Below are 144,179 nucleotides of genomic sequence, written 5' to 3'. Positions count from 1 at the left end.
GGTGGGTTCTAAGGTGATTTTACCATGTGAAAAAAACCTTCTGCTGTGATATCATGAATATTGTTTGAAAGAAAACTAATATCTCATGATTTTCCCACAGTGGTTTGGAAGGGGATCTATAAGCTAAACTGAAAGCATATTTTCTGTAAATTCACATTATCTTTCTCAGTCATGTGAAAATGAAGTCTGACATTCTCAGTAAAACATGTACATCCAACAAGGACAGAGACTGTCAGTTGATTCCTTTGTGTTCTACTGCAGCCTCCTAGAGTGTTCTAAAGAACAACTAGAGCGCTAACAGTCCTACTTATTACAAAGGTATGGCACACCTGAAGCCATCTTGATTGGAATAAAGTGGTAACTCTTAAAACATTTAATTTAAAAAGAAACAACATGAGGGGATGTACCATGTTACTCCGCATACTTTTACTCCGCATACCGTTACAACGCGACTTTTACAACGCATACCATTACAACGCATAGCGCTTTGGGGTGCTGGATAGTGGTAAGTATAATTTACTATTCTAACTCCAGTCCCCGTGGACCCTAGGGAAGGTGTTGGATAGTAAATTATACTTATTCCCTGTCCTAGAGCGCCCCCCAGCGCAATGCGTTGTAATGGTATGTGGAGTAAAAGTCGCATTTTAATGGTAGTGTGGAGTAAAAGATGCGTTGTAACGGGTGTATACCACATGAGGGGGTATATTTTGCCATAGAAAGTATGATTAGTGCTGCAGAATGAAAAATTAGGGCACATTTTGAGTGACTTCTCAAATCCTTTTCTATTTCATTAAAACATTCTGACATGCAGTCTCCCAAAATGGCCACCAGAGACAAAAGAGCCCAAATGTAGCCCAAATATCACCCAGATGTAGCCCAAGTATAGCCCAATGACAGAATGTCCCAGAGTGTTCTAAAGAACAACTAGAGCGCTAACAGTCCTACTTATTACAAAGGTATGGCACACCTGAAGCCATCTTGATTGGAATAAAGTGGTAACTCTTAAAACATTTAATTTAAAAAGAAACAACGTGAAGGGGTATATTTTGCCATAGAAAGTATGATTAGTGCTGCAGAATGAAAAATTAGGGCACATTTTGAGTGACTTCTCAAATCCTTTTCTATTTCATTAAAACATTCTGACATGCAGTCTCCCAAAATGGCCACCAGAGACAAAAGAGCCCAAATGTAGCCCAAATATCACCCAGATGTAGCCCAAGTATAGCCCAATGACAGAATGTCCCAGAGTGTTCTAAAGAACAACTAGAGCGCTAACAGTCCTACTTATTACAAAGGTATAGCACACCTGGAGCCATCGTGATGGGAATAAAGTGGTAACTCTTAAAACATTTAATTTAAAAAGGAACAAAATGAGGGGGTATATTATGCAATAGAAGGTATTATTAGTGCTGCAGAAAGAAAAATTAGGGCACATTTTGAGTGACTTTTCAAATCCTCTTCTATTTCATTAAAAAATTCTGACATGCAGTCTCCCAAAATGGCCACCAGAGACAAAAGAGCCCAAATGTAGCCCAAATATCACCCAGATGTAGCCCAAGTATAGCCCAATGACAGAATGTCCCAGAGTGTTCTAAAGAACAACTAGAGCGCTAACAGTCCTACTTATTACAAAGGTATGGCACACCTGAAGCCATCTTGATTGGAATAAAGTGGTAACTCTTAAAACATTTAATTTAAAAAGGAACAAAATGAGGGGGTATATTTTGCTATATGAATTATGATTAGTGCTGCAGAAAGAAAAATTAGGGCACATTTTGAGTGACTTCTCAAACCCTCTTCAATTTCATTAAAATATTCTGACATACAGTCTCCCAAGATGGCCACCAGAGACAAAAGAGCCTAAATGTAGCCCAAATATCACCCAGATGTACCCCAAGTATAGCCCAATGACAGAATGTCCCAGAGTGTTCTAAAGAACAACTAGAGCGCTAACAGTCTTACTTATGACAAAAGTATGGCACACCAGAAGCCATCTTGATTGGAATGAAGTGGTAAGTCTGAAAACACTCAATTTAAAAAGGAACAACATGAGGGGGTTAATTTTGCCATAGAAAGTATGATTAGTGCTTCAGAAAGAAAAATTAGGGATCATTTTGAGTGACTTCTCAAATCCTCTTCTATTTCATTAAAAAAATTCCGACATGCAGACTGAAACATGCACTTTGAATACCAGCAGCAGACGTCCCTGGTGAGCAGTAGCTTTACTACAGTGATCTAATGTGCAACTAGAGTGCTAACATTCAGAATTTATGGCAAATGTGTGACACATCTGAATGCCTTCTTGATGGAACCAAAGTAAACAAGCATTGAAAATGCAATAGATCTCGCCCTCGTTTAAGTTAAAGCCATTCTGTTTGTAATGAGGTGGCTTTTTAGCTTTGCTTTTATTAGTGTTTTTTCAACTTTCATGTAAATAACATGCATCTGTATGCATATAAGTATATGTATGCATGCATTTATGTTTGTATTTATATAGATATGCAGATGATATATGTTTATATATGTATGTATATATATATATTCACTGAAAAAACCATAGGCTATAGACCATATAGAGTTAGGAATTAGCATTTACAAAACCTTGAAAATTCACTGAAAAAAACATAGGTTATAGACCATATATCGTTAGGAATTAGCATTTACAAAACCTTGAAAATTCACTGAAAAAACCATAGGTTATAGACCATATATAGTTAGGAATTCGCATTTACAAAACCTTATTTTACTCACACAAAACCATTAAAATTCCATATATAGTTAGTTGCACTAACTATATATCGCGCACCCGCAATCCACTGCTGATGATGTCACATATTACATCATTCATGACATGGTCAGTGACATCACTGATGACATCACTGATGACATCTCAAATGACATCACTGATGACATCACTGATGACAACATCCAGTGACTGTATGTTTCTGTAAAGTTAAAATATGTCTTACATATTGAAGAATGAGTGGATGTATAAGTGTCTGGATGAAGGATTTAGTAGGTGCATGACTGACTGTATGAGTGAGTGATTAAATGTGTCTCACTGAGTGCATGGGTTAGTGACTAAACTGTCTTAATTTGTGCATCATTATGTCTGTTGTTCTGTAAACTGTTGCATGTGTTGATAAGTATCTATATGAGTAACTATATGGGTTATTGATTGGTTGCCCAAGTATTTGTATTAGAGACTGAGTGTGTGTGTGGGTGGCTGGGAGGTGTATGACTCTGTGCATAGATGTGTGAGCAGTTGATTCACTAGATGTATGGTTTCAAAAGTGCATGTGGAAACAGCTGTATGGGTGGTTGACTGTGTGCATGAGTGTATTGGTGAGTGAATGGATATCTCAGTGCTACATGTCAAAGTAAGTACATATGTAAAACACAGTACATGTGAGAGTTGACATATATAAATAACTGTGCATAAGAGCCAGTGAATGTGTGAGTGGCTGTATGGATCATTGTGAACTTGTATCAGGGATTGTATAAGAGAGTAAATATGTGTTAGTATATGTTTGAATAAGTAAAGTTTGTATAACTGTATAGTTGAGGAAATGGAGGTGTGATTGATTCTTTGCATGACTGACTAGGTGTGTGAGTAACTCCATGGATGAGTGACAGTCTGTGAGTGTCTGTTTACACTGATTGTATCTAAGGTTATATTAGAGTCTGAAGAGGTTCATCGTATTATCACATGAATGATATCATCAGTGATGTGATCAGTAATGTCAAATGAGATGTCATCAGTGATGTCATCAGTGATGTCATTTGAGATGTCATCAGTGATGTCATTTGAGATGTCATCAGTGATGTCATCAGTGATGTCACTGACCATGTCATGAATGATGTAATATGTGACATCATCAGCAGTGGATTGCGGGTGCGCGATATATAGTTAGTGCAACTAACTATATATGGAATTTCAATGGTTTTGTGTGAGTAAAATAAGGTTTTGTAAATGCGAATTCCTAACTATATATGGTCTATAACCTATGGTTTTTTCAGTGAATATATATATATATATATATATATATATATATATATATATATATATATATATATGAGAATTCTCGCCACAGAAAACAACCTTTGTCCAGGTAAAATGACGATGAGCAGACCCTCTTAAATGCTGCCGTTTTACAGGTGTTTTAGGGTGCCATTTGTTTGCCCAGCAAATCCGCCATGACGCGTTTCGCTTCTCACACGAAGCTTGATCACATGACATGTTGCTGACATGGAGGAGGGTTTTTAAAGTAGTAGTGCAGGGAAAAAAAAGTTAAAATACAAAAAAAGGTGGCAGGTTTGAAACACCCTGACCCCATTGGCCTGCTCAGGGGATACCAGGGACCCCCAGGCCCAAAAAATGAATGAAAAAAAAAAATTGGCAGCGTTCGTGCTGGGTGCAAAAATCCTGCTGAATTTTTTTTTTAAATGAAGCGCGGGCTCCTTTAATTAAGCCCTTCGGTAATTTATGCAGTATGGTAAGCGTTAGCAGGTATTATGCCTTTCATCAATAGATCTTTACATATTAACAAGCGTTGTTGGACATGCTATGGGGAGTTCTGTTCGGGCATTGGTATACTTTGACCTACGGTGACCTGCGAGATAGATTTTATGTGAAGGCAGTCCGCAGAGTACTCGGCGTAGTGAAACATGAGGGAAATATCTCACAGTTGTACAAATGAGAGAAACAGACTGGAGAGGTATGTAGGGCTCTCTCCTCATGTGATGGGGTTTGTCGCGCTTTCGTCTGTATGTAATTAGCAACACACCTTTTTACAGACACTGTTATTGATCATAAAAACCTGTTGTGTGTAATGCTTAATTATTTAACTGTACCGTTTTAAGGCCCTCCAAATAGATATTATCATTACCCAATTTAATGGCACTGAATTTACCGACCCAGTAAGGATGGACTGCGCGGCCTGCTGGGATTAGAATTCAGGACAACATATTTGCATTCTGGCTCCAGGAATCACTTAGCTTCTGAGTGCTTGAATGGAAGGGTGGATTTGGAAGTTCGCTGGAAGTGGGCTGCTTTCCTGAAGCAATGGAGCCCTGTATAGTTAGAATAGCAAATGTACTCTCCGCTGAGTTACCTCTGCACCTCTCTCCTCAGACCTCAGCAAGCCCCAGGACCTGTATCATCAGCATGTCTACAGATCTTTCGAGCTCACTCAGCCACATTGAAATATGTCTGCAATTGTCTCTGCAGAATTTACGGAGGGTGTCAAACCTCTCTTTTTGTTCGCATTTATCCGAGACCACTGCCAAATTTACTGATTACATAACCTCTCTCTGCAGAATTAAGCCAAATTATATGGACACTCTGTCTGCTGAAATGACCAATGTCTGAACGACGCTTCCTTGTAGAAACTTCTCTAGTCAGAACTAGTGGACAGCTCGACTCTCACCACAACCTCAGCGAGATCTCACACACCCTTCTTCAGAATGCATGTTCCTTTGCGAACCACCTCCGAACATTAACCCGCGTGAACTACCACATCAGAGCCTCGGTCTGCAGGAACCTGTAGCCACCTCCGAACCACTCACTGTAGAACCCACAGGCCTCTGCACCTCTATGTGCACAAACAGCCTCAGTCTGCATGAAACTATAGCCACTTCCTACAACTCTCCACAGAATCCACAGACCTGTGAACCTCTATATGCACAAACAGTCTTAGTATGCATGAACGTATTATAGTCACCTCCGACTACTCTCTGTAGAACTCACAGACCTCTGCACCTCTTTGTGCATGAATAGCCTGAACCAATCTCTGTGTGAACCTAAAACCACCGTAAAACCCCCCTCTGTAGAACCTACAAATCTCTTCCATGGGAAATCACCTCCGAACATCTTCTTTTATATTAGAACCTTTAATGGTGATCTCTTAGCCTCTGTCAGCAGAATCTCCAAATATTGTCATGTCTGGACCTGTTGAGTATAAAATATGAGCACACTTATTATATCTAGATCTGACGGTCTCCCCGGGAATTCACAGGTATGTCCCCTAGCTCTCATTTGGGTAGGTATCTCTTGACCTCTGTGTAGACAGGGGGATGTGCTAACATCTCTCCTCTGCAGGAAGTACACAGATGCGGTGACATCGCTGCAGGACCTATAGAGAGACAGGCCCTGTCAGTCTCTGCCGCATAGCCCATGGAGATGTTCACGAACCAGCCTATTTCTCGCCATGCATTTTGGTAGCAGTGGTTCCAGCCAAGTGCTGCCAGGGTCTTATCTGCCTCATTCATCACTGGCCTCTGTGCGTTGCTCTTGTGAGAGTGTACAGGATAGAGGGGGCACTCCGTCTGGCAGCTTCGGCACCCGACCCTCGCTGTTCATCCGTAAGAAGACACCCCCACAGAAAGCACACCGGGAGCACCTCGCTGCTGATCCAGGGGTCACCTGCCTTATCTCACTTCACTGCTGATCCATGAGAAGCCTCACCAGGGACGGACATGGAGGTGACTGTCCTGACCGGGGTCTCCAACCTTATTTCCTAGAGGGATCAGACTGAAACCCAACGCTCAATTAGGAGCCTCTTCTGCCCACAGTGGCAGATGTAAGTCACTGCTGAGCTCCGGACACCAGTGTGCCCCTGGCTGGTAGTCAACAAAATGCAGTAACTGCTTTTAAAGTGAACCTCCTGCTTGCTGTCAAATGTAATCTGCAGGGCAGACTCAAGGTGAGTTTGTGGTATATGGTTATGTTGCTGTTTCACTTTATAAAATATAACAGTGCATATCATTTTCATATTATAACATAAAGAAGTACATAGACTTATCATCCAATCTGTGATAGATGTATCACACTATAGGTACTATTTACCATAATGTAGATACACAAGATTGATTAATATATATATAATAGAACAAAAAGTGTCTGTGTACGCTTATGAGTCAGAACAATGATGTGTATCATAGCCTGTAGAATATCTCGATTGACTAAAAAGACAATGTGTGGAGATCTGTGTAACCTAAGTGGCAAAACCTTTCATCCTTATGATGTCGATAAACAGCGCACCAATAAGATGGGTTATAGCAATATGATACTTTGATATGCTGTGCGCTTAAATGCTCTTTAAAGCCTGAACATGTATTATTGTTCCAAGTGTTAACATTCTGTAGCTATCCCAGTCCTCCTAGCAGCATCCCATGGAGTGCAAGCTCTCACTACACACTTACCTGTCAGGAAAGAGAAAGCCAGAGTTATAGTTAGGAATTAGCATTTAAAAAAGCTTTGAAATTCACTGAAAAAAAATGGTTTCAAGGACATCATAGTTAGAGATTAGCATTTAAAAAACCTTTGAAATTCACTGAGAAAAAACACTGGTTTCAGGGACGTTATAGTTAGTTGGACATTTCACTCACACAAAAACAGAGAAATTCAGCCGTTATAGTTAGTTGAGCTAACTATAGCTTGCGCCCTCGCAATGCACTGCAGATGATGTTACATATTACATCATTCATGACATGGTCAGGGACATCACTGATTACATCACTGATGACACCTCAAATTACATCACTGATGACATCACTGATGAGATCATCCTCGTGATGCAACTCAGCGCAGGATGCCTCCACGCTTTGGAGCGATCTCATTACCATTACTGAGTGGATGTCTGCCAAGTGTCTGCAGCTTAACACAAGTAAGACTGAAGGTCGGGCAGGATGATGAGCTGTGGAGTGAGTATTGGTGGCCCACAACCTTGGGCTGTGATCCCACCTCCAAACAGATGGTAAAGAATTTGGGTGTTTGGGTGGACTCTGCTCTCAGCTTTCAGGCCCAAAATAAGAAAGTGGCGGGGACCTGTATTGGTATTCTGCTGCGAGGGCTTAATCCTTTGTTAGGTTACTTTGATCTGTCCACTCAACAGGTTATCATTCAGGCTGCCATTTGTCAAGACTGGATTATGCCAGCACACTCTATTTGGGGACTAACAAGTCAGAGATCTTAAGATCACAGAGGGTTCAGAATGCCGATGCCAGAACTCCCATTGGCCTCCTGAGAACTCGCTCTACCTCTCCTGCCATTCACCGACTACATTGGGTGCCGGTGGCCAGATGTGTGGAATTTAAGTCTCTTTGCAACCATTCAGGGTCTGAACTCTTCTTCCCCTGGCATTTCTGGCCACCCTCCTCTCGCCCTACATTTCCTCCTGCCAACTTCACTATATGGGCCAACACTTGGTGGTTGTTCCTAGGTAAGGAGAGCACAGGCTGGGGAGCGCGCCTTTTTCACACTGGCAGCCAAACTTTGGAAGTCTCTCCCACTGTCCATGCGAAGCCTAAATAATTACTTGGCATTCGGAATGTCAACTAAGACTCATCTTTTCCCTTCACTGTAGGTCCCTCTGCCTTTTCTGGTGGTCTTCTCCATTTGACTGTTATTAGCGCTGGGACACCACTTTGCTGGGGCAGCTGTGCACTCTATAACCTATATAACATAACATATTCTGATGCACCTCCTCACACCCTAATATGACCATTGATACACCCACTCTAAAATACAGACTACTATTTTTTTGAAACCATAAACACACCAATACCAGTTTCTACATACCTACTTACTGATTCCTAGGTCTACACACACATCCACTCATTCACCTATACAGTCATTCATACAGGCAGTCACTCATGAATACAGCACTATCATATGTACAGACACTCACACACCACCACTCATCCATAGAGTTGCTCACACACCTAGTCAATCATGCAAAGAATCAATCACAATTTGATTTACTCACCTATACAGCTATACACACACCACCTCACCTATTCATAACACATACTTACCCTCTTATACAATCATTGATACAAGCACACACTCATCCATACAGCCACTCTCACAATCATTTACTCTCACTTATAGTTATTTAAATACTCCAACACTCACATATACTGCCTTTTACATATGTAGTTACTCACACATGTACCACTGAGACATCGATTCACTCACCAACATACCCATACATACACTCACCCACCGATACAGCCCTTCACAGATGCACTCTTGAACCCATACACCTAGTGAATCACCCACTCACATATCTATGCACACCCCCACCCACCCACGCAGACACTCAGGCATCCATACAGATACTCAGACAACAAATCAATAACCCATATAGACACTTATGTAGCTATTCACTAACCCATGCAGTCGCTTACACACCAACTGACTGACTGATACAGACATTCAAACAGTTTAGTCACTAACCCATGCATTCAGTAAGACTCTTTTAATCACTCACTTATAAAGTCAGTCACGTACCTACTAAATCAAGAAACTCACACACCCACTCATTTTGCAATACACCTTGTCATATATATATATATCCACGAAAAAAGGTTGCCCCCTTGGAAGAAGCCACAAGGTGAGTAAAAGTATTCCACAATTTATTGAAAGGCAGCTGCATACGGGTGAACGAGGGGAAACAATCATCCAAGTTCACTCCGCCAGACCAGTTTCGGGAATCCTTTCCCTTACTCAATGGCGTTCTGTGGGTCATTGGGGGTTTTTCCTCGTGGACTGTTCATATCAAAGAGCCTGCCTCAGTGGGCGTGGCTTGTTGTTTTTTTATGTAACTTTGTAAAGTTTTATATTTTTCTACTTTTTATTATAACATATTAAAAAGGAAAAAAAATAACATGCATACACTTATAAGACCACTACAGTCCATGCACTATGTGACCATTTTTGAAAAGATAGAACAAGCAGGTTTTTGAAAAAAATCATTCGACATTGGATAATATCACCATGTTGAAATTAATAGAGGAGAAATATACGCTATCTTGCAGATCAAATGTTTACATGGCCTTCATAGATTTTTCTACAGCCTTTGATAAGGTAGATCGGCCGCTCCTTGGGAGGAAACTACAAAATATGGGATGCCTGCTCCCCTGTTGTCCTTAATCATTGCATTACATTCTCAAATCTGGTGGCGGGTTTTAATGGGAGTAAACCAAGGATTAACATCTGTAATTTCAGTAGAAAATGGCTTGAAACAAGGTTGTTTATTAGCCCGCCTATTATTTTCATTATATTTAGCAGATCTACCCAACTGTCTCACTCAGCGAAAGGGCGATGCTCCAAAGATAGGTAGCCTGCCTTTCGCATGTCTCCTTTATGCAGACATGGATCTTACTCCTATAGGGCTAAACAAAAAGTTGTCATCATTGCAGAATTATACGGTGGCTCATTTTTTAAATATCAATGTTTCCAAAAGTAAAATTCTAATCTTTGTAAAGTGACAGAAGCAGAAAATTATGTAAATTTAATTGGCACATTGGTCTTGAAAAGTTGGAGGAGGTTGATTCATATGTATATTTAGGGAAAATAATTGCGAGCAATACGAAGAATAAATCCCATATTGAACACAGCACCAGTAAATCTATGTCTCACGCTAATGCTCTGCGCATGTTTTATAGCACAATGGGAAGAAGGAATATTTTTATATCTACTGACGGTGCTGAAAGCAAAAATTCCATCAACCTTATTATATGGTATTGAATCAATCCCTGTAAAGGAGTGGAGTTTTTTAGAGAAGATAGAAGGCCAGATTTTATGTAAATTGTGTAATTTTATTACACTAGGTCCTTCAGCTGCTATTAGATTGGAATTTGGACTAATAAGCACCTATATTCAATGTATTTCCAGAGTTTTACGTTGGGGATACCAGTTAAAAAATAGTGAATTCTATTCCCTAAGATGTTTCATGTGTAAGGAAATGTTCGATGGTATGGGGGGGAAATACTCTTTAGGTCGAGATTTCTCTTTGGCTTTAAACATTTTCTGTGTTCAGGAAGAATCTGTGATTTCCCTCCCGCTATCAGAATAAAAAAAAAAATCAAGTGGGAGGATCAGCTTTAATAGAGATATTGAGCTGTGTAATACTAAGGAGAGATTAAAGATAATAGCAAGGACTACTTCCCCGAAACTGCCTCAGAAATATTTAACTTGGAACCTAGATCATGGAACAAGACACTGGTTTTCCCTATTTAGATTTAATGTCCTACCTCTAAATGATTTAACAGCATATTGGTCCCAGAATTCAAAAAATTTAAAAAATTGCAATTTTTGTGAGCTAAGTATCCAGAACTTGGATCATGTTTTGTTTGTTTGTCCGGCACTGGCCTTTCATCACCGTCATTGGCTTAGGCCGATATTTTTACAAAATGGTGTTAAGGACGTAGCCTCAGCTCGCCACTTTCTTTTTAACCCCAAAAATGAAGCTGTGTGTGCAAAATTGTTTGATTTCTTTAAGGAATTTATGTATATATTTTAACTGTATATTTTCCAGGTGGGATTTAATATCTGAACAGCTGATGTTCTTTTTAGTCATTTTATCCTCTCTTGATTACAAATGTATTTTGCACTGTTTGGTCCTTATTTTATAGGCTGCTGCTTATTTAATTTTTTATCCCAAATTGTAAACTTGCACATGATTAGGCTGCTTTTATTTGTTATTTGCACAGTTTAGGAAATGCTCTGTTCTCTCATTGTTTGCTTCTAATTCCATACTTTGCTTCTTGAAAGTGCTTTACGTTGTCTCGGTTGCTTTCTGATTGCTATTTGCACAACTCTGGACATGCCCTGTTTCCTCATTGCTGGCTGCTAAATCCCAAACTTTTATCCCTTGAAACTGTTATATGTTGACATTTTTTACAGTCTTGTTTCCGCTGATTTACCACATGGTTTTATTGCACTTTATGTATTAATTGGTGTGTAATTTTTAACTGGACCTAATTGGAGTTCCAAAACTTTAATAAATTGAACTGAATACCCTAGCACTCATCTAATTTCACAGGCACTACGCATGGACTCATCCAATCACTCATGAACTCATAGATTCACTCAGGATGCGCTGTTGCACTCATTGTATCATCCATGTACCAGTTTTGCACTCATTCTGTCATCCATACACCAGTCATGCACTCATTCCAACATATATGCATGTGTTATCTTTTATTAACTGTAAAGGTCAATTCCAACAGGAACCTTTTTTGTCGTTTTTTTATGTAACTTTGTAAAGTTTTATATTTTTCTACTTTTTAATATAACATATAAAAAAGGAAAAAAAATAACAAGCATGCACTTATAAGAACACTACTGTCCATGCACTATGTGACCCTTTTTGAAAACTCTGGAGCCATGTCTGTTGCAGTAGTCTGCACCTCTCAAGAGGCTTTCTGTCTGGGAATTGTTGCTGCTGCCACTGAAGTAGATGGTCCTCCAGCTTCCCTCTGTTTGATCGCCAGTTGGAGATGTTTTTTATGATCTGGTTTTAGATGATATAACATGGACTTTGTCCTACATAAATATTTCTTGTTCATCCCTCTAGAAAGGGTCTTGTCGCAGATTGTGCATTGCACAAGTTTGGAAACAGTTTTTAATTCACCTAATGAGATTTTGAAAAAATCCCATGCCACATTGGCTCTCTTTTGTGGAGGTTCCTCTTCTTCCAAATCTTCAGTCTCCACCTCCTCCACATCCTGGTCCACCCGTTGTTTCTGCTTACCCCATCTCCTTCCAGAGTTGCCATTTTTGATACGAAAAAGGCCAAAAACTTTGCACACCAAGATGAATCGACCTTCTCAGAATGAAGTTCTATGAAATAAGATTCAAGAAGGAAGATTGGGTGTGTACTTCCTTAGTCCTTGCTTTCCTGGTTATGTGTTATTTACGGTGACTGATATGTTCACGGTTATCATGGTGAAGCAGAAATTCAAAATACAAGTTTAAAGTAGTTTTCTTTAACAATGGAAAGAAAAGCAGAACTTTCAATACTATAAAAGTGAACAGCTATACTGAAACTTTTTCACAATTCCTCTACAAATATGTTTCTGAGTTGTTGAAAACATGTGGTATCCGCGAGAACCAACATCATCACAGCTTCCGCTGTCTTGACAGAAACAAAAATAGTATTTGGAGATGATTTGTTGGGAAACTCACTAGAAAAATCTGACTTTGAATAGTACACTAATAGCGCTCTACTGTTAAATATACCGTAGAATATGTCTATATATATGTTTTACATTTTGTGCTAAACATGAGCTGTTAGCGACTACCGATGTCACCATGATGACAATCGTAGTCGCAAATATAATTTTTTTTATAAAGGTGGTTTTCTCCCAATTATTCACACAAAGAAAAGTCAAAACAATATGTTACTAAATATTTAGACTTAAACTTTATTTAAAAAATGTCTTTAAGGGTATTTTTCAGTATATGATACGCATTTACTGATCACAGATTCTCTACAGTAAATGCGACAATGTTGTGCTCACTTACAAAATTGTTAGAAATAAAATCAGTCATAAATCTGCTTGCTGATAAACACATACAGAAAAAAATGGTATATAATATAAACACAAAATTAAATTATAGAAAACAAATATGAAAATCCTAGAGGTTCACTTAAATAAAAATAGGCATTACAATTAGGGCTCCCAGTTTTATGGTATTTATTTTTTTAGCATTTCTGTCTGTATTTATCCATATTTAATTTTGGACTTTTTTTATCTGTGTTTATCCATATTTACTTTGTGTTTTGCCTATATAAAGAAGTTGAAAACTGTACATTTCCATATTTATTTAACTTGATGTCTGTAGTGTTTTAGCTATTAAAGCTGTCAAATATTACATAACAATACTTCCACTGGTAAATACTAGCATTACACCATAAATATATGTTGACATATGTCGCTATTTAATAACATTTCAGTAGATTGGCCCCGATCTACTGATAATGCCGGTACGAGAAGCACTGAAAATATCGTCATATTGACACTGAACTGACAAATGGAACGGATCGCTGGAAGAAGATATAATATCCACTTTCGCTTTTCAGAATAATATTCGAAGGATTGGATACTCAACAGTTTTAACCTCATATGGATATGGTATTTATGATGAATTGCCCTGAGGAAGTCCGTGGTTGATTTCACCCAGGACGAAACACGTGTTGGCGGCTAGATTTGTTTTTCTGAAGAGAAAAAAATCATTAAAATAAAGAAGAAAGTTGTGAAGATCATCTTGTCTCTATGAACTTTTTTATTGTTATACACACCGAGTACAGGGGTTTGAGGCTATACGATATTGCACCTATCCACTAGTGTCACACTGATATCTGCACATTTTAGCTGCTAAGGACAGGAGATCCAGAACCCCTAGGTCTCCCTAAGACTGAAGAAGTCTCAAACAAACATAATTTTTCACAATGTCCAGCACTCTTTTAACAATGTAAAAACGATCTATTTCTGTGTAGTATAATAACAAGGAAAAAAAAAATCTTTTTGATGTACAATATAGAGTCACAATATTTCATTCAGTCAATCCTGATAAGTTATGAGTCTTCAGTGGATGAGTAGTAAATTCTTTATTTGATTCAAAAAGCATGGATTCTGTCTTCATAAAAACAATGTTGTAGCCGGTGCCGGCTACAACATTGTTTTTATGAAGACAGAATCCATGCTTTTTGAATCAAATAAAGAATTTACTACTCATCCACTGAAGACTCATAACCTATCAGGATTGACTGAATGAAATATTGTGACTCTATATTGTACATCAAAAAGAAAACATTTTTTTCCTTGTTATTATACTACTCTATGAACTTTTTTACTTGAAATTTGAGCTCAGGATATACCCTATGTCCTAGCTTCTACTAGAGTAGGATTTGGACAGAGCGTTAAAACATGAGTTAGATCTTGCAATCCTCCTGTACATAAATCAAAGAGCCCTGTTGCCTTGTCTGAATTATTCCACTTTGCGTATGTAAATTCAGGGGGAGGATTTACAACCTCAGTAAGAGAATACAGCGGCTTATCCTATGGTCTAATAAAAAGTATGTATATTTCTCTGGGGTATCTGACTTCAATATGCGAAGTGCACCCCAGTGGGTTTGTGTGCCCAATTGTCAGCAATCCGGTTTAAGCCATTTGTTTCTGGGCCGCACAAAAGCCGGGCATGTAAACAACACAGTGGATACAGACTCCACTGGGGCATTACAACTAGGACAAGTGCTTGGACTAGGAGAATTAGGTGCCACTTAACTGTAGCCTCACTCACAGGAAGGGTACCAAGCCTGAATTGAATGTATAACATCCTATCCTGAGGGATCTAGATTTGCCTAGGTAGGGCTCCGATAATCTAACCTGTTTGTGGAGCAGAAATTCCTCAGTGAGTTTCCCCTGATTAGGCTTAATAAACTCATGATGCTCCTCTAATTTCCAGTAGCACTGCTACATATCCTCTTTTTGAAGCAGGGTGGGGTCTGGACTATCCCAAAGACCCAGTAGCACGACATCTGACATCAATTTTCTGAAAGTAAAAGGTACTGACTCTTTCCAGGTGGGCCCAATCTAACACTACACTGCCTTTAAAGGACTTATGTGGATTAAAGGCAATACATTTAGTTTTGGTAGTGTTAATAACCAAACTCCTAGTATCACAGAAAGATTGAAATCTTTGGAGCAGAATCTGAAGTCCTGCCGGGGTCTTAGACACCAGCAGGGTATCATCTGTGAACAATAGAGTTGGTACCTTGTCTCCTCCCAAGGTTGGTACGTCAGCAGGTTCTTGCTGTAGAAAGCTGACCCCCCCATTCATATATACTATGTGTTATATCCTTCATTATCATAATTGTTTTGTGTATGTCAAGAGGCACAGCATTATGGTGCTCCTCCCCTGGAGTCATTCATTCAATTCTAATTGAGAGCCCCCAATAACACCACCACTGTCAACAGGGAAGCCAGCAACTCTTTGTATTTGGAAGTTACAGTGCTTAAATTGGATTTGCGAGGCGTCAGGGGAGCAAATACGATATTCCAGCGCAAGAAGACCCTCTGCCAAATTAACACCATTTAAAGTCAGTTTAATACAGTCGTAGGGCTGGTAGTCTTGTTCAGGAGTCAGGAGTACATACACACCCACTCACTGATTCATAGGTCTACACACACATCCTGTCAGTCACCCATACAGCCACTCCTACACCAACTCACTCAAAAATACAGCCCCTGATATATCAACTTATACAGCCACTCACACACTGTCATTCACACATAGAACTACTCACACATGTAGAGTACTTTCTTTATCCCTAATAAGCTCTGCGCCTTGGAATAACACACACTATAGATTTGACATAGGACTGAGGTAAGTATGTCTCTATCGAGTATATTAAACTTAATTGTGTGTGTGCCAACTAACGAATAAACAAGAAGGGATTAGTCTCTGACAACCGCATAAACATGACAACTTTGTTTCCCTTAGAACCGGAACAATATCTTTAGAGTCGTGGAGATAACTCTATCACTCAGTCAATTGTGCAGGCTTCGTTTCTACAGAGTTGCAGAGAAATAGAGAGACAGGCGTTTCACTAAAAAGGGTTTATTGAACAGTCCTATTTCTCATATAAGAGATATGAACTGCTACAATCGTTAGACAAAGTGCGAAGTATAATGCGTACAGCGTAAACAGTAATGTATAATAAACTGTAATACCACTGTCTGTTGCTATGACATATATAAAAATACATACATAAATAACACAGGCTAAATTACTCAACTGGTGCTTCTAATATACACCTACCCCAGTGTACCTAACCTAGGTCTAGTACGAGGGGACAAGTAAGTGATGCTTTACCATAGGTTTAGTTCTGCCAAGAATCTCCAAAGGTTTCTCTAGTTTCTAATCAGCTCGATACCTTAGAATGAGATAGGTTGGTATCTATTTCCCAGGACTCGATTTCCCAACACCCCGCAAGGGGAGTCAGAAACACTGGAGCTGTATTCTCGGCAGGAGGATGACAGCGTCTAGTCAGTGCGTAAGCTGGGGAGTTGGCTTCCTTCGGTACTTGCTGTGGCGAGCTGCAAGTAGGTAGTCGAACTGCACCGAACCACACCGGGAATGCCAGTATTGACGTAGAGGTCGGGCATATAAACCTCATGAATGAACCTCTAAGAAATTGGAGAAATCAATATCCAAGCAAGGGGAAGTCCCTAACAGCTTAAGAGTCTGGATTTGCAAGAACTTGCTGTGACATAGATGAACGGATGGAAGTAGCCATGCCTGTATTTGGGTCGCATGGACTATGCCTAAATAAGGACTGGATTTCTATGCCTATATAAGGGCAATGTGAAATATACCTATATAAGGGCAAGAATAGGGAAATTCATACAGAATCGAAATCGATACACAACACCCACTCCACTTTCGTATGTACGATATTACTAAATCCTAAACATGATAAAATATCTAAAATATATCTACACACAAAGTGCTAAAAGCATGTTTCAAAACACATTGTAAATAATATATGTAAACTATTGCATTGATGCTGTACCCGTTAATACAGAAGAAAAAGTGCTGAAACCATTTCATGTCAGATTACATAAAACTGTTTGTATGTGGACAAGGTCACATAATGTCTCTGGAAGTATTCAAAGAATTCTTGTTCTCTATGAATAGTTCTACTATAAGCAGAGTACTTGTGCCAAAAAATGACAAAATACAAATTTATAGTTACGATCCCTTTGTAAGGGACCACAGTGGTCCAGGTAAACACAAGCTAATGATTTATCTGAAATTAACAGGGGTGTTTCACCATTGAGACTTTAATCTTTTGACATATTTCACAGTCCAGAACATAGTTCCTGGTCTGTTTCCTAATGCCTGGCCACCAGTACCTCTGTTTTAATAATGATACTGAAGCAGAAACACCTGCGTGAGCAGAAGTGATCCCTTCATGTGCTGCTAGGATCAGTCTTAATCTATGTTCCATGTTTGGAATGACCCTTTCCCCAACTCCAGGGATTCGAGCAAACTGAACATTATTTGTATCAGTTATATATGAGTATTTGAGTGGAAACGCTTTAGGTAACACTGTACTGCTGCCTTTGCTTTTAGCATTGACATCCAGCATTATTTCACTGCCTATTTTTGTTTTTGAATGAGTGACTGCAGCTACGGAAGCTGATTGCACAGCCCCTTTCGCAGATACATCAGCCAATGAATTCCCTTCAACATGAACGCCATCAATGTTTTGTAGTCCTTCTCGCAACTGAACTACTTGTTCCCAAAGCGTTTTATGCTTGATTGTGCCACCTTTTGCATCTTTGAACCCGTTTTGAAGCCAATTCTGTAAATATTCATTGTAAGATTGGACACAATAGACAGAACCGCACACTATGAGTGTGGGGAATTCGAGATCCGTATTTTCAAGTGCCATTTTGAATGCTTGTAGTTCAGCTCGTTAAGCTGTACAATCTCCTAGAGATTGCGTTTTTGTGACCATTGGTCTGAATTTGCCATCGTGCATATGACCTTTAACGATCGCGCATGCTGCACTATAAGCTTGTTTGCCCTCCGTAGCGGGTTGTGCAGATCCGTCAGTGTAAATTATACATTTGTACTGGTCTAGAGGCAGAATTTCTGTAGGCAGAGGACATTTTTGTTCGTATTGCAGGAATGCTTGTGTTTTCGAATAAGGATCAAAAACGTACTCAACATCAGTTGCAGCAAGAGAATTAACCCATTGTATCCATCTCAGAGGTAAAACTTTAGAATTCGGAATGCTCGCTTTTGTCACTGCTTCTAAGGTAGGTATAGGAGTTACGACCATAATGCGTTTTCCTTGTGGAATGGGTTCTTTCTTTTGCTACAGCGGTTTGAACAGCTGTCAGAATTTTGGAGGTTGGAGCAGCGCACACTTTTCTAAAAAGTTGGCTGCCAGGCTTTTGCCTTCAATTGATAATTCATATCCTAGAAAAAGGCAGTTGAGATGAGTAATTCTCGATTTCTTAAAATTGAATTTGTACCCTACAGAGGTGAAGCCCAGTATAATGGTGTTCACCCTGTTCAAGTGCCTATCCAAGTCATTGTCTGTCAGATAGATATCATCGACCTATGACAATGCCTCGTCATCATAAGTTTGTAGTGACTCTGTTACCCTTGCTGAGAATAACCCAGGACTATTCTTGAATCGTTGAGGGAGACGACAGAAGTGACGCTGTGTCCCCATTATTGAGAAATCAGTCAAATACCTACTTTCAGGTGCAATGTTATGACAAAAGAAACCATTTGAAATAGCTAATGTGGTTTTATATTTTTTACGCACAATGTTATTCATTAATGCTGTACTGTGTGAATTTTGCAGTGCAAATGTTTTGCAACAAGAGTGTCTGTAATCCAAAACTAGACGATATGTATTGTCTGGTTTGGAGACAGGAAACAAAGGATTGTTCATTGATGAGGTGCATGTTTCAATCACCCCTTGGTATTCAAGTTGGTCTAAGATCCCCGCGACCTCATTTTTAGCTTCTTGCTTAACTGGGTACTGCCTTTGTGCAGTTTTTTGATTTTTTAACTGTATTGTGTGGTGAGGTGAGTTCTCATCCCATCCTACATGATTTTTGTATGATGCTGGGGCTTGGGCACCTGCCCATTTCCTAGCATAGGTATATTTTAAATGTACTGGAATATGGATAGAGAAGGCTGCAAAATTATGTCTTCGCCATGTGGGCACTCCCTGACAAATTCTGATGGCCAGTCTTGTTCAGCTAGAAGTATGTCATAACCCTTTGAAAGTCGCTCCCAAAAGAATGCTTTCACTTTCCTTGGTATGTCCCCCTCCATCCGGAGTGTTATTTCATATAACCTATGTGGAGAACTAACCCTTGAATCTGCACTTTCAACTTGAATGTCCTCATTCAAGGCCACTGTCTCCAGAAGATCCTTCAGGTTCTGGCAAGCTATTGTTACTTATGCTGCACTGTCCAACATTGTCTGAGCCCATTCTCGGTTCTTGAGATTTGTCCTCAAGATCCTCGACATGTCTGATTTTTAGACCTGCTACCTTTTTCTTGGTGAATTGAGTTTATTTGTTCTTATGATCGTGTTGATCGTCTTTGGACTTCGCGCTTTCTTTTTGACCTTCCTCTTCTTCCGTATTTCTGTGACGAAGTCTGAAAGGTACGAGAGGAACGTATATCAGTATCTTGATATCTGTCAGGTGTTTTCAAATTCTCCCTATTCTTGAGGTTATACCGCCTTTCAGAGGGCTCCTTCTGAGGAGACCTGCCTCAGGAATAAGAAAGCTTCTCTTTGGAAGTTTGTTTGCTATTTTCCCACTTCTTTTTAGAAGAGGTAAGAGTGTTTTTAGAAAAGACCTTTTCAGGACTTTCAGACAGTTGGGGTTTCACTGGTTCCCCCCCAGACTGTCTCTAATTATTCTTCAAAGGATTTCTCAATTATTCTAGCTAGTTCTTGTGGTTGCTCTGTTACATCAAATTCCCTTTATTGTTAGTAGATCGCCACTGATGCAGTCCTCCAGATGTGGTGTGATCCCCATTGATAACAGATTGGTAAAATTCTGTGTTTTTCATGAGGGCTAGTATTAGGAAATACTGCTTCGATCTGAGCAATTTTTTGAGCTATCCAGAATGGAATTTGTTCACGTTTTGTGGGTAATTTACCATTGACTGTGTGCAAAGTCTGTGGTGTAATTTTTAGTGTATTCCCTTGGTGAGAGGTTTGTTGTAGAATAACTATTGTAGGTTGGACTGTAAGAATCCATATGCCATATTGGACCAATTGTCTGCAGATGTTGATTAACTCTTTGAGTTGAGCTAGCAATTCTACGACTGACATGTCGTTAATGTCAGGATGTGGTGTATAGCTGGCTAAAACCAACCATATTGCTCCTGGTCTACTTAGCGGGCTGTTCCTAGTAATGTGATTTAAATGTTTTAGGGCGCCGTTAAACCAGAGCTCATGCTCCTTTGTTGTGAGTGGAATTTCAATATTCTTGAAAGGAATATATTCATTCGGTGGATCATCTTCTTTGTGGAAGTGAAACATATGTGTTACTGGATTTGCTTCTGGGAAGACTTCCATGAATAGAATACCACTGTCTGGTGATATTAATGTGCCTCTATCACAAAAACTGCTCTACCACCTCTTGATGATAGGCCATGTTTTATAGTGATGGCTTTCCTTAAATTTTGAGGAATTATTACAGCATTCGCAACGCTTTCAGTAAAACCTGTTAAGTTAAAAGCTTGTCCGGCATCATCGCCTGTAGCTCTAGTCAAGGTGTTATCCTCGTCAGCCATTTTTATGAAAGTTTGCAGAGCAAGTTTCAAGGGAACAAAGATAAGGTGCACAATATTTTGGAACACTGTATCCTTCAACGTTGAACAAACTAAAAAGCAAAAACATAGGATTTTTTGTCCCTCTCAGCTATGGTGGATACGATCCCTTATCCACTCCAGAAGTCTATTGGAGTTTTACGAGTAAAGGAGTCTCTGAGAAAAGCACGACTGAGTTACTTCAGTATCTAGCGTTAAATTAGTGCCTTACCAAACTGTTGGGAGCCATGTAGTGTAGTTCCTATATCCCTAATAGGCTCTGCGCATTGGAATAACATACACTATAGATTTGACATAGGACTGAGGTCAGTATGTCTCTATCAAGTATATTAAACTTAATTGTGTGTGTGCCAGCTAACTCAGAGGTCACTAGAAACTTTCTTGAATAAGCAAGAAGGGATTAATCTTTGACAACAGTGTAAACATGACAACTTTGTTTCCCCTAGAACCGGAACATTATCTTCAGAGTCGTGGAAGCAATAGATAACTATTTCACTCAGTCAATCGTGCATGCTTCGTTTCTACAGAGTTGCATAGAAATAGAGAGACGGGCTTTTCAATAAAAAGGGTTAATTGAACAGTCTTATTTCTCATGCAAGATTTATGAAGTACTACAATAGTTAGACAAAGTTTTCTCTAGGTGCTAATCAGCTCCATACCTTAGAATGAGAGAGGTTGGTATCTCATTCCCGGGACTTGATTTCCCAACACCCCGCAAGGAGAGACAGAAACACTGGAGCTGGATTCTCGGTAGGAGGACGACAGCGTCTAGTCAGTGTGTCAGCTGGGGAGTTGCCCTCCTTCAGTACTTGCTGTGGCGAGCTGCGTCGTGCAAGTTGGTAGTCGAACTGCACCGAACCACATCGTGCTTTGCCATAGCAAGCAAAGGTATATTTATACATTGAAGGTGCTTAGGAATGCCAGTATTGACGTAGAAGTCGGGCATATGAACGTCATGAATGAACCCCTAAGGAATAGATGTTCATGCATAATAAATGAGTTATTGGAGAAATCAATATCCAAGCAAGAGGAAGTCCCTAACGGCTTAAGAGTCTGGTTTTCCAAGAACTTGTTGTGACGTAGATGAACGAATGGAAGTATCCATGCCTCTATTTGGGTAGCATGGACTATGCCTAAATAAGGACTGGATTTCTCTGCCTATATAAGGGCAAAGTGAAATATACCTATATAAGGGCATGAATCGGGAAATTCACACAGAATCTAAATCAATACACAACACACCTAATCACTCAACCAAAGAGTCAATCACAAAGCCACTTACTCACCTATACAGTTATATGCACACACCAACTCACTTATTCATACAGATACAAACACATACTGACTCACCTATACAGTCACTGACGCAAACATACTCACCCATACAGCCACTCTTACAATCACTTACTCACACATATATTCACTTATATACGTCACCACTCACCAATGCTGCCTTTCACATATGCTGTTACTCACCCATATAGCACTGACACATCCAGTCACTTACTAACACAGTCATACAAAACACCTGCTCATAGACCCCCTCAAAGACACACCAATTAACCCAGACAGCCACTGACTCACCTACTTGCTCATCCATTCAGGCAGTCACACACACACCCTTACCCACCCACATAGACATTCATATACCCATACAGGTACTCAGGCAACCAATCATTAATACAGCCACTCACATACCCACTCACCAACCCATACAGCCACATCGGACACCAACTGATAAACTGATGCAGACAACCACATAACATAGTCACTCACCCATACATTCAAGGAGTCACCTAATCACTCACATATACAGTCAGTCAAGCACCCACTGAATCATCCATAAAGGCACTCATACATCCACTGATTCATCAATACACCTTGGTGTATATATATTTAACCCTCATGAAAGTTGTTATACCACTCACAGTCACTGGATGATGTCATCAGTGATGTTATTTGAGATGTCATCAGTGTTATCATCAGTGATGTCACTGACCATGTTGTGAGTGATGTAATATGTGAGGTCTAATCAACTACCAAATTTTTCTAGTTTTATACGAGTGAAATGTCATCCTAACCATAACGTCTCTGTAACCTTTGTTTTTTTCAGTTAATTTCTAAGGTTTTTTAAAAATTATATTTCTCAACTATAACATCCCTGTAACGTTTGTTTTTTTTTAGTTAATATCCAAATCTTCATGCATTTACCATAAAAAAATTTAGGCAGCGCTACTGCAAATAGTTCAGAATGGAATCGCAAAATATGACAGACATAAGGAACTTCATCTGGAAAGCATGCTATTTGTGATTTAGTGTAAATTGTTAAGCATTTTTTGAAATATTATGCGAGTAAAATATTTTATTACCTGGATGGTTGGGTTTGAAGGCCCCCTCTCTTCAGTGGCATCATCCTGGGGACCCTAACCACTAGGGTATGATACTGCACTGTGTCCAGAGGGGTCCACCCAAAGGACACTGTGGTCCATGCTTGGAAGATTGTGGGCATAACCTGCCGGCACATTCCCGGGCAGGGAACTTTACTTTACTCCTGCCTGGCCAGAGCAGCAGAAAAATGCTAATTCCCACCTGGCAGTAGCAAAGCAACAATCCCCCTGTAACTTCCATGGTGGATTTCCTGAGTGGGCACTGATGCACCCACCAGAGGCCCAGGGGATGGGGTTCCTGGGACAGTAAGGGCTCAGGGAGGAGGGTTGCATGCTCCTCCTCTCTTTTAAACAATACAAAAAAAGTTCCCATGGGGTCTTAATGGCCCAGGGTGAGGAGCTGCTCCGCCTTATAATAAATATGATATGTGTGTCCTTGGTAGGCACTAGGAGACCCAAACTAGTTTTTTTTTTAAAGTCAATATTAAATGATTAGTAGGATCCACTCATTTAATATTCACTATTGCTTTGGAAGAGCACCTCAAAATGCCCTGTGAGGGCTTTATTTCATTTAAATACTTTGTTTTAGCTTGGTGGTGCCCCCAGAATAAGGAGGGGTGCAATCAAGCCTTTTTTAATGTGGGTCTGGGGTGCATGGAGTCTAGCAACCCCTCAGCAACATAAAAAAAAACCATAAGGGCCATTTCCCAAATACACTTAAGTGTAGTAAAGTTACAAGTGCAGGGTTTCTGCACTTGTGGTGGAATCTCTGCGTTTGGGGTGAAATTTCCGCACAGGTCTTATATAAAAAAAGACTCTGACTATTTATTTTAGCATTTTTTACCCACAAAATGTAACAATAAAAACTATGTAAAAAGAAAGAGACACAGGTATGTGAAAACGTTTTTAAACATTTTTATAATAATCAATCATAATAAACAATGCATTTTGTGAATTTTTGAAACATACATTTGATTACAAATATTGGTGATTTGTCATGATAGATTTACTTTATATGTATTGATATGCTCACTGCTTGATGAAGTCAATAGGATCATTGTTTATATTTTGGAGTTGTGACAGTAAGTCTTCCTGAGTGTTGCAAGGTCTTGTGAGACCAACACCCTGCATCACTTGAAAGAAGGCTATGTGTGGCGTAGAGTTTGCACCACACATGGGGAGTTGGGTTCATGGGTTGGGTTGTCCGCAGGCCATTTAATAACAATAACTCAAGCCCTAAGGTAACTATAACTCACTCTCTCTTTACACACAGGTAATTGCACCACATATTACATCATTCATGACATGGTCTATAACATCATTGAAAACATCACTGCAGCATTTAAAATAACCTACTTGATGAGAAAACTGTGCATGGCGGGGCGCAAGTCAAAATTACATTAGGTCAGGAGTTATATTTACTAGAGCATTTATAACTGCTGAACGTAATATTGCCACTAACTATAATGTCATCTTTGATTTTTTTCAGTGAATACAAGTCAATATTACAACAACGCTTGTTAAAGTCTTCCATTATGATGTTTCATCAACTATATTGCTAAATTATCATTTTCGCTTAGATGTACTTTTTTTATATATTCACAGTGGTTTTCACAATTAGTCCTTGAATTCTAACACATTCACACCTTTCAAGAACAATTTTAAAAAACCTTTGTTAAATGGTACCTACTTTTATGCAAGTGCATTACTGCATGTGTAATTATGCATAATACTTACGTGGAAGTGTGCCATATGAATTGTTCAATGTCAAATTCAGTTTTCTGTCTTTTCATTGTGATGTATGTAGTGCTAATGTTATAATGACGAGAACATTTCAAGAGTTGAAATGAAGACAAACATGCACTGGATATGCTACTCATGTGGGGGCATATTATCAAGAATGGCGGTAAAAATTATCGTTGGTTTTACGGCAGGAAACTGCCGCTAAAGCGGCGATAATGGACTTGATAATATACCCTTGAGAATTCCAATGGGAGTCCATGTTCTGTTGTGAATATGTGCTTCTATTGGAATTCTCCAGGGCATATTTACAAGCTCAGTTCGCCGCTTCAGCAGCAGTTTTCTGCAGCTAAACCAGCGATAATGTTAACGCTGTTCTTGATAATATGCCCCACAGACATGAAAATCATAACAGCTCTGCAAGTGTGCACTTGGATTTTCTAATTAAATACGACAGCCATGCCAATTTCGGGATGTTTTCTTAAGATTTCCACTCTGGAAACAAATCTACTCCTTCTCTAGACGGAAATAAATCTCTGACCGTTCTAGGGTAGGAAAGGGCGAAGAAAAAGTTACCCACAAACAGGTATGTTAAGTGGTGTTAATGTATATTGCTCACTCTATCAAAGCAATGTTATAGTTTCACTTATTTGATAATAGTTTACATCACTTCCAAATCAATGATACATAACTGTATGATCTCTTTAAGGCAATTCAGAATGGACGCACTGCAATGCAATCATAATGCGTTTGTTTATGAACTTCGAGGAGAGGAAAGCTGGCGTGCTGCCATCCTAGCGTGACCCTAATCTCTTTAGCCCTTTTCACTAAAGAATAATACGTTCACTTGTAATATTAAATGAGAGGCACCGCTGCAAAGGACTGGGGGCAGCATTTTGAAGTTCTAAATTTTAATTCTGCTGCTATAAATTATATGGTATCTCATTATCTATCACCTCTCAGCAAGGCTGTTCCATTTTTCATATAAATTCCTTTTCTGCACATCAACCGTGCCCAATCTGAAAAAATGAGAATTCCTTAGAATTTCGTTTGATGTTTAATGAGAAATTATTTTGCCCCAGGCTTGGTGACATGAAATGGATCTACAAATCCATCGCGCTTTTTCTCTAGACTTCAAAAACTCTAGCTCTGTTGCTTATATCTTTCTTCATAGTATATCTGATTATGGATAGCACAGGAAACTCAACTTCCTAAAGCTTTTGGAAGAAAACCACAGGGTAAACGAGCTATAAAGCATAACAGCCAGGATCCCCCATTTCATCTCTTTGTAGTAAATCTCATTGCAGCTAAAATGCACTTTTCAAGAGCTGGGTGATGGAACTCGAGGGCAAGTATAATATGGTGGAAAGGTTGTCCAATTAAATAATGATATTCAAAAGGAGAGCCTTGCCAGATAGTTGTCGACCAGGATGGAGTGTTGAAGCGAACCAGATGGCCCTTCTCTGCCTCTGTCCATTGCTTCCTGTGACTGTCCTCACCTTGCATAATATGCCTTAGATAAGTAGGGCCCCCATCTACATTGTACTTAATTGAGTTACATTCATCTATATGCATGCGAGTGAAAATGATTGATTCAACACGTGAATACATCTTTCTTTTATCCCTTTCTTGGTCCTTCATTTTCCCATCTCCCCTATGTTATGTTCTCCTTATTTAAGATTTGTTGCATTATAACATAGTCGCTAGAAAAAAAATCTGATATACAAGGTTATGATTTTAACTATAAATATACATTTTGTAAATTACATTCTATAATGTAATTACTTTATGAGATATGCCTAATTCTGTGCAATATTTCAATAAAGTGTAAACTAAAAAGACAAAAGAGACCTATTGAAATTGTAGTATAACTCCAGAAGTGATGCGTAGGATGATGTGTTTTTATGATACCGTGTGGGTGGAATGCAAAATGAAGCATATCGTTTCCACTGAGTTTGTTGATTGGGCTCTATTATTTGCTGCTTCTGGAGCATCACTTTTTAATTGAGTTAGGTATTTATTTTACATTCCTTTATAGCACTCTGGCACCTACTGTTATTAAAGTATTTATCTAATTCTCAGCATTTTAATTGAAAAATGATACCATCGAAAACACTTGAAACTCAACAAATTGCTGCTTAGAATGAGTAGGAAACAATACAAGGGAGGATGCTCGGAACCATTGAATAATATCCACAACAATAGGAGGGTAGCAAAAGGGGAAACAAGCAAGGATAGAATCGATTTGCCTGGAACTATTTCTAGCGTTTTGCTTTTGAAGGAATGCAATTAGCTTTGAAAGTGACAGAATTTACAGGAGTCTAAATGCTCTCTGAAGAACGAGGAAGGTAAGTTAACTTTGGAGGCTTACATACACTTTCAGTCGTGTTTTCGATTGAAACGCACCACAGTGTTCGATTCAGGGCAGGGCTGAACCTGTAATTTATTTTATCAATCATTTCACTAGGGGGCTGGAATAATGGGAGGCCGGTTTTTGAAAAGCCACACCCACCTCTGTCACTCTATCCAGCTCCCTAAGATTTATTCCAGCAGACACAGCAGAGGAGTAAGGATGGCTATGGGGTAATTTCAACATTTTTGCCACGGCACTGGGTCCCTGCTAACCAGATTCCCAGTGCCGGAGCTCTTTCCCAACACTGTACCATTATTGGCACAACTTCAGCCACCCTTGTAAGTCCCTATTAAATGATCCACCTAACACCGGGGGCATGGGTACTGAAGAGGGTCGACTAGGGCTGCAACACAAATTGTGCCACCCCAGAGACCCCTCACCAAAACCATGCAAACTGCTATTGCAGGCTATGTGTCCTGGTGCAGAGAAATTCAGAGAGTCGACATGGAACATAGGCCTGTGTGCCATGTCTGAAAACACTGCATGAGATATAGGTATGTCACCCCTCCTGCAGGCCTTATTGACCTAAGGCAAGGAGTGCTATATCCCACATGGGTACATATCTGCATGAGCAAATATGACCATGCTATATCTGAGCCAATCTTGGATATTGTATGTGCGCAGGGAACCATAAGGTACATTGGCTGTATACCTGTCATTGCGAATTTTCAAGTTCCATTTTTATTTATTTATTTCTAAAGTTTTATATAGCGCAAACATGACCCACTAGGGTATCGGAGCGCTTTACAGTACAATACACTGTTCATAGACAATAGATGATTGGGGAAATACATATATACATTTGTCACTTGACAATCCATACAAAAGAGCTATACAGTGTGGTATATGGGTAGCATAGGTGGCTAATAGACAATAATGAATTAAAGTCTTAGGATGTGAACTAGTTCATTAGAAGAATTTTAACTTTTTTCTCGAGGTAACAGAAGAGATTCTGCGTACATCTGGAGTTAAGGAGTTCCAGCTCTTCGGAGCAATACCTGAAGATGCTCTGTAACCAGTTCTCTCTTTGTGGAAGGATTGCGGTTTTAGTAGTAGTGAACTCACACTTCGTGATTGTCTGCATCCTCCCGACTGCTCTAGCTTTTGTGCTAAGTAACTGGGGGTATTGCTATGCAGGGCTTTATGGGCCATGCAGGTGAACTTTATTTGTATTCTAGCCTCTTATGGTAGCTGAGTTTCAACACCCTTCACAACATTGGGGCCCCTTATATCAGGAATAACATTCAGCCATATACACCATCCTCAACCTTGCGGTCCTTCACTCAGTACCTGACGATCATGCCAAAGTTCTTTCGATCACATAATGGAGGACGCTCCTTTCAGGTGGCAACCGCAAAGCTATGGAACAGTCTGCCACTTTCCCTTAGACAGGAACAAGATCTCCTTGGTTTTAGGGGAGTCTTAAAAACCTGACTCATGCTGGTTTATTTCTCACTGCTCTGCCTAGGGTCAAGATAGCGCTGGGACACTCCCTGGAGTAGCCGTGTGCTCTACAAATACCCGTAACATAACATAACACTAATGTATCACAGTAAAATATATATCAATCCTGCCACTGCAGCCTATAGTACAGTACCAAACTAACATTATCACCTGACAAAACAAACCTTTTGCCAGACCTAAACCTTCCTTTTTAATACTTATAAGTGACCCTAAGGTAGGTCCTAAATGCTCATATGTCAGGATGCATGGTATTAAAAAAAAAGGAAATGTGTGCTTACGTTTTACATTCTCCTGCCAGTGGAAAAACCCCTAAAGTTTTTTTTTGCTGTAGCAAGGCCAACTCTCCCATGGACAGGTATTGGGTTACCTTATTACAATCAAATAACTGATAACGTCAGTTTAGGAGCACATAGAGAAGTACATCTTCATCACATTAGAATTTTAATTGAAAACTCGCTTTAATGGTAAAGTCAGATTTTAAGTTACTAGTCTGAAAATTTCACTTTTGGACATTTTGCTATTTTTCACATACACTAAATGTGCCTTTCTAACAATGTCCAGGGTCCCATGAAGTTTCTGACTCTCCTGTGGTGTGATGTGGTGTGTATTCTTTCCAGACAGGGGACTTAGGTCCTTGGGTGTGGGGAAGTGTGTTACTCTCCTGAGCAGAATGACCAGGGTGGTTGTATTCAGCCCTTCATGAGACTCAAGGATAGCCTGAGGGCTGTGTCCAAGATTTCCTGACTTCTAAAACCGACTACCCTGTCACTGACAAATGCAGCCCACATTTGGGCATGTCTGTCTTTTGTTACCCTAGACAGATTTGAGCCAACCCAGGGGATGGTAAAAGTACTGGCCAATACCAGTTTAGATTTAGACAAATAGAGTGATCTCCACGTACAGTCTGGCACTGGGTATAAAGGTGGCACTCTCAGAGCCTCTCACGGAACACTCCAGGACCTGCAGAACATTTAGAAGAAGGACTGCATTGCTGTCTAAAGAATGAAGACTTCTTCGCTCTGCCGGCGCCTGGATGTAGGCAGCTAAGCAGTGTATTGTGCTTTTACCACCACACAATAAAAATGATTGATTCTAAAGAATGAAGACTGGACGTGCTTGCCTTGCACCCAAGATCCCAGAAATGACTCCAAGGGTTAGTTGAATGACCTCCTGTTTGAACTACCAGAATACAACGAGGTTCCAGGGGCCTGCTCTGCGGATTTATAGCTGACCAGAACCAACTGGAACTACATGAGCCCTTCTGCTGTTCTCTGCTGAAGTGTGTCCTGACACCCATTAGGTACCTCCCCTGGTTCCGGACCCTTGACTGGTGTCAGAGTGTACTCATCCGACATGCACACTGCAAGAACTGGACTCCAGATGAAAATACAGAGGTTCTGAGCTCCTTTGTTCTTCAACTCACCAATTATCACTGGTTTCTCTCACTAGAGCGAAGCTTTAACAGTGTCCTGCTCTTTATGTCAACAATGATCACCTTAATGCACCTGCCGGCTGAGGCACCTCACGTGGAACTGAACTGAGTGAAAATTCTAACTTCCCAGTGGGATGAACCTGGTCCCTATATCCAAATGGCACTGCATTACGGTTGGGCTGAACTTTTACTTTCCCCTGGTCTAATATGATCAGATAACTGTAATTTGTGCTTTGTACTTTTTGGTTCTATTTTTGCCAGAAACATTAAATATTCCTAACTTTGGTTTTACTTATCGGATTTTTGTCCTTTTGGTGAAATTCATTTTATTGAAATGTACTCTATTCCTATAAATTAGTTTAAGCTTTTCCTTGTGTTGTATTTTCACTTTATTCCCGATTCAGTACTGCATAAATACTTACCTCCAAGTTAAGTCTGGATGCTTTTGTGGGCTACTTCTGCATTAGCTTTCGGCAAAAGTTCTACCATTGCCCTTTCAAGGATTTAAGAAGTCTAAGGTGACAAAACACTGGTGTCAGATTCCTTTGTGTATGCTGGAGGCACATTCTTTGAAGTGTATGGGGGCAAGGAACAGCTCCGCCCCAGGTATCTAGGCAGGATGACCCAACCTCCCTACAACCAGTCCCTTTTATCTCACTTTCTGGCAGGAATACACATACTCCAATACCAGAGCTATTCACAGTCATGTGACCCAGGACCCTGGCAAAGGCAAGAAAATGGTTGAGGCAAGAAAATGCCAATTTACTGTAAGTAACATTTTTAGACTTGTGTTATGATACAACTTTACTATTACTGTTGTGAAAAACAAGTTTAGGAGTTTTTTTAGTACCAGGACAAGTAAAACGGAAACCCATATGTTCTTTTTGTTTAATACAATGCCTTCTGTACTATGGGCCTTTAGGGCGTACATTAGAGTTATTTATCTGTATTAAAAAAGGAAGGTTTTGACCTAGAAAAAGGTTTATTTTGCCTGGTCAAATTGGCAGATTAATACTGCACTGCAGGCAGCTATGGCAGACTTGAGACATAGTAGCATTTACCTTACAGGCCCTGTGCCCTGTGTACATGTAGTATCACTTTTCTAGGTACTTACAAGTAAAGTAAATGTGCCAACCAGGTTTACAACAATCTTACCATGTTTAAGGAAGCACGTTAACACTGGTTCGCAGTAGTAGAGTGCACAGAGTCCAAAAGTTGAAGGCAAAACATTTGGATGTCAGGTCTAACACTTATGAAATTAAAATGTGAGTCGTTTCACCAATGGCTAACTGAAGCACTTGACATGGTGATTCCTTCCAAAACAACAGGGCTGAGACAATATAGAAGGAAGACTATTTGGTTCAGCAATGACATTAAACTTAGAAAATCAGTGAAATACTGAACTTAGATGCCTCAAAGAAATATGAAACAAAATTGTTAGACTTGGCACCATTGGTGTGGGTCTCCGCTGCATTCTTTGCATTTGCCTCCTGTGTTTTTGCTGTGTGTTGGGCACTTTGCCACTGCTGTTCAGTGCCATAGTGCAAGTGCTCCCTTTGTAAATGAACTGTTATCTATTGGTGTTTCCATGATTGGCTATTTTATTTACTAGTCACTCCCTAGTACAGTGCACTGTGTGTGCCGGGGCCTGTAAATCAAATGCTGCCATTGGGTTTGCAGCACTGATTGTGCCACCCACAGAAGCAACCTGTAAACGTAAGTCTGGCCTGCCATTGCAGAGCCTGTGTGCAGTCTCGTACTGCCAGAACGACTTGCGAGTCTGTTTACTATTTCACTTATGTCATGTGACCGTATATAATGCACTCAGTCACTTTCACTCACGCTCGTGACCAAGAGGAAAACCTCCTCGAAACGCGTCGAGTGGAGCTCACAAATAAAGCTCGTTAAACTGTACAAGCTGGCCCGGACATTCCTTCTTCATTGAGTTGTGAATAATCTTTGATATATATTTATATATATATATTCACAGAAAAAACCATAGGTTATAGACCATATATAGTTAGGAATTTGCATTTACAAAACCTTGAAAATTCACTGAAAAAACCATAGGTTATAGACCATATATAGTTAGGGATTAGCATTTAAAAAACCTTATTTTATTTGCACAAAACCATTGAAATTCCATATATAGTTAGTTGCACTAACTATATATCGCGGACCCGCAATCCACTGCTAATGATGTCACATATTACATCATTCATGACATGGTCAGTGACATCACTGATGACATCACTGATGACATCTCAAATGAGCAATAGGAGGTGTGCCAGGTGATGAAGTCAACGCAGTCGTAGTATTTAAAAACAAAAGTTATTCATATTCTCTTTTCGAGTACAGCTCCTATATACCACAAAACAGCTCAGCAAACGCGTTTCATTCCCAACTGTGGGAACTTCGTCAGGGCTTCAAAAAAGTAGTATTTACAATTGCAGTCTTCAAGGATACTAATTGTATTTCAAATCCAGTAAATCAAGGAAGGTATATTGCCTCATGGAATCATCATGCCCATAGTTGAGTACCTTGATAAGTAAAACTCAAGTCTGTCACAGTCTATGTACCAATATCTGGCAGATATCGGTACATAGACTGTGACAGGCTTGAGTTTGAATAAAGGTTTTTGAAAAATACTCAGACTGTCTTGACTTCACCACCTGGCTCACCTCCTATTATTCTATGGCCCATCGGTTTTCATCTACATTCCATTGCATTTTTGGCAGTGGTTCTGACTGAGCCCAATTGTAAATGGTTACTACATAAGATTAGTCACTTTAGAGTTTAAGCATCGGCAGCCTTCCAAAGTGCTCCAACTGCCTAAGAAATGAGTTCAAGTTTTATGTTAGGCTTGTAATGTATTGTAATTGTATTTCTCTGGTACTTACTACCCCTGACAAGGTGTCAAAGCACTTTTTTCAGTGAGTATCTGTGGTGTGGGAGAAGTAAAGGACCGGAGACCAGGTTTGGAGAGATAAGGTTTTATTTTTGAACAGGTTCTTTTACTCTGTGTGGATAGTTTGTCCCTTGAAAACTGGGCTGGATACGTCATATAAACTCTCTTTCCTTCGTTGGGGCTCCTGGCTTTTGTTCTCCATCTGGGTCAGCTTCAAGGGACCAGGGAGTGCAGGGACCACCGCTGTCGTTGTGCCACACACTTAACCAGATTCAGTCTGGACGTGAGGGAGGTGCACAAGTGAGGAGCGAGCGTAGGATAAGGGGATTTGGGTGACAGAAGAATAAGGAGGTGAGGAGGTGGTACAGTCACACACTTGGTAATCAGTTGTGTTCCCCCGCCTCCCTACCCAGCCCTACACTCATTGCCGTACCTGAAGAAGCCAGAGCGCAGTGTCGTTGGCATTCTGGCTCAGCCGTGGTTTTCTCTGCTGGGGCTGCCTCGACTGCGCGGTAAACCGGTCAATCTCTTTGTTTTCTCCTCGCGAAACGCCGGTCTCCCTCCTCTCACTACCGGGTCCTCACCGGTGACGAAGCACGACGTCATCTCCGCTTCCTTATTTTTATCCAATCTAGCCAGAAGGACGTCAGAAGGTGGCGGGTCCTCTTGATGTTTGAACGCCCAGTTAAAGGTGCCTTCCTCGACTTCTATATCTTGGGAGTTTCACAGCCGGTCCGCTTCACTGCTCCATTTGTCCTGCATGGAAGGGACAGAGGAGGGAAGTGGTGTTTTCACAAGCCACCATTCTTTATTAGTGAAACCATGTACTGCTCCAGAACCTAAAAAGGATTAGTTGTAAATTAGTATAGGGAAAGATGAACTAATTTGAGCGGTGAACATGTGTGTCTGTTAGTTGGATTGAAAAGGATAATGGAGGGATAGAAGAAGAAAGAGTGTATACACTGTTTATTTAGAAATCATAGTAGTAGTAAAAGGTTTGGGTTGACTAGAGAAGAGATGGAGGAGAGAAGAGTCTCTAGAAATGGATTATGGAGATCATAGTAGTAAAAATGGTCTCTGATGAGTCTAAGGAGAGATACATGAGGGAAGAATTTATTTGGGTGATCTTAGTAGTAAAATCAGGTTTGGGATGATGCAAGGAGGGATAAAGGAGAGAAGAGTCTAGAAAGGATTATGTTGGAGATCATAGTAATAGAATGAGGTTTGGGATGAGTCAGAGAGTGAAGGTAGAGGATATATTGAAAGAGGTATAGGGGGAAAAATTGAGTATTGCATTGGAGTGATGCAAATGTGTTTTGTTTTCCTATTTTTTACAGTGGCAGTAAAGTAATAAATATATAGATACATAAGTACATGGAAGGTATACATGTATAAGAAAGGTGATATATTGAGATTTAAGTTGTATTTGATAAACTAAGACTTTCAAGTGTTCCTGTACTTTAAGCTAATTTATTTGTGCATTTCTTTCTTTTCAATAATTCAAATGTAAAGCAATTATAGATTGTTATGAAAACACTTACATATTAGATAAATAAACAGAGAACCATAAGCATCTAATTAGATAACTTATATTACGACTATGCAGTGGCCTATAACCATTTTAAACACAGAATAATGTAACCATAAGTAATATGTAGATTTGTACATAATTAAACAACATCATCATATAACAAATGAATACGCCTATATCCATACAGAGAGCTTACCCTGTGTAAACCCTCACAGTTGAAACTAGAGCAGAGCAGCTTTAGTGATGAGATCATTTCAATCCCAAAACCTGTTTTTTCTAGCACCTAAACAAATAGTTCAAACATAGGACATTAAAAGCCATTTCCATATCTTTGGAGATTGCAACTGCTCGGGCCCTCTGAAGCGCTGGTCATTTGAAGAATGATTTAATTCTCTGAACTTAGTTGTTGTATTTCTGATCAGGATGAGCCAAATTTGGGAGAACAATAGATATTCTCCTAGCAAGCATACTGACCAGATTTTTGCAATCAATGTTTAGCATAAATACCAGTCTATAGGAATCCACTTTCAATAGGTCTATGTTTAGCTTTGGAAGCATAACTATCAGAGCCTGTTTAGAGGACTATGGTATTGTTTGTGTAATCTTTGCTATTAGGCCTGGGTGATATATAAATGACACTGCACAATTTACTTAACTTCTGGAATTTTGAGTTATGCTTCTGATGCCACATTTCCTAAATTATGCCACTTGGAGTAATCCTGTACACACTCACTGTAAAAATTTCACATGAATGGCTCTATTTATGTTAAAAACTTAACGCAAATGTGCAGAAACAACAGAAGACACTTGGCTGTTGTTCACAGTGCTTTTATTTAATGCATCCTTGTGCCAAAAATGAGAGGATGAACTTTCTGCTAAAACACGCCTAATGAGACAAAAGCAAATTTCCCAAATTTTGGAAACCCCTACTTGGTGCCTGATAAAAGCCCTGGGCAAAAATATTTTCAAATGTGGAGTAAAACTCCACTGGCAGCCCATCGTTACTCGGGGTTCTACATAAAGCCTGTTCTTATATAGTTACTTTATCCTCCTGCCTACAATCCCAGTGACATATTCAACTGGGCTCTCTGATGGGCCTTGTGTACAATTCTATTCAATGCTGTGCTGTTATCCCTTCATTGTGCTTCCTCACTGTATAGGACCTCTAATCATGCCTCCACACCCTTTCCATCTGTTCTTGCCTGTGATAATGGTGCACAGATCTCCTCTGAAGAAATTGCTGACAGCTTAAGTTGTTTATCTTTCTCCTCAAGTGTAGTGATTGTTGATTCTAAGGTTGCCCTACCCTCATGTGACATACCTATATATGTTATGTTGTTATGTTTTGTTATGTCATGACATGCCATGTTGTGTCATGTCATGTCAGGTTATATTATATTATGTTACTTTATATTACATTATTTTATGCTATGTTAACCTGTTTTAGGTTTAAACCTATAATATCTGGTAAAACCCCACTGCAAGGTAAACAGCCCTCATCATTATAAACATGTAAACACTAATAAACAACTGCCCAACCACAAACTCAAATGTCAATCAAAGAAAGGGAAGTGAAAGAGAATGAGCAATTTCTATTTCTTTCTGAAGGGGCTAACACAGTGAAAATGTGCTATACGACATTGCAACAAGAAAGGCGGATCTAAGATTATTCTGCTTTAGGTTTTTTGGTTAGGGAGTCACTAAAATATTGTTTCTTCCTCATTTTGTTTCCTTCCGTTTTTATGTGCTTGGATTAAAATTGCAGGGTTTGGAAACATGTTTTTAGATCTGATCTAAATATTTTATACAATGTAAAGAATCTAGGAGTATTACCATTATATTTGATTTATTGCTAGTACTGAATTATTTCAGTGATCAGTTAGATTGCTATCTTAGATGAATGTTTGTCAAAATGTACAATCAAAGTTACCCACAGAGTCCCCGATTCACAGGGGGTGCTGGCTGAGTGTGGACACTCCTCCTCATCTAACAAATGTTCCCACCTGTCCTCCCACCATATGTGGAACAGGACAGGGTGTTGGTATCCCCCACTATCTGGGGAAGCTTGTGCTGAACTTCAAAGGTGGCAATGCTGGCAGACTATTCCAGCCTTGAAGAGGTGAGAACCACCTCAAAATCAAAGCAGACTTTTTTGTGGCCTCTGAGAGCGTGGGCTCTCACCCCATGAGGTCAGAAACATGTGTAGTGGTGGAAGGTTAGCTATGACTAGCTGGAGACCACATTAGTGCTTAGTAGATTTTCAAGGGACCCTCTAAAGGCTCGCCTCTGTGCATTTAAATCCAAAACTGGCATCAGTAAAGTTTTATGAAGTTAAGATATTTAATACCAAACATCATAGGGTACAGTGAAGCCATCACAGAACTTGGAAACTTGTAACGACGAGTATCCATCCCCTTTAAACGCGATGGCTTCCCTGTGCACTTATATTCAGGACTGGACTTGATATTGTAGGGTCATAAGTGTTCACGCAGATTTGGCCACCCATGGGATACTGTGCAGCTTGCCATAGGGCTGTAAGTTCTGCAGTAGGGGTGACCTACCTATACATTCATGTAGTGTATGAGGGCATGGGACACAGGGCAATGTACCATATCGCATCTTCAGTTTTCTATGTAGAAAGACACACAGCCTGCAGTAGCAGTTGGCATGGTCTTGGAGTGGGGTCTCTGGGGTGGCACAATTTGTGCTGCTGCTCCAGTGGACTCAGGTACCAGTGATACCGTTTACTAGCAACTGACGTTGTGCCAATCATAGTAGAGTTTTGGGAAAGAGATCTCGAACTGAGAACCTGTTTAGCAGTGACCCGGTACACGTGTAGTTTGTAATCACATCAGGCATAAAAAAAAGTAGAGGCTAACCATGTCAAAAGAGGTAATTTCCTACCTGCCCCCCCAAATGAAACAGGATGTAACTAACCTTTCCCTATGCAGTCTTCATAGTCCAAGTGGAACAACCTGGAAAGGCTATCTGCACTGTCATGTTCAGTCCCAGATCTGTGTTCCCCTGTAACGTCCCTTCCCTGTAAGGATATAAACCACCTTAACAATAAGGGGTTTTCTCCTTTCATCTGCATAAGCCGTCTGAGACGTCTGATGTCGGTTTGGAACAAGAAGTGAGAGCCAAGCAGGTATGGTCACAGCTTCTTCAGGAATTACACCACAGCAAAGGCTTCCCCCTCATTGGCACTCCAACTCTGCTCTCTGGTGAGAAGCCTCCTGCGCCCATCGTTATTGGTCTGGGATAGGCCCACTCCTATCCCATGGTTAGAGGCGTCTGTCTGCATTATGTTATGTTATGTTATGCGTTTTTATTTGGCGCAGAGATGCTCCAGCTAAGGAGCGTCCTGGCGCCCGACAAGGCAGCTGCACAACACAACTAAACAATAGACAGACAGTGTAAACGAACTAAGGGAATAAAAAGGTTTTCACCGCACGGCGAAAGGAAAGCAGATCTCTCATAGCACGAATCGCCGGGGGCAGGGAGTTCCACAGGACCGCCGCGCGCACTCGAAACGAACGTCCTCCAGCTCTACTCCGCTTGAAGCGCGGCACAACAGCCAGTTCTAGGTCCGCAGATCTTAAGAGTCAAGCTGGGGTGTAATGAGCGAGGAGGGCCATAAGAATCGTTGCTGGGGTCCCCTTCAGAATTTTATAGGCGACACAGAGGACCTTAAACTGGATCCGCTGGGCCACCGGGAGCCAATGCAGTGACCGCAGGGTACTGGAGGTAGGACAGAATCTTGGGAGGCCTACCACCGCTCTTGCTGCGGCGTTCTGAATCCGTTGTAAACGCCCAATCTCCGCCTGCTTCAGACCAACTAGTAAGGAACTTGCATAATCCAACCTAGAGATGACAGTGGCTTGGATCATGAGTTGCCTGGTGGGGGCATCGAAGAACTTAAGCACTGGACGGAGCCCGCGCAGGATGCCAAAGCAGCAGGCCGCCGTGCGTTTGGTATGACACACAAACGTAAGGGAAGGGTCCAGCCAGACCCCGAGGTTCTTAAACTCGGCGACTGGGATGGGATTATGACCTGCTTTGTATAATCTGGAGCTTTTAAAATGGTCTGTGAGGACAATGCTTCGTTCAGGGTGTCAAAAGCCTTTTGATAGCTCACTGTCCTGTTAAACATTTTGCAAATTTTCATGGAGGTTACATCTGTAAATTGGGGGAGGGGTCGGAATTGACCCATATCTATGCACAAACCTCCTGTAGTACTTGGTGAAGCCAAGGAATGCCTTGACTTGAGTCTGGATGGTTGGAGCGTCCCAATCCAGAATTGTCTGGGTTTTAGATGATAGGGATTGAACTTGGCCTCCACCCAAATATACAACCTTACCCTTCCCTGCCTGGCACTTACTTGCCTTGAAAGTGATGCCTGCACTATGCAGAGCCTTCGGTACCTTCCCAAGGTAGATCAGGTGATCCTGCCAGCTGGAGCTAAAGACAGCACTATCATTCATATATGCTGCACTAAAGGATTCTAATACAGCAAGGCCTTAATTCACCAAACTCTTAAAAGGGGGCAGAGGCATTCTTCAATCTGAAGGGCATCATAGTAAACTAGAAGTGCCCATCTGCAGTTGAGAATGCTGATTTCTCTTTTGCCCCAGGGGTCATACCTATCTGCCATTACCCTGATGTGAGAACAAAAGTGCTCAGAGATTTGGCTACTCAAAGCTGTCAAGAATTCACCAGCCCTAGGAATTGAATGTGAATCAGCTTTTGTGACTGACTTGAGGCCCCTATAGTCCACACAAAACCTAATTTATTTATTTCCACCATGAGAATTAGGCTTGGGGACTAAAACAACTGAGAAGGCCCAGGGGCTCCCTAAGGTCTCAAAGACACCCAATTCCACCAACTTGCTTACTTCAGCCTTGATACTCTTCTTGGTATGGTCAGACTGCCTGTACATTTTATTTTTGACAGGTAGGCTGTCACCAGTGTCCAGATCATGTCTACACCAGTTAGTCAGACCAGGGGTCAGGGAGAAGAGCTCATAAAACTGATTTAGGACTTCCCAGAAATTGGACTGCTGTTGGTCAGTAAGGGTGTCTGACAAGACCACTCCTTCCACTGATCCACCTTTATGGTTGTGAGAGAGGGGGTCAAGGAGAGCTTCACTTTTTGCTTCCTGGTCCCTATTTGTGATCATGAGCATGGTCATGTCAGCCCTGTCATTGTAAAGTTTCAAGCACTTTATGTCCCTCTCAAGTTCCTACATTTGCCAAGATAAACCGAATAGGTGACATCCCCTTTTCTTTCAAGGATGGGGTAGGGCTCAGTCCATTTTTCCTGAAGGGCCCTAGGTGTCGCAGGCTCCAAAACCCACACCTTCCACCCTTGTCGGACTCCACCATGGCAGCTTTTTGAGTATACCAGAGCGTCTTAATGCTCTTGGCTGGCCTCAAGGTTTTTGTTAGCTTTCTTCATGTATTCATGTCACCCTGGAATGAATGGCAAGTACATATTCTACAATATCCTGTTTAGGTTCTTTGAGAGGTCTCTCCCATCCTTCCTGCACAAGACAGAGGGGTCTTCTTACGGGATATCCAAACAGAAGCTCAAAGGGGGAAAATCCTACTCCCTTCTGTGACAGCTCTCTGTAATCAGAAAGCAGGCATGGTTGTAAGACATCCCATCTTCTTCTGAGGTTTTCAGGGAGTCCACCAATTATATCTTTTAGGGTCTTGTTAAACCTTTCAACAAGCCTATTTGTCTGTATATGGTATGGGGTTGTGAACCTAGAGGTTACTCCACACTCAGTCAACATGTGTTTTAAGTATGCAGACATAAAGTGTGTACCTCTTTCTCATAATACCTCCTTGGTAACCCAACCCTGGTGAAGATTCCAAGGAGGGGCTTTGCCACTGCAGGGGCAGAGGTGGTCCTTAGGGGAATTGCCTCAAGATAACTGTTGGCATGATCCACTACCACCAGAATAAATTAGTTTCCTGATGCTGTTTGGGGGTCAAGAGGACCAGCAATATCAATCCCAACCCTCTCAAAGGGCCCCCCAAATACTAGAAGTGAAATTAAGGAGGCATTGAGGTCACTACCTGCCTTGCCACTGGTTTGACAGGTGGCACAAGAGTTACACAACTCCTTCACCTTCTGAGATACTCCTGGCTAGTAGAAGTGGTTCACCAAACTACTCATCATTTTGGTATGGCCAAGATGCCCAGCTAAGGGAATATCATGGGCCAATGTTAGGAGAAACTCCCTAAACTGCTGAGGCAGTACTACTTGTCTGGTGGCACTAGGTTTGGGGTCTCTGGCCTCAGTGAATAGGAGCCCCCCTCCTAACAGGGCCAGACACTTCCCTTTTCCTGATCAGCAGCATAATTCCTCAGGCTTTTAAGAGTAGGACATGTTACCTGCCCTTGGCACGGTTCTTCCCTAGCGGGTCCCCCCTTGGTTCAAGAGCTCTGCCATGTAAGGCCCAATCCCTTGGAACTCAGTTTCCTCTGACGCTGTCAACTTGTCTCCCTGAAGAGAGGGGACATGATCTGGTGCCTGAATAGAAGCTGGATTCCCAGACATTTTGCCCTTTTTGCCCTTGAAAGGTCGGTTCATAATTTCAGGCGGTAATACTTTTTTACTCTAGGTTTTACTTAGTTCTCTGGTTTTCAAACACACACCCATTCAGGTATTCTGAGCATTACTGCATGTGTTTTATTTTTTACCTCAGCCCATGCTGAGTACTCCAATTTGTTGACAATCAGACACTGTGCAGGGATAACAGAAGAAACCATTACCCTACCCAGGCCACTAACACCACCCCAATCTAAGGACATCTACGCCATTGGACCCACCTTAGCCTGATTGTCAACGTTTAGGACTATATAGGTCTCTCTAAGCAGATATTGATCTGAGGACGCTAGTTGCGCAGTCACCATGGAGATACTGGAACCAGTGTCTCTCAGGGCTTCCACCCTAATCCAATTGATCTTTGGCCCTTGTCTGTAACTTTCAGGTTTCTGGGCCAGTCAGCTAGGTTAGCATCATTCACCCCCCCCCCCCCCCCAAGAATATAGTTGGCTCAGTGAGCACCTTGAAATGATCAGGGCTCAACTGTGATCCCATCTGTTGACTCACTACTGCATTTACTGCAGGCGTGCTAGAGGCATTGATTTTGTTTTTACAATTAGGGTCTCCTGTTCAGTGCTCAAGTACCTTATACTTATTACACCCAGCCTTTTTGGGATCCCAGTTTGTACCCAGGTATCCACTCTTGGGCTGTGAAGAGTTTATGGGATCACCCTCCTGTACAGGTGTTTGGGGGCCTGAGGAAAACTCATTTTTGGTTTTATCTTTTTGGTCACCATCTTTCCCTTTGGGAGGGCTTTTGGGCCTTTTTCTTTTGGGTATCCACACCAGTGGTAGTGTTGGTTACCCTTGTTTTGTTTGACCCAGTGGTCTGCCTTCTTCCCCAACTCTAGAGGAGATAGTGGACCTAGAAGTTGGCCTGGTACATGATGTCCACTAATTAAAGTGGGCACCTTGCACCTGTCCAACCAACCCATATTGTGATTTAATAGGTCAAATATAACCTTAGAAAGCTATCCAAGTGGTAGCTGTGGAGAGCAGCCTTCAGGCTTAGTCTTGAAGGAATGTTAAGCAGCTTGCTTTACCAGAATGTAACCTTAATGTATTGGTAAAATGAAAGGAGAACCACACAGTAGTTATAAAAATATGTATTTATTGATATAACACACATAAAAATACCTCACAGTATCCGCTACATGCAGATAAACAAAAAGCACACAATACTGCAGCACAGAAACAAACATAAGTATCCGTAATATACAGCGGGCTCCGGGGGAGAGCAAACCATACACTAAAAATGTGGTATAACAACCATGACTCGAGTCAAGACTGTGTCAGAGGTTGTAGAATTGCTGGGACCCCAAGCAACCACCCAAGGTGAGTAAGTATGGACCCGACGAAGGACGGGTGCAGTGTTAGAACACAACTGCGTGCTACGTACAATTCAATGGGAGAGTCAAAGTTTTAGCGTCTAAGGACCCTTCTCTGTGGATTATGAAGAAACCCTTTGGAACATAGAAGGTTGTGGAGCCCCCCCTGTGGATACCGAAGTACCAGAGTTACCTATCCCAAGGAAGCCGGGTGCATAGGGTCTAAGTGGTGTAGGAAACCGCCATTGTTCTCAAAAGGAGCCTTCAAAAAAATGCAGCTACTGGAAAGAAGAAAGCTGTCCGGTGGAACCCACAGGTGGATTCTTGAAGGAAGGAACCTGAAAGCAAAGGGGACAGAGTCTGGGTCACTCAGGAGTGACCAGGGGCTCGGTAGACGAATGTCCTAGCAATGTTGGGTGCTTCAGGTGTACAGAAGGAGACCTTGACCCTGCAGCCACGGGGACCACTAGGAGCTGGATGCGAGCTGTCCCATATTGGATGTAGAGTGTTGAGGGTCAGTTGTCCAGCAGGAGCCGGGTGCATAGGGTCTAAGTGGTGTAGGAAACCGCCATTGTTCTCAAAAGGAGCCTTCAAAAAAATGCAGCTACTGGAAAGAAGAAAGCTGTCCGGTGGAACCCACAGGTGGATTCTTGAAGGAAGGAACCTGAAAGCAAAGGGGACAGAGTCTGGGTCACTCAGGAGTGACCAGGGGCTCGGTAGACGAATGTCCTAGCAATGTTGGGTGCTTCAGGTGTACAGAAGGAGACCTTGACCCTGCAGCCACGGGGACCACTAGGAGCTGGATGCGAGCTGTCCCATATTGGATGTAGAGTGTTGAGGGTCAGTTGTCCAGCAGGAGCACCAACAAGTGTTGGCAGCGGCAACCCCTGAAGAAGGTAACGTCTGGCCCATCAAGGACTAGGAGACTCACCACAGCAAGAGCAACCAGAGTAGTTCAGGAAAATCAGTGTTGTCCCTCAAATGGAAGCTGGGATGGTGCAGTGAGATAAATAACGGTGATGGATCAAGCCCTGATCTTTGGACTGGGTAAGAGTGGTCTGCTTAATTCAGACACTCTGTTCATCACCACCCCCTTTTCTGAATCGTTTTTGGCCACTATAGGTGTGGCAGGGTATACTCAGACATGAGTCCCTTTCTCACTGCACCATCAGGATTCAAGCAAGCCGGGCCGAAGACGGCTGAAATGCCAGAAACCGGTCCCCGGTAGCTTGTCTCCTTTCTGGTGAAGAATTGGCTTGGTAGTTTAGTCTGCCCTGTTCCCATGATGCACTGGGCCAGGGACAGACTGATTTGCATATAGCCAGGTTCTGAGCTGGGATGGTGCAGTGAGATAAATAACGGTGATGGATCAAGCCCTGATCTTTGGACTGGGTAAGAGTGGTCTGCTTAATTCAGACACTCTGTTCATCACCACCCCCTTTTCTGAATCGTTTTTGGCCACTATAGGTGTGGCAGGGTATACTCAGACATGAGTCCCTTTCTCACTGCACCATCAGGATTCAAGCAAGCCGGGCCGAAGACGGCTGAAATGCCAGAAACCGGTCCCCGGTAGCTTGTCTCCTTTCTGGTAAAGAATTGACTTGGTAGTTTAGTCTGCCCTGTTCCCATGATGCACTGGGCCAGGGACAGACTGATTTGCATATAGCCAGGTTCTGAGCATTTCTACCAGTTCAGCAATTATGAAGTCTAGACTCCTATGCTCAAACCTGTGTTCATACAAATTTAGAAGTCTCAAAAAATGCCCTAATTTCTTTCATCTTACCATCTTAGTTTTCAGTTGGCCATCCTGTCTACCCTGCTACTCATTTAGCTCAGGTAAAATATTAATGACAGGAAGGTTAACCAGGGGAGTCCATCGTGCAGTGGATAGAACAGTAGGGAATGGACCGGTGACAAATTACCCTGATCACCATATATATGAACTACCTGACCGGGGTTGATTCATCAAGATCTTCTATTTCAGGAGGGTGTTCCAGGGGAGTACATTGTGCAGTGGATAGAACAGTAGGTTTTGGGCTGGTGACAAATTACTCTGATCACCAAAAACATGAACCACTTGACACTTTTATTAACAATCATAAGCTGGAGACCAGGGTTGATTCACCTAGCCCTTCTACTCCATCTACATTAGGAACAGGGGGTCTTACTTGTACCCCACGATTGTTAATCACAGGGAGGATTAGTGACCGGCCCCTTAAAGCCTGTCCTTTTAGAATTCTTTCCTGGAACATTGCAGGTATCCGCTTGAAATTTGAGGACGAAGTGTGGTTAAAGTATGTATATGCCTTTGATATTATCTGTACCCAGGAAACATGGTACAGGGAGAATATTGAACGAGATGGCTACTGCTCTTTTAATGTCCATGCATTCGCCTCACCAGCAGGGAGAGCAAAAGGAGGGCTGGCGACATTGATCACTGTCAAGTGTGGGTCAATTAAAGCAGAGACCATTACTGATTCACCTTGGTATCAATTGATTCTGATCTTTAACATGGTTTAGGCCAAAATCCTTTTGATTAAGTGGTACTGTAATATTTTTGATCAAAATAGCTGTGATATCATTGTAACCCTGAAGGAGGAAATCGACAGGATCGCGGGGATGTGGCAGCCCCTGTGTATCTATTGGGTGGGGGATTTCAATTGCACCTTATGTCGGCATAGCTTAAATGGAGTGTGTGGGTTAATGGACACTGATGCCAGCGACTGACGCACTTCATACATACCCCACAAGGTGATGCATGAAATGATATATTTATTGTGAATGATTTGATTTTTGTTGACACCTTTGTCAGCATCATTGACTACATGCTAAAATCTAAATAAAATTGCATTCATGTTTGACAGCTTTGAGGTGGAGCCTAATAACGCTAGCGACCATATCCCCCTTATAGCCTTCCTACACGTAACCGCCCAGGAGGAGGAAGGTGATGGTCGCCCCCTCCAGTATAACTTAAACCAAGGGGTAAGACTGAAATTGAGCTAAATAAACCCCTCCCAATTTGAGGAGAGTATTGTTAAAGCTAACTTAAGCTCCATCCTGAAATGTCTAGATCACGATTCTCCCCCAGATATGGTAATACAGGGATTCCAGGGAATTTGTAGGAACGTATCCATAAACCTGGCAAATTCAACAGTTAAAAGGGAAACTCAGGGGACTAGATGGTTCAATGCTAAGTGCACAAGGGCCCAAAAGGACTCCACAAAGCACTACATATAATCTCTTCAGATAAAACCCTAATTAAAAGTTTAAGGCTGGCATACAAGAGAATAGTTACTCAGAGGAAGCAAGAAATGAGAAGGTCGGCCTGGGCAGATTTAAAGAGAGCAAGTGCACTCAAAGACTCTAGGAGTTTTTAGGAGGTAATAAATCACCCATTATTTTCAAAGGATTCAAGGGGAGTGGACTCATTGATACCAGGAAAAGTTTGGGAATCACACTTTTCGAATACATTTAACCGAATGGAATTAGTAACAATGAAACAATTCAAGATGTCACATTAGACCAAATCACTGCACAGCACTTGAGCTCTTCCCTGTCAGTGAGTGAGCTTGAGGATGCCCTCATGAAAGGGATGCACCTCAAAGCACCAGGGCCTGATAGAGTACCCCTTGATTTATTTAAAAGCAATACCCAACTCTGGACACCCCTCCTGACAAATGTTTTTAGACCAGCAATAACCAGCCCTATCCCACCATCATGGAAAGAGGCCATAGTGGTACCTGTGTACAAAAAGGGAAACAGTAAAATCACATCTCTTCAATGTCTAATAGCGTACACTATTACATGCTGGGTCTTTCTCAAGTCATTAAGTACCCTCACTCTCCAAGTCATCAGTCTAATTGGTTGTTTATTACTTCTACAAATGACAGTATATTGCGCCCCTGAAGGCTGTGTGGTGTTCCCCACTTCTGATCATGTAAGCCCAATGGCAGGGAACATTGTGTTATAAATGTTCTGATTTATTTTTGTCTCAGCAACCCCCCTCCACCCACCTTGGATCACAACTTCCGAGCTGAACAGTGTAGAGGGAAAAGCGCGAGCAACTCATTTTGACGTGAAAGGCTTATTGGCTTAGGCAGTGATGATGAATGAAAATGCATGCAGAAACCCTGTGTACCACGCTGAGCTTGTGACTCCTATTTGGCCTTTCTTTAGACACAAATATCTGTTAAGTTGTGCTTTGTGTACTGTACTAGGCCAAGGCATATGAATCATAGGAGACCCATGGTTGAGGTGGTAATGACCATGAAAGAGCTTGGGAGTAGTTTGGGAGGATAACTGATTGGTACCAGTGAGAGGAAGCCTATGTTAGCAAGCACACTTAAAACCTCAATAGAACCAATGGAGCAGGGAGGAAACATAATGTTGTCTAAGCCAGCTTTTAGTGTATAAAAAGGAGGATGCAGATGCCTCAGTGAAGCTTACAGATGAAGTCATGCAGACCTGCGATCGTGGCCCAGGCTGCTGCCCTTGTTGCACCTTTTCCCAGGGAGGGAGAGAAAGAGAGGTCGTAGCGGGCTTCCCGGTGTTAGCTACTGAGTTTATTCCAGGGACGAAAGGCTAAATTGCCCTACTCTAGTTTGATTTATGGAATTACTATTGTGCTTTGATTTACTGCATTGTGAATGACTCAAGACTGTTTCTTTCTTATGTTATTGTGGTGCTAGCTTTGCACTATGAATATACAGGCAACTTTCTGCCACTGTATATCCACCAGTGAGTCTATATATGCAACTGTTACTGGTAAACTATCATTGCCATTATATATGATTATGCTACTGTTTATTAAAGTCATGTGTATTAGCTACTTGTATGTGTTGCTCCTTAATGAGTCTCCTTACTGATTTGTATCTGAGTGATCTTACATGGGTTGATTGTCAGCAGCCAGTCCAATACAATTGGTACCACGAGTAAGTTACATGTCAAAAAAGCTTCTGTATGGATGCAAAAGAGATAAAAAAGATGGCGGAGGGCAGAAGGGGGAAGAAACCAGATCCATTCCTGGGTGATTGTTGACAGACCAGTTGCTGGTATTGCAGGAATCTTAATCAGGTGGGCGGCGCTGGTTGCAGTAAAAAAAAAATAGATGCAAAAGTGACTCCTCTTTTAGTTGAAAATGCAACAGAGAGGATAAAGCTAAGAGGGGTGAAGCTGGATCTGAAAGCAGTGGGGCAAGTAGAATGGCTTTTCCTGTCTGCCCTCCGCACAGTGTGGAAGCAAACATTAATCCAAGATGAAGGTCCAGACACCAAAAGAAGAAGTGCAGAGGTTCATTGAGTTGATGGGGTTGGGGAGACAGCACAGTCCTCATTTAGGATTAATACTGAAACCATTGTACCAAGAGATTAGGAAGAAACTTGCTTTTCAGTGAGGGCCTGAGCCGCAAGTAGCCTCTGAAAGCGTAAAAGATGCATTATAAAATTACTTTGTACTTCGTCCCAGCACTGTAGGGAATCTTTTTGAGTTAGAGTTGGCAATGCAGGATGATGATATCATGTGGAATCTGTGCCAAAGGCAGAAAGGAAGAAGTTTTGATAGGGATTCTGGTCCAGGAAACTGAAACTATCAATGAGTAATCATCCCTCTTTAGAGAAGGAGTTGGCAGGAGCATACCTTGCACTAGTAGAAACCAAGTGCATCACTGGAGATCAACCAGTAACCCTAACAACACAAGCTCCCCTGGTTGGCTGGATGAGAGAAGGAGTAGGTGTTGGAGTAGGTAGGACACAGGAGTCTACCATTGTGTTATGGCTGGATTTTCTGATTAGATGGGATCAGCCCCTAGGGGCCCCTCCAACCCAGCCAGAACGTAATCACATCCCTCCTCAGGACCAACTATCCAGGCACCTGGGTACCTACCTGAGGATGGGGAACTCGCAATATACAAGCTCATATTATTAAAAACACCACTAAATCTATAGGGATACTAAGAATACTCACTGATTACTAGGGATATCCATACCCTACACCACACTTATATTCACATCAGTTGGTCTCGCGGCCACCCCGACCCAGACCGGTCTACCCTAGGGCAGATATGACACACAATCCGGTGCGTCTACACATGGGCCTGCAGAACCCAATGCTCCCTTTTCCAAACGGTTCGCAATCCGGCAAACCTACACGCCAGTCTCCTCCCTGACGCTCTCACTTATTCAAGCCACAATCTTGTGGGTATCCATGCTGGTCTCCTACCCAACGTTCTCACTAACGCCGCATATCAACGACGACCACATTCCTATGAACACCTTTATATATATATATATTGGGAAGTCTCTTCACTAAGGGTCTGCTACTACAATATTAGGAGTTAGCCAATTAATATAATGTACCTCTTATTCTTGGCATCATAGGTCCACTCACTCCCTATTTATGTGATCACCACTTACCTGATTGGGATTACTCATCCATTCATGTACCTAGTAAACACCTAGGAGATATATTTACCTAGATTGAACAAAAGTATGAGACACATGCCAGTTTGCTACAAACTGGGGGTTATTTTATTAGAACAATATAAACATTTACACAGATCTGTAACTGACAAAGACTATAGGTAGAACACACTGCTGAAAGAGAAAAGATTAGCAATGCAAAAGCCTAGGGAATAAAGATAAGATTAAGATGCAAGTGTAAAGTAAATTAATATAACAGGAGCGCCTTCACCTGATTAGTGTGAAGTCTTGTTCTAGCTGTCATCTGGGTTCCTCTCTCGTCTGTGCCTTGGCTCATCTCAGACTCTCTCTCTCTCCTGCACTCTTGGGTACACCTCTGCGCTGATCACTTTGCACTGGACTCCTCTCCCCCACGAACTGTCTCCACCTTCCAGCTTCAATCTAATGGTTCCTGCCGCTCTGATCACCGTTCATTCAACTAGCTTGTTCACTCTGCCTCTGCGCCAATGTCCAAATAACTCCAGCTGCTCCCACAGGTTAGTCCACGATCTCTCCTCCGTCTCTTCTAAAAGGCATTACTTCAGACTCCAGCTATTCACACCTCCTCCTGATAAGTAACTGCTTCTGACTGCTTCCTTCAGTTCCAGCTCACTATTCAACTCAGCTCTCTCCAGCTTGAACTCTCTCTCTCTGCCAACTCCACTCCACTGCTTTCCACTCCTCCACCTCAACACGACTGCTTGGCTCCACCACCTCAACACGACTCCCTGACTCCGCCTCTGCACTTCACTGATATAGAATGCTGTTTCCTCATGGAAAGTTCCAGCCATCAGCCTGCCGCCCACCAGATCTCTGCACCACTTCGCATCAAGGACACACACCCAGCTGGCCAGCCTTTTGTGGTGTCTTCAACACAGAGAATAATACAGCCTACCGATAAGGGCTGGCCCAGACCGGTTCTCTCCAAGTGAAAAACAGCCTTAACTATAAACTTTGCCTTTGCCCTGAAAAGCCTCTCAGCTTCATCAAGATGGAGTCCCTCTAGCTCTAGGCCTGTAGGCCTGAAAGGGATGAAATGCCCCTTAGCTCTGTCAGAATACCTACATAAACCATACCAATGTGTCTAATATGTCAAAGCCAATAGGCAATAGACAGGTTAAAGTCAAGCTATCATCATATTAAGCAGCTATCCTCTTCTAGGTCTGGAAAAAAGGGCTTAAAAGGGCCAACACAGGCTAAGAATACCTATACTAGATGTGAGCAAGACTAAGGTCTATATCACTGCTAAATAGAGCCCAAAAACTCTGCCATTACATTCCACCCTTAGATCCTTATCTTGCGAACATCAATAACCCCATGGCTGCTAGGCGTTTTCCCGTCCTGCGCTGGGAATTGCTGTTTTACTTTATTTCATGACGAGCTGGCCTTGTCATCAGCGCACGGCAGGTAAGCGCCATGACGAGCCCAGCTCGTCATTAGCCTCGAAGGGGTTAAACAACAACATCCATATAAACAAACATCAACACAATCTATCAACAAATCAAAAACTAAAAAACTCTCTAAAAAGAATGACAACATAAGGAAATTCCACCTGAAACCCAATTGTAGGGAATACAAACCTAACAACCAACTGAAAACAAATTAAAGCACCCTTGATTCGAATGCTGAAACTAACCAAAGCATCCTCAAACTAAATGTGCCTCAACTTCTAGTGATAACTGGTGAAATCTAGTGATGTAGGGACTTATGTGTTGAATGAAAACAGCAAGGGGCCTAAATGTGGCCTACCTACTTCGGACAACTTAAGCCTAAATGAGGCCTACCTACTTCGGACAACTTAAGAACTAAATGTGTTTCAACCTCTAAAGAGAAAACAACAAAGGACCTAAATGAGGCCTACCTACTATTGTCAACTTAAGCTAATGATGACTCATGAAATTTATTGGTGTAGGGGCTTGTTTGTGGAATAAAAATAACAATGGGCCCAAATGAGGCCTACTGACATTTGTCAATTTAAAGAAACATTTTAGTGAAATCTGAGAAATAAACATGACAAATTGTTCTCAAGGTCTGGGCAAACATTAATACATAATCATACTAAAAGACACACCTCCCAGGACAATCTAAAGTCTAGGGTAACCACCCTTTGATCAATCAAGGTGAAAATGTAAGAACAATAAAAAACAACCCCATTTCTACAAGATAGCTGGTGTATATATATATCACTTAGTTTCTTCACACTGTGGAACACATGTGTGCACCACCATTCAAAAAAAAAGTCCTTCATTGGCAAAAACGGTTTTGAAGAAAACAGAAAAACTATAATAGGTGACATGTTTGTTGTTTTTTTTTTTTAAAGTGGGGCCTGCTCGTAGTGATTGCAAACATGGGAACAATGCAGGCCAAGGAATTATGTAACCAAATCCATTTGAAAAAAAAAGAGTCCAATGTCAATATGGGTCATCAGTGTAGGTCACCACCCTGCATCTTCGGTATCCGGACACTTCCTCCGATGCGACCATTCACCACCCTTCCGGTCTGGTCTGGTCTGGTTCCATCTTCCCAAAATAATAAACTAACATAAAAACATGAAAGTAAAAAACTAAAATAAGAAAAGGAAGTGGGAGGGGGGGGGGGGCACGCACCAACACCACAACCCAGCAATCCTAGGGACAAGAAAACAAGTATCATTAATCTTGCATGACAAAATTTTCCATTTAAAAAAGCACCCCGGGTGCCTTTCATTATTGAAAAGAAAATATCCTAATTGATTAAAAACATTCAAAATCTAATTTTTAATGATATGTAGCAGGGCCTAACATACCCTAATCCTTACTAAGACAGCCCCTCCCTTCAGAGCAGGAGCCAGGCTACAGTATGAAGTAATTTGAATCACTGCCAAATGACGATCTCACAGCAGGAGCAGGGCACTGCAAGCCTCCGTTTCCCGGATCAGAGAAGCCCGCCCAGGCCTACTGCCAAGGGCCAAGAGTGTGCAAGAATCCCTTATCAGCAGGCAATGAAGCTGCCTGCGTCAACAGCCAGGAAGAGCGAGTTCCCCCACCCTTACATAAACAAGCCGTCCGCGGAACAAAATTGGATTATGGCCAATCAAAAACAGGACAAGCTGCAGCCGAAGCCTGCAGAGGGAAGAAAAAAAAACTCGTCTGCACAAACCAGCTGGTCTGCCAAGGTCGACAAACAAATTCCTTGTAAGCTTGTTCCCAGGCCTGATTTTTCTAACTAACGAAAGCTAGCATTTAAAAAAAAACAATTCTATTACAATGTACTGCTACTTAAAAGCTCCAGTTTCTAAAAAGACTTTTGTCTAACTAATTCAGCTAAAGGCAAGATAATTAAAATAAGGGCACTTATTTAGAAAGGGGCAACTAAGTTTTGCACACAAGATTATACAGTCTGTATTTAAAAAACGAATTAACATGGACCATTGTCAGCTGTTGAAAGAGAAATAATTTTAAAACAACATAAAATGCAGACACATTTCAACATTGTGTTTAGTTCAACCAGGGGCATCATGCAACCATGCATTACAGTGTAATTTATAGCGCAAACTATTTAATCCAACCTAATAAAAGGGCCACATTCATATATTAATAAAGTTTCAGTTTGCATTTGGGAAAATAATAATGAAAACACAAATACATTTTAAAAGCACACGGTTGCCTTTCACTAATTAAAAGCACATGTTACCATGCACTGTCGGGCAAGATTGATTATTCTCAACCTGTGATCATTGCAACCAGCACATTCCTTTCTAGATGGAAAACCCTCAAAGAAATAATTAATGAAAACAGCCCCGTAGCGTGCACTCTAACTGGGCCATCTTTTTAACATTTCACTCATTTTAAATCATGCATTCAAAAGAACACAGCTCTCTCCGTGCAAACCCTTATCTCAATCCGACTGGTTGATTTAGAACCGCATCAGTTCCAAGGTAAACCCACACAAATTCGTAGACGCATTTCAAAAAGAATGTGAAATGAACAGAACCCTTCGCAAAGCACAAGATGTTACCTTTCCGTCAAGAAGCTGACAAAGCACGTAGGCAGACCAAGGAATCAAAAGTCAAAATCAAACCATCAATCCTTAAAATAATACACTGACTTTTATAGTCAGGTCAAAATAACCATGCAAGGTAAAACAGCATGTTTAAAAATAAAGACTGCCATCTCAATTCAAGATATTAACCCTTTGGCAGCACAAGCACAATCATCCCCCAATGACTCCGGATACATGGGAAAATCATGAACTCATCTCTTCACGTTTACAGATAACACGTACACATATTTTCAAAACGTTATCCCCAAGCACCCGAGAGAGATCCAGCTCTCCCCTGCCTAACGTAATGATAACATGCCCTGTCCCAGCCATTACCACATGGCGCTATTCACAAGCCATATTTACAAGACAAGCTCTTCACAAATAATATATCCAAGGCGCAATTCACAAGGAACACAGCAGATCAACATGAGAACATGCACCTCACAAGCCACATTAACATGGCGCTATTCACAAGCCATATTTACAAGACAAGCTCTTCACAAACAACACATCCAAGGCGCAATGCACAAGGAACACAGCAAATCAACATGAGAACATGCACCTCACAAGCCACATTAAAATGGCGCTATTCATAAGCCATATTTACAAGACATTAAACAAACTCAAAAAATGACACGCTTTTTACAAGGAATATATCCAAGGCACCATTCACAAGCAATACAGCAAGTCAAAATGAGAACATACACCTCATAAGACACATTAACATGGCGCTATTCACAAGCCATATTTACAAGGAGCTATATGCAAAGAACTCCACAGATCATATAACAATGAACACATTTCACATTGCACAGCATAAGCAGATGCAGCAAGCAATTTAATGGGCAATTTAAAAGCATTTTTTACACACATTTATACAATTGGACCATCACAAAGATGTAACTGGCTCCCTCATGTAATGCCATCCTTCAACCCTGACAGTTTAAACACCAAGATGAAAACCATTCCTTCCACCCTGAATAAGCCAAATGCCATGATGTAATGCAATCTCCTCACGCTGCAACTGTTCAAGCCCATAGGTCACACAGGCTACATAAACTGCAACATTACGCCAGATGGAACTGGCGCTCAGGGCACTCCCTCAGAACACATGGGAAACTCTCTAAGCACATGGCCAGATCACACAGGTTTCGTAAACTGTTCGTAGACGCCAGATGTTATGGCGTTCATGGCACTCACTCACAACACATGGGAACCTCTCTAAGCACATGGCCAGGCACACAGGATAAGTAAACAGTTCGTGACGCCAGATGTTATGGCTGGATTTTCTGATTAGATGGGATCAGCCCCTAGGGGCCCCTCCAACCCAGCCAGAACGTAATCACATCCCTCCTCAGGACCAACTATCCAGGCACCTGGGTACCTACCTGAGGATGGGGAACTCGCAATATACAAGCTCATATTATTAAAAACACACTAAATCTATAGGGATACTAAGAATACTCACTGATTACTAGGGATATTCATACCCTACACCACACTTATATTCACATCAGTTGGTCTCGCGGCCACCCCGACCCAGACCGGTCTACCCTAGGGCAGATATGACACACAATCCGGTGCGTCTACACATGGGCCTGCAGAACCCAATGCTCCCTTTTCCAAACGGTTCGCAATCCGGCAAACCTACACGCCAGTCTCCTCCCTGACGCTCTCACTTATTCAAGCCACAATCTTGTGGATATCCACGCTGGTCTCCTACCCAACGTTCTCACTAACGCCGCATATCAACGACGACCACATTCCTATGAACACCTTTATATATATATATATTGGGAAGTCTCTTCACTAAGGGTCTGCTACTACAATATTAGGAGTTAGCCAATTAATATAATGTACCTCTTATTCTTGGCATCATAGGTCCACTCACTCCCTATTTATGTGATCACCACTTACCTGATTGGGATTACTCATCCATTCATGTACCTAGTAAACACCTAGGAGATATATTTACCTAGATTGAACAAAAGTATGAGACACATGCCAGTTTGCTACAAACTGGGGGTTATTTTATTAGAACAATATAAACATTTACACAGATCTGTAACTGACAAAGACTATAGGTAGAACACACTGCTGAAAGAGAAAAGATTAGCAATGCAAAAGCCAAGGGAATAAAGATAAGATTAAGATGCAAGTGTAAAGTAAATTAATATAACAGGAGCGCCTTCACCTGATTAGTGTGAAGTCTTGTTCTAGCTGTCATCTGGGTTCCTCTCTCGTCTGTGCCTTGGCTCATCTCAGACTCTCTCTCTCTCCTGCACTCTTGGGTACACCTCTGCGCTGATCACTTTGCACTGGACTCCTCTCCCCCACGAACTGTCTCCACCTTCCAGCTTCAATCTAATGGTTCCTGCCGCTCTGATCACCGTTCATTCAACTAGCTTGTTCACTCTGCCTCTGCGCCAATGTCCAAATAACTCCAGCTGCTCCCACAGGTTAGTCCACGATCTCTCCTCCGTCTCTTCTAAAAGGCATTACTTCAGACTCCAGCTATTCACACCTCCTCCTGATAAGTAACTGCTTCTGACTGCTTCCTTCAGTTCCAGCTCACTATTCAACTCAGCTCTCTCCAGCTTGAACTCTCTCTCTCTGCCAACTCCACTCCACTGCTTTCCACTCCTCCACCTCAACACGACTGCTTGGCTCCACCACCTCAACACGACTCCCTGACTCCGCCTCTGCACTTCACTGATATAGAATGCTGTTTCCTCATGGAAAGTTCCAGCCATCAGCCTGCCGCCCACCAGATCTCTGCACCACTTCGCATCAAGGACACACACCCAGCTGGCCAGCTTTTTGTGGTGTCTTCAACACAGAGAATAATACAGCCTACCGATAAGGGCTGGCCCAGACCGGTTCTCTCCAAGTGAAAAACAGCCTTAACTATAAACTTTGCCTTTGCCCTGAAAAGCCTCTCAGCTTCATCAAGATGGAGTCCCTCTAGCTCTAGGCCTGTAGGCCTGAAAGGGATGAAATGCCCCTTAGCTCTGTCAGAATACCTACATAAACCATACCAATGTGTCTAATATGTCAAAGCCAATAGGCAATAGACAGGTTAAAGTCAAGCTATCATCATATTAAGCAGCTATCCTCTTCTAGGTCTGGAAAAAAGGGCTTAAAAGGGCCAACACAGGCTAAGAATACCCATACTAGATGTGAGCAAGACTAAGGTCTATATCACTGCTAAATAGAGCCCAAAAACTCTGCCATTACACATTGTAAAGTGGAAATGGTCTCTGCAGCACGGACCAAAGCCTACAGAGGTGTCTAAGCTATAAGAGGATATGTTGGGGGCTATGGACTTGGTGTTAATAGCCCCTCCATCAGAAGTAACTAAGATGGAGACTTCTCTATTCAAAACTGCCTGGCCTTTTGAACAACTCACTGAGAAGGAGCAGTGGAATGCAGAGTACACTGATGGGACTGACTAATACAAGCAGGGCTAAAGGCAATGGCATGCAGATGCAGTCTAAACAGCAACAGAGACAGGGTTGCTGAGAAGAGAACACAAAGTTTTGAGCCAGATTCCTCAATGGCAGTGATTAAGCAAGCCTCTGTTGGAGAAAGAAGCTTTGTGCATACTGACAGCCGGGCCACCTATCAGTGACTGGTGAGCTGGGTAATGACCCAGTATCGGGATGATCGGAAAATCAAAAACACTCCTATCGGGCTTAGTGACATGCCGTGGGAAGAGATGTGGAAGAAAGGACAGGAGTGTCAAATCTATGTGGGTCTTGTTGATGACCTTTGTCTGTCGGACACCTTGCTTGCATCTGTGTTCAACAATGAAGAGGATGACCAAAGCACGGCCAGTGGTAATTGATGAAGAACATAAACTGGCCTTAGAAAATTGGGTTCACAAGACTTCAGGTCATCTGGGAGAGAACTGCACTTATTCAGCCGCACCTTCAATGCTTTAGCTGGCTCCCTGCCTTCCTAAGGGTACTATGGGCTTCTGCTCACTGCAACAGTGGTGCTTACTTGGTCAGTCTGCATATTGTATGGATGGTGCTGCATTCAGCCACATGAGCTATAACAAAAAGTGGCCATCTTGCAGGGCTCTAAAGCCATGGCCCCAACTATAAATGATACCAATATATCCTTTTCTAATTCATAAAGCATTGTTTTTTTTGTTGAGTATTTGTGTTTTACTCCAGGCTTCAGTCTGGCTTATGTATGGATTTCCAAGAGTAAGATATTCTTACTGGAATACAAAAAGGTTCTGAGATTCATAAAGAATGTTTCATGACAATACATGTTTTACTCCTTGAAATGTGTGTGCAGCTGCACCTAAACTTGGTGTAAGATACAACTACTCACAGCAAAACATTTTTTTCCCTTAAATTTGGAGGCCTGACTAGTCCGGTTTAATTTGTAGCTGAGATACACAATTGTAGATTAGGAGTATAAATGAACAAGTTTATGTAAACTCAAAAGTAAATATATTTCATAATGTATCCAATGCTTCTTTCTTCCCAAAATGAATATTTTTCGCAATAATTTTGAAATGTTTCTTTTAATGCCAAACTGATATATCAAGAAATAGGGGGGCATATTATCAAGCCCCTATTGCCACCACAACGTCACTTTTTGTGACGTTGTGGTGGAGATAGGGTCAGCTCCCTATTATCAAGGCTTAAAGCCACATTAAGTGGCCTAATGCTGCCTTTATAATAGTGTCCCTATCAGGCTAAATTTTGCGTGAAAGGGGCGTGCAGTGTGTGTTGCAGTGGGTGTTTCACCGCAACTCTCATTGAATTCGACGCTGCCACCTATTATAGAGGGTGGCGATAATAGGTGGCAACGCGGAACTTAATACCAGGAAAATCCTGATCTTAAGATGTGAAAAGAGGAGAAATGCTTTATTTCTCCTCTTTTTTGCTTTTTCCATGTGTGCTGCCTTGTGCAGCACACATGGAAAGAGCAAAATGCCATGGTTTATTTATGTATAGGAAGGTGTCCCTTCCTGTACATTAACAAACCTTTTTTAAAAATGCCTTTTTGTAACTTATATGTGTGCTGCATGAAGCAGCACACACGTAAGTTACAAAATGGCACTTTATGTTAGTTTATGTGCAGGAAGGGACACCTTCCTGTACATAAACAAACCTCCCTGCTCATAGACACCCTTGCTAACGCCTCTCTCCGCCACTTCCTTGCTAATATAACCCCGGGTCTGTAAGGGTTGACTTCAGGCCTGAGCAAGAAGGTTCTGTTCAATACTATGCACAACATTCTATTTCTGCGGCCTCATTGAAATTAAGAGAACCGCAGGAACACCGCGGATGTCTTTACTTTCTCCTGGAGAATCTACTTGCTGAAAACAGTTGAAATCTCAATGTGGCAATACAAGAGGAAATGAGGAATTACTGGTAGAACTTGAACCAGAAATACCAACTGCCCAGTAGTTTCATTTTTCTTTGTGGTTCCTCTAGGTTCAAAACTCTATAGGCTTGATTTTCCCTAAACCCAAGGTTAAAAGTGCTTTGATATTGCAACTCCATTGAAAATATGGTCCACTTACCGGGCCACTGATAATGAGGGACAAAGTGTAGGTAAAAGAAAATGTATTTCTTGCATTATGTTGAAATATGTGTTACTTATATCTAAATGTAGAATCACTGACCATCAACCCTACAATTTTTTTCACAGTACAACCAAGCTCTTAATGCGCTTGCACCATTCTGACAACTCTGGTTAGCTGCAAATATCTTAACCTGTCAAACTCCACTCTGTACATTAAGGGTTCTCAGATTTTTCTATGCTTCCTTTCCCCTCTATGATCTGAAGGTTTGAATGGAGCCCCTTTTATGCCCTACACTAGGTCTCGATGTTCCCGTCTTTGCAATGAAGGATGTGTAATAAATTAAACCACCATTATTTTTGTTATTAGCTATGGTACTCAGTTCAGAAATAAGAACATATTTTTATCTCATGTATTAAATGTTGTTAGGAGTCTAAACAAATTATGTGCACACATCAAGAAGCATATAAAATAACTTATAGAAAACAATATTCATAACAACACAAGGTAAACACTGTGAATGTAAAGAATCACAATGCAGAAATGCTTATTCGCACGAGAGCCTGAACAGTTGTAACTTTTTTCCTGAGAATCCTATGAAGACATTCTAGATAATGGAAGGCTTCAACTGTATCTCTGCAGCATTAGAACATGAGGTCAAAACTCTCCAGGCTTAGGGTATTTTGGAATAGTAGAACAAAAGACTAGGATCTGTGACCTAGTCAAAAGATAGACCATCTGGTACGTTGCTACACCTTTATCTAGGCGATCCTAGCACTGCTGTAGCAGGTCTTTCTTAGAAAAAACAATCAATTCCACTTTCAGCATTAGTTCTAGTCACTGTTAGGGTAATACAGGCTCTCCATCCTTTCTTCTGCTGCAGCAAGTCTCCAATGGTTATGATCTTCCTAGCTGGTAGAATCCCAGTGCTATAGAAAAACACCTTTAATATCCCTCCCTCTTCTTCAATTGTTGGGCCTTACCTCCTGACTGCAGACCTTTCCTGTCACTAGCTCATTCAAAGCTTTCTTTATATGGGGAAACACCGAACGATTCCCCCGTTGGGTGCCAAAGGCCTTTCTTCTGACTTGTCCTCTCTTTTTTTTTTTATTTTTTTTTTTTTATTTGGTAATCCTCATATATCACAGATGGAACTCTTGATGGGACACTGGCTCCTCCATGCACTGCTGGCCGTTCTGTACTGACCCTCGTTGGTTTTGGCCTGATGCAAGTTGGTTAGCCCGCACCCTCAAGTAGCCACTCCCTTCCCCTCCAAACTCCTTTCCTTTCGCCGATCCGTGTGCGCCCTTTGCTACTTAGGAGTACGGGGAACCAGCAGGGCTCTAGACAAATCATTGGAAAACCAATCATCGATCTTGCCATGCCACCAAGGCTGCCCACACATTCGTCAAGCTTCTGGGATCGCATGCCACATCTGATTTGCAAGTCAACATAATCTGCTTCAGGCAATTAGCAAAGGTTGGGGGAATTGGATCTTTCCAAGCCCTGCAAATCTCGCGCCTTGCTAAAAGGATGATGAAAAATACAAATTTGGTGGAAAGATCATTAACTTGATAGTTCATCACTAGCCCAAACATGACTGTGAACCTTGGGAGTGCTATAGGCATTAAGAGGACTTCTTCCAGAAATTCCTTTATCTTCCCCCAATATTCCGTTAAATCAGGACAATCCATAAACATATGAACATCGTCGGCCTTCAAGAGGCCACACCTTGGGCAGTTGTAGTTCATATTTGAAAATTTTGCCAATTTCTTCGGAGTTATATAGACCCTGTACATTGTGAATAGATGATTCCTTTTCAACGCAGCCGGCTTAATTATGGCATTCAACACCCTGAAGGAATCGCGCCAAGAATCCAAAAGAGGCCCATTAGTCGGGGTGAGAGTGTTACACCATAATTTACTGATTTCAATCTCCGTCACATCATCCCCTTCTAACATAGCCGAATACCAAAAAGATATTTGGCTTTTCCACTTACCCCTTCTAGCTACCGCATCAAATTTAGATTTGGGGGGTTATTATCATTAGGTGTCCAAGATCTCGTTGTCCACCAGCCTGACAATTGATAGTATTTAAACCGCGTCAGGGCCCCCCTAGTAAGATTGTACAATGCGTCCCAGCTTAAAAGTTGGCCATCTCCCTGCAGATCTCCCCACCTCTGCAGCCCTGCCTGTTTCAAAGGTAGTGACAGTTGATCATTAAGGCAGGCTGGGAGGCCTGGTGAGTCCCATATGGGTGCCTGTGGTGCGTAATAGGTGATATTTAATTTAGTCCTTACGAATACCCAATTTTTCAAGGCTGACCTTAAGATCTTCAACCTCACTTTTTTAAAAAATTTTGGGTCTCCAAATTTATAAAGAAAAAAACTGGAACCCTGAGGAACCTCCTTTAACAGTACAGAAAATAGCAGCCCCATTGATGATTGGTCCATATGACCCGCCATAATTCTAAAATGCTTAAAATGAAAAGCGTGGCAATGCAGCATTAAATCTGGAAAGGCGAGTCCTCCCATCTTGAGACCCCTTCTTAATTTCTTCCACGCTATGCGAGGGCCTTTGGCATTCCAAATGAATGAGCCCAGTTTTCCCTGTAGTTTTTTAATTAAGGGTGCTGGAAAGGATAATGGGATGGCATTAAATAGAAAAGTGACCTTAGGGAGCACTATCATTTTCAGGAGATTCACTCTCCCGTATATGTTTAAAGGCAGAGACGACCAGCGTTGCAATAAAGCAATTGTATCCTTGATGATCCTTTCTAGATTAGTTTTGGGGATTTCATCTATCTCATTAACCAAGTGGATTCCCAGGTACCTCATTTTATTCTTCTTCCCTAACGAGCTGGACTGCTGGTTCCATTCCATTATTTCCGTCTTTTCAGCATTGATAGCGTACCCCGAAATGTTACCAAACCCCATTGCAAGATCTAATAGTCTAGGGATTGCCTCATCCGGATTTATAGTGTACATTAACAGGTCATCTGCGTACAAAGCTAACTTAAACTCCACTTCCGCAATCTTAAAAGGTTTAATTATAGGATCGGCTCTTAATAAACAAACGAAAGGCTCTATATACAAGTCAAACAAAAGGGGGGATAAGGGACATCCCTGACGAGTGCCTCGGGAAATATGAAACTGCTCTGTCAAAGAACCATTTACTAGAACCTTTGCTGTTGGGTCTGAGTATAAAAGCTTAATAGCTGTTATATAGTTCGTCGGAAAGCCGAATTTTTCCATCGCCAACCACAAATAGTTCCAGTCAACTTGGTCGAATGCCTTCGCCGCGTCTACAGCTACTATGGTCAGAGGCAGTTTCTTTTCTTGAGCTACATCGATTGCAGCCACCACTTGAAAGGTCAGTTCATTGAGCTGCCTATCTGGGATGAAGCCCCTTTGGTCGCAATGCACTACAGTTTTTACTACCTTTGCTAATCTCGTGGCCAATACCCCCGCGAATATCTTATAATCAACATTAAGAAGTGAAATGGACCTGTATGACTCAATCCTGCTCGGATCCTTATTTGGCTTCAACAATAATGTAACCGTTGCCTCCGCCCATGACCTGGGGACCTGTCCTCCCTTGAGTAGGACTTCGTTAAATAATAAGGTCAGAATCCCTATGATCTGCTCTAAAACGGTCTTAAACAGCTCCACTGGGAGCCCGTCTGGGCCTGCGGCTTTGCCCTTAGCCATTTTTGACACCTGAGCCCTGACTTCCCCTTCTTTGATTTCTGAGCCAAGATAAGAACAGTCAGTTTCAGATAACTTAGGGAGCTGGACGTTTGCAAACCAGGATTCTGCTTGTTGCTTATCCCCAGAGGAGTTAGATCCATAAAGAGACTGCATATATCTCTTTGCTTCTTCTCTGATACAGTCATCCTTGTTAGTTTTTTCCCCTGTACCCGATAAAACCAAGCTTTCTATCTGGTTTCTTGTTCTGTCAGCTCGGGCCTTCCATGCCAGGAGACGTCCACACTTCTCGCCATAAGCAAACTGTTGTAATTTACTAGTGTCCCACTTTTCCTTTAGATCTTTGTCCAACTCTGCTTGAAATTCTGCTCGGAGACAATCGAGCTCTCTCTGAAGTATTTGCCTATTGTCCGACTCCTCTGCCGATGCCCTCTGTAACTCCAGTTTCTTAAGCTTGATTCTTGAGATCCTTGCTTCCCTTCTTTCTTTCCTCAGTCTATTCCTCCTGATCATCCGGGTTGTTAATAAGCCTCGGGAGAAAGCTTTATAGGATTCCCAGACAATTTGGTTATTTGCTGACCCTATATTGACCCTGAAAAATTCTTCAGACTGGGTAACTAAATCCTGTCGCACTCCTTCATCCAGCAGCAACGTCCGATCCAGTGTCCATCTCCTATGAAGTTTTTTCTGTGTCATGTTGACTACCATTTCCACCATTGAGTGGTCTGACAGAATTGCAGGGACATAGGATACAGAGTCGACTGCCGATGAGAGGTTCTTATCTACCAGGAAAAAGTCTATCCTTGAATGGTGCCCATATCTTCTACTATAGAAAGAGTAATCTCTTCCCCCTGGGTTTTTAAATCTCCAAATGTCCATCAAATTAAAATCCCTCATGATGTTCTTAAGTTCTAAGCTATTTTTTTGGGGGGGGGAAAACTTCACCCTCGATGTTCTATCCAGATCTCTATCAAAAATAAGATTAAAATCTCCCCCTACAATTATAGGGCCAGTTGTCTCTATTAAGTTAGTTTTGAGTTTTATCAAAGCCCCCGGGGCATCTAGATTCGGGCCATAGTATACTGCGCAGACCAAAGGGGAACCTCCCACCATCAGAGAGGCTATCAACTATCTGCCTGAAATGTCCGTGTCGTGTTTTATCAGCCTGATCCCTGAGCCTGCTCTAATAATCACGGCCACCCCCCGCGTACTGCCGCTCTGTCCCGAGGAAATGATATCCTGGACCCATCCACATCTCCCGAATATTTGACTACATTCTTCCCTCTCTACATGCGTCTCTTCTAATAAACAAATATGTGCCCCTGATCTGAACAAAAAATCTATAACCCTTCTTGCTTTAGACCTGTCCCTTAACCCGTTAACATTCCAGCTTATAAGTTTTATGCTATTTATGGTATCGGCCATAATTCTCTATGATCCCTTTAAGCGTTTGAGCCGGGTCCCTCCCTGAACATGAATTGATTTCAAACCAATATGAGGATTAATTTTACTTTTTTCCCCTGCTCCCCTCCCTCTCCCCCCCCTCCCCTGAGGAACCCCCCCCCTTTACTCCTATGGCGATCTTGTCGCCAGTCAGGAGCTCACCTGACTTCCGGGTGGAATCCCATATACACATATTTTTCTATATATATGCGACAACGGCTAGATAGTTTAATCAAATCATCCCCTCTTGCCCTCTGTTCCCCACTATTTCCAAATAAAACACCCCTTATCTTGAAAGAGAATTTTTTTTTTTTTTTTTTTATTTATATATATATATATATTTTTTTTTTTTTTGACTTGACTTCGGGGAAAGACAAGCAATTAAATGACTTGTCCTCTCTTAATTGCTTGTCTTTCCCCGGGTATGAGCCCATGGGTTCACTCCAGGATGCTCTGCTATGGAGAGAGCTGAGAGGGTAGGACCTACAGGAGCAGAGACCAGCTCCCAGTAAGTCTGTCAAGGAGGTTTGGGGAGCTGTGGATGACGAGGCAACCGACATTGGAGGGCCACAAATGAGTTAATGGCGTTCTCTGGGATTAAGGGGCGACATCTTCTGTTTTTAGCATTTTCAATTATAGACAAGCCTGATTGGGATTCTCTGCTGGAATGTCACACCTTGCCCAGGTAGAAGCACCCATCTGCATGTTTTCTACTCAGTTTCTGAGGATATTTTTCTAAAAGGAGGTAAAACGTCTCCCCCAAGCTGCCCTCTACTCTTCCTAATCGCTGATGGACTCTTTGAAGAAGGCAAGGGGACAGAGAGGATGGAAACTGTGTCCAAGTAACAGAGATACCTGTCTTCTTAAACATGAGACAGGTTGAATGATTGCCTTCAGCAGCATTAGACCAGACCTCTCACTGTTTTAAAAGAATCAAGGGGCATATTACCACACCATAACATGGGCTACTATGGGAAATCACAAGGGCATATGATCAATCCCTTTCCTGCTGCTAAAGCCCCTAAGCAAAGTATATTAGAAAAGTGCAATGATTTTTGCAACTGTGCTAAGAGATATACGGAAATAAAATAGAACTTTCTTTCAGAAACTGGGCAGTCTGTGTCATTAGCCTTTGTAACAATATGGGATCAACAGCCGATCTCCCTGTATCCCGAAAATCTTTCCAACCTTTTCCCAATGTCTCTGTTGGACTGGACTGCAAATCCGCAACAGCCAATTAGAAAAGAGAAGTCGGTTCCATAACCTACAACCAGGGCCGCAAGAGCGCTTTGCTCTCTGCACAATAGACCACTTTTGTCCCTTTTTAGCTTCTGCCAGCCTGCTGTGGGAGTCAGAAGAGCCTAAACGAGGGGATGATCTTCTAGCCGTGGAACCCGGGAGATGAGAGGATTCAGGCCCAAATGGGTTGATGTGTTGATGGGGATGCTGTACCTAGAATTATTCTTAGGTCTGTTCTTGTGCATATTTTATGCTTCTATAATCATGTGGGCGTTGTTGTATTTTGAAAGTCTTAGTAACAAAAGTCTTAATTGTATAATATTTGTCTCCCTTCAGGTGAATGGGCGAAGTTACATTTGGATATTAAATACATATTCACGACCCACATGCTTATATTTTTTTCATGAGTGAGTGGAGTATTTATATAAACACGCATTTAAAATGCAGAGGCAGCACACATTTATGCGTTGTCTGTAACATAGGTGAAGCAGAATAGTTTAAGAACTAAGGCCTTGATGTAGCTGTTAGCACTGCTAACTGATTAGAGGTCAAATGTGTACTAAATCTAAATGAATGTAATGGATTGCTCTGGAGCAATGGGATTATTAATGTCAGTAAAATCGAAATACTACATAGCTCCATTGTTGTTATTTGAATTAGCTTATTATAATTAGTACAACTCTACCATATGGTAAATCACTGTATTATGCATTTATGCAATGGCTCTATTTTGTATGTCGAACTCTATGGAAATGAGGAGTATAAAATGCGTACATAATTCTAAGAATATAGGAACTAAATTTTGAGAAATGGAAGGTCACCATCATTATTCATAAGAGGATGAAATCCATGAAGAAATATTGCATTGGTGCTTGATGTAGCGTCCCCAGGCTCCAAGAGAAGCCGCGGCTGACTGTCAGAGTCCTCAATCAAATGTGTAAACATAGGTTGAGAAAAGACGAATTAGGGAAACGTTCATTATGGACTCACTGACAAACACGGATTGTGCCTATACAGTCTCAAAAACAATGCATGGGTGGAAAACCTATTAGCAGCATAGTGGTTTGCACCTACAAGTTTGTGAAATAAATTCGATCACAGAAAAATATCTTAACACAACCTTTGGCAACACCAATGTGTCTTGGCATTAAAAAGCTGAGCTTTTGGCTTTGACAGTGCTGGTTTTCAAAGTATGCAGCATCGCAAAGAAAGGAAGTGAGAAGCCCGGTAGCACTTTGGAGTTGCTGAGCCCTTGGTAAACAAGCATTAGAAATGCAAGAGGTCTCTCATTTTTTTTAGTCAGAGCTATTAGCATAGCTCAACAGCTACCGGACAGAAATTGTCACTTTGCAGGTGCCCAACAGAGGATTGCTCGTGAAACGGCCTGAAAGCCTAAAACGATGTTGATAGCCTAAAAATATAAAAAAGGCAGTACATGGTGACCAGGAGGAACCCGAGTTATTGGGACGGACAACACAAGCAAACAAGGAGTGACATCACCTGGGTGTGGCCCAAGCACACAAAGAAAACCCCTGTAGTTCTAAATGGCACAACAACAAACAGATGGCAATTCATGTGCATGCCGAAAGCCGATAGAGGTGATAACAAGAGGTCTTGCACACAGCACATGCGCGCTGCCTAGGCTCGCCCTAAAAAGTTAGAAAAATGTAAAAGTTACACAATGAAAAAGTAATTCCATACTGTCAGTACAGATGTTAAAGAAATATTAGATGTATAAATACAGGCAAAAATATACAGGTTACTATTTATTCAATATGTATGTGTGCATTCATTTTTTAGGTGTGATGATAAATTGATAAAGCCATTTAAAATACATAGAATCATATACTTTTATATAAACATAAATACGCGCATATGCAGATATCTATATATGTGCACACAAATAAGATGTCCCACTGTCTAGCTGTAATGGGTGGGTGGGAATATATCTGAGTATACAGACAGGTAGGTGTAGAGGTAGTTTTATGAGGGCACAGATTGATAAGCAGATAGCTCGAACGGTCAACATATATATACGTAGAAGATAGATAGATAGATAGATAGATAGATAGATAGATAGATAGATAGATAGATAGATAGATAGATAGATAGATAGATAGATAGATAGATAGATAGATAGATAGATAGATGAACGGATGGACGGGAGAGACAGACAGACAGACAGAGTGATCCTAAGTACCGGGATCGGACACACTGACAGACTGACTAACTGGTGGACAAAAAACAAAAGGGGGAATGTTGGACTTGACCCCTTTGGCAGGTTCACCCCTAAACTTTTTGCTTTTTAAATGTGACCTGATGTTAGTTGTTTTGGACTTCTGCACACTTTAGCACTGTGTCCCAGTGTAAAGGGCGAGCGCAGTCTGAGTGCGGGTGGTGAGTTTAGCCTGCCCTCCCATAGGACTGCATGGGGGATATGTGTGTCCATGGTAATTCCTGGTGTGAGAGGAGTGCAGGGGCGAGTTTGGTATGTGCAAACTCGTGAGAAGAAATGCTGCACAATGGTGTGCGCAGATTGAATTGTCTAGTGGTGAAGTGCCACTTTTAGAAATTGGCATTTCTGTGTGCAGTGAATGTGAATTGCCTGTCTGGCTTGTGATTGACAGGGGCTGGCTGGTGTGCCTGGCTCCAGGAGCCAGGATTTGTCTGCCTGGTGGTGAATAGGGAGATCTGCATGTAGACGGGAGGGAGGAGTTGCACCTAGGACCTGAATAGGGCTGTGCCTTCCCTATACAATGCTGGCTCCACCTCCTGGGGGGCGTCTGATGTCCCTAGCCTGTCCAGTGAATAGGGAGAGGGGCTGAGCAAAACAAAGTGCTCCAGAACCAGTTGTAACTGGTTCTCCTCTTGCCCTACAATTTAGACAAAGGAAATATGTGTATAAGAAGGGGCTGTGACCCCATGAATAATGTTCTCTCTTGCTCCTAACTTGAGGGGGGGCTGCTGCTGCTGCTGCTGGGTGCCAGGAGGACCACTACTGGGTACTGCCTCCCTGCTGGAGGGCTCTGTGAGCTGGCCCCGGGGCCCAGCCTTGGCCCCCACCCCCTGCACTCTGCAAGATTTTCCCTGGACTTGGTGACTACAGTGCCTGGTAGCACTTTATTGCTCCTGCTGAAGAAGTGCTTTATTGCTCCTGCGGAAGAAACACTTTATTGTCTTCAGGAGCGCTGTGAGGACTGCTTAGGGCCTGCAGCGCGAAGCTGCACCGCGTGGGATCCCCGCATTCAGCCCGATTTTGGTGCGTGTGCCCACCCCGCAGATTTGCGCTTTTAATATCCCTAGTGGGTGCCCACCCCGCCAAGGACCGTGTGCTACTTTTGATACCCCTGACAGGTGCCCAGCCCGGAAGAGGCTTTGTGCTGTGGTGATATCTCTAGCGGGTGCCCACCCCGCCAGGGGCTTTGCGTGCGAAAGAACAAGAGCCTACCCTGTATTGCAGCCTGCAGGAGTAACACTGTACCCAAAAGTGAAAGCAGCAAACAGGAAGCAGACAGGAGCCCACCCCGCGCTCCTGTACACTGAGGGAGATGGCGGCATCATCACCCAGGGCTCCAGAGAGTGAGGGAGAGCCACGGAGTGCCTGCTTGTGCCCCGCGTGCCGTCTATTACTTGGAAGTGTCGGAGGCTCCACAGGAGGAACTCCCGCAGGCAGCCACACTGCGACGGGACCGGTGAATCTGCGGAGTCCCCCGGCTTGAGGGGGAGCCCGCAATGTTGCCCCAACAAAGCTTCCAGGAATCCCAGAGGCAGGGCTGCCACAGCCACGGTGTGAGCCCTGCATGTCCTGTCATCGAGGGATGCTCGAGAGCTCTGGTGAGTGGGGCTTGGTGGGGGGCGCAGTGCTGGTGCTCGTAGGACACCAGCCTACTCATCCCCTGTGGTGTCTGAGCTACCCCGCAGGATAGCAGGCTGCTCCAACGTGGGCATAACTATTTTTGTGCCCCATGTGGCTCCAATGAGGCCCCAATCATTTTCAGAGCCCCAGAGAGCCCAGGGGTACCACAATCTTTTGGGGCATTCTTGATTTATTAGCCCAAGGGAGGACCCAGTGGGCCCAGTAGTGACAGGGCCCATTGTAGAGCCACAGCTGCGCCGCACCAGCATGGGCAGCTGCAACATTTGGCAGAAATTAAGCCAGAGTCCCCAAGAGGGTCTCAGGAGGCACAGTGGTGCCAGGGCTCATTTTACAGCTACCCAGCAATTAGTGGGTAGCTGCCACATTTAGGTCTGGTCTTTTGCCCTGACTATTTGGCCATAGGGCATTGGTGCCCTGTGAGAGGCCAGTTGGCCTGGGGATAATTATCCTGTGTTGTGCCCCTGCCTGGGGCACACTGTGTTTATGATGATTTGTGCGTAGTGTAATTATGCATCCTGCCTGATACCTCTAACTGTGTTTTCATGACTAGGAGGTTGTTTTGCCCAGTATAGTTTATGCTAGTCAGTTTATGTTTCACTGCATGACCTATGCCTAACGTGATTAGTATTGCATAGTGTGTACCTACCTTTTACCAGTGGTTACTGGTGGTGTAGCAGGGTTTCCGTTCTCCCACAGAACTGTGCACAGAGATCTAGAACCTGGGTGAGTTAGGGTGACCCAAAACTCACCTTGGTGTCAGAAATCCCCTTACCAAGCTAGCTACAGTGTCTCATTGGTCATTACAACTTACCAATGACTTAGACAATCCAGAACATGAACTTACGGAACCTCAGGTATCGTGGAACACATGAACACTCTTTCGTTATATAATCATTACAAACCAAAACGGGGAGTCAAAGAACACACGTGCAAGTTTGAAATGTTTATTTTTCAATGCAAGGTTCTCAAACGCAGTATCTTATATAATATCAACATACATATTATAACAATCAGAGTTATCAGCATAGTCACTAGTCCATAATAAGCGAACGGTGATAGCATATTATAATGCAAAATCTATAGAAATTCTGTATCACCTATATATCGCGCACCCTATTTAGCATGCTATATTATATCTAAGAAGGTCTCATTTGGGTTTTTAGCAGGGCGGGCCCATACCTCTAATGGTCAGTAGGAGCAGATCACATCAACAGCTACCGGCTCTCTGCATGCGAAGCATCAAGTGTGTCGATTCATTCCCTGTAACTCTATCTTAAACCCGCGTAGAGCCCAATGTTGGCAGCAACATTATTTGTGTTATGTCTAATGTGGTGCGAGGATCAGGCCTTCAACAACCTTGTGTTAGGTTATTCTTAGAGGGTGCAGTTCTCAGTGTGCAGACAGTTGTACCAAGTGTACCAAGCACAACTGATATCAGAGCAATAACATATTATTCTCAAATAAATCACATCTTTCGTCCAGGTTGAAAGCTACAATAACAATTAGGTGTCGTGTGCAAACTGAAGCCGAAGGAAAATATGCTGTTTAAACATTTAATAAACTCATGCTAACTTAACACAATATATAGAACGCAGTAACCATATGACACCCCCCCAATGATCCGAGGACGGTCAAAAATGAAAAAAAAAACCCAAGCCAATACTATAAGAAAGGCAAAACATGAAAGCAGAGTTCAACAATATTGAGCCACGCTAAATGTATGTAGATGTGTATAAAAATCAATAATAAAAAATATGTATGCATGCCTATAGTGGCCACACAAAAATATAAAAATCTTGAACTTGAGGCCAATTATTAAATCATAGGCCCAGAACATATAAACGTCGAATGTTCTTACAAGAAAAGGCACCATTCAGAATTACTAAAATGTCACGTGCCATAATAGTGAAAGTCTTCAAAGCCACTCATGGGTGGATAGAATATGCAAAATAGGTAGCCACAGCTTCCAACAGGAAATCACTGTCATCATCCGAAAACAGTTCAGCCATCCAATTAAGCAATGGGAAAGAACATACGTGCTCCTCCAACACCGAATCCTCTAGCAACATCAGAGGACAACTCAGTGGGTTCTCGAGAACGCTATGTGCCAGAAAGTCATGTGCCGCTGCGGGTACGTACCACTGACCCATTAGTCCATGCATCGCTGCCACGGCCATAACCCTTTCGCCAGAACAAACCAACTCGTGAGCAACTACGGGGCTCATCGGCTGATCAAAATCGACGTCAGGAGAAGTCAGTAAGCAGAGACACAAATCAATGGCCCAGTCGAAATCACAGCTCAGGCAATGAAACACAGGCTGGACACATGTGAAATAGGAAAATCGAAATGATAATCCAAAAGCCGTCCTTAAAGTCGCAAGCGGTAATGTGCCATAGTAATCAAGCATCCTGTTGCGAAACAGTGTCTGTAGGGGCTGAGCGGCTTCTTGCGCAGGATGGGAATCCATGTTTTATAAAGCAAAATATCACTAAAACGCCTGCAGCCAAAGCCAGCAAAACAGGGAATCCGCCAAACAAACGTGCGAATATAGAATGAAAGAACGCAGGGATACTACCAAATACTTTTTCAAACGTAGTCACAAGACCACTGCTAACCAATTTAAAAAAATGTGCGAGTCCAGACGTGGAGGAGGCATTAAAGATTTGATGAACCAGCTCGCAGAAATGAAACGGCAAGTCAGTATTTAAAAGTGCCTGCACCTCTGTGCGTGTGTTAGCTATGTGAAGGACATAAGTTTCACGGGCCGAGCTCAGGGCCACTTCTTTTTGAGACAAAAGAGCTCTTATTCGGCTCAAACCATTGAACTCCGCTCTCAAGGTTGGGATTCGCGGCCAAATGGAAACATCTGAATTCCCATGCGTGGGTGGATATAACACGTTCTTGCAACACACCACACGTTCTGATACAGTAACCACATAGGCGATACCGACCATTAACCCACAACACTCCTCGTTATTCAAAAGTAAATAACTACCGTTAGTCAACAAAGTGAATGTGGGAACTATTGCAGGAACCGGTGTTCCTTTTAAAACACAGGCCAAATTAGGCCGGTCCTGATTACAAGAACCATGTAACTGGATGTGTCTGCATATCAGTGAACGGTCAGGCGACTGTGTGCATTCTTCACCATTCAGATTCACTTCCTGCCCTTCTTTCAGACATCTGTACGTGTATGGTAAAGACCATGTCTCATGTAGGAAAGCACTGCCTAGTGGTTCATATCGCCCTATAGCAATATATCGCATACAATTTGTAAATTTATACAGAGCAAATGGTAAAGTAATAATACCATGGATAAGCCATGTAGCAGCAGCTGCCTCAGCTACAGAAAAGGGCAAAGATTCTAATTTTTCAATGTGTAACATAGAAAATGATGCATCTCGCATGGAAAGCATGCGCTGCTTTTCAGTCAAATTAAATGGGGCAAAAAGTGATGAGACGTTCATGTAACTCCAAGGCACTCGGCCAGCTTTCAGAGTCTGTAGTGTCCAAGCAAACTGCATAACAGAACGCAATTGATTTTGACCATGATATAATACGGACATTTCATCATGCACAATGTCAAGAACAAAAGAGACAATATTGTTCAACGTGTAAATTCGGGAGGAAAGTGTGTTAATACTGTCATCAACCACTGCAAGTACTTTTTCCAAATTTGCTTGGTCAATTGCCCTTAGGCGCTTAGCAGCCTCAATTTGAGAAACTTTCCAAATTTCATTGTAAACTGCATAAATCCACCGTTTAGATCTACCGTAGCAGGGCCGTTTATAATATCATTTAAATCCACATTTTCAGTTAAGTGGGACAGATGTAGTTTAACTGCAGCTAACGTGGAAGGTTGTAATCAATTCTGACACAGTTTCCCCACAGAGTAAGTGGTGACAGTATAATCTTCTTCAAAACGGGGATCTGGTCTGACTAGCGTGAACCCTTCAGCCAACCCCAGAAAGCGACGTTGGCAAGAATCAGCACTTCTTTGCCACAACAGCCAACCCTTTGGATCCAAACTGGATACATTAAAGGACGATTTGTGTATTAGAGACTGTATCTCACTAATAGACAAACCAGAGAAATTACCCCATCCTGAATATTCTTCTAATTCGGGGATAATTGGTGTATTCAATTTTTTAGAAGTAGCCAATCCAAAGCATGTTGTTTGGGAAATGGTAGAATTTAGAAACAACATGTGATTCGGGATGAGACATGCACTGTGCAAAGCCTCAGTGCCTTGTACCTGCCAATCTTTGGTACCCCAAACCGATTTAAGGTCAATTATTCCCTTCCAGAACTCGTAGCCATCCACAGCCAACTTGTCTAGAAAGGACTTCGAATACAGCAACTTTGTATCGGTAAGTCTAACTTTGGACATGGACTTTTGTGTCATTTTGAAATAAAATGACTCAGGATTTGATTGATTAAAGTCTGTAAAATGTGTGGTTTTTTTTATAAATGTATCGGAGCTGCCTCCCAATGGAGCAGGGCAGTGTTCCCACTGTGTGTAATTAACAGCAACCCTCCTGGAGTTTGTCTTATGTAAAAAGTGATTACCATAATGTTGAAAACAAAACAAATCACCATAATTAATAGAATCTAAATAAAGATCCTCAGCATCAAAGGCAGCATAGTACTTCAAATCAGAGAATAATGCTTCTAAGGCCTGAATATCCCAATCATTAGAACGTATATTTTGTTTAATCACATCTCCCATGTTTACTCTAAGCACATTCGGAACATAAATCACTTCAGTGGGGCAATGTATTTGAAATCTAACTGCATCCCACACAATCCCATCAAGGACAGGCCAAGCAGTAATGTTGACTGTATTCAAGTTTCATTTCAGTCTGGGTGCTGAATGTGAAGAGGAAAGAGGGGCCGATGTTCCATTAAGGTACCGAATTCCTGTTCTTTCTTTAACGTAGTGACCATCGATCAGGTGGAAAAAATAAAACACAAAACCAATTGACATAAAAAGGTAAAATGAAAACAGGATCAACCAAATTTATGTCCAAGGGGGAATTAAAAAATGTTTTTTAAATAAGGTGGCATATTTTGCAATAGTTGAGGGTTTCTTTGAAAGTTCCGAAACAGAGTCAAAAGAGAATCTGGACTGGTCGGCCAAACGAGTCTGCAAATCAGGTATTGATAAATCAGCAGGATAGGTGTAGTTCAGCTCATCAATGTTAGTAACAGGAATAGTATTTAATAAAGGACTGGAAATAGCAGGCATCTCGAGGGTCACCTCCGGTTCTGCACCAGAAGCAATAGCCAGCACAGAATGCCTCACCATGGAAGGACAGGATACAGCCGGTGTCATGCTATGAAGAATCGGCCACCCTGTTTATCTTGACATTGTCAATAGAAATAAATCTGTTTTCCTTACGACCTGGAAGTGGTGGTAAAATGACTGTTCTTGTGCCCTTCACTCCAAGAACTCGAACCGGTGCACGATATGAGGGACCAAACTCTTTCTTGTTATCGATCTTCTCTCGAACCAGTTCTCCAACTTGGGGTAGCCAGCCAACTACCGGGATCTGCAACGCATCTTCCGATGTGGAGGGCAAATGTTCCTTAGCTAGACTGTCTCTGGTCTTTTGTAGATCCTGTAAAACATTGCAATGTTCATCTACGTCAAAGGCCGTGGCCTGGGCCTTGCAGTCTAGACCGTCAAGGTCAGGTACATACATCTTGATACCAAAGAGCATTTCGTACGGGATCCGCCCAACCAGAGACCTTCTAGGGAGATTATTAAGCGCACGCTGCACGCCATTGAGGTGGGCTAACCAGTTTCTGCCAGTGCTTATAACTCGAGCTGTCAAAGATTGCTTTAAGTCATGGTTCATTCGTTCCACTACACTATTACCCTTGGGTCTGTACAGACTCGAAAATTTGACTTGGACCCCCAATGAAACCATAGCATCCTTATACGCCTTAGAGGCGAAAGCCGGACCCTGATCCGAATGGAAAGTACCACAGGCAAAAATCCCTATAAAGACTCGCAAATCCTTGATGACAGTTCGTGAATCAGCGCTCCGATGTGGCCATAGCCACACAAAGCGTGTGCATGAATCAACTGCTACTAAGATGTACTTGTACGCAGTATCAGAAGAAAATGGACCGCAGTGATCCAAATAAACTCATCCGAGCGGTTTATTCGAGATGTACAACTGTGTCTGAGGCGGACGCGCAGCAGTAGAAGGTTTAATCTGCTGGCAAATGTCACTTCGAAGGACATAATCGCGCATCTGTTTGTACACTCCCCGCCACCAGAACCTCTGTTGTAGCTGAGTTACAGTGGCTGAGACGCCCGCATGCGCAGACGCCACACCTTCATGAGCCGCTGTAATCAAAGCAGCCCTGCGATCCGAGTTGGCAACTAGACGTTCTCCAACATCAGGAATTTTCACATAAGGAACCTTATCGGGACTTAAGTGGTATGTGTACTTAGAAGGAAACTCCGCAGGATATTTACCTCCCTTCTCGGTGGCAGCAACAGCTGCCAAGATGTCATCATCTATTTTGCTTTTGGACCTCGTGACTGCTGCAACTAAGTATTTCGATACCGCTGACTTCGCTGCTTCATCAGCAAGCGAATTACCAACAGCGTGGACCCCCACGCGCTGATGGCCGAGAGTATGAATCACAAACACGAGAGGCAACTTCCCTTTAAGTTCCCCCACTCGGACCCAGATCATTTTATGTTTTATTGTGCTACCCTTGGAATCATGTAATTCATTCTGAATCCAAAAGAACAAGTTCTCATTGTAAGACTGGACACAGTAGTAAGAGTCACTTACGATCAAAGTCGTCACACTAGGATCAGCGTACTCCAATGCAAGCATCAGAGCATGAAGCTCTGCTAATTGTGCGGTGCAGTCCCCAAGTGTCTGTGTATGCACAACACTGGACTTGAACTCATCGTTCACCATGGCACCGACCACAATGGCGCATGCGGAAACGTAGGCATGTTTAGAGCCGTGCGCAACCTGCGCCGAACCATAAGTGTAAATGATGCAATGGAAATCCTCCAACGGCTGCATCGCTAAAGGAGCAGGATGAACAAATTCATACTGTAAATACTCCTGCGACCGTAAAGTGGCGTCAAAAATAAACGTGACATCCTGGGATGTCAAGGAAGCAGCCCACTGAATCCACCTAGGGTGCAAAGCTTTGGAATTAGGTACACTGGCTTTCGTAACTGCCTCCAAGGCAGGACACGGGGTAACAACCAACATGCGTTTTCCTTGTGACAAGGCACGTTCCTTAATAATTGCCATCTGCACAGCCGTTAAAACTTTCTCCACAATGGAAAAACGCAATTCAGCCGAAGTGTACAAGTGTGACTTGTAAGCAATAGGTACTTTATCTCCTTCATTAAAAGTCAGGTACGTGAAACCCACTGCCCCAGGGATAATTCTTATCACCAGGTTGGTCTAGTTATCATGAGTCTGTAAATATTCAGAAGCGAGCAAATCAGCCTGCAAAGACTGCAGAATTGCTGAATGCTCAGGCAGCCAGCATGATTTGGAAAAAGATGGTTGTATCAAAGCATACAAAGGCTTGATACTCTGGGCATATTCCGGAATGTAAGTCCTCCCGAAATTCAAAAAACCCAGCAAAGATTGTAATTTTTTCAGTGTTGTCGGAGAGCGCAACAATGCGCATTTTTCCAGGAAGTGAGGTGCCAACCCCTTTCCCTCGTTGTTAAGCTCGTAGCCGAGAAACAACACTGTGTACTCTGCAATGTGCGACTTTGCAAAGTTAAACTTGTAACCTATGTCTGCAAAGTTACAAATTATGCTATTTACTTGACACAGATGCTCCCAAAGATCGTCGTCTGTGAGATAAATGTCATCCACATACGAACAAGCAACTGGGTCGAAGCCCTCCAAAAGAGAGACTATGCGGGCGGAGAATACTCCAGGACTATTCTTATAGCCCATTGGGAGACGCCGAAACATTTTTTGCACACCGCCTCATGTAAAGCTGGTCCATTGAGAACTTAGACCCTCTAATCTATGGGCATAAAAACCATTGGAAATGTCAAGCGTGGTTTTGAACAGTTTACGCTCAAGACTATTCACTAACGCAGAGCCATGAGTATTCTGTACTGCGCAGTTACGGCAATGCGAGTTCAAATGCCTTTAATCCAAAACCAAACGATATGAGCCGTCCGGCTTGTTTACAGTAAAAAGGGGGTTATTCATCGGTCACACACACGTTTCAATTACACCTTGATATTCCAATTGGTCAAGGATAGCTGCGACTGAAGCTTTGGCTTCACGCCGTATGGGATATTGAGGTTGAGGCTGTGGCTGAGACCGTAAAGGAATCTCGTGGCTTGGGGACAATTTATCCCAGCCACACTGATTGCGGTACACAGCCGGCGCAAGCGCCAGAGCCCACTCTTCTGCAAAATGCAGCGCCTCCACTCTCGATACAGTGTGCGCAAAACTGGGGAGGATCACCTCCTCCCCTCGCGGAGCTGCGAGAACAAAAGGGGGGGGCCAGTCAGCCTCCGAAAGCAAAATGTCATACGTAGACGAAAGATTTTCCCAAAATACCCCTTTTACAGTTCGCTGCATGTCACCTTCTATTAACAGGACAATTTCAAAAAGACGTTCAGGGGGAGCAACATGCGTATCAGCAGTTTCAATTACAACATAAGTGTCAGTCGCTGTCACCTTCAACAGTGGACGGAGGGCCTCTCTCACTATGGTAATCTCTGCCGTGCTGTCCAGCAAGGTCAGAGCCCACGTCAGATTCCGAAGCCGCGTTCTCACTATCTGGGGCATATCGATGCGCTGTCAGGGCGGCGACTTTCTTCGTGGCAAACTGTGGTCTCTTGGGCGTAGCGCCTTCCTGCTGATCTCCACCGTTACGCGGGCGGGCTGACCACGTCCATGCTGGCCACCCCGGCCCCTGCCGCCCCCTCCACCACCGGTTGACCGAGCCGATGAGTCCTGAAAGGAACGAGGAAAGCGTTAGTCAGAAGCCTGAAACCTTTCAGGTGATTTAATCAATGCGCGATCGCGCAAAGCATAAACTCTATCCGACTGCGCAGGCAACGGAGACGCAGGAGCAGAAACCTGTGTTTGTTGTTGTTGTTGCTTACCCTGATTCTGCTTTTTAGGCCAATTCTGTTTCTTGGACTTTTGTTGACCACTAGTTTCTGAAGACTGCCCCTGGGGCTGCTTTTTCTCTTTATCAGAAAAAGCCTTAAGCCCCTTTGCATTGCGGCCAACCGTTTTATAAGCCGCCAAAATTATCCTTGCCAACTGTCGGGGTTTCTCGGCTTCGGGAATTAACGCCAAAGCGTTAGCCACCTGAAAGTTCACTGCATCCCCCTTGACATTTGCAAGGATCAGATCGCAAACTACATCAAAGGTGCCACACAGGCGCATACCCAACTCAACCGCCGACTCCGGTCCGTGGTCATCTTGAACACGTTTAAGGACCGCACCCAGATTGGTCACAGACGGGGTGCCATAGCACCTCGAATAGACCGCTGCAAAAGTCTTACCCCAGGTCTCACAGTCAACAAGTTCAGGTGCCAAATCTTTTGGTAAACTAAGCGTAAGAATCCTGTGTTTGTCACCAGGATTCGTATTAGGAAACACAGCTTCCAGCTGGCCGAATTTCTCTGCAAGCCAGAACGGAAAATCATCCTTGTCCTGGGGCTTTTTGCCCATCACGGAATTCACCATGACAGGATTGATTTTCAAACCAGCCTGTTCTGCACGAAGCTGCGCACCCCTAGGGGCCGCGTCTTGAACATTACGGCTTGTGTAATGAACAAGCGCTCTAATCACTGCCACTGCGACTTCATGAAGCCGCCGCAGATCAGCCACGTTACAAGTGGCGCGATTAGGGTGAGGAGTGAATCCAGCCAAAGCGGGCCAATTTGTGCCCGGAATGGACAAAGGATCTAACCTCGGAGCGGTTAAAGCGTGTGGTAGGACGCCACCAAACCAAACTCCATGCTGCCAAGCATCAATAGGAACCTCCAGTGCCCTGTACGGAGCATACGCAGCCGGTACAGCTGAAGCAGTGTATGAATGGAACACTCCAGAATTAGCGTCCACTGCCGGAAATGTCACCCACGAATAAAACAGTTCGTACGGGTAAGCATGTTCCGCACTCACCACCAGAACCACAGTCAAGCCTTCCACAGGGACATTAAAAGCCCGCAGGTGATCACGCACCACAATGCGACTATGCTGCGGGATGTCCACGGCTTGTGCCATGGTAGCACAGGAACTCGAAAAAACAAAGAACACTTCGTAGCACAACTGGGTAGTAATTCAAAGAAACCGTTTTAGATAAATTCAAGCTTGAAAAAGACCTATTTCAAAAATAGGTAGGTTGTCTGACACCACCGTTTTCCGGAAACGGGAATGAAGGGGTTAAGGTTTGAATGATATACTACTCGAGTGTCACGATATAAGGCCAAAAACGTATGGGTGCCATGTAGCAGGGTTTCCGTTCTCCCACAGAACTGTGCACAGAGATCTAGAACCTGGGTGAGTTAGGGTGACCCAAAACTCACCTTGGTGTCAGAAATCCCCTTACCAAGCTAGCTACAGTGTCTCATTGGTCATTACAACTTACCAATGACTTAGACAATCCAGAACATGAACTTAGGGAACCTCAGGTATCGTGGAACACATGAACACTCTTTCGTTATATAATCATTACAAACCAAAACGGGGAGTCAAAGAACACACGTGCAAGTTTGAAATGTTTATTTTTCAATGCAAGGTTCTCAAACGCAGTATCTTATATAATATCAACATACATATTATAACAATCAGAGTTATCAGCATAGTCACTAGTCCATAATAAGCGAATGGTGATAGCATATTAAAGTAAAATCTTTAGAAATTCTGTATCACCTATATATCGCACACCCTATTTAGCATACTGTATTATATGTAAGAACGTCTCATTTGGGTTTTTAGCAGGGCGGGCCCATACCTCTAATGGTCAGTAGGAGCAGATCACATCAACAGCTACCGGCTCTCTGCATGCGAAGCATCAAGTGTGTCGATTCATTCCCTGTAACTCTATCTTAAACCCGCGTAGAGCCCAATGTTGGCAGCAACATTATTTGTGTTATGTCTAATGTGGTGCGAGGATCAGGCCTTCAGCAACCTTGTGTTAGTTATTCTTAGAGGGTGCAGTTCTCAGTGTGCAGACAGTTGTACCAAGTGTACCAAGCACAACTGATATCAGAGCAATAACATAGTATTCTCAAATAAATCACATCTTTCGTCTAGGTTGAAAGCTACAATAACAATTAGGTGTCTTGTGCAAACTGAAGCCGAAGGAAAATATGCTGTTTAAACATTTAATAAACTCATGCTAACTTAACACAATATATAGAACGCAGTAACCTTATGACAGTGGTGTTCTACAATTGTTATTTTGTGCTACAGTTATTCTATGTGCTACATCTACTATTTCTACAAAGTGCTGATTCTGACAGTGGCCCACGTGGCCCTGCGATGTGTAAATAATCCCCTGTAATTAATGCCCAGTGCCAGTTGGCACAGTGTATAAGTGTGATTATGATCTTATGTGTTTATGGTAATACAAAGGCTATTTTTATATATAACCTTGTGCAGAGTTCCTTTTCGTGGTGTGCCTAGTGTGTTGCTGCTGTGTGTGTGTTTTGCGCAAACTCTTTACACATTGCCTCTGGGATAAGCCTGACTGCTCGTGCCAAGCTACCAAGGGGGTGAGCAGGGGTTATCTTGGTGTGTGACTCCCATGCCCTGACTAGAGTGGTGGTCACTGCCTGGCTTTGGCGCAAGCCTTAGCCAACCAGAAATCCCATTTCTAAAAGGGGAGGTAGAGGTATAAACTAGGTCCACCCTCCAAAAGCAATAGTAGACCTGCAAAAACCAAAGTATTGTGTAGAGAACCTAGCCCAAGGAGAGATTTCTTCACTCAATCTGAGTTCGGATATCAGCAGGAAAGAAAACTTTCTTTCTTGAGTCACCTCACTCACCAGGTTTTCCCCACGGATGCGGTCTGGAGGGATACCAGTTAGGTGACTTAACCGTGAGGATATCTCTCTCCAAGTATTCGAGATACCCACAGTCCCTCCAAGTCCATGGGGCACAATTTTGCTACCTGAAACATACTACGTGACCATGTTCAATCATATGTATATATTATTCTGCTTATTAGTTGCAATACAAAAGGGGATGATGTACGGAGTGTTTGAGCAAATCAAACACTCACCTCCAGTCAACTGATCTGGGTTTGATCCATCACCATTATTTAGCTCACTCAGCCACCCCAGTTCAGACATGGCCATATGCAAATCGGTCTGACCCTGGACCGGAAACAAGCATCCTGGGGCCGGTTTCGGATTCATAATCCTCATCAGCCAGGCTATCTTGAATCCAGTGGCCAAGTGAGCAAGGGACTCACGTCTGAGCATACCCTGCCAACTTAGGGCGAACAAAGCGATACAAAAGGGGATGATGGACGGAGCGTTTGAGCAAATCAAACACTCACCCCCCAGTCAACTGAATCCGAAACCGGTCCCAGGATGCATACATGCATACATTTATCCTGCCACAAAGTGTCTATATACCTGTATATCAACCTGTACTCCTACCAGTCAACCACCAACAAACACAACCACCATCTTTCTGTCTAACTGTCTAATATTGGATTTACCATCTGTATTCATTTCAATTAGAACTTTTCGCTATTCATCCGTCCGTCCCTTCATCTGTCTGTCCACCAGTTAGTAGACCTGAAAAACCCAAAGTATCGGGTAGAGAACCTAGCCAAAGGAGAGATTTCTTCACTCAATCTGAGTTCGGAAATCAGCAGGAAAGAAAACTTTATTTCTCGAGTCCCCTCACCCACCAGGGTTTCCCCAAGGTTACATCCTTCATCATTGGGACCATCTCAGTCCTCTATGGACTGAGGTGTGCTACGACTAGTAGAATTACGTAGGAGCACTGTTGTGAAAACTATGGTGGAGTAGTCAAGGGTGAGTTTAAAAATACCTAGCTAGTGGGCGAAATCATTGTATTCTTGCTCCTAGTTGATGTAGTCTAAAAACGGGGTAGAATACCGGAAGACCTAGCTATTATGAGTTAGGTGTTCCTAGTATTAGTCAACATGTTTCAAGCATTCCCCAGAGCTCTTCGTCAGGACTAGACATGGGCCAGCCCTGTGTGTGTCACTCCTAATTAACCTCAGTACAGTGAATAAACATTAAATGACGCTGCAACTAATAAGCAGTACAAAAGGGGATGATGGTCGGAGCGTTTGAGCAAATCAAACACTCACCCTCAGTAAACTGATCTGGGTTTAATCCATCACCATTCTTTAGCTCACTCAGACACCCCAGTTCAGACATGGCCATATGCAAATCAGTCTGACCCTGTGCCTCATGGGAACAGTCCAGCCCGAACTGCCAAGCCATGTCTTCCCTGGACCGGAAACAAGCATCCTGGGACCGGTTTCAGATTCATAATCCTCATCAACCAGGCTATCTTGAATCCAGTGGCCAAGTGAGCAAGGGACTCACGTCTGAGCATACCCTGCCAACTTATGGCGAACAAAGCGGTACAAAAGTGGGTGGTGATGGACGGAGCATCTGAACCGATCAAACACTCACACAAAGTCAACAGATCTGGGTTTAATCCATCACCGTTCTTTAGCCCACTCTGCCACCCCAGTTCAGACATGGCCATATGCAAATCAGTCTGATCCTGTGGGCAGTGTCGCGCAGCGGCAGCAAATTACGGACTCTCACCTCATGAGTAGTCAGAAATGACGTCCCGTGCGCCGCCCTTCTTTTATTCCTCCCGCAGGCCAAGCCTGGCCTGCGGATGCGTGAATGCGTGGGGGTGTAAACAACTAGAGTGCTAACCTTTACATCCCTATCCAACTATAATTTTTTTTCAAAACGTTTCGCATTTTCGTACACATTACATCAATTGGGGCACAAGTAAAACATGCTCGGTACTTGACTGTCCCTTGGTGGAGAATTCAGGGTCTCAGCAAACAGGCATAGTCTCTCAGTCTCTGGCTTGGTCGCGGATTGGGCCTCAACCAGTACCGCTGTGAGTGGATATCCCCTCTCCCGGTGTCTCGACGGGGGCTGCTGGCAACTGCCTCAGGCATCGGAGCAATTGGTGCTTCTTCGTCTTCCCTCGGCTGTTTGCTCACCGGTGCTTCATCTTCACTCTCTGTTGTCGCACACATGTTAGGATTCAGGTCTCCCGGGGTGGCTTTTCTGCCGATGACAGGCAGAACTTCTTTGAACCAGGAGGTGTTCCTTGAAACTTCTTCTTCTCCTCTCTGCGCCGTTACCATGGTGCCACGAGTCGAGGTAACTGTCCAGGTGCCTGGTTTGAATCGAGTTTGGAATTTTCCCCCAGGACGTCTGTTTCGCAGGATAACTGGGGTTCCTGGTGCTATCCTCCTTGGGGTCGTCCTCCGGCGACAACTTGCTCGCTGATTCCCTTGTCTCCTCCTCTCCTGAGCTTCTTCTCCATTGACTGGGGCTCGTGTCCACCCAGGGCTATTGGGCAGGCGGTCTCTTCGTGGCCCTTGAAACATTAGCGTCCAGGCACTCATCTGAGTCGTGCAATGGGGGGTGCTCCGATATTCGTGCAGAAATTCATGCAGTCTCTGCTCTGGGTCATCTTGCTCCCGATGGCTATGCGGAATGTTTTGTTTAGCGTGCGCATGAATCTCTCCACATCCCCGTTGGCCTGGGGCCATTGGGGTGTGATGCGTCGGTGGCGAATTCCACGTTGCTGGAGGAATGGGGCAAATTCTGCCCCTTGGAATGGAGGTCCGTTATCACTTCGTATTTCCTGCGGGTATCCGAACATTGCGGAGATTTTTTCTAATGCTGGTCCCACGTGGCTGAAATTGGTGGACGCTACCTTGTCTACCACCGGGTATTTAAAGTATGCATCAATGATGACCAGGGTGTGTCCATCCCCAGAAAAGCTCCCGAAGTCTACACTCACCTTGGTCCAGGGGGATGAGCAAGCCTCTGAACATCAGTGATGATGGGCTGACGTTTGTCTGGGTCACTGGTCAGTTGGCAGGACATGCATCTTCGCACATGTTCCTCCACCATGGTTTCGAGCTCCGGGAACCATACCTTCTCCCTCATCCTTGCCTTCATCTTGGTGGTCCCATGGTGCCCACCATGGGCGAGCTGCACCGCTCGGTGTCTCAGATCCTGGGGAATGACCAAACGAGACCCTCTCAGTTATATGCCGTCTTCGGTGGCACTTAGTTCGTGTCAAACCCGCCACATTTTCGTGAGTGCTTCCTTGCCTTCCGAAATCCAGGAGTTAGTGTGGCGGAGGTATTCAGACCATGAGCCTTCTTGGACTGCTCTCAGTGTCCGGACGTACACGGTGTTAGTGGCGGCCGCCTCCTTGATCTCTTCTAGCGTCATGCTTTGGGGGCAGGATGTGAACGCCACCCACTGGGCAAACTCTTCGCCATCGCCGTCCTCGTGTGTTTGTTCTTGTTCAGCGGGGTGATGGGAAAGAAAATCTGCGGGGTTTTTAGCTCCCGGTCAGTACACCACCTCCATTTCGTAGGGTTATAATTGGATCACCCACCGTTCTATCCGTGGTGGCGGGGCTGTCCCTTTGAATAGAGATACCAGTGCTTGGTGGTCAGTGACCATGACAAACGGGTGGCCACGCAAGTACAGATGGAAGTGGTTGCAGGCCCACTTGATGGCTAGGGCCTCTCGTTCGATTTGGGCATATCTCGCCTCAGTTGGGGTGAGGGCCTTGCTGGCGAATGCTAGCGCTGTCCACTGGCCTGGTTCCTGTTCTTGGGTCAGTACGGCGCCTAGTCCCACGGGATTGGCATCAACCAGTAGTTCGGTCCATTTGGTGGAGTCAAAGTATGCCAGGGTGGCTTTTTCGCGAAGGGCATCTTTTATCCCTCTGAAAGCTTCTTCTTCCTTCAGGCCCTGTGCCAGGTCGCATATGATCTGGTCAGCGCACGTAGTGGTTCACTCCAAGTGGCCAAACCGGGTATGAATCGGCCGCAGTAGGTGGCCATCCCCAGAAAGCTTCTTATTTCTGTCTACAAATTTGGTGCAGGGGTGTCTTTGATGGCTTTGGACTTCCTCGGATCCACCTGGATGCCCTCCTGATTGAAAACATAGCCAAAGAATTCAATTGATGGCTGAAAGAACTGGCACTTCTCTTTGTGGGCACTTAATCTCCTGAAGGTGTCTCAGAGGTGTTTGTGGTGCTCAGCGGCTGTTGTGGAGTGAATAAGAATGTCATCACTGACATTGATGAAGTCAGGCAGACCGGACAACAGTTCTCCTATGGTGGTCTGAAACACCTCCGCCGCCGAAGAAATGCCAACATTTAATCTCTTATAACGTCGCAGTCCGAGGTGGGTGCTGAAAGTGGTAATAAAGCGGCTCTATTCTCAGGGGCAGCTGGTGGTATCCCGCATTTAGGTCGATCTTGGAAAATCACTTCGACCCATTTACGTCCGCAATGATGTCATCCATGGTGGGTGTTAAGTGTCTTTCTCTTTTGATGGCTCTGTTTGGTAGCCGCATATCAATGCACAAACGGATTGCTCCTAGTTGTTTAGGTTTTTACACGATAACTATCGGCGACACCCATGGAGTCGGTCCTGAGACTTTTTCAATGACTCCTTGATCTTCTAGTTTCCCATTGCAGTAGCAGCGGGACACAGGAGGAGTGATGAAAGAGCGGGGGACGCAAGGGCTGGGCCCCCCTCGTCGCCAGTGTTGTGTGTGCTCCTAGCGGTATCGGCCTGCTGATGGGAGAATCTGTGCACGTGGGCAAGGTCGCACAGCGGCAGCAAAATACGGACTCTCACAGCTCATGAGTAGTCGAAAGTGACGTCCCCGTGCGGCCACCCTTCTTTTATTCCTCCCCGCAGGCCACGCCTGGCCTGCGGATGTGTGAATGCATGGGGGTGTAAACAACTAGAGCGCTAACCATTACAATCAGATCACTGTGGCGGTAGCTCACCTCCGGATCCACAAGATTCTAGGATTCACTGACTACCTGGCCTAGTGACCGTCGTGCCCGCACGCCGTACACATATATCTAGATAGGGCCTGCTGGGGTTAAGTTAAAGCCAAAGCCCTGTCCATCCAGCAAATATGGCACACGCCGTGCACGAAATAGGTTCCCTAACGTGGTTTTCTCAGATGTGCTCTCTTACTCTCAAAAACAAACGGCTGGGTACTGGGCATGCATGCTCCCAGTAACCCCTTGTGTAAAAGAGAGGAAAGCGGCATTCCCTCTTCGATCAGGGTCCAATTATGTATGTTTGTGCCAGCTTTATTTCCATAATTAAAAAGTGGCAATAGAAAAGAGAGGACAGGTCTAAATGTAACTGTCCTGTCATAAACAGACACCGCTGTACATTTCAAATTCAATCCAATTAAGAAAAAATCCTTTTGTTTTTCTGTTTCAAACAATTTTAAACCAATTTGGGTATTTGTACTACATTGCATTTTTGCATGTTGAACAGTGGTAGAATATATACTAATTTCACCACAGTGACTTGAGCCTGGGAAATACCACTGTGAATATTCACCAGTTATCCTTCAGATTTTGTGCTGACTTTCCAAATCCAGTGCCCTTTGCCCAACCACCAGTGAGGGAGGATGGGTGGGGAGGAGGGAATTGTTGACGGGGAGCCAGTGGAGGTCTTTCAGGTGACCGGAAATGTGAGTTTGACGGGGGATGTCCAGTATGAGTCTAGCTGAGGCGTTTTGGATGCGTTGGAGTTTTTTCTGTAGTTTGGCTGTGGTTCCGGCGTAAAGGGTGTTTCCTTAATCCAGACGGCTTGTGACCAGTGCGTGGGGGACCGTCTTTCTTGTTTCGGTGGGGATCCATCGGAAGATTTTTTTGAGCATGCGTAGGATGATAAATCATGAGGATGAAACGGCGCTGACCTGTCTGGTCATCGAGAGGGAGGAGTCCAGGATGAAACCCAGGTTACGTGCGTGGTCCGTAGGTATAGGTGCGGCTCCCAGGGCCAGTGGCCACCATGAGTCGTACCAGGCAGAGGGGGATGATCCTAAGAAGAGGACTTCCTTTTTGTCCAAGTTCAGTTTTAGCCGGCTGTTCTTCATCCACTCGGTGACTTCTTTCATTCCTTCGTGTAAGTTGGTTTTGGCGGTGTTTGGGTCTTTGGTGAGGGAGAGGATCAGCTGGGTGTCGTCTGCGTAGGAGATGATGTTTAGGTTATGTTGGCGTGCGATGGATGCGAGGGGACTCATGTATACGTTGAAGAGGGTGGGACTGAGTGATGATCCTTGTGGAACGCGGCAGATGACTTCAGTGGCCTCTGATCTAGAAGGGGGGAGGCGGACTCTCTGGGTTCTTCCGGCGAGGAACGAGATCATCCAGTCCAATGCTTTTCCTTGTATTCCGACGTTACTGAGGCACTGTATGAGGGTGCTATGACAGACTGTGTCGAAGGCTGCGGAGAGGTCAAGTAGGATGAGGGCAGCTGTTTCTCCGTTGTCCAGTAGCGTTCGGATGTCGTCTGTTCCTGCGATGAGGGCCGTTTTGATGCTGTGTTTGGCTAGGAAGCGATGTCGTTGGTGCTGGCGGTGGGGTTGGTAAAATCTTTGACGATGTTGAATAGTTCCTTGCTGTTGTGGGCGTTGTTGTCAAGTCGATCCTTGAATGCTGATTTCTTGGTGGATCGGATCAGTTGGTGGTGTTTGCGGGTAGCGTTCTTGAAGGTGGTCAGGTTGTCAGTGGTAGGGTTTTTTCTCCAGGCTTTCTCGAGGGTGCGACATAACTTCTTGGATTTCTTAAGGTCATCGTTGAACCAGGGGGCTTTTTTGTTACCTTGCTTGATTTGATGGTTCATCAAGGGTGCTAGTTCATCTGCGCTGTGGGTGATCCATTGTGTGAGGTTGGTGGCTGCTTGGTTTGGGTCCGATGATTTGGCTGGAGGGTTTTGGTGTAGCGATGTGAAGAGCTGGTCGGTGGAAATTTTGTTCCAGTTTCTTCGGAGAATAGGTTGTGGGGTGTTATGGGTCGTGGTCTTTTTGAAGTTGAAGTGAACGCAGCTGTGGTCCGTCCAGTGGAGAGATGTGGTGTGATTGAAGGAGATGTGTTTGCTGGAGGTGAAGATTGGGTCGAGCGTGTGTCCGGCATAGTGGGTGGGGGTATTGACAAATTGTTCGAGTCCGAGGTTGGCCAGGTTGTCCAGAAGGGTGGTGGTGTTGGGGTCGTTTTTCTTTTCAAGGTGGTAGTTGAGGTCTCCCACTAGAATGTAGTCCTCGGAGGGGAGGGCGTGTGGGCTGATGAAGTCAGTGATGTCATTGCTGAATTTTGTGCCGGGTCCTGGGGGTCTGTAGATGAGGGTGCCTCTGAGTGTGGTCTTAGGGTCGGTGTGGATCTGGAAGTGAAGGTGTTCGGCGTTTGTGAGGTAGTCGTCGGAACTGGTCGTGATGCGGATGGTGTTCTTGTGGACGATGGCGATGCCTCCTCCTGTTTGGTTGGTGCGGTCCTTTCGGATGATTTTGTAGCTGTCCGGGATGGCTATGGCGATGTCGGGAGCTGATGATGCGTTCATCCAGGTTGTACTAAGTTAGTCGGTTTGCAACCATTAAAAAGGTTTGTGCTATGTGCTAAACTTATTTTAGGAGGCAGTAAAGTCTAACTGACTCCTTGAATAGATTTAGAAACGATTTACGAATCTCAAATTGAAAGGGAAGAGGTGTGGGTGTTCCTTCCCAATTGTGGTTCCTATCCATGTACATCAATGGCTTGAAACTGTATTAGCAGTTGAAGTTGACTAAAAAGTTATGACCCCTAAGCTGGGATGGTAACTGATTCGCAAAAGGGAATAGGTACTCTTGCAAAACTTCCCCTTTGCGATTTGGGGTAAAAGTTTCAGGAGTAGTATAGGGGTGCTCCAGGGTACCACCACCAACTCATAATGCTAATTTACAAAACATTTATTCTTAAATACCAGTCCCATTTTAATTATGGGAATAAGACTGCTTTAAAAAAAAAAGGTTTGTTTTCCATCAGACATTGTGGTCTTCAAACCACCATCCCTGTGACTATTACCAATCAGATTTATGAACTACCTAATGAATAATAATTACTTGGGTCAGACGGCCGCTCTCTCCAATTCCTTATTTTGAGAATCGTCCTATTAGCACACTGGTCAGTTTGCAAAATATGTTTCTGGTCACACATAGTTGAGTTTCAACTTACATCCACTTTTTGCAACCGGAAGGATAATACATCTGGCCTGTGGTCCTCTATTGCATCGTAAAGTTCGGTTGACATTTGCAAACCACTTTTATCCTAATTGCATGCTAAATGTATTTTCTCTGAATGCAGTCTGACACGCAGGGTTATACAGTCTGCTGGCATACATGAAGGGAAACAACCTTTACAACGCAACTTTTACAACGCACTACCATTACAACACTTTTACAACACAACATCCATTACAACGCATGCATTTACAACACAACCATTACAACAAAAGACACTAAAATGCACACCACTACAACGCATGTCATTACAACGCAGTCATTACAACGCATGCCATTACAACGCATAGCATTACAACACATAGCACTGTTACACTATCCAACACTTACCCTACTGTTGCACCCCATGGAGTTAGAATAGTAATTTTTACCCCTACACTATCCAACACTTACCCTACTGTTGCACCCCCTGGAGTTAGAATAGTAATCTTAACCCCTACACTATCCAACACTTACCCTACTGTTGCACCCCCTGGCGTTAGAATAGTAATTTTTACCCCTACACTATCCAATACTTACCTTACATGCAATGTAATGTTATGCGTTGTAATGGTATGTGTTGTAAATGTAGTATGCATTGTAGTGGAATGCGTTGTAAAGGTAGTTTCAAAGATTTTGTTGTAATGGCATGCGTTGTAATGATATGCGTTGTAATGGATGTTGCGGTGTAAAAAATGCATTGTAAAGGTAGGCGTTGTAAAAGTATGCGTTGTAACGTCATACATCCATACATGAAACATGCCTGTTTCTAATTATGAAAATAGAGTTGTTGGTTTTGGCAATGGAAACACTGGGTCAATCTTCAAAATAGATTACCTTTTTTCATGTTGGACATGAAATCATGCGGTGACATAAAGAAAATGAAGACACTGGCATTAATATGTAAAACACAACTGTAAACATTTTACACACATACAGATGGAGCTAATTCAAATGTGACTAGCTTGCTTCCAAGACCTCCCCTTGTTTTGCTGGCGTTTATATGGTACACATATGCCTTCGTAAACCTGAGGAATAAGTAAACAATCTTTTACATGTGTGGTTTTATCTCCCGCCTTCTCATACCACATTAGAAACAGCTGCACACATCTTTTATACATTTTAGATGAATTTCAATGAATACAAAGAGAGCTACAGTGTAAATAAGTACATGACAAGTGTAATGCACTGTACCTTTAAGAAGTACCAAGGGTCCAGATCTTGGTTCTCGGTTGGATAGAGCAGATTTTCCCTCCATTATAGGGATAACTAACCCAAAATGCAGTCTCTCTGTTGTTTCCCAAGGCCAGCCACTCTTTCACTCAAGGGAGCTTTTATCATTTAAGGTCAACGCTGCTTTCAGCTCATCCGGCGAAGCGAGGGCTTTTCAGATTCACGGGCCGCTGTCCGTCTAGCGGGGAGATTGGTTAAAGAGGACCAAAATAAACTGCTTGGAAACCTCCTTTTGCATAATTCCTGCAGTTCTAATAAAACAAGCAATTGTAATGCAATAGGACTGTCTAGACCTATTGCATTGGAAACGGGAGGGTGGGCGAGAAGTCACGGACTGCAGGAGGAGGCGGGAATGGGGGGAGACAGGGAAGAAAATAGTGTTCAGAGTAAAGGGGCCAGTAGCCATGGAAGGATAAAAATGAGGACATTTCCATCATGAGGAGGGATTAACAAGCCTAAAGCCAATCAGAAGGCAGCATTTAGGACCTACGCCAATGAAAAAGATGGGCAGAAAGTGGGCGGAGCTTCCACAAAGCTTTCACACTATACTGAATACTGCATGCCTCGCAAACCATGCAGGGCATGCATTGAAACGCTAGGCTCGACCTAAGACTAGAGCGAGGCCAAGGAAATACTTAAACTTCCTTGGACTGTTGAAATGGAAAGAACAAAAGGCGTCCCCTCCAGTTAGAAGTGGAAGAAAATAACTCAGCCAGATATAATGCCCTGAGGCTGAAATGCTCGTGGGCTGGAGAAATGCATTAATATAGAGGAAAGCAGAGACTTGAGATAGACAGCAAGGACGTCTAATCATGAGCAAGGGGCTGATATCAAACTACACTCTAAGTACGCATTGGAAACAATAGGACTGTGACTGAATGCTGACAGTCTATAGCCGAGACCTGAAGATGAATATATGAACCAACACACATTTTACAAAACATTGAAAACAAATCAGTAGTGTTTAAAAAGGTCAAAACTATAACTTTTCTCTATTAGCAAGCACAAAAACGCTTTTATTTCCATTTCATATATTCATGAAGTTTATTTTTATTTAATTTTCTCAAAGTTGCTTTAATTGATATTTAGAGAAGTACAATAGGGGCAAGATGTCGAATACGTTGAATTGTTCATGACATTATTACATAAATATGTGCAGATTTATTTTTTTACCAAAAACTAAAGGGTTTTAACACAGTGTAATAAATCCATCTATTCCAAACGCTTCGAATTCTTTAAAAATGTTAATCTACCCACATTCCGACTCATCAAGGACATTTCATCTGTTGCAAATGAGATGCAGGTAACAAACCCCTTTTTAAGTTTAGAATATTGAATTCTATTTTAAGAAATCATGCCAAAATAGTTGGTGATATGCTACTAAAGGACTACTCTAAGCTGTGTGAAAGTGTAGGGTTCCAAGTTGGAGTCAAAATTGAGAACTCCATGTGGTGGGTGGAGTTTAGATGTTGGACCATTCAAGCGTGGTGTCGGCTGGTTTCTTTGGTGGTGCTGTTCAAAAGACTTGTCTGCGCGGAATCGATTTGGCAGCAATTTTCTGTAACAGCAAGTGTTTGAATATTACACGGCAGACTGAAGTACGTCCGCATTATTAACATTGTTTGGTTAGTATTCTCTTTCTCAAGTCCTATAATACTGATTTATAGCATGGGCATTTCATGTCTGTAAGCTAATTTTAATAGGTATATGGAAAGTTTGAGAATCAAACAAAAAAGACTGCAGGTTAAATTTGTATGCTGATTTTTTTAGTCTGTACTTTCGGAAAAATAGCAATAGATATCAAGTTAAACATTTGAAAGCTGGAAAATGAACACATCTTGGACTACAGATGTATACAATTAAACGTGGTAAAGTACAGCATTCACAAATGAACACTGCAGTCACCTGAAGCAATGCATAAAATAGGCTGAATATTTCCTTTATGGTATCTAACAGAACAAATGTGGCCTGCATCCAGGGGAATGCCCTCTGAAGCATTACCAAAACGTAAGATTTTTCCATATACTTCATTGAACATCAGCATACTCCACTTTTAAATGCGGTAGTAGATGAACAACAAACTGTGATAGAATCTCAGATGGATTTGCGGAGTTCTACAACTAAGATCATTCTTTCTATGTGGCAGCTGAAGAGATGACATATTGGGATAATCATTACACTTGTCATGTGCCATTCAGAGCAATAAAAGAGGAGGGGCCTTTTGTGCTAACCAAAGGTGTCCGTGTTCCTCTGCTCTGTTGCAGTCTGTGTGGATATCCAAGGGCTCCTTTTTAGTTTTTAGCCTAAATAGTAGTTCTCTTGAGAGGTCAAGACTACACACAGAACGATGGCTTGGAAGTCAAGTAACACATGCCAGTATTCAAAAAACGGGAATTGACTGCCAGACCTAGTCAAATAGATACATATGGCAAGATTCTGGCACTATTTAAAACCAAGTTATTAGCCTCGAAAAAAATCGAGTGCTTAGAAAGTTATAACATTAAGAATCAAATATTTCCTCTTCAAGCAGGCACATTATAAACAACAAATGTTTTTGAAGCATTCTTTCATAGTCCATAAATAAAGCTATGTGTAATCACTTGAGTTTTTCCAGAGATATACATTTTAGTCTAGTGGTAATTATTACGAAGTGTCCATTTTACCTGTGTTATTGATTCCAGTGTAGGTAACAGGTTTCAAGGACCAACGGAGTCATAAACTGATCAGGGTGACAACATGTACAAGGACATTGATTGGTATGGCAGTGTTGCCACCCAATAGAAGTCATACACTATACAGGCTTGTATCATTGTGTTGGATGAATGCTGTCAAACTGTTCTGAATGAGGGAAATCTGCAAGCTTAGGGCCTACACTATATTTGATGTCATTCCCTGGTGACAGGTGAAAAACTGGTAGGGAATTCTGCTTCCCCCACTAGTGATATTTCAAAAACCATCAATAAAGGCTCAAATATTTTAGATTAAGGGAGACTATCCCAAGATAGTTCTGCACACCAAAAGGCCTTGTTTGAAATGATAAAATAGGTGTTTCCCTCTCACACTCAGTAATTGGTAGTAAATGTTCCCCCAAATTTGGTCCATTCTAGAGTCGACAGTGTTGCACCAGCAGGCGCAGTCTTTCAATAACTTTGACATATCGTTGATGAAAGTCATGCAGATGGTGATCTTCTTCACAGATTTGGTTTCCAGAACCAAAGTCTATAGACCCTTATAGCTCCTGGGCAGGCTCTAGTCCTCGAGTTGTCCTCTACACAGTTTTCAAATGGTCTTAGATGCAAAGGAACTACTTCTAAATCTAGATTGTGATATACACATCTAAACAGTAATTTATATCTAATGTGTTTTACATTTTCTTGTTTGACAATCAATAACCTCCTTAGTTTAGTATCGAATGACATCTTGCGATCAAACGTCTAGTGGACTTTTCTTGAAAAAGCTGAAGTTGAAACATATGCAGTTGGAGGATATATTTATAGTGCAAGGCTGCCTACATTACAGACAGTAGTGTTTTTGTGCTGAAAGGTACACTTCCCACCACAAAAACAATCCCTAGATGCTTTTTATCTTGCTATGTTTGCTGCTGAATGCAGTACACTTGAAAATAATGGGGAGACATGAAGATGTTTCTCCTTGTTATGCCTCACCGAGGAAGATATAGCATTTTGACTCATTCCTAGGTTAACAAACATTTGTACATCTGGACATGCACGAAAATCTATGGGTGGATGTATGGGAACGCCCATGCCTCATCCATGGAATGCTTTCCAAGCTGTAATGTGTTACATTTCTTTATAAAGCCACACCAGGCCACACAAAAGAGGACTTGCATGGCTTTGTAAATTCCAAATAAGCCTTTATGTTGCTCTGCGTTGCCTTGTGCGATGCAAGGGCGGTGCAAAGGCTTAGTAAATCTATGCCTTAGTCTCTGAAATGGAAGTAAAAAATACTCAGCAGGTGTGGCCAAAGAGGGCTCTACACCAACAAATAGCTCTTTGATAAGATCATGGCGAAGCGGTTGACTTTGACGGGAAAGCTATGAGCTGGAGAAATTCGAATTTTGCACCCAGAGATCCCTTAATGGCTGGATCCTTTTTCCCGATTTGCCATTGAAGATTTCTACCTTCGGACTTAGTTGCTTTTTAGATCTCAGATTCTTCCAGGCTGCAGACTGTAGCCAAAGAGGGCTTCACAAGGTCAGCTACCTTCTTTGTGAGGCCATGGCAAATGGTATTTGTTGCTGCAGAAAAACTCCTAGCAGGAGCAACCTGAATCTTTGGCCAAGCAGCAACATACCCTTGTCAGATTGAATTGGTAAGTTGGTTCATGTCCTCTGAAGATCTTTGGAGCCAAAAAACTTCTAAGTCTAGGTTTCAGGAAAATTTACACTTTGACACCATAAAAGGTCCAGGGGTTTTGGGTCAGCACTTGATGGTCAAAACGTCAGCAGAGGCATGCAGAAGTCTCCAGGTTAGGTCTGATTGGAGCCGAGCTGCTGGGCTGTTGCAGTAAAGGCCACATTAGCTTGCTGTGTCCCTGTAGACTGAACAGAAAGTCAGCCTTATGAACTCTGCAGCCCATTTCTTTATCATGGATTCAAGAGGTGTGCCGGACTGGCCTTTTATGCTCTTCTCAGGGCACAGGCAGCAGGTTTGGTTCACTTCTGTTCCTCCACAGGTCCAGAAATTGTTCTGAGGAGGATACAGTGGATACTACATTTGTGCAGGACACCAAACCGTAGGCGGGAGTGACTCCTGACTCCTGCCTAACCAATGGGGTAAATGTTCCCATGGGTATTGCTACCCATCATTGTAGCACTTCCTGTGTCCCCTTTTGCAAAGAGCCCATCAGTGTTCTTCTCTGTCTTAATCCAAGATGTGTAACCCTTCTCCTGTTATGCCGAGCCTGTGTGTCCACCAAGAGGTGTGGTCAGGGTAATGAGCATCTCCTTTTCTGTGGTCATTCTAATCCAGTTCTGAGAGCAACTTCTCTCCAACTGGGGTTGGTGCTTCCCTACTGAAGGAACAAAGAAGTACCTTGGCCAGATGTCAGATAACATTTGCCTGTGACAGGGTAGGCCTCAGAGAAGTTAATATTGTACCTGGGCACAGTCTAGATGGTCATCCTGCCATAAGTACAGAACACCCAATGCCTTTGTGTTAGCTCTGGTAACATGTTCACACCTCACCAAAGGGGCTATTTAGCGACCAGATGACAGTTCATACAAATGACAATCCAGAGGCTTTGGGCAAGGAAAAGGTAACTTTCTAAAAGAACATTTTCCAAAATATTTATTATAAATCACCAGTGAATTGGGCTTGTAATATATTTCAAAAAGCCAAAAAATTATTGGTTGCAGTTGTTTCCTAGTCGGAGATAACATTATTGAATGTAATATTGTTTCCCAGTCCTTCCTATTAATAGCTTTTAGAACCTTTTCACTGTAAGAACACGTTTAACATTTACATGTTTTGCATTTAATTATCATGTACCCTGCCTTAAGGGCTGTCAGGCTTACTGAGGGATGACTTATAGTATTAGTATTTCAAAGGAAAAATTGTTTGTGCAGTGGTAAAACTGCACAACCAATCTAAACATTGTAGGTCTGCAGTCATATTCATACTGTCACTGTAGTGGATGGTACAACGGTTGTTGCAATCTACTTGTGGCATTTAACTTACAGACCCTAGGCATACCTTGTTACATACGCAAGGGACTTATACATAAGGTAAATGTGGTAATCAGGAGTACGCCAATATTATCAGGTTGACAGGGGGAGCACAATCATGTTACCACTGGTATGAGGGTAAAAAGTGCAGAGTTCTACAGCCAGCAAAAACAGTCAAGGCAAAATATTGGGGTATACCATGCAAAAGATGGGTATTTCACATATACTCACTCACCAAGCATGCACACACCTATGAAGTGACACAAGAGAAATTTTTGTATTTATCAATGTGAGCTTGAGCATTAAAAAATATATATTACATTTGACTGGCTGTTTTTGGAAGGCAGCCTAGCAGAGCCTGGCAGTTTGCTGTCACACCCTCCAAAAGAATTAACATTTTAAGGACTTCAGTGGAGGGAGGCAAGTGAGATTGGGTGGGGCACACGAGAGGGAATGATGCACTTGAGGCATGGTGAGGGGGAGGTCGAAAAAGGATATTAAAAAAGCAAGCAAGGAATGAGGAAATCAATTGGTGAGTTTGAAGGGAGGGATGAGAGATGAGGAAGTGGTGGGGGAGGTCCAAAGTAAGGACTCGTAAAATCAATGCTTGAAATGAAATAGCAATACAGGGACGCATCTGTTGCGGGCATCAGGGGAGTCAAAAAGTACTCAAAGGAGACAACTAGAAACCACATACACACCAATAGAGTATTCAAAGAAAAGAAAATGTAAATATGTACAGTGAAAGACTACAAGTCATCCAAAAAGGAAAGGTAAAAAATGTATGCACCAGGGGTGGGGCAAACAGAAGAAGGCCAGGGACAAACACATAATGGAAAATGAAATCAAATAAGAGAGTCAGAAATTGCAGTCAATGGTAAGCAATGGGATGGGTCAAAGCACACTGTAAGGTTCTGGTGTAGTCCACAATAGGTTTTTGCATCCAGTCAGCCAAAACCTGTCTGGTAGGCAAAACAGAAAAAATGCACTGACATCACAATCAGTTGGTGAGCAGGAGAATAACGTGCACACTTTATATTTGGCAATTGAAGACAAGATTTTGGTGAAGCACTCTGAAAATGTTCTGTCTACCTCTCCCCCATCTGTGGCAAAAAGACCATCAGTGTCTGCATATTTATCAGGAATTAAGAATCCATACAAACAGTTGTGGTATGAAATTTCAAATGGGATGTGATTGGAAAGAGCAAGACCTGCTCCAGGGGAAGGCCTGGTCATAATGCTCATAGCTCTGCCTCTCACCTTGCGGGTGGAGACACTCCTGAGGTGCTGTTTTACCCACTCTAAACACCCTGGTGGGACTCCTTGACCCAGGGTGCACCACCTGCGAAAGACTGCCACAGCAGGGGGAGGCAGGCCATCATGTTTTAGCACTGCCTCTCCCCTCATGGCAAGAGACGTGCACAAGCAAAGCCCGGGCCAGGGGCAGGCCCGTCTGAGCCCGTCCTCGTTTGGCCAATGATGGACTGGTCCACCCCTCAAAAACCTGCAATATGGGATAAGCCAACACATTTTTTCCAATTTTTGTACCCCACTATAACAGCACCAAGATTTGAATTGGGAGTGTGATGTTACCCAGTAAAAAACGTTCCTGCTCGGAAGACAACCTCCTATCATTAGACATTTGGGTGAAAGGCATTCCGCACTGTAATAGAAACCAACCTATTATTCAGGACGTTAACAGTATTTCTCTTTCCATTTAATGGCTGGTTGTTGCTGAAAGGGCCCTTGGTTTTTTGTGGGGACATATCATACATTGTAATTTTTCTATGTGTGTTACTTGCCCATCCTTCAATAACAAATGGACTTAGATACACAACACTGTTATTTTTTAACTCGCTGAGAAGGCAACAGTTGTCGTAAATTAACCCAATCTTTCTTCCTCAGCAGATTTAGGATGAGTGTAACACTTTAACTTACTTTAGTAGATGCACTTTGAGATGTTTTTGTGCCTCAGCAAGTTAATCCACTAAAATTGGGAGAAGTGGGTGTACGGGGAGAGCTCAATCACATGGGACACATAACACATTCTCCTTACTCTAGCACTGGTGCATTTAGTTTGTATTTTCATACCAATTCTTAATATATTGGCCAGGTACACAACAGTTACAGTGATCAGGCAGCTAAGATGGGCAAATTAAAAAATACAGAGACTGCTTCTGCCGTTGCCCCTCCAGCTAAAAGTACCCCTATATAGACAGGATGCTCAATGGGGCTTCAGGGGTGATTAGTACGGAGCTAAAGCTCACTGAGCTGCAACTGTCTTTACAGTATGGGGACCTTATAGGTCAGGGAAGGTACCCTGTTCTAATGCCTAATTGTGCTGATCACTGTGAACAAAACATAGAACAAAAAGAAAACTCTGCACCCAAAGATAGAATAGTCACAAAGAATACCACCAAGCTTTGTAGGATAGCTAAAAAGCAATAGCAAAATCTGGCTAGTTGGCAGGATAGACAAACCAGGCAACCATAGATGCATATTCTAGTTCGCCACACTCTTCTCAGGCCTCATCCGGAGCATCACAAGAGGACTCTATCAGAGAACCTAATAACTCCAAGCCCAAATAGATATGAGATCCAATCCTTCCAGTACTTCCTTTAAAAACTGGTCAAATGACTACTAATAAATGAACGTTAACGCCCTATTCCTGTGACCATGCTCTTGTGTTGTGTCAATAACCTAAATCTTGAAGTATTTCACTGATGCCTTATTATATGTTTTTACCTTTTTTTGTTCTAGTCCTCGATGGCTCCTTAACTGCATTAACTGATAATCTTGCTCTTGTTTTTTTGTTAAAATTCCTTGATTCACATTGCACCTCTTGATTCTTTCTATTGTATGATGTTTTACTCTACATGCTCTAAGGCATCGTTGATACCCCCTACTCTTTAACTTTGAATGTTTTTCCTTAGGTTGTAACTTCACTACTTTCATTATGTTTGTACACTTGTTGGTGCCAACTTTGTACAGCACTCTGATACCCCTGTGGGTCTTGTTTGTGCTTTATAAAACTTTTCAAATATAGGAAGAGCAGTTCTTTGAAGACTGTGTGTGCAAACTACAAGATTTTATTATGAGTGAATTTTCTTTTTTTAGTGAGCGTTTGGTAACTATAGAGAATAAACTAGTGTCATTGAGGAAGGCCAGGGTTGCTTCTGTAAGAACAGTACTCATAGTCCCTGAAATTCATACAACAACTAAAACTCTTTTGGAGGAAGCCTGTCCCATTGACTTAAGGGACAGACCCTGTGCAGGTACTCCAGTCCCAAAGTCCACAACAATACAAGGTCCAGTGAACCAGGTCCATGAATGTTCCGACACTGACCAGCTGTCCGAAGTTCCTCAACAGAGTGTAGGCAACCATGCATCCAATTGTGCAGGGACTGTATCTGGAGTGAAAATCCATTCACTCAATCCCTGATTTATTGGCTCTATTAGGAGCTCCAACTTACCCGCAATCAATTTTCCATCACAATCCTGCACATATGTAGTAGTCGTGACCAGGGTCCCACAACTACACCTAGATCAGACTGAGCTGGCTTTCACAAAACAGGGAATTTTTATTTATAGAGGAAAATAATATCTTAACAGATAGTGTATCCTGAGCTCATATTCCCAATAAAAAGTCCTCAAATACAACTTGATCTTCTCAATCTTCTGTTTTATTTCATAATGTTTCTTCAAAGCAAAGATCTAGCCGCCAACACGTGTTTTGTCCAGTGTGCGGTAAGCAATGGACTTCCTCAGGGCTAATCACCAATATTAATAATAAACGCCACGTCACCGAGACTGTTACTTTGAACCATGCAGCCAGGACGGGACTATTGATGAATAGCAAATATTGGAAGATACAATTGGAAGAGAACATATGATTACGCCCTTGTTTGGATCAATACAAATATTACTGGATGTTCGATATAATTATTGACAATTTTATTGTTCACGTCGCTGGTCATTCACGAAAGTTATTATTGGTGATTAGCCCTAAGGAATTCCATTCCTTACAGCATGGCCATGTCTGAACTGGGGTGGTGTGGTGAGCAAAAAAACGATGTAGGCCCAGATCTCTGTACTGGGGTGAATGTATGACATTGTTCTGCATTCTGTCCATCAACTGTTGTTTTTGCATTTGTCACCGCAAGTGGGACGGGTATGCTCAGACGTGAGTCCCGTGCTCTCCACACCACTGGAGTCAAGCAATCCTGGCTGAAGACGGCTGGTAGCCAGAAATCATTCCTAGGATGCTTGACTCCGGTCCAGGGAAGACATGGCTTGGCAATTCAGGCAGGACTGTTCCCATGAGGCACATGGTCAAGGCTAATTTGCATATGGCCATGTCTGAACTGGGGTGGTGTGGTGAGCAATAAAACAATGGATTTAGGCCCAGATCTTTGTATTGGGGGGAATGTATGACATTGTTCTGCATTCTGTCCATAAACTGTTGTTTTTGCATTTGTCACCCCGAGTGGGACGGGTATGCTCAGACGTGATTCCCGTGCTCTCCACGCCACTGGAGTCAAGCTATCCTGGCTGAAGACGGCTGATAGCCAGAAACCGGTCCTAGGATGCTTGATTACGGTTCAGGGAAGACATGGCTTGGCAGTTCGGGCTGGACTGTTCCCATGAGGATCAGGGTCAAGGCTGATTTGCATATGGCCATGTATGAACTGGGGTGGTTTGGTGAGAAAAAAAACGATGTATCTACGCCTAGATCTTTGTACTGGGGTGAATGTTTGACATTGTTCTGCATTCTGTCCATCAACTGTTTTTGCATTTGTTACGCCGAGTGGGACGGGTATGCTCAGACGTGAGTACCTTGCTCTCCACGCCACTAGAGTCAAGCTATCCTGGCTGAAGACGGCTGATAGCCAGAAACCGTTCCTAGGATGCTTGATTCTGGTCCAAGGAAGACATGGCTTGGCAGTTCAGACTGGACTGTTCCCATGAGGCACAGGGTCACACTGACCATGTCTGAACTGGGGTGGCAGAGTGGGCTAAAGATCAGTGATGGATTAAACCCACATCTGTTGACTTGGTGTGAGTGTTTGATTGTTTCAGATGCTCCGTCCATCACCACCCCCACAAAGGCAACAAAATCTAAAAACTTGATCAATCGTGCTTATACTACTCCTAAACCCAGCTTGGAACTTTGTAAGTATGGCATTCTCGTCCATCCAAGAATTCATACGTAATAAAATATGCCTGGCAAATATCTTTTTTAAAATATCCATTAAACTGATCGGACGATAGTTTGACGGGTCATTCCTATCGCCCTTTTTAAAAATTAAAATCATTTCCGCACCCCTCCAGCTGTCAGGAAAACCTGCACCAGTAACTAGAATATTAAAAAGCCGATTAATATAGGGTGCACGGACATTAATCTCATGTTTATAAAGGTCGCCTAGGATTTTATCTAGACCTGGTGCCTTACCATTTTTAACTAAATAAATGGCTAACTCAGTTTCATCTAAATCAAACTCTAAAGTGCAAGTGCAAGCTGTGTACCAGGGACGCTCCTTATCCCTGCCCTCCAAATGTTCTGGGGCTTTGTATAAGTGGGAAAAGTGATCAACCCCAAGTCTGTTTATCAATGAACACGTCTTGAGCCTGTCTACCTGCATGATTCCAATTCACCACTAGTCTCCAAAATCCCACGTTATCCTGAGTCTTTGCTGCCACTAACATATTCTCCCCACATTCCTCAACCCAGTTTGATCTTGCTTTTGCCTGGGTCCTCTTATATTCCTTTCTTGTCACCCTGATCACTTCTGGTACCTTACTTTTTATTCCCTCTATAAGTAAAGTCTTACTTAGACAGCAGTCTTTGTTATACCACGGTTGTGTGCCTGCAAAACTATTTCTCTTTTGGCAATTTTTTTAGGCATTTTAGTAACAAAGGGTATTAATGATTTAAAAAACTCATTATGGAGATCGATAAAACATTATGCTCTACCGGTAAACTCATGTAACTAGAGAATGTGTCAGCTAAAATCGAATAGATATTTGCTAACACTTCTCTGTGGTCTAATATTTTTGCCCATTTCAGTGATCGTCTGTTATTGCTTAGCAATGGAGCTTCATTGTTAATATTATCTAAAGCACAGTATTCTTTCTCTAAACTGCCGCTGGGGAATATGCTTTGGTCAATTAACAATTGGAGGGGACGATGGTCACTTTTGAACCTAGGCATAACCTCCAGGTCAATCAAATAAACCAGATATCAAAGGATGCTAAAATATAATCTATTCTGCTTGAGAATAGTTTTTTACAAAAGTCACAGCCTTTGGGGAATCAGAAGGGAGACAACCATTACAAGCCCTTACCCCATATGCGGTCAACAACCTTATTATTTGAACCGCTAAGGCAGTACAACGCACCGCCTCAGAGTTAGATAGGGATGGGATGTTGTTAGCCCTATCCTCTTCATCAAAAACGTTGCCAAAACCAACAATTGGCTCATAGTTACAGTTCAAATCCCCGCATATTATCATACTCGGAGTCTCTTCCAGACTGTTTATGAAATTATCAAATTTTTCCAAGATCGGAGACTCCTTGGATAGACTACAAGGTCTGTTGTATACATTAAAAAGGAGGATACATCTCCCGTCTTTCGTACTAACTTTCAACCCGAGCATGTCAGCTGAATCAATAACTAATGACGTGATACAAATCTCCAGGGATACCTTTACCCATATGGTAAGTCCCCCAGAGGGCCTACCTCTAACTGAGGGTACTGCCTCTATATTGAAGGTCCTATATCCGACTCTATGCGGCATTTCAAAAGGCCCATGTTTCCTGTAAAAAACAGATGTCACTGGAGTCTATATAGCTGCTCCATTCAGGATCACAAAGATTTTTCCTCAGGCCCGCTATGTTCCAGGATATTGTTTTTATGTTTCATGGAATACAACCGAAGCTTTCTACATTTAGGTCCATCCAAAATTATCTCTTGAGAACCTTCTGTTAGAACAGTAGTTGCCCCTATTATTTCTACTGTAGCACCCAATATTAGAGGCGGATTATGTCTCACCTTAACATCAATATCTAATGCCTCCTTGTTCACCAGCTGGGCAACTGTTTAAGATTGTGGATCATGTCTCGCCTGTACGTCAGTATCTAATACCTCCATGATCACCGACGGGGCAACTGTCTCAGGTTGGGGATCAGTAGGGTCATTACCCCCACATTTTACCCCACTTGCCTCATCGTCAGGAATTAAAGACATTGATGAGGTTAGTCAATCAACCATTTTCAGAGTTGGTAAATCCCAGAATCTATTGACGATATGAAGAGGCAATGGTGTTTCCACCCTTCTACCTACACCCTTGATAGTTGAACGATAAAAATACCCAAGTGAGAGAGCATGAATATTAGTGTTTGCCTTCTGTGTTTCATCACATATTCTCAATAGGTGACTTACTGTATTAGGGCGATTAAAATTTATGACTATGCAGTCCCCTTCCATATCCTTCCTTTGTTCACCAACCCAGCCTACCCTACGGACCATAGTGATCTCATTGGCTTTATGCGGGCTAAATCCTTTAAACTTTTGTAACCAATTCACAGCTTTGTTCCTAAGTCAATGCCAGGATTCAGATTGATCTCTCTTTAGCGGGGGTACTCCTGTCAGAACTAACACATATGGACATGCTGCTGGAGGTAATCTCAGATTGTCACTATTAGGGGTGACATTAGGATCACTAGAATTTAGGGTGTTCCTAGGCAAGTTGCTATTACTAGGAATGTGCAAATTCCCAGGTACTTGATCCAACCTTCTACCTTCTGGACTCAAGAGGTTGCATCATTTAATCCCTGGTTTTCAGTTCTTAATCTATGAACCCACCTTTGTTAACATTTTATTAGATATGTTTTTACATCTGTCATACACATTAGAATAAGGGGTTTATCAATTACAACCCACTTAATATCTCTTTCTGAATGATTATGTTGGAGAAAATGTAGGGTTATTTATTTTATTTATTTTTTCGCATCTAATGTTACTCATATGCTCCATAATCCCGATTTTCACCTGTCTCGTCATAATGCAAATGTAGAAATCGTAAGGTCCTGAAGAAAGCTGAGCTAATATAGCATAACACAGCAGAAACATGTCGACCACTTACACCAGATCACCAGGGTTTTAATTCCAACCCTGCAGTGATCTCACTATTTTAATGTGAACAACTGGCCCTTTTGAATTAAGTTGTTGGGGTCCTGTTGGGATCTTTTACTGTCACCACCTATTCACTGATTTTTCACACTTCACAGTTGACATACCAGCTCCGCTGCAATCGCAGGCGTTGAAGCACACAGGGGGATACTTGGTCCCTCCTGTGACGAGCCCCATGATGACGCATGTCACCACTAGGGTGAGTGAGGGTTCTTTTAGAAAATAGTTTTTTCTTTTCTCCTTGTCCTGTTCGTTTTTTGACCACTCACTTGTTAGATTCAGTCACTGTGTATTTCATTACTTAGACATAATGTCTCCATAGGAATTCACATAAATAGGCTCTCTTTTGTTGGTAAGAATTGTGATTAAGGGGTACTAGAGTAGCCCTGTTTACCCTTTCTCTCTAGTTGTATTTACATATACAATGTAGAAATCGTCACAGGGGCATTTAATAAGATATTTCACATCCTCTGAATTGCAATTAGTATGTTTATTCAGAATCCATGGGGACCTCATTTCCAAATTTACAGTTTGTAAGTTTTCTGTTCGAGAGCATGCTTTACATGCTCCACAGGCATAATGCCCCACCACAGGTGGCACATTCCATAAATTAGGTTCATTATTTGATCTCCTCAGTATAGGTCTTGTATGTACAAGTGAGTCCCTCAAACTTGTACTTTTCTTGAAAGCAAACAATGGTCTATCTAAATTTAAGCCCCTTGAGTCAAGGACCCGCTAATTGCTGTTCCCTATTTTTTTTACATAATTGGATTAATAAATGTGGTAACACAGTTGTTTTTGTCTTCGTCTTGTTTTGCGTGAGTCTCCAAAAGGGATTCCCTATTGTTGTTCCTTGCTCGTTTCCATGCATTCTTGACCACTCACTTAGGATAGTTATATGCTTGTAACTTAGAAGTCAATTCTTTAGCTTTCTAATCCTTAGGAACTGTCCATAAGAAAGGTTTTCTTTCAAGGCTTTGGGATGAAAGCTTTTACCTAACAGTAGATTGTTTTTATCTGAAGGTTTTATGATACAATCCTCTCATCAACTTCCCCTCCTTGCGATGATCTAAGAATGGCAATGCCTCAGTCATTATAGTTGTTATCACATTTAGTACTGTCTCCAATTATGTTAAAAAAATAGTGAGCAGCAATTGGCGGATGACTACGGAAATGTCCTCTACCTTGGTTCCAACTTAGCTGTAATCAAGCGACTCCAACTAATTCAAAACGCTGCTGCAAGACTCCTGTGTAGGATTAAAAAGTCCGAAAGCGTTTCAAAACATCTGAACGAATAGCACTGGCTCAGGGTTGAACATCGGATAAACTTCAAAACATTGAGTTACATGTTTAAAATAAAAAACAAAACAGCACCCTCCTACCTACAAGCCTTAGCCTCTCCCTACCTGCCACAAAGAAGTCTTCGCTCTCAAACGGCCTCGAATTTTGTCGTCCCCCGTTTCAAACTACAAAGATCCGGTGGAAAATCCTTTTCTGTTAGAGGACCGGTATTATGGAACTCACTCCCCCTTCATATCCGGAAAGAGGACAGCTACACAAAATTCCTGAAACACGTAAAAACCTGGTTGTTTCAGAAACAACTGTGTTAAACTATTAATACAGTATTTTCCTTGACCATCCATATGTCATAGGCGCCAGGAAACCCTTGTTGGGTAGCTGAGCGCCATACAAATACATAAAATAAATAAAATAAATAAATCCTTAACTTGGTGGGCCTAAATTTAGATAGACCATTATTTGCTTTTAAAAAAAGCTGAAGTTTGAGGGACTCACTTGTAAATACAAGACCTATACTGAGGAGGTCAAATAGTGAACCTAAGTTATGGAATTTGTCACCTGTGGTTGAACATTAGGCCTACGGAGCATTGAAAGCAATGGATTCTAAATGAACATACTAACTGCAATTCAGAGGGTGTGATATATCTTATTAAATTCCCCTGTAACTATTTCTATGTTGGAATTACAATGAGACGTGTGAAAATCCGGATTATGGAGCATATGAGTAACATTAGATGCAATAAATCCATAATCATATTAACCACACATTTTCTCGTACATAATCACTCAGAGAGAGATATTACGTCAGTTGTAATTGATAAAGCCTTTCGTCCAATGAGTGTGACAGATGTAAAAAACATATCTAGTCAAACGTGAACAATGGTGGGTTTATAGATTAAGAAGTGACAACCAGGGATTAAATGATGCAATCCAGTGGCATCATCTCAACAGCCTAGACTAAAAAATATGAGATTCCTCAAGAAAATACACCCATGATGGGACATATTCATTACACAAAGCACCACTGCTAATGTAGAGGGACATATCAGTGTTCATTTCTTATTAACTATTATGTAACTCATGCAACTGCTTGTGTATGTGTATGTAACTCAATAGGGTTTGCTGTGTGTCAGAATTAGGCCTATTTCCCCTAGGAATCACTAATTTCCTTTTGCCCGTTGTTCAGTATAAATTGCCCAAACTGTCCAAACTGTTAAACTATTACTATCAGCAATTAATAAATAAAAATGCCCCAACAATGTAATCAAAGAACCAAGAGACCGGTCCCAGCCCAGCCTCTTCTGGCCGATGACGGCCAAGGAAGGGCCTGCGCGTCCCACGATGCGGGAACCTGCATTCGTTTTAAAGGTCCCGGGGGGCAAGGCAACTGCAGGTAAGCAGCAAAGTTAATTTTTCAGTTTCCACTGTAGACGTCCACACTCAATAACATAGCCAGATATTCTAAGAGTGAGGCTACAATCCTCCTTGGGTCCTATTGATACTGTCTCAGCACACCGGCAGCAAAGTGCTAATTTCAACATCTACGCAGACCTACTAGACAATAACCCACATGAGCCATGACAGACTAGGAGAGAGGGTGGGGGGAGGGAGGGTGTTATCTGTTATATGTTACGTGTTATTGGAATATTTGACACACAAAAATGTATCTGGATGATTCTCATGTGTACTGGATAGACATTTTAACTGCTGCAGGATCGGAATGCCAAAGTATGACATGGAAATCTAAACTTAAATTCTGTACATGATGTAATAGAGTAATTGGTACATGAGTGGGACTAGACAACGAAAAATACCATATCTGTCACCAAGCAATCCTTTATTGGGTAATCAAAAAAAAAACTGTGCTCAGAGTAGGCAGGCTGAACTCAGAGACAATATGTAAAGAATTTGGGCAGCACTTGAAACAGTAACACAGTGAAAACAAACCACAAGAGGAGCCCACAACAGAATAAGACAGATCGAGTGCATTTTTATAAATACAACAAGACACAATTAACAGAAATCCAGTTTGTGGGACCTGAGATATTGAATTTTAAAGTTATTAGAAATTATTTCTAGTCGGCCATGGCATACACCCAGGTCGGGCAGGAACGACTGCTCTAGTCAGTGTAAGCTAAGTACACACCAAGAGATAGGCTGTGCTCACCCTCTGGTAGCTTGACACAGAGAAGTCAGGCTTATCTAAAGAGGCAATGCATAAAGTCTTTGTGCAACATGAACACACACACAGTAACACAATGAGTACACCACAAAAAGACTCCACATAGATTTAGAAACATAGATTTGTATATTCTGAAGGAAACAATCAAAATGACAAAATATAATGTACAGATGTTGAGATATTACATTTTAAAGGAATAATTGCAGTACAGCAATGAGAAGTAAGTAGTGCTAAAAAGGTTACTTTAGATCATGCAGTCAACATTTGGGCCTACAGCTAAGTAGTATAGGCTGGCTACAGGAACCACTCAGGTCCCGGTGAACAAAGTATCTTTCCTTGTAGCTAACAACAAGATGTGCAGATCTTCTCACCGCAGTAAAGGTAATACATCAGTTCCTAAAATGGGGCTGGAGTCGTGAGGTATCGAGCAATGTGCTAGATTCTGCTATGCAGTGGAGGGGCTAAGTAGATCTCACCAAGCTGCAGCAGCGGCAACATGCTGTCCGATGCGTTGATCTCTGGAGGCAAAGCACTGCTTATGATGTGATGCACAGATTTTACTCAGCATCTGGGTCAATGCGCTGGTTCTGTTACACACAGACAGGAGATGTATGGAAATCTGTTTTGCAAATACCTGGGCCACGTCCAGTGGCCCAGGCATAGGAGCAGGGGTAGAGACATTGATATCCCTGAATATCAAGCAACAGGAAGCAAGCTAACAAACCCATGGAGAACACTAGGAGTGAAGGCAGAGTCCAACTCTCCTTCACCAGAGTCAGAAAGCTGCAGGCAGCAGAGCAACAAACCGTAAAGCAGACCTTCCAGATCAGCAGTCCAGTTGAGTCCTTCAAGAGGCACAGCAGTTCTTCTGGTAGAGCTTCAGTTACAAGTCCAGTAGTATCTCAATCTAGGAGGTCAGACACCAAAAAGTGCCTTTAATGTGGAGGGTGACTTCAAAGCAGCTCTCTGAAGAGCACAAGTATCCCTTTCAACCCAGTCCTGTTTGCTAGGTTATCTGCGGGGTGTAATCAGTTCTTTGTGTGGGGAAAGGACACTGTCTATTCAAGTAAAGTATTAGCCCCTCCTTTCCATCCTGCCTAAACAAGGACATGAGAATGCAGATGGGTGTAGATGGATACCCAGATACAACCATCCTTCCTGGTTTGTGGCTGTCTAGGGGGAATGTACAAAGTGGAGCTGTCACCCACCCCAAACATGTATTAGAGACAGACTCTCCACTTTCTGAAAAGTGGCATTTCTAAAAACAGTAATGTTAAATCCAACTTTGCCAGTAAGGAGGATTTATTATTATCATTCCAACCATATGAAACATTAAAAAGCTACTCATCTCTGATCAGGATTTACAGCTTAAAAGTGTATTAAGGAAGTCCCAATGGTAGAGTAGGCTCCTCAGGAGTGAAAAATGAAATCGATGGTTTGTCACTACCAGGACATGCAAAATATGAAAGTGCATGTCCTACCTTTTACTTACATAGTACCTTGCCCATCAGGTTAATTAGGGCCTGCCTTAGGGGTGACATATGTATAATTAAATGGGAGGTTAATGCAAGTAGTTTTAAATGCCAAGTTGAAGTGGCAGTAAACTGCACATGCAAGCACTGCAGTGGCAGGCCTGAAGCAGGTTTGAAAAGCTGCTCAGCGGGTGGCATGATGAGTGCTGCAGCCCACTAGTAACATTTAACTTATATGCCCGGTGTACATGGTATACCACTTTACAAGGAACTAGCAAGTAAATTTAATATGGCAAACAGTTATATATGTCACCATGCTTAGGAGAAAAAAACATGCACTTCAGCACTGGTAAGCAGTGGTAAAGTGACCAAAGTCATAAAGCCAACAAAAGGAATCAGCAAAAACAGGGGTAAAAAGCAAAAAGTCTGGGGAAATACCACCCTAAGCATGACAGATCTAACAAACATTTTTAGAAAAAAATTGTACCGAAAGGCGTAAAGTGGCAACTGTGGATATCTGGTCACGTTGGAGCAGGTGTTAGGTTTGAAATTCCAATTTATAATATGCATTCATATCTATTATATAAGTTAGCATTAGGTGGCTACATAGACGGCATTTGTATTATCACTAGCAGCCCGCCCCAGCGTTGCCTGGGGCAGAAGGGGGCTGGGGGCAGCATTTCAGGCTTGTGTGCACTCCCGCCCTGGCCCCCGCCCTCCACAACATTGTCTGTGTCCTGGACAATGTCGTGGCGGGCGGAGTCCGGGGCAGGAGTGCACGCAAGCCTGAAATGCTTCCCCTAGACCCTGAGCCTTACCGCAGTTGTTCCGGGCCAACCTCCCGCACCGGCTCCCTCCCGTCCCGTGTCCCTGAAATGCTGCCCCCAGACCTTGAGCCTTACCGCAGTTGTTCCGGGCCAACCTCCCGCACCGGCTCCCTCCCGTCCCATGTCCCAGAGCCTTACCTGAGCCGCCGCTCCTCCCCGAGCTCCTCACTTCACCGCCGCTCCTCCTCATCATCACGTACGTTGCAGCCAGCGCTACGTCGTGGCCGTCAGCGTCGCGGCCGGCGCTACTTTCAGGGCACTACTTCTTTTTTTAAGTTATATTTTTAAATTTACGTTTTTTTTTATTTTCTATAGCCTATGTCCATCTGCACATCCTGAGGATTACAACAATGTATTGGGTGTGTGGATTGGCGCTGTGGTTCCCGAGTTTACCTTGCCAACAGGTTTGTGTTCTCTCTTTATAATAGTAGTATAGATTATGAATCTTACTGAGTTATCCTTACGGCATGCAAGCCTCGTTGAGTGCCTCCAGGTTGTAATGTGCGAATACTAGAAGTATGTCTAGCCACAGCCACACTAGGACTCATTTGTTTTTCTGCTTGCTTCAGCAGAACTATAAAACTGTATATTGTTATTATTCTTTCTCTGCTCCCCAAGGTCGAAGTCAGACTTGCTAATAAATAGATGTTCTTTTCATACATTCCTTTCTGTATGTGTAGTTCTGCTCCCACGTTAGGAGACATTGAAGACAGACACATTGGCCTTGGAGCACTGACAATACACCCATCTGGCAGGTGTTATCTCATCTCTCTGTACCCCTTTGTTCATGCCCGGCTGGTATTTTTCTATAGTAGACGTGGCTGAGGTCTCGAGAAAGCTTTATCCTGTATTAGCGTACTTTGTGAGGTCAGCCCCTCAGCATCCATCTTAAGGTGCAGGTCTGACCATGGCTCTCTCTACAGAGAACTACTAGTAAAGTAAGTTTGTATTCTTTACTGACTGACCGACTCTTCATTTGGGAAGGCATAACTGGTAGTTCTGGAAATAAATCTTAATTGAGATGAGCGGGGGTCGTATAGCTGCAGACCCCCGAGGAAGGGTCATCCTCGACCCGAAATGCATTGGGTAGAAGTTAAATGTTTAAGCAAAAAATCGTCATGAATGAATGAATTAATTCATACTGATTTTGGAAAATGAAGAAAATAAAAAATAATGATGAAAAATCATAAACTGGAAGTTATCAAGAGTTTTTTTGATACAAATGATGAAAGGATCAATATTAGACCAATGCGGTCATGTTAACTTTGTGCACACCTCCACCTGCAAGTGGAATTTCCATTTTCTCTATTTGTATTCAGTTCTGGAAATAACCCACGGGCCCTTAGAGGGCCCCCTCCTTCAGTTGGCGCCTGAACAGGAACCCAGCAAATAAGGGCCCCCTCAACTGTAATCAGGTCACAGGGGTGGTGTCTGGTCGGTTGAGCAGATCAGGCCCCTCACATACAAGACCGAGCTTGGTTCTCACAGCTGCTCCACCCTCCCGATTGATGGATCCTCGTCTAGTGGCCCTTGGCCAGGGTCCTGAGGGCGAAACCCTGGAATTGACTTTTGGTCTGGAGAGTCAGCAGTGGAGAATAACTTGCTTGACCTGTGTGCACCAGGTGAGAGATTTGATTCTAACAAATGGCGCCTTGTTTGGATGACACAAGCCTGTGGGGCTATGCCTGGTACAGGCTGTGGACTGTTTTGGTTTGGACTTGGTAGGTCTGCAGACACTTACAGGACACAGAGCAGTTGCAAGTTGTACCAGGTCAATTGGTAATTGGCTTTCTAGTGGAAAGGTCTGTAACTGCTCGCAGGTAATCTGCTAGACCAATTGGTAATTTGGATCTCAATTTTAATTGGTCTAGGGCTGTGGCTTGTCCCTTTGAAGCCACAGTCCAGACTGTTTTGGGTGCAGCTCGTTAACTGTCTTGTTTGGATGACACGAGTAGAAGGGCTGTGTCTTTTGGTTTAGTCTTTGGACTACTTTGGTTTGAATTTGGCGGGTTTGCGGACCCTCTGAAAAGGCACAGATTGTTCTTGAACAACCAGCCAGACCAATTGGTAATTCGGTTTGCACTCTAAACAGTGTGGGGTTGTTTGCAGGCAATTTGTCAGGCCAATTGGTACATGTTTTTAAAGTTCTGGGGTTGAAACCTGTCTTCTTAAACTTGGGGCAGCCTTCGGGCTGCGGTGTGCGGTTTGTGGACCACTTTGCTTCAGTTTTTTACTATTGTGCTCTTGCTTGTTCATCCTTTTCCCTTCTTTCCTTGTTTGTTGGTGTCATATTTGTCTGTTGAGAACGGTGTGCGTTTAAGTAAGTATGGGTGATTTGGATGTCGATGTTGCTCTACTGATGATCGATTGGAAGAGAGCCAGCCTGCACCTCCGGAGGGTTCCCCAAATTTTGACGTATACGTAAAGCCCTGTATTGGCCCTATTATGTTTAGCACGTTGTGGCATAAATATACGAAGGCCAATGCTGAACTGCAATGGCCACTTGCTGGTTCGTTTGATGAGAGAGAATTACATTTCTTTCACGACAAATTGTTTGATAGGATATGTATATGTATGTAGGTGGAAGTTGCACCTACATACATACATTTATCACTCCGCTAAAATTGTGGAAATTAGCACCAAAGATTATCTTGCAAAATGTCTTTTGAGTCCATCACAAATATTACGGAGAACCGTGCTCCAACTAAATCTTACACAGCAGATGAAGCAGCAGAAATCTATAATTTGATCAAGGAAGCAAAAATATTTGATGCCCAAAGTGGATCAGTAACGCAACAGTTACGTCAGCTTGAATACTTAACATGAAGGGAACTCAATCAGAGACTGCACGCGTCTACCCTAATCCAATATCATCGTGTAAAACGGATTCCACGTGGTCTTAGACTGGCTATTAAGCCGATGCTGTTCAGGTTAAACAACAATCAAAAATTCATGGAAAAGTGGTACAGCATACTAAATGCTCTCTAGATTTGATTCTTTTACTAATAGAAGAATTATCAACTACTATTAAAGATCTAGAGGAAGAAATTTACCACCTAAAAAATGACTTATCTAAACGTATGGATGAAGAACCATGGACAAAATTTTTGGAAGATCTTAACACACGTTCAGACAAATATGGAGAAGAGCTTCAATAAACTAAATTGAGGAAGTTTAAGAGAGACACTATAGACTATAAGCTGAATGAGGCATATACATGGGCGGAAGTCTATGCCCAAAGACGTTTTACACAGAAAAAAAATCAACCAGCTACTTCAGAGGAAAGCATAATTTCTGATCGTGACACAGACACGTCCAGACCCCCAGCTAGTCATTTGTTATCGCAAAAAACTGTGGAAAAAAACAAAGAAGGAGGAGCTCTAGGAGCAAGTGAAAGTAGTGGACCCTCTTTTTTAGAGAAAGGCACGGACCAAAACAAACCACCGGACCCAACTACTTCCAAACAACAGGAAAAAAAACAAGACGCGGAAAAGGAAAAGGAAAAAGAGAAAAAAACAGGATTGAGAAGCCAAGGGAAAGTCTCGTAATTAATATTTCTAAGAAACAACTTACGATGTTTGCAGAAAAACTTCTGGACAGAGGAACATCGTTTGTAAGCACATATCATACCACTGAACTAGAAACCGAAGTCTCTCTCTTCAAATTCATGAGAATTTTACGTCTAAAACATTTCTTCACTCATATTTGTCCTATGATTGGGGAAGATGACTCAACCCAAAAATTCTAACCGAAAAGCAAATTTCAAGCCCAAACATCGCACAAAACGATAGACAATTTTGAAATTTTGGTAAAAGCTGATCTGCAGAAGATCAAATATAAGCGAAAGATCAGGAATCTATCTCGCACAGAATTCAGCGCGTTACAAAAATTGTCAAACAATGACACAATTTTATTCCAGAAGGCAGACAAAGGAGGCGCTCTTGTTGTAATGGACTCAGAGTTCTACATCAACAAAGGTACTGAACATGTGATGGATGAGAACACATACATAAGATTGGAAAAAGCCCCAACTATTGAGATATCTAACACACTAAGTAAATTACTTGAGAAAGCCGAAGAACTGAATTGGATTGACAACAAAACGAAACGTTTTCTCTTGCAACCATTTCCAAGGAGACCAAAAATATATTTTTTGCCTAAAATCCACAAAAATCTTGAAAACCCACCATTTAGACCAATTGTATCCGGATGTGGATCAATTTTTGAATCTCCAGGTATATTCATTGACCATTTCTTACAATCATTTGTCAGGCGTTGGTCTACTTATATCGAGGACACATCAGATTTTTTGAGGAGCCTAGCAGAACTACCTTTAGAATCAATGGAAAATTGGATTTTATGTACAATTGATGTTGTGTCACTGTACACTTCAATTCCTCACAAATCTGGCTTGGAAGCCGTGGAATGGGCATTAATACAGGAAGAAGGGCCAGAAACTTTGAAATGCATGATTTTGCAGTTACTAGAATTTTGCCTTGAGAAGAGTTATTTTGAATGGCAGAATACATTTTACAACCAAATGAATGGAACTTCCATGGGTTTTCCAGGAGCACCCATGTACGCTAATACCTTCATGGCCAAACTCGAACATGAATATATTGTATCAGATCAGACATGGAAGGATGGTTTGGTTTTTTACAGACGTTACGTTGATGACATCTTCTTAATCTGGCAAAACTCAGACACTGCATTGAGAAAGAACATACAAAGTCTCAATTTAATTGATCCAAGAATTCAGTTTACTCATTCCATAGATGAACAAACAACATCGTTTTTGGATGTAATTATTGAACTGAAAGAAAACACAATACAAACACGTTTGTTCAAAAAACCTACAGATAAGAACAATGCTCTGCAGTTTCAAAGTTTTCATCCAATGAATCTCATCCAAAATTTACCAATATCTCAATTCATGCGTATCAAGAGAATTTCATCCAGTGAACTTGAGTGCGAGAGGTCTTTGAATGAGCAGAAATTACGGTACATCCAAAGAGGATATCCAGAAGCGCCATTAGATAAACAAATAGCCAGAATAAAGACCTTACCCAGATCGGAGCTACTGACAAAACAAAGTAAAAAGAACACTAAAAGAATGGTATTTGTGTCTACATTTATCAAAAATATCATTAACAGAAGATGGGAACTGTTACAGCTAGAACCAGATTTTGGAACACTATTCAAAGAAAGACCTTTATTTGCCTACAATAGGGCACAAAATCTTAAAGAATTGCTCACTAAAAAGGCACAGATGAGCATCACTAAAGGGGATGTTTCTTCTCAAGGAACCAGGAAATGTTGGAATTGCAAGAATTGCAATAATGTGATTATTGGAAATATTTTATCACATCCGAGAACTGGTGAGAGGATATTATTCCAAAACAATAGGGGAAGTGCAGAGGTATTGATAGAATCACCCTCCAAACTGATATGCATAAACAAAAAGATTCTATCAATGTGTGGACATATATTTTATTTGTTGGTTTTACAGTGATGAAATATAGTGAAAATACTCTCTCTTAGGGTGGTAAAGATGAGAGCGCTATGTGCTTTTTAAAATACCCCTCACACACTAAAAAAATCCAGTAGTGTCATGCTTCATCATTGGGGTCTTCCCGTCCCTCTACGGGGCGGGGCGTGCTACGACCTGACCGACTACGCGGGAGCACTGAAGTGGTGACAGGACTATGTGATGGTGCATGGTGGGTGGTGTCAGTGAACGTGTAGGGACCTAACAATGTGTGTGAGTACAAAAATTAAAAATCCTCTGGCTAGTAGAAAAAAACAATTTATTCACTTCTCTAGCTGGGGACGTTAAGAAGGGGGTTTTGGGGTTGAGCCGATCGCTACAACCTGGTCTACATGTTTCGTAGGCAGTCCCCTACTGCCTACTCATCAGGACCTTCTACTGGTCCCTACTAAAATAAGCTCAGTTGCTAAGTGTTGTCAGCCTGTCTTCCTAAAAACTAACAGTAAAAATCCACTGTTAGTTTATGCTTCAGGGCATGAGCTGGCCCCAGGGAAGCAAAAATTAACAAAAATAGTGACCTAAATGTGGTCTCTGTAAAGAAAAGGGAAAAAAGGGGAAACACAGATATTTACATTTGTAGCTGTGGATTTTGCGCTTTCATTATTCTTTACGCCGCAATTTCACTCATCATATCCATTCACCCATTACACAAAGAATAACTTTAGACTTTATGGACAGAGTGATGGTTCAATCTGCCATCCCCTAGCTGTCCGTAAATAATGCCGAACAGTGGAGGAAAAACACACAGATGTTCATAGTAGTAAATGTGGTTTGTCACTGCGCTTTCATGGTTGTCTGCGCCGCAATTCTTTTTGTCAAATTTCATTTGCCCATTGCCTAAATCCCTAATGCAAGACTTTATGGACAGAGTGATGGTTCAATCTGCCATCCCCTGCCTGTCCGAGAAAATCCCCGAACTTTGTCGTGCCCTTTGTAATTGGGGCTGTTTCAATCTCCACACACACACACTCTCGCGACTCAATACATGCAGCGACATCTCACAGGGTTAAAAAAGAGGAGCCCGATCTCTCATACTAGTCTTATGGTTTTAGTTACTGATTCAATAAAAGTCCCCATCAAAAGAGGATATTATTACATCATTCAACCGATTGAAATTCTGAACATCTAGTATATATGATCAAGTGTCCGTGTGGCCTACTCTATGTAGGAAAAACTGAACGTAAGATGAAGATACGATTATCAGAACACAAAAGCCGGATACGCAATCAAAACGCAACATCACCTTTGGCGTTACATTGGATTGAACATCGACATACAGTAGCCCAAATCAAGTTTCAAATCATTGAATTAGTACCTAAAATGGAGGGCAAGGAAAATTCCAAGATTCTCCTCCAGAGAGAAGCCTTCTGGATCAAAAAACTTCAAACGTTGATACCCTTTGGGCTCAACGACAAATTAGAAATAAGTTGCTTTCTATAAATACATGTCCTGAACAATAAGGCTGGCCAGCTACACGTGAAAAACACACATATGACTTTGTGCACACTACAACATTAGACATAATTAAGATGACAACTGATTTTTTAACTTGCATATTGTGTTTACTAAAATAATTTTTTGTAGGTAATATAGTAATAATGCATTTATTCATTGGAATGTCTGTCTTATGTTTCAAGACTGTGTTTGAAGCTTTAAAATGCGTCTGTAACAGAGAATAGATAGGATAAGACTAGGTTCCTTCATTGCAATTTATGGATGCGTCCTATGAGGTTTTCTGACCAATAATACATATTCTACTCGACCCCCGAATCTGTCTTCAGTGTAGAATCTGGTAATCACAGTATTACTTGCCGTTGACTGGAAACGTAAACATTTAGTCTGTTTTTAGTGTTATCGTGCGTGAGTTACGTTATCTCGCGATAAATACGCCGTGAGAAACACGGAAGTCAATCCCCTCCGGAGCTTGAGGAAGGAATGGCAAACAAGCGATCAGACAGCGGTTTTACGGTGAGTTTGGTTGTCGCTTGTTGTGGCGGTTGAGATCTAGACAGCCCTTTGTGGCAATCCTCTAAATTATGTGCATCCCTTTGCTTTATAGAGCGTTATCTTGTTGAACCCTGTTTTCGCTATTCGTGGGATTATACGCTGCTAATGCAGGTGAGATGTTATACCTTTTTCATCTCCTCGTGTTTCATATGAGTTTACACGCCATGCTAAAATTGGGATGCATTTTGGCTCCTTTTATAGATTTTACAATTAATTATTTATCGCGACGAACATGCTGATACCAGGTGAGATTTTGAATCTGGCATTTTACATCTATCTCATAATCTTCACTACTGAAGTATTGATCACTTACATTCTTTATTCACAGGGAGTTATATTTTTTCACAATTCAGGTAAGCGAATTGTGAATGTATAATAGTACAGTTGTCCATTCTATAAGCTTCCAAGCATGTGTACTGACGTTTGCGGACCTGGTATTTTTTGACATCTTAGATTCATGAGAGTCTTGTTTGAGGCGTGTTTCAGAAGTAGTACAGGCATTTTTAAATAGTGAACATATAGGCATAGATATGCACTTGGAGTTGTCAAAAAAAAGAGCTAATGTTGTGTAATGATTCAACCTATAAATGAATAACGCAGTTTATGAAACTGATTGAGTGTTTAAGTGATGAAGCTAGTTTTAATTTTTCATTGAACTGTAAATAGGCTCCAAATGGCATCACATAAAATTGTTTCCTTGTTCTTTTTTGTGACACAGGTACCCCTGACGAAGGGACCTTTTGAGTCCCTAAATGCATTGGGTGTGCAGGAATTGTAATCACTGGTTGAATTGATGTTTAACAAATTGTATCATTGATTTATGTTCAAGAATATCAAAAAGAGAAATATGTGAATAAGAAGTAACATATTAAATTTGCTGATGAAAATGAATCAAATATTGTGTTAAGTGTTTTCAAAAATTCTTTTATGTTGCTGCGTGCTGTAGTCCTAGCTGCCAAACTTGGGGTTAGGCCACTTTCATTGATAGGATAAGTAGGCAATCAATATTTGATTCTTTAAGAGTGTGGCAGAAAGAAGTGAAGCAGCATTGCAAGAGAGCGGCATTTCAGGCAGGGCACTGAACTGGTTTCAGTCGTTCCTTTCGGAACAATCCTTTCAGGTGGTAGTACCACCGTTCAGATCCAGGCCCCATGCCATCACCCAAGGAGTCCCGCAAGGATCGGCGTTGAGCCCCACTCTCTTCAACCTTTACGTCCAACCATTGGCAGAGGTTGCGAAGAGTTGGGGTCTCACAATCGTATCATACGCCGATGATACCCAGCTGGCGGTGGCCCTTAATGGAGATTCCGACCAACTGGCATCCAACTTTGCGGATGGCCTGAGGGCTGTTGCTACGTGGCTTAGGTCCAACTGTTTACAGCTCAACGCCCTCAAAACCGAGGTGATGGTATTGGGGAAACATCCTGATCTGTGGGGTGCAAGCTGGTGGCCTCAGGAGTTGGGACCCCCCCCAAAACCTGTGTCGGAACTCAAAAATCTTGGCGTCTGGCTGGACTCCAAACTCACCTTCTCGCTCCACACTAAGAAGGTGGCATCTATGTGCTTTGGCATTTTACGCGGTTTGAGGCCCATCCTCAAATTTTTCAATGCCCCCACTCGCCAGATGGTGGTTCAAGCTAGCGTGTTGTCAAGACTTGATTACGCTAGCTCATTGTTCCTGGGTGCCAATCAGGCGGAGGTCCTGCGACTCCAGCGGGTTCAGAATGCGGCGGCTAGAGCCCTGGTGGGCCTCCCGCGTTTCTGCTCAGCCCGCAGTACAATTTTCAAACTACATTGGCTGCCAGTTATTAGACGCATTGAGTTTAAGACCTTATGCTTTGCGTTCAAGATTCTGAAATCTGGCACCCCCGCCATCCTCCAGCACCTTTTGTCTTCTTATACCCCTTCCCGTAGCCTGCGCTCTGCCGGCCAAAGCCTGGCACTTGTTCCCAATTTCCAAAAATACAGATTAGGTGGCCGATCATTCAGGGTGTTGGCCTCCAAATTGTGGAATGCACTCCCTGTCCACATTCGTTCTTTAGAAGATCTCTTTGCTTTTAGGAAAGCTGTTAAGACTTATCTTTTCCCTCTGCCCTATTAGTTGTCCTTCATTTCTGCTGTGTTAGTTATGTTCTTTTCAGATATAGCGCCAGGACGCCCCTTCGCTGGGGCAGCTGTGCGCTCAAAAATTCAAATAACATAACATAACATAACACCCAGATACATCTACAACTAGTTCTATTGCCTCCTTCCAACCCCCTAGCTCCCCTTCCTTACACGCCAGTAACAGGAGCGGGTGCTGCTAACCTCCCCACCCTGTCAGTCCATTCCTCTTCGGCTACCACAGCTCTTTCCACCCCTACAGTGCTGTCCCCCTACCAAATGATTCCTGTCTCTGCATCCACTATTTCCCCTCCGAGTAAGACACCTCAACCACTACCGAATGTTGACACGCCTGTGTGAGGGATGTTTGAAGGAAATTGGGCAGCAGTGCAGGATCACATGGAGAAAGTGTTGGAGCGTTCTGCAGCGGTTGATTAGGAAAAGACGATGGTGGCGAATCAGGCAGCCCAGTGGGCTCGCAATGAGATTTATACTGTGGAAGATGTGTGGAGTGTGATGAAAGATTATGAACCATTTTTACAGCAGCTCGCTCCAAAGCATATGTCAGCTACATTATGAGGATTGTGGAACCAGGGCTTTCAGGGTGTTGCACCACAGATTATTTACGATATACTAGACAGGGTCTATGCTATGGGCATGACCCTGAATTACGCCAATGTAATGGCGTTAGTGAGAAACCAAGGGATATTGCTTAAAAAGGTCCCGACCATGGGGCACAACACCCTATGACGGAAGTCCATCCCATTTATCATCCAGAAGTACCAGAATTGAGTGACTCGACGAATACAGTAAGTCGTCAACAAGTTGATGCCCGGTTACAGGAGCAGTGGATCTACACTCCCTTGAAGGGGAGTGAGGTCCTGTCTTTAAAAAGCCAGCTGCTGGACCCTCGGACAAAACCCACTGCATATTACAAAGAATTGACTGAGGCGGCCTCCTCTACTGTAATGGCATTAGCTGATATTGAATTGTTTTTTAGCTTGTTGGTACCAGTTAATACATAGTGGCAGGTTCATACACAAGTTCATGCACTGGAATTAGGAGGTACCTGGGATGAAATTAAGGTCTGGATAGAGAGCGTATGCCTGATGACAAGACAAAAGCAGAGCTGTTAGCCTTACCAGGTCGTATTATAACTTACATGCACTCTCTTATTCTCCCAAAGAAAGTGGATTGGGATAAGTTGACTGCATGCCCCCAGAAGAAGGATGAAAGTGTGTCTGATTTTTTTACTAGATTTGAGGGGGTGATCTTGGATTTCAGTGGTCAGGATTTATCGCTGGAAGGTGGTGTTCGGTTGTTCATTAATGGATTTGTTACTAATTTGCATCCTGAGATTGTAGCTAGACTACAGACTTCTGAAAGCACTTTGACCACGTCCTCCCCGTCAGTGATTTGCAATATGGCTCAGTATTCTGAAAATAGAGAGAATGAGGATAAAGAAAAGGTGGAGAAAAAGGTGAAGGATTTAAAGACGAGGGTGTTGTTGCAGCAAGTTGCGAGAGGCAGAGGTCACCCCTCGTGCTAAACCAAAGGAGGGGGAAGCAACACCATTGACCAAGACCCGAGATCTAGGAGAGTGATAGTTGGCGCAAATCATCCCAATAAAAGTCTCATTAAATCAAAGCGTCGAAGCACTCAAAACAAAAACGTCCACTCCACGCGGTCAAATGTTTACCCCGCGTCTAGCAAGAGAAGAGCTGCTGGAATATCTTTCTGTCGCCTTTTTATAAAGCCTGATTCGTCTGGGTCAATAAGGCCGGGGTGCACAGATTCAAAGCAAGTAGCCAAAATTTTGGAATAAATCTTGGTGTCTAGATTCAAAAGGGCAATCGGGCGGTAAGAGGAACAAGCTGTAGGATCCTTCCCCGACTTAGGAATTACTGCCACAATCGCCTCTCCCATAGATGGGTGACCTGTTGTGTAGAAGCAATGACATTGAATAAAGTAGTTAAAAAGGGGCAAGTTCAGGTGCAAAGGTGCAGTAAAAAATGTGCCATAAAGGCAAACGGCCGGTGCTTTTTGTAGTTTAAGTGCGTCAATGTCCTTCTGCACTTCCTATGAGGTGGAGCTAAGTCCTCATTAACGGTAGCAGGGACCTGTGAGAGGTCCAAAGAGTCCAGGCATCCCTCTTGATCTTGCGCCCTTGAGTGTTCTGAGGTGTAGAGAGTACAGTAGAATGTTTCAAAGGCTTGTGTTTTCTCCTCCTCTGTCTTTTTTGAGACAACAGCGTCATCTATAATAGGTTTTATATATTCCCTTTCCTGTTTGGCGCGTAACTGACGTGCGAGAAGGGATCCCATCTTGTTGCCTCCCTCATATCCCTTGGTCTGTAAGCGTCAGATGTTTTTTTCTGCCCAGTTAGTGTAGATGGCCTGCAGCTTCCCTTTAAAGGCAGTAACTTTCCTTAGCACCAGAGCCGAGGGGCTAGTCTTATGCACCAGTTCTGTAGATTTCAGTTCCTGTTCCAAAATGAGACGCTCTTCTTGGTGTTCTGTTTTCAGGGTAGTGGCCAATTCTATGCATTTTCCCCGAACTACTGCTTAGCAAGCGTCCCAGGTGGTGGCATGAGAGGTAAGCTCAGGGTCATTTTGCTCAAAGAAATCTTTAATGGTTTGCCTAATTTCGTCGTGCAGCAGTCTGTCCCTACATAGGAAGTGGGGGAAGTACCAACGCACATGTTTTGGACGTGGGTCTGGCCAGGTGATGATCATTTTGAGAGGGGCATGGTCAGACAAACAAATTGGGTGGAAGTGTGTGTGTAGTATCAAGGGGAGCAGAGATTGGCTCACAAATATATGATCAATGCAGGAGTATGTTCTGTGGCAGTGCCCAGGAGTTGGAGCTGTGCCTTGAGTGCCTTTCCAAAAAGCCCTCCTGCTGCCTTGTGTGGATGAGTAGTGTCTAACTCCTGATCCCAAATAAGATTGAAATCTCCCATTAGTAGAATGTCCCCTTGCGCAAAGTTCTCCTAAGCCAGAAGGAAAGAGAGTATAAAGTCTTGTTGCCCTGTATTTGGTGCATAGATAACTGCAAACGTGTATTGTCAGCCCCTCAGTTCCCCCTAACCATAATGTATCTCCCCGTGGCAAAGTGAGCAAGGGACACACGTCCGGGCATACCCTGAGAACTTAGAGCGAACATAGCAAACCTTCTGTACCCACTTTCTCAATACAACAAGTAAATGCTTGTCTTTTGCCAAAAACAAGACTCTTAGGGGTGATATAAATTGTTCAGAGGAAAAATGGGCTATGTGTCGATGTTTCGGTCTCTCCCTGGGTGAAAATCCAAGAGACCATCTTCACAACATGATGTTTATATGAAGATGAAGGATCCCATATGTGGCCTCCAAGATAAAGCTTGGCTGAGATGTGTTGAGCCTGGAGTTTGTTATAAATCTGGTGAAAGGAATGAAGTACACCACCCAGAATGGTTGTTTCAATCATATGGAGTAATGTTTGTGTGGACCTTTTACGTAGACCCAAAGGTATCAGAACGCTACATGAGAACCAGTTGCGTTACAAAACAACACTTTCATTTTTTTCTTTTCTCCGTTTTTTCTCAGAGTCACAGGATGTTAAGCATTCCTGCCAAAACTCAGACCCTGCTCCAAGTTTGACCCTTCAAGCAGTTGGCCACATTCTCTCCCCTGGGTGGAAGCCAAATCCTGTGCAGCCTACTTCAAGTAACACAGTGACAAATAATGTCAACGCTTCACCGTATGCACTTGAAACTTGATGTTAGAACTGGGGGACACACGTTTCGGCGTAAAAAACGCCTCCATCAGGAGTAGCCACAACTTTATCTGAAAATGATAAATAATGTATACTAAGTGCCAATATTTGATAAACCAATAAACAACACATTGTTGATCTTCAATAATTTTTACAAATGGTAAACATTTTAAACTAAAACATATTATCATAATCACAATCTGTTGTATTCTAAATCTGTTACCGTTTTTTGTAAACATTCATTTATATATATGTGCCCTCATTTTCATAGACCATGTATTTAAAATTATGACAGAGATTTAGTGCATATAGAGATGAGAACAAAGAAAAGGAAAAGAATAAACCAGATAAAAACAGAGAGATCCCATTCTTAACTCACTATCGTCAGAGTTTTTTTTGCATCTCTATTTATTTGAGCTTTCATTTAGCCGTTCAATTGATAGCGTGGAGCTGGATGGTATTAATGTAACACATTTCTTATTTCTGTTACTATTTCTGTAACCATTCATATACCAGTATTAGATTCTGTCTATCTCCTAGAATTTGGATAATTGTGGTATTTTTAAAATAAAAAACAAATTAGTTTAAATTATTCCTATAAATCCTCTAAAAAGCGATCCTCTTCTGATGAAGTGTTTCTGCTTATATTATTAGCGTTTCCCAATACAAAATAACTTGAATTAGTTTTATTTCAACAACAGAAAATAGTTACTTCATATTAGACCTTGTTTTCAAAATATATATATATATATATATATATATATATATATATATATATATATATATATTATAGTTCACAGAGCGTAGTCACCGCTACGCAAATGCACTCTCGTCGATAGAAAATGATCACTCCAGTTACTTTTTGCGCATTCCAATTGAATTAATTTTTTCAAATGCAGCATCGTGATTCCAAACACGGAAAAAACCCCGTGACCAAGGCGAGTGGTTCGCCGAAACGCGTTGGGTTTTTTCCGTGTTTGGAATCACAATGCTGCATTTGAAAAAATAAATTCAATTGGAATGCGCAAAAAGTAACTGGAGTGATCATTTTCTATCGACGAGAGTGCATTTGCGAAGCGGTGCCTACGCGCTGTGTACTATAATTTGAATAAAGGGTTACCTTTGACCCTGAAATGCACCGCTGTCTTGGTGTCCCAGCGCTGATGCGGAGGATGTGAGACTGATATACATATATATATATATATATGTATATATATATATATATATATATATATATATATATATATATATATATATATATATATATATATATATATATATCACTTTCAAGGTTGCTCCTGCTGGCAATCCAACCGCTCGAAGAGGTGGCTCGTGTCCGGCGGAGCTGCCGGAATCAATATCACAGCAAAAACGGCGTACCAACGAGCACTCAGTAAACAATCACAGGAGTCAGGAATAGTGCACCAGAGCAAAAGGGTTTATTCCATCATAAACCTTGCGACGGTTTTCAAGCGCGAAACGTGTCGCAAGGTTTATGATGGAATAAACCCTTTTGCTCTGGTGCACTATTCCTGACTCCTGTGATTGTTTACCGAGTGCTCGTTGGTACGCCGTTTTTGCTGTGATATATATATATATATATATATATATATATATATTACCTACTGGCGGTCGCCAGTAGGTATATATAGTTAGGATTTTTTCTCTATGGAACTTTTGAAAATTCTATGTCTAATAACTTTGGTGTTTGTGGACGGAATCGGCTGAAATTTTCAGGAAAATGGCACATTTTGTTTCTGAGCAGCCCCTGAAAATTTGGGGGGGGTTCGTCAAGGGGGGGCTGAGAAAAAAGGGGGTCCCAAAACGCGTTTTTCCCATTCATTTTTCCATAGGGCGGTTGGCCTCACTTTTAGCTCGAACGGCTGAATGGATTTACACGAAACTTGGCAAAATTGTAGGGACTGTTAGCCCGATGTGCCTTTGCTGGGTCTCAATATATGTGCTCCAGTGGATTTTGAAAAATTAACGTTTAAAAAAACAGATATATCTGTGACAGCGTCCCAGATAGCGCTCCAGATCGCGTACTTTTCGCGTAACGGAGCTTTGCGAAGCGAAGCTGATTGGCTCTCCGGTGTCTGTCAACATTCTAAACAGTCCGGTGCGGCCGCCATCTTGTCTCTCGGTAGGATCGAGAGACAAGAGGAGGAGAAAAACGAAGGGGGAATTTAATGAAAGGGGGCAAGGTAGACTCCTCTTGACCCCCTAGGAATGATGTTGGGGTTATTAAAGGGTCCCGTGGGGCAAATAAAAAAAATAGATTTTTCTCGGTAGAAGCGCTTCTCGGTTCACGAACCTGCTCGCAAACTGGTAGCGAAACGGGAATTCGCCATTTTGTGTTTCGATTTATTTAAATTACAAGATGGAGGAAAAGCAATGTGAGTATTGGGTATAATGGGGTATGGGAGACGTATCCTGACCCCCTATGTTTTCTGAGGGTGGTTGAGGAGGCTCATATATGTTGATACTTGTCTTCCAGCGGTTGCGCGTGAGCGTTTTCTTTTTTCTTTGCTGCGTGATTTCTGTTAACGTTCGATTCGAAGGAAATCAGGAAGTGTTGACCGCCATTTTGACACTGCGAGTAAATATATTGTTAAAAATAATTGTTATAAATTAATCCGTATTGATAAACATTGTCTGCGCCATCTTGTTTTTTTTCCAATGCCACACTTTTGTCGTGCACGGCAGCCATTTTAGATGCCTTGACCAGACCCACTCTCTGCACGCCGCCGATCCTCAGCATGGCTCCCCACCCTCGCAAGCATCTCCCCCATGCACTAGTCACCCACGCTCTCTCTCTCATGTATGGGCCATAAACCTCCTCCCATATGCGCTGCTCTTCCCTGAGAATCACACCCCGTGCTGAGGAAAATTCAGCCCAGATTACAACCGATGCCCAGGCTGCTGGCACAAGACGCCACTTAGTTCCCATCTTGAACGGTTACCAAATAAAGAGACGGGCGCTGGAGGCAGGAACACAAGAACAGAGTTTTATTTTTCATGAGGAGAGCCTGTCATTTCACTCTACATATCATACAAGTACCACTCAGCCCCCTGGCCCCCTAATCCTGAGACAGAATTGCAACAAAGGACTTAAACTCCTGCAAAGAACGCCATGTAACATTTAATATCATTTACCACCAATGTTTTCATATATCAGTGTTGCTGAACTCACTCAGTGAAATGTCGCTCATTTCATTAAATCACTTTTAAAGCATGCCTTATAACAATACACCCAATCCTATGTGGAAGTGCTTATATTAAACATGACATTGCTTTAACCAGGATAGACAAAGAAATGACACAGTGATGTAAAAGTTTCTGAAAGAAATGCCAAGAACCTCCCATGTGAAAGTGAATTTTATCTGGCAATTTTTTTCTTTTCCTTCTCATGAAAAGAAAGTTAATATCAGGTTCGTTACCTGCCTCATCTGCAAAAAAATAACTCTCGAGAGGGACCGAAAAAAATATAGCTATGGTAATCATACCATGCATTGGCACATGGAGAGGATGCACCCTCTTAATTATTCTAAAGCACAACTTCGAGATTTGGTGGATAACCCCCGACCGGCAAAAACATCCACCAATGACTTAGCAATAAGTGAGTCAGAGGCAAGGGAAATGGTCCCAAATCTGCAAAAGAACTTTGGGCAGATGAGATTGGCTTGTGTAGCATGTGGAAAATTAATTTCATGCGGAGAGATGAGTATTACTTTAATAAATAGATCATATGAAAATCATCAATGTACAAAACGTCCTAGAAAGTAATTTTTGTCATTTTTGAGGAAGAGAGATAATCTACAGTGGTACGGGGTCGTTTTCGTTCGTACTAGGGGGTCCAGGTGACATTCCTTCGGGGTGGCTTAGGGGCATTTAAAACAACTTCCCGGATACAGGTAGCACATAAAGTAGAGGCTAAATACCAGGATCTTTATCGATTGCTTTATGCTGTATAAAAATGAAAAACACATACAACAAACCTGGACCATTCATATTTTCAATGTTTCTGTGTACTATACTTTTTAACCCTTAACTAATTGAGCTGCTTCATTTCACCTGCTTTTTAAAAAAAAAAAAAAAATCAGAAACAGTTGCCATTTATTCGAAACTTACCAATCTACGCGTTTCAACTACGTTTGCTTTCAAAAACCTTTAATAAAAATGTTGGTGCCCAAGTACGGGCATACAACCCCGTGGGCCGGCCACGGAGCAGGCTGGAACTGTAAATGGGGGGGGGGTATTTATTTGTGGAAAACATAACAGAGTCAGTGGTCGTTGATTTCATAGTAAAAAGTACGACAAGTGCAACAAAATCATATCGATAATTCATTGTGAGCAAGTACCAAAAGTGTCGACAATTCGAACCTTCAATAATAAATACAGTAATCAATGATGCATTAGAACTTAATATCAATTCATTGTTCGAACGTGTAATCAGTACCCGTCCCATGTCAATTCATTGTTCGAACGTATAATCAATACCCATCCCGGATCAATTCATTGTCCGAACATATAATCAGTCTTATCCCATATCAATTCATGTGCTAAAAACTGCATACATATCTCATGATATCAAGGCTGAGCAATCGGGGCACAACAAGGAGTTGAGAGTTTCATTTGTACCAGCGCCATTTTGGGTGAGGTCAGGAAGGTCCAAGTATAGTCAAAATGTCTCCACCAACTCGTGGTTGGACCGGGACCTCTTTCGGCAGTCCAAACGTTTTCGTTGAAGGGTAGCAGAGGGGACTGGCGACATGAAAAAGTGGGGTGGGAGGCAACAATCTCTCCTACCGGGTCATATTGGTGTTCCACCGGAATTGATCAAGTTGGTAGTCTTGCAGGATTTTGATCATTTCAAGACTGAGGCCGGTGCCGGCATGAGCGCGCCGACGTCCCTCGGTTACGTCGTGGTCATTCCGTGGGTGATCATGGCAGTCATTCCCCATCGGGGGTCGGGGGCCCCCGTGGCTCTTATAGAATCTTCAAAGTTGAGGAGAACGTTTCTGGACGCAGGACTCATTTTCTAGCTGAACTCAAAAGCGTCGTTGTACCACAAAAGTAAATGAGACCCCCGCTGGGTGAGCGGAGCATCATTGCCTCGCAATAGTGGACGAGACCTTTTGTCGGGTCAGTGGAGCGCCGCTGCATCGTAAGAGTGGAGGAACCCTTGTCGGGTGAGTGGAGCGTTAGGGGTGCAGCTGAGGGGCCCCCACCTGGGGGGGTGGGAGAGGCTCGTTCGCGCCGCCTCTCCCTCCCAGCGCACCCCACGCCGACACCTGGCGTTGATATCCGTGATGTCCGGACCAGGCGATAAGAGGGGGGGGTCGGAGGCAGAGGCAAGACATTCCCCCCCCCGTGGCCTGCAGGGCGCCAGAAGAGAATGGGAGGACCAGTACATTCTGGGCCGACCATCCCACAACTTCTCAGGCTGATGGCGGCTAGTCGGGCCCCGCCCTGCACGTGTCGAGGCCTCGTCTTCCGGATGGGCGTAACCGTGGACCTGTTGCACTTCGGGAGTTTCCGGAATGGGGGTAGGTATCTGCTGATTTGTATCTATTTCATGTTACCGTTATTGGGCATGGTGGGCGGTGGGACAGACATGCTTGGAGCAGTGGGGGGGTGGCGGAGGTTAGCTACCTCGTGGCTGCCGTAACGTCAAGCTTGGCTTCTCTCACCACTTTCATGTTTCTTATTTCTAGCTAAGTCAAAAACTCATCAGTGGCCTACTGATTTTGTTCGATTTCTTTCCCTTCCTTTTCAAGTGTGTTTCATGCTAAAGTTTTGTTTAACAGGATACAGTGATTACTTCGTATTTTAATTATGTCTTCTCCGGTTGAGACAGATGATGTACCTCTAATAAATGGTCCGGGTGGAACTAGTTTCTCAATCAGTGGGGAGTAGATGGGCATGACAGATTACAACGGGGGACAAAAGTCTGCATTACCTATCCTTCACTATCAGAAAACAGAAACAACAATGACAACTAATAGTAGTGATATCCTGGGCGGGTGATGGAACTGGGATTGTTAATGGAAAAAGATCTACAGAGAAAGCTATTGGCGAATTATACTTCTTCAGAAATTTAAAACTCATAAATGTTTTATTTGTGTAATCGTTTCAGGTCAAACGGATTGTGGAAAAATGTTCAGAATGGAAGAGTCACCAAAAGGCAAAAAGTACACTCATGTATGAAAATCTTACTATTAATGCTTGACTGAGGCCAAGGAGATCAGAGTGCATGAGTCTCATGCTCGATCGATTGAGCTAGCCGGATCGGGCAACAAAAAGTATAAAATAGTTATGTAAATAGTTATTTAATAAAATGTTTTACCCTGTTACTTTGCTGGTGTGTTGTATATATTTATAATATTTGCATAGGGTTTGTCGTTATTTTGGGTGGGGTGGGTGGCGGAGCCGAGCTGTCTTGCAGCCATAATGGTGTGGAGCTCTGTTCATCTCACTAGTTTTGTATTTCTCATGAGGGGTTGTTCGTAATGTTTCTATTTTAGCGAGGTCAAAAAGAGATCCCATTAGTGGCCTACTGATTTTGCTCGATTCCTTTTGTTTTTTTAAACGATTTTTCACTATCTGCAAAGACTAAACAGAGTATTGCGACTCTGTGCTTGTTTGTAAATAGAGAATGAACCAAAGAGAACCAATTCTAAAACAGTAAATGCTTGGATAACAATCAATCAAATAGAGAGAGAAGCAGGCACGACGGATTACAACGGGGGCAAAGACCTGCATTAACTACCCTTCACTATCTGCAAAGAGAGAGTACTCCTAAGAGAAAAGAGGGGGGGGAGGGGTGGCAGCGTTCAAAGCACATCAGCGTGCATAAACACGAAAATGTTTTTACCTATCACGTACTTGACATTTGACAGCTTTTGATATTTGCTATTAAAAAACCATTGACATTCACTGAAAAAACCATAGGTTATAGACCATATATAGTTAGGAATTAGCATTAACAAAACCTTGAAAATTCACTGAAAAAACCATTGGTTATAGACCATATATAGTTAGGAATTAGCATTTACAAAACCTTAATTTACTCGCACAAAACCATAGAAATTTGCATATATAGTTAAATGCAATAACTATATGTCGCGCACCCGCAATCCACTGCTGATGAAGATGTCACATATTACATCATTCATGACATGGTCAGTGACATCACTGATGACATCACTGATGACAACTCAAATGACATCACTGATGACAACTCAAATGACATCACTGACAACATCACTGATGACATCAATCATGTGATAATACGATCAACCTCTTCAGACTCTAATATAACCTTAGATACACTCAGAGTAAACAGACACTCACAGACTGTCACTCATCCATGGAGTTACTCACACACCTAGTCAGTCATGCACTGAATCAATCACACCTCCATTTCCTCAACTATACAGTTATACACACCTTACTTATTCAAACATATACTAACACATATTTACTCTCTTATACAATCCCTGATACAAGTTTTCAATGATCCATTCAGCCACTCACACATTCACTGGCTCTTATACACAGTAATTTATATATGTGAACTCTCACATGTATTGGTTTTACATATGTACTTACTTTGACATGTAGCACTGAGATATCCATTCACTCACCAATACACTCGTACACAGTCAACCACCCATACAGCTGTTTCCACATGCAGTTTTGAACCCATAGATCTAGTGAATCAACTGTTCACACATGTATGCACAGAGTCACACACCTCCCAGCCACCCCCACACACACACTCACTCTCCCATACAAATACTTGGGCAACCAATCAATAACCCATATAGTTACTCATATAGCTACTGATCAACACATGCAGCAGTTCATAGAACAACAGATATAATGATGCACAAATTAAGACAGTTTAGTCACTAACCCATGCACTCAGTGAGACACATTTAATCACTCTCTCATACAGTCAGTCATGCACCTACTAAATCCTTCATACAGACACTTATACATCCACTCATTCATGTAAGACATATTTTAACTTTACAGAAACATACAGTCACTGGATGATGTCATCAGTGATGTCATCAGTGATGTCACTGACCATGTCATGAATGATGTAATATGTGACATCATCAGCAGTGGATTGCGGGTGCGCGATATATAGTTATTGCATTTAACTATATATGCGAATTTCTATGGTTTTGTGCGAGTAAATTAAGGTTTTGTAAATGCTAATTCCTAACTATATATGGTCTATAACCAATGGTTTTTTCAGTGAATATATATATATATATATATATATAGCGATTTAATATACAAAATATACCCAGTCTAATAAATTCTCTTTTTTAATCCTCATACTGTAGATAGAGTCATGTACGATAGGATACCTGATTTTCAATAGCAATCACTAATGTCAGCTGGGGGATCCACAATGATGGCGAAACCCCATTGAGCGCACAACGTTACTTGTTCCACTCTTTGATGTATATAGAGATAGTCTACAAGTATAAGTACCACGCTTAATATTAGTCTCCCTCCTTATTCTTTTAAGAAGATTTTTGTTTAAATTATTCAAACCAAATTTTAAACTAAAGCAATTACCTGATAAGGAATGATAAACGAGTAAACGTCAGATCAGTCCGCATAAATGGCGAACTCCTATTGAGAAAGGTACATCTTTTACAAAAGGTGTAGAATAAAACTAAATGACTATACACTCTAACCAATATCTAAATCTTAATTATTATAGCGTTTTCTAAATTGCTTGCGTTATCATCAATATCGGCTCACCTGTGCTTTGATAATTCTGTGCTTCTGGGTGCCATGCTAAATGGCTACCGGTGTCTATTCGATCGGGATATAGGCATCAAACTAAATTTTCGTCTCTATGATATTAAATACTCTATCATGCCATACGTCATCGTGCACGTGATTTAGTATAAAATGTTTACCATTTGTAAAAAATATTGAAGATCAACAATGTGTTGTTTATAGTTAAATCAAATATTGGTACTGAGTATACATTGTTTATCATTTTCAGATAAAGTTGTGGCTACTCCTGACAAAGGCTTTTTTTACGCTGAAACGCACATCGAAGACTTAACCATTGCCACATTTTTGTTTTTATTGTATTTTCATGAAGAGAAATTATGTTTTGAATAATATTGTTTTTTTGATTTTTTAAATGGTGAAGATGATTTTAACATTTGATTATTAAATAATTTGAAATATATCTGAGCATTTCTTGATCTGTTACAATAAACTTAATAATATTGAGTGATATTTTAAACTGTTCGCTTGCCTAGGAGTTCTATTCCATTATACTGTAGACAAACTAGACATGTGGGGGAAGAGGATAGGACGTTTGGACGACGATGGATGTTGGACTGATTTGTCAGGAAAACAGAGATGGCTGTCACCCAATGCCTTTGTTCTCCCCGTGGTCACTATGGCTCATGGCCTGCGCACATTAATGTGAAGGGTATTTGTAAATTGTTAGGCCCAGTAGGGAAGAATGAGAATATCTCTAAAGTTGCAACACACTTGGTGAGACATTGTATTGATGGATTTCATTAAGATGGAATGGGTCAACGATCTAAAATACGTATTAGTGGTAGTCTGCGCATTTAGTAAGTGGGTGGAAGCCTACCTAGATTGCCACGTTTGATCTGGAGTGACAACGGGAGCCACTTCAATGCTAAAGTCATTGAACTAGTGTGTAAAGGCTTGCATATAGTGCAAAAATGTCATGCAGCAAGCCATCCTCAGTCAGCCGGCCTTGTTGAGAAATATAACGGCATTCTCAAGTTGAAATTCGCAAAGATTCTTGAAAGTACAGAATTGCAATGGCCAGATCCATTACCCCTAGCACTTATGTCAGCGAGGGTAACTGCACATTCCAGGACTGGATTGTCACTCTATGAGGTGGTCTTCGGGCGCCCTGCTAATGTTTGGGGCATTCCCAGACCTAAATAAAATTCTGAGATAGAGTATCCTCTCATGATTGATTATATGTGTGCTTTGTCTTAAGATCTCCGTCTGTTCACCGACAGGTATTTGCTGCCCTACAACCATTGCCAGAGGGTCCCGGACATCAGATTCTGCCAGAGGACTACGTACTAGTCCGCCAGTTTCAGCGCAATTCCTGTTTGGAGCCTCGGTGGAGAAGTCCCACCCAGTTGCTTTTGGCCACTAGGACAGCTGTGTAGGTGGATGACTGGAAGCACTGGGTGCAGGCCTCTCACATAATGAGGGTGGCTCTGCCACTCCCTATTGATTCCTGGGGGAAAGACGGGATCACTGATCAGGAAGGAGAGCTGGTACCTCATTTTGTTCCCTTCTCTGATGCCCGGTTGAGAGGGGCACAGACCGACAAAGAGAGTGACAAGATCTTCCTTGAGGCGACCCCCCCTGAGAAAAGGGCCGCCCCAGATACTCCAGCTATTACAGTGCTATTGCCAATCCCCAACGGAGTGTGAGTTCTTATCTTTGTTTGTTGACGACGAAGTTCCTGGGCACACTAATTACAATCTGCGGCCCCGATGTTGGCCTGCATCAGCAGGCCAACACAGGAGTTAGGGAAAGACTTGAGTTTAGGGCGAAGGTGCTGTGCTCCTGGTATCTGCTTTAGCTCAGAGTAAAGAATAGTGGTGCACTGCCTGGAACACTGGACAAGATTGTTGAGGGTATTTGCCCCAGAGGGAGTTTACCCTATCCTGAATGAAGGATTGTCTACAGCACGGGCCGCGATTGTGTTGCTGAGTTGCAAATGTGCAGCTCGATCGTTGGAGACAACGTTGATGATTGATAGAAGCCTGCCTGTAAGGCTTTGGCAGACACAGAGGAGAAGAATACCCCTCTGGCTGGTTGTACAGCGGATTTGACTTTCCCTAAATACTTTCTAGCTATGTACCTAAGTGGTTGTGAAACAAGGAGAGAGGAGCGCCCTTTAATGGCTTCTCCGATACAGCAGAATGGGCCAGGATGGTGTAATTGGTCTACTGGAGGCATGGTGGTGGCGGTTGCGTTCATTCTGGTGTTGATGATGACACTAGTAGGAATAGTCTGGTATATGGAGGATCAGCATCCTGTACATACTCTGATAGGGACTACCCCAGTGCCAGCAGAGCATTCATTTATTACATTGGTCCCACATAAGGAGAGACATATACAAACATACACTCAAAATGCGTTTATCCAAATGCTCCAGCAAGTGCATAGCACAACAAATGTCGCAGAATGCTAGGTATGTGGCCTACTTCCTTCAGTTATGCATAAGAATGATCTATAAATTTCTATGCCTTTATCTTACTTAGGCAGTTGTGAGGCTTGGATTCAACTATTGTCCATGGTTTATATCCACTATTATGCAGATGCAATGAAAATTACGCTGACAAATTATGTAGCAATTTTAGAGTTTATTGTGGTGCATCAGTGTTATATCCCTGGGGAAGATGGAAAGGAGGGTACGCTACACCTTGATGCTAGTATGAATGTTTTTACAGTCCACGAAAATGTAACCTGGTTAAGAAACAAAGTATTAGACTTTCAAGGCTTTAACGTCACTGAATACTTTAAATGTTTCCAAGAGCGTAATATCCTGTGATAAATACAGCTGCTAGTTTCTGTCTTCAGGGATCAGGGAATGTTTCAGTGGGGCAAAGCCAGTGTAATTATACTTACCAGCTGAACACGACTAGTAGCAGACTGTTATTGATGCCTTCCAATGTATATTTTATCTGTGGAGAAAAAGTGTATATTTGGCTCCCTTGGGGAAGTTCTGGTCAGTGCTATCTCTCTTTCCTCCTGCTTCCTGTTTACATTGCGCTATCCACATACCACAAAGATCATAGGTTACATTGTAGGGATGTTGCAATGCACCGAGCCAAAAGAGTGGTTGACGTGGATGATATTGATCAAACAGATACTTCTCTCCAGCAATTTACTGACATAATGGAAGGTATTGTGCCATTCTGGGGTCCCATGTTTAATAGCCGTAACATACGCCGCTTAGCTAGAGTAGTTGAAGGAGTCATTAATACTACTGTCGAGATACTAACTAATATAACAGTTGAGCTCCAAGCTACGAGACTCGTTTCACTTAAAAATCGGATGTTTTTAATAGTCATACTGGCTGATAGGGGTGGAGCATGTAAGATTATCGGCAGTAGCTGCTCTGTGTACATTCCTTATAGTGCTCTGATTGTATAGTCTGTCATACAAAAGTTACACAGATTCGCCGCAGAGATACACCAGGATAATAGATCATGGTCTCTCACAGGGTTGTTCTGGGACCTATTAACTTCTTGGGTTTGGAAGATATTTCTCGTATTGATAGCTGTTGCAGGGGTTATATTCAGCTGTTGTTAATGTATTAATTGTCTTCCAGCTTGGTGCACGTTCTGTGCAATGAAAATTACTTTCAGCATTATGAGATCAACACAAGAAAATAAATATATCTTATGATGGTGCAAGAAATTCATTCAATAATGTTGATAGATGAGGGAATATTTGATTATTAGATTGCTACAATATTTGCACATTTTGTATATCTGCTTGACAATGCATTTTGCTATATGCTTATGCACTAGCCACCCTTTTAAAATTGTAAAGACCCTGCCGGTTGGCAATAAAGCTTATTTAGCCTCCTATGCTAAAAGGAAGGTCTGTTGGGTTTGACATTCCCTTCTATAATATGCATTTATATCTATTAAAGAAGTTAGCATTAGGTGGCTAAATAGACACCATTTGTATTATCATTATGAAACCCACTGAGTTATTCTCACTGTACGCACGCCTCGTTGGCTTGTTTGCCTGCATGTTGTAATGTGCGACAACTAGAAGTCTGTCTAGGCCGCAGCCACACTAGGCCTCATTTGTTTTTTCACTTACTTCAGCAGATCTATGAAACTGTATATCGTTATTTTTCTTTCTCTGCTTCCCAAGGTTGAAGTCAGACTTGCTAATGAATAGATCTTCTTTTTGACCATTCCTTTCAGTATGTGTAGTTCTGCTCCCACTTTAGGATACATTGAAGCCTGACACATTGTAATACACCCATCTGGCAGTTGTTAGCTCATTTCTCTGTACCCTCTTTGTTCATGCCAAGCTCAGGCCGGTATTTTTCCATAGTAGGCGTGGCTGCTGTCTCGAGAATTGGGTTTTGGGAGTCAGTTCCCTCAGCGTCCATCTTAGGGTGCAGGTCTGACCGGGGCTCTCTCTGCAGAGAACTACAAATAAAGTAAGTTTGCATTCTCTACTGACTGACCGACTCTTCGTTTGGGAACGCATAGCTGGTGTTTGTGGAAATAACCCATGGGCCCATAGAGGGCCATGTCCTTCATGGGACAAAGTCACAAGTTCAGGCCAACCACAATTGAGCACAAGCCGGCTACAGGGATCCAATAAGGCCAGCTGAACAGAACACCTTAAGTCCTGGGGTTGCACTGTGTTTCATGGTTTGGCATTGAAGAAGTGATGTGCTGCTGAAGCAATGCTTCAGTTCTGAGATGCGGCGGAACTGTGGTTTGAGGTATAGTTGCGTTGATGTCTAGGATACCGCCAATGGAGCTTGCTATGTGCAATCTGGTGTGGGAATGCAGAAAGCAGCCGGGGAGATGTGTTGGTTCCGAACTAATGCCAAGCTGTGATGCAGAGTGCAGATAGCCTGCGTTCTCTTACCCGCCCTGGCTCCAAAATAACTACAGGGGATATGCAGCCCTTTGTGTGGAGACAGAACACAGCCTATTCAGATGTAAGTGAGGCTGGGCTCAGCTCCTCCCTCCCATGCTGCCAGTGATGGCCCTTCCAGTCACAGCTAAGCTCCCATTATGTGTGGCTGTCTAGGAGAAATACACAAAACCCAACGACTTCCAGTTATGTGACCACAGACAGGTTGCAGGCATCAAATGGCTAAGGCAAGAAAATGCCAACTTTCTAAAAGTGATAAGGTAGGTAAGGGTGCTAACAAGGGAATCACTTGGAAGCAATGATATTGAGGACATTTTCATTTTATGGTGATGCCTTGATTAATACTTTATTACACAGAACATAATTTTGGGAACATTTTATCAATCATGTAGGCAGGTGTATATACTTTCCAAATTTGCATTAGAATTGAGCTAATGACAAAGAAAATGTAGGGGTTCTGAAAAAACGCTAGCTCATGGTACATTGACAATTTCTCTTACAATGTAATTGGAGTCTCAGGATTTTCTGACATGACGCTGTACTCTGTAAACAGAAGTCGATGATGGATGGACTGTTTAAACTTTTCAGACACTTACCCCAAGTTACAGATCTGGGATGACTCCATCATCGTTCTTTAGCTCACTTCGCCATCTCAGTTCAGACCCAGTTATATGCAGATCCGCCTTGACCATGTGCCTCATTGGAACAGTCCAGCCCGAACTGCAAAGCCAGATCTTTGCCTGTACAGGAAACAAGCATCCTGGGACTGGTTTCAGGGTAAAAACCCTCATCAGCCAGCCTAGCTTGACCAGTGGCAAAGTGAGCAATGAACCCATGTCTGGGCATATCTTGCCAACTTAGAGAACACAAGGAGATGATGGTTAGCGTGCTGACATTTTTCAGACACTCACCGCCAGTCACAGATCTGGGTTGAATCCATCATTGTTCTTTAGCTCACTTAGCCACCTGAGTTCAGACCCAGCTATAGGCAACTGAGTCTTGACACTGTTCCTCATGGGGCAAGTCCAGCCCAAAGTGCCAAGCCAGGTCTTCCCTAAACAAGCATCCTGGAACAGGTTTCAGGGTAACACCCCTCATCAGCCAGGCTAGTTTGAATCCAGTGGCAAAGTGAGCAAGGGACCCATGTCTGGGCATATCCTGCCAACTTAGGACGAACATAGCAAACATTCTGTATCCACTTTCTCAATACAACAAGTGAAGGTTTGTCTTTTGCCAAAAACAAGACTCTTAGGAGTGATATAAATTGTTCAGAGGAAAGATGGGCTATGTGTCGATGTTTCGGTCTCATTAGGTGAAAATCCATGAGACCATCTTCACAACATGATGTTTATATGAAGATGAAGAATCCCATATGTGGCCTCCGAGATGAAGCTTGGCTGAGATGTGTTGAGCCTGGTGTTTGTTATAAATCTGGTGAAAGGAATCGAGTATACCACCCGGAATGGTTGTTTTAATCATATGGAGTAATGTGTGTTGGACCTTTTACATAGACCAAAGTAGACCCAAAGGTATCAGAACGCTAACTGAGAACCAGTTGCATTACAAAACAACACTTTCATTTTTTTGGCAGGATGTTGAGCATTCCTGCCAAAACTCAGACCCGGATCCCTGCAACAAGTTTGACCCATCAAGCCGCTGGCCACATTCTCTCCCCTGGGTGGAAGCCAAATTCTGTGCAGCATACTTCATGTAACACAGTGACAAATAATGTCAACGCTTCACCGTATGCACTTGAAACTTGATGTTTGCACTGGGGGTCTCTAGTTGGCAGAGGTAGGTACCACTGTCCAAATAGGGACCCTTGCTTCTAGTCAAGGTAAGGAGGATACACTCTTTAGATAACCCCTGCTCACCCCATTAGTAGCTTGGCACGAACAGTCAGGCTTATCAAAGGCAATGTGCTAAGTATTTGTACCAACACTCCCAGTGACACAGTGAAAACACCACAAACTGACTCCACAAAAGTTTAGAAAAATAAAGATATTTTAATCTAAACTACACAAGACCAAAATGACAAAAATCCAACGTACACAGTTCAAGAATATGGTTTCAAATGAGTTCTTAAGGTTGTGTTAAAATAATCCACAGTTGCGTCACGTTTTAGCCAACATTACCTTTAAATGCGACAAAAGTTCCAAGTGAAAGCTGTAGAGGTGAAAAGCAAGCAAAGTGTCACTCCTGAGACCCTGGGGAGGTGATGCCACAACCCCGCTGGACGCAGCGGGCGTGTCGCAATGACTCCGGTCTGTATGAAATGAAATGAATGAAAGCAAATTTATATCGCGCAAACTAAGCCCAATGGGCATCAGGGCGCCTAAGCCAAAATTATTTACATGTCCCGAGAGCTGATTACTGGTAAGCTTTCTTGAAACACCTTGTTTTAAGGGCCTTTTTAAAGAGGGGCAGTGAGGATAAGGACTTAAGTTCCAATGGAAGTGCATTCCAAAGACGCGGGGCAACTGTAGAGAAGGCTCTACCTCCACATCTGGTCTTCTTAGTCCCGAGGGATCACCAAAAGATTCTGTTGTGATGAGCGTAAACATTTGCTGGGGACATAACCAGAGAGAAGTGATCCATGCCCAACAGATGTTCCAGCTTTCAGAGCCCTATGCACAAGACAAATGATTTTAAAGGAGATACGGTGCTCTATAGGAAGCCAGTGGAGGCTCTTTCTGGCTAGTGTTGCAAAGGAGGAGCGGGGAATATCAAGGACAAATCTTGCTGCCGCATTCTGTACTATTTGGAGGCACTGGATTAGTCCCTTATTGATCTCTGCATACAGTGAGTTGCAGTAGTCCAATCTTGAACCAACCAACGCATCTACTGTCTGTTTCCTAGCTTGCGGGGAAAGGTAATGTACTATTCGTCGGAGAATTTTGATGATCCCCAACAAGTAGCCACCGTTCTATTGACCTGAAGGGTCATTGCCAGTGAGGTATCGAAGATGACCCCTAAATTCCTAGCTGAATGAGAGGGGACCGGGCAGGTTCCCAGGGATTGTGGCCACCATTCGTTTGACCACACATCCTGGTCCCTTCCGAAAATCAGCACCTCGGTCTTGTCGCCATTCAGCCTCAAGGAGTTGACTATCATCCAGTCGAGACTGATTGCATAGAACTCCTGAAGCTGGACGCAGAGGTGCTAACCCGTTGGTACAGTGACACCATGATCTGAGTGTCGTCTGCGTATGACACTACTTCCATTCCCTGCGCTTTTACTAATCTCGCTAGAGGGGCCACGTAAATGTTAAATAGGGTCGGGCTTAAAGCCGACCCTTGTGGTACCCACCATTGCAGAGATGTAGCAGGGGAGAGGTATTCTCCCAGTTTGATCCTCTGTTCTCTAAGGTCTAAAAAAGAGGACAGAAGGCTCAGAGCTGGCCCCTCCACTCCTATCTCCCTCAAACGAGATGCAAGGATCGAAGGGGATAGGGTGTCGAATGCTGCGGTCAGATCGAGTAAGACCAGCAGAGTTGTCTGTCCCTGATCCACTTTCATTCTGATGTTATTTGTCACCATAGTGAGTGCAGACTCCGTGCTATGGAGTTTCCTGAACCCATGCTGGGTCTGATCTAGAAACCCAGAGGAGTCCAGGAAGGCAGACAAGTGCAGATTCAGGTGGGTCTCAAGCATTATGGCGGGGGCGGGAAGTAAATGAAATGAAATGAACAATTGCACTTGTATAGCGCGTAACTACCTGGAGGCCTCGCAGCGCTTGTGACTGATTGCTTAATGCGGGCTCAGGGTAGTTCAGCAGGTTTTGGCAAACAAGTGCGTTTTCAGAGCTTTTCTAAAAGACATGTGGTTGCTGTTTCCTCGAAGAGAGAGAGGGAGGGAATTCCAAAGTCTTGCCACCGTGTGGGAGAAGGAGCGGCCTCCCCAGCGGGCTTTCTTAACTTTGGTGGACGTAGCCAGCTGAAGGGTGCACGAACGAGGGGAGCGAGACGGAACATAAGGCGTGACCATAGGGTGTAGAATTGCGGGACCCGTTCGGTGGAAGGATTTGTGTAAAATACACATGACCTTAAATTGCACTCTTGCCGCCACTGAGAGCCAGTGAAGTTCCTTCAGGGCGTTTTTAGCTGACTGCCAACGGGGTAGATTATAAAGTAATCGAGCCGCACTGTTTTGTGTGACTTGGAGCTTCTGAGTGACGGAAATCGGGACTCCCATATAAAGGGCATTCCCATAGTCCAGGCGGGAGAGTATCAGGGCCTGGACCATGACCCTCCTCGCCTGGAATGGGAGCAGAGGGAGCACCTTCCGCAACATCCTCATTAGCCCAAAACAGGTGGCTGCGGTCTTGGTGGCTTGGACCGAGAAGTCCAGTGCTTTATCGAGCCAGATCCCAAGGCTCTTTATCTGGGACTTAGGAACGGGGGGCAGGCCCAAACATGGTGGCCAGATGGATGCAAGGGCAGAGGGGGGAGGATTGCCCAACAGGATGATGTCTGTCTTCTCCCCATTGAGTTTCAGACAGGAAGATTGCATCCATCTGGCGACAGCCTCTAGACAGGGGCCTAAGGTGTGGGACGATCCCTCAGAGTGGTCTAAAGAGACCACCAGTTGGGTATCGTCCGCGTAGGTGACAATAGGCACACCAACTTCAGACCCATAAAGATATGGGTCTGAAGTTTTTTAAGATTGTGGGGTCAAGGGAGGATTTTTTAAGTAGCGGCCTGACAATCGCTTTCTTCCAGACTGAAGGAAAAACCCTGTGCAACAGGGCACTACTCATTACTTCCAATAGAGGAGGAAGTAGTGTGTCCTTACACTCCTTCATCACTTTGAGAGGACATGGGTCCAGAGGGGAGGAAGATTTGGTCCTATTCAGCAATGAATTAAGATTGTCGAGTGTAATCAGTGGGAAATTAAAGAGAGTCTTGGTGGGATCTTTAGGCCAGGCTTCTAAGTTTGTGAGAGCCTGGATAGTGTGGTTCCCAAGGGATTTTGTCTGCGTTTCTAGATTAGCAGCAATCTCATCAATTTTAGTATAGAAAAAAGTTGAGATCTTGTCACAAAGCTCCTGAGATCCCTTCACTGGGTCTGGAACTTGTAGTGAGCAGAGGGAATCCACTACCTTAAACAACTCCTTCGATGAAGTGAGAGAAGTTGCGAGGTCGGAGAAGTATTCTTGTTTTGTCTTAATGACCGAGGCCTTATATTCACCTAACAGTCGTTTGTGAGTCTCTCTGTCCATAGTGTCCCATGTTTTCCTCCATTTTCTCTCCTGTCTCCTGCATCCCTGTCTCATCAACCTAAGAGGCTCAGTGAACCAGGGGGCGGAGGGCCTGCACCTCGCTGAATATCGGCGTATAGCTAGAGGTAGAGCATCTATTGCCCCAGCGATGGAGTTGGCAAGATTTTGTGCTGCCTTCTCTGGGTCTGACGGCAGAGAGACAGAACTAATGAGAGGTGCCAGAGAATCATTTGTAATGTTGTTATAGTTCCTTTTGCCCTTTCCCTGAGTCTGTCCCTTCCTAGGAGGATCTGAGTGAGAGAGGGTCAGTACTAACGGTACTGCCAGGTGGTCTGTCCAGACCAGCGGTTCAGGAGTCCCCGTCTTAACTCTAGGATCGTTGGAGAAAACTCCATCAAGCGTGTGGCCTGCCCGGTGAGTTGGTCCTTTTGCCAGTTGAAAAAAGCCACAGGCTTCAAGGGGATCGACCAAAGAGGAGGTATCTTTAGAAGTGGAGTCATCTAAGTGAAAGTTTAAGTCCCCTAAAATAGTGAAGTGGGGCTTGCCGACATATGGCTCCAGGATTCTAAACAGGTCACTGCTAAAATTGGATCTAGGGCCTGGGGGCCTATACACAAGAAGGCCTACAAAGGATGCTGATGGAGATGAGGAGATAAAGAAATGCAGGACCTGGAAGGGGTCAGATGGTACCGACAGAGCATTAATACGGCAGGTAAGATGCGACTGGTAGAGAATCGCTAATCCTCCGCCCCTTCGCTTGACTCTGTCAAATCTGTGCAGTGCATAACCCTCTGGGATTGCCATTAAAAGGTCGTGTCCTGAAGTCTCTGAGGCCCAGGTTTCCGTGATGAAAACCCATAAAGGCCTTCTAGACAACACAAAATCATGAAAAGCTACATTATTTTTAATTATGGATCGAGCATTGATAAGGTATCCTTTCTCTGAGTGAGTACTTTTAGCCGAGGAATGAATATTTTGAGGTGGATAATTAATAATGAGGGAAGTGTCAGGGCTCCGAGTACATACGTTTTGTGAGGCCATGAGCAGTAGTTCCTCAGGGGTATACCTATGGTGGCATAGGGGGTCCTCTGGTTTCCAAGCCAACATTTCCTCCAAAGTGTAGGAATGTAATAACTGAGAGGAGGGATCGGGGAACCCGATGCACAGCCTGTCCTGCAGCCCGTACTCAGCGTGGACGGGCGCAGACGGGCTGAACTCTGGCGTAACTCCGGCGCTAATACGGCGCGTCCGCTGATCGCGTCCGCTGCGCGGAGCCATAGCCATATGTTTTTTTGCTGGTGACTCACCCAAGATGGCCGCCGCTATCACTCAGCCCGATTCCCAGGTATCTCAGCCCTAA

Source organism: Lissotriton vulgaris, chromosome 3_1, assembly GCF_964263255.1.
Source record: "Lissotriton vulgaris chromosome 3_1, aLisVul1.2, whole genome shotgun sequence".
Taxonomy (NCBI): domain Eukaryota; kingdom Metazoa; phylum Chordata; class Amphibia; order Caudata; family Salamandridae; genus Lissotriton; species Lissotriton vulgaris.
The sequence above is the reverse complement of the archived record's forward strand: the minus strand, read 5'-3'. Positions refer to the sequence as shown.